A 129,540-nucleotide genomic window follows, 5' to 3' on the forward strand; every position below is an offset into this window, starting at 1 on the left:
GGAAGTGGGGCCGGAGCAGCGCGGGGAAAGGGCCCGAGCAGCGGCAGGATCCGGAGCGCAGCACAGGGGCACCGGGAGCGCGGCCGGGCCCCGGGAGAGCCGGGGTGGGGCGGGCTGGGGGTGCCGGGAGCATCGGGAACGGGTCGAGGGGGGGGGCACTGGGGCTTGTGCAGGGGGGTACTGGTGAGATGGGGGGGGCTGCGCTCCAGGGACGGCGGGGAAACAGGGACCCGTGTGCGAGCGGCACCGGGGCGATCGGGGGCCGCGCACGAAGGGTACCGGAGCAAAACGGGGGCTCGCTGGGGATACGTGCGGTAAACCGGGGGGCCCTGGCCGCGCGCTCACGCTCTCCTTTCTCTCTCCCTTGCTCCAGGAGCGGAGGATGAGCCGGGAGCCCCGGCGCGGAGCGCGGCACGCCGCCACCGGAGCCAGCCCGCCGCGGCGCTGAGGCTCGCCCAGGAGCAGGGTCGGTGTCCGGCCTTGCCCGCCGCCGGCAGCGCCCGGGCAGCACCGGCGTGTCCCCGGCATGGACGGCCGTGAGTTCGCTCCCCCGCCGCGGCTGCTGTCGGAGCGGGGCAGCCTGGGCCACCGGCACGGCGCGGGGCGTGTGGCGGGCTCGGCGCACGGGGCCGTGCAGCCCAGCGGACACTTCCAGCCCACCAAGTACTTCCCTGCGCCCATCACCATGGCCACGCACACAGGTCAGAGCCGGACGCGGTGTGTGGGGCTGGGAGGGACGCGGGGGTCCGGGCACACGGCACCGGGGGCTCGGCGTTCCCTTTGTGACGATGCCGCTGTCACCGCGCCCGGTGGCTTTGGAGCGCGAGGTCTCACGTACACGGGGGTATTTCCCTACTTTACCGGCGCGGGAGGAGCGTGATTCCCGGGTTGGCTCCGCGCGATCCCGGTGCCTGAACAAGGAAGCGTTTTCTGGGTGAACAAGGAGGCCGTTATGCGCGGGGCCGGCGCGGCAGTGCCGTGGTGCGGCGGGGAAAGGTCAGCGAGCACCGGCTCTATATAAAGCCCCGGAGCATCAGGGTGAGAACGAGCTGCAGCTGCCGGAGCCGGACAAAGCGCGGCACACGCGGCCCAGCCTGGTACGGCCCAGCCGCGCCGGCAGCGGGATGGGGCTCGCCGGATCCGGCCGCTGCGCCGGCATCCGTGGCTTTGTCTACAGCGGGCGCTCGGCTGCGGCCGCTCCGGGTTAAGGCGGGGGGCACGGAATAGGGGGGACCCGCTCTGCTGCCGCCGAGCTCCGGGATGGAGCCGAAGCGGAAGGGCGGCCGATGTGGCGAGCAGCGTTGCCGGCTCGGCACAGGCGGGTTTCTCGCCGCGGCGGCAGCGCCGGTTTTTGTCGCCGCCTTGATGAGCTGTGAATACTAATAAAATTCTATCTGCTTTAATGGGATTACAATTAGTGCGTGGATTAGGGCGGGGGGCACGGCCCGGCCGGCGCGGGGCGGGGGGGTGCCCACGGCTCCGGCACGGACATGGAAAACCGGGGGGTGCCGGGGAGGCGGCGCCGGATCGGGCCCGGACCGGGGCGGTTTCGCTTTGTGCCGGAGGCCCCCACGCTGCAGCCGGGCCCCCCGCAGGGCTGGGAGGGGGCTCCCCGGCCTCCCCCCCCCCCCACCCCGTGCCCATCGCCGTGGTGGGGGATCGGAGCGGGGCCTCGGCCCCTCTCTATGGTGACGGAGGGGGGGGATCCCGGGGGGACGCCAGCGCCGGGGTGCCGCTGGCTTCCCTCTGGCTTCTCGCCGTGTCGGTGTCGCGGCGGCCGGACCCTCGCTCCCGCTGGGGCCTGGGCGACACATGGGAGCCCGAACGCGGCGGAGGTTGTTAAAATAACATGGATCAGGCTAAAAATACCGCGGCAGAAACTCGCCTGGAAGGGGGAAAAAAAAAAAAAAAAAGAGAGGAAAAAAAAAAACACACAAAAAAAAAAAAAGGAGAAGCCAAACCCAACAACAGAAAGAGCTAAAAATATTCCCGGCTTTGGCAGGGCCGGCACAGCCGGAGCCCTTCCCGGCGAGCTGCCGGGAACGCTGCTGGAGCCCGCAGCAATGAGACCCGAGTGCCCCGAGCGGCACAGGGCTGGACCCCAACCCCGGCACCCCCGTGTGCCCCCAGCCGCGGCCGTGCCGTGGGGCCGGGAGCGGCGGCAGCGCGCGGAGCCGTAATTAACGCCTGTGATTGATAATTACCCCACCCAGCAAAGAAAGCCAGCCCGCGGTTTGCCGGCGCGGCACGCGGCAGCCCCGGGGTACCGCGGCGGCCCAAGACGGGGGGGGGGTCCGGCCAAGCTCCCCCAAATGGCTCCCGGCGTCCGGCCGGGACTACACCTCCCAGGAGCCTTTGCCGAGCGCCGGGGGCCGGAGGCCGCCCTGGGAAGGGGCGATAAAAGAAGTGTTTCTCTTGGTTTTATTAAAGCCATAATTCAGCCCCGCGCGCTTATTGCAAACAAATGCTTCGCTTTGCGCCTGGTTTTGGCACCGGGACCATGCAAATGATGGCACGAGACGGCACTGGGGGCCCGGAGCGTGGGGAGCCGCGGCCCTGCCCGCGGATGGGGAGGGGAGTTTGGAGACCCCCGGGGGCAGCCTCTGAGCCCCCCATCGTGGCACGGCCCGGTTGGGGGCCCCGGCACACCCACGGCGATCCCTGTGCCGAGCAGGGCCGGGGGTCCCCAGTGCCCTCACCACGGTCACGGAGGGTGGGAAACTTCAGCAGAGGCTCGGCCGAGCCAACGCTTTCTTCTGCTTTTGCCCTTCTGATGTTTTTATGGACTAACACAGAGTGGAGACCGCGGCTGTTTGTCACCGCGGCTGAGCCCTGCACCGTGTAGCAGCACCGGGGTGGCTCGCATGAGCACCGGGCTCTGCCGGCAGCACCGTGGCAGTGTGGGTGTGCGGCTTCCCCCCCCCCCCGTCGGTGCTGCTTTGCACACCAGGGCTGGTTCACGTCTAGCTTGGCCGCGGTGGTTTGCGTGCTGGTGCCAGTGCCGTGGCGCTGGCATCCGGATGGGCTCCGGCAGCTGTCCCCCGTCCCTGTATTAAGTTGCCATCGGGTGCCAGCGCTGCTCCACGCCGCAGCTTCCCCATTGATGACTGAAGCCGGGGTCTGGTGAGGGGCTGTGAGGCCGCGGCACGGCTCCGGCACGGCTGCGGCGTGGAGCTCCGTGTCCCCCAACCGGCACCGCGTGCCAGCGCCGCCGCATGCGCCGCATCTTAAAAAGTAGGTGTCAAAGTTAAACCAGATTGTGAGATTAACTCGCCTGCTCCTCGTTAGCCACACTCGTGCCGGGGGGACGCACACACGCACCGTGTGTCCGGTGGGAAGAGCGGGGTGCGCAGAACCCCCGATCCCATGGAATCACCCCGGGGTGGTGTCACCGGTTGGGCAGCGATGAGCTGGATTCGTGCTGAGACGCCGCTGCACGCCAGGGTCCAGGGGGATGTGCTGCCGAGCACCGGCATGGCCTGATCTGGCATCTCCGGTCACTGCCAGTGAATGTGGTGATTGACCCAAATTGGGGGGCTCTCAGCACCCCACGGCGGGTACCCGGCCTTTGCTCCCATCCCTGCGCCCTTGGTGCTGCCTAACTGTGGGGGTCCTGTGCTGGGGAGGCTGTGCCGCCGGTGCCATGGGTGATCCCTATGGGGAGACTGGAGGGGTGGACAGGTTCTATGGAGCTTTTGGGTGCCCTTTTGGGCCCCTCATCTCCTTGTCCCCCCCCTCCCCCCCCCCCGCCACGGTCTGTGGTGTCCCCATTGTCCCCCCCATCCGGTTGCTCTCCCGGCTGATGGCAGCGATCCGCGACAGGCGAGCGGGGAATTACGGCGGGACATAAAAATAGCAGGATTTGGCAATTGGGTGACTGTGCCGCGATTCACACGGGCTGCGTGGCCCCCCCGGCCCCCTCCCCGCCCTAAATAAACACTCACCCAATAATCTCATTCTTGGAGTTCTTCGTTATCCGCTCCGTAAAGCGAAACAGATGGGCACAGTGTGGCCTTGCTGCCTGCACCCCGCCTGTCCTACTGCCCTGCCTGCCCCACTGCATCGCCAGCCCCACCGAGTGCTGCTGATCCCCATTCCCAAGGGGATGGAGGGGATGGGACGGGTCCTCCCAGCCCATTGGGGTTGCTCCATGCATGGGCAGCGCAGACCACACGGGCGTGATGCTTGCAGGGGTGCGCATGAGCCCCAAGTTTCAGGGGGTTCCTTGGGCTTCTGTGACCCCAGGACCCTTTGGGCCCTTCCCAACCCGTTCCCATGATCCCAGCCCACGCCAGGCTTCCTCCTGCTCCTAAGATGGCCCCTGGACATCGCAAACGGCGTGCGTCGGGTGTGCAAACGGGAGCATGCAGCGGGCAAGGAGCGGGCACCGTCCCCGTGAGCCCCGGTGCGAGCGCGCGGCTTCCCGGCGGCTCCGTCCTCCCCTTCCCTCCGCCGAAAGCCGACAGCTTGCGAGTGGCACTTAGCACGGAGCGACTGCCGTGTGATTACCCATCGGATAACGTTTTAATTGTACTGCTGGCATTCTGTCAAGCTCATTTGAACTGCATTTCAATATTACGGCATTTATTTAGTGCCATAACAATATGGATTAATCTTAAATTATAACACCGAGGAAATTATATTACACTTATTTCTCATTTGGCAAATATTTAACGGGGCGGCGTGGGTTGCGAAGCACAAGGCGGGGGGGGGGGGTGGCTGGGGGTCACATCCTGGTCTGGGGGCCGGGGGTGGCACGTCCCTGGGGTGCCCGGCCTTGGGGACACGGTGCAGGAGGGTCCCTGCCAGTTCCCGGCATCTCCGCATGGATATTAGGAATGTTCCAGCCCCGAAATAGCCGAGGGAGTAACTCAACCCCACGCACGTCCCGGGGCCGTCACCGTGCCCAGGCGTGTCCGGGGGGGGGGCTGCACCCCACAGCTTCCTTTATGGAGCCCATAAATCCTGGGGTGCAGCTCCCCAGTTCCTGGAGCCATGGGGGACCACGGAGAGGGGTCTGGGGACCCCCCCATTCCCAGCAATGAGGACCCAGCTGCCATCCCATAAACCTGCGAGGCTGGAGCAGCCATGGCTGGAGTGACCCCCCCCCATGGGGCTGCAGCCCCCCCAGACCCGCCCTGGCCCCACTTGCTGGCCCGGGAAACTTTCCATCTTCCTGGCACATTCCCATCTATGCGCGGGGGCGAGGAGCAACTTGGGGTGGGGATCACCCCTTGTTGTCCCCCCCAATCCCCCCATTCCCATCCCGCACCCCCCCCGGTGCTGTCGGTGCGGTTGTGCTGAGACCGGGCGCGTTTGTCACACGTGTGACCTGCGGTGGATGTGAGGCCAAGGTGAACCCCCCCCAGACCCCCCGGTTGCGGTTTGGTGCTGTGGGGGAAGAGCCTTCGCGTCCCTGTTATTAACCCTTTCCTCCAGCTGCTGCCTCCCCCCAGCCCCATTTGGGGGGGCCTGGGTGCCAACAGCCCCAGAACTCATCAGTGCATCCCCACCCCTTTCCCCTGCCTCAGTTTCCCTGCTCGGGGCAGTGTGGCATGGCTGTGGCTGTGCCAGCGCTGCTGGGGTTTCCACCCTGGTCCATATGGCCCCCCAAAACCCCACCGGAGCCCCATGGCTGTGGCCCACCCGTCCCTCGGTGCTGGCACCCAGTGAGGGCGGTTTTGTTGCCGGCTGTGGCTGTGCAGCGCGGGGAGCAGGCGGCGGTGCTGGTGGGGCTGACTCACAGCCCTGGCCATGGGGGAGCCCGGCCAGGGAATTCCCAGGCTGACGGTGCCGGTGCCGGGGGGTCAGGGTGGGACCCGCAGTCCATCTGCACGGTGCTGGCAGCCGGCCCCATGGCGCCGGCCCCACCGCGGCGCAGCCTCGTCCTGCACTGGTGACCTGAGCCGTGCATGGTGTCAGGGACCCTTCCTCGTCCTCGCTGGCAAGGGTCGGAGCAGGGGGCTGCGCCCTGCCCCGTGCCGAGCCGTGCCAAGCGGTGGGTGGGAATGGCACGGCCGGCGCGCACCAGGGGATGCATCCGTGCCAGTGGCTGTGAGTCAGCGGGTGGGAGCCGTGGGGAGCGGCGGCCGTGGCCCCGCCATTCCCGCCGGGATGCATCGCGCCAGCCAGGCCCCGCCGCCATCGGAGCAGCGGGAACGGAGGGGGTGTGATTCTTTTACAGCCTGTTTCACAGCTTCCAGAAAAGGCTCGTTCTGGAAAACCTCGGCTTCCTGCCCGGCACGCTGCCGGCTCCACACCCCGCGCCGGGGCTCGCGGCACCACCACAGTGGGCATCCTTTGGGACGCATTGGCACAGCGGGATGTGCCCAGCGAGCCCGGGGTGTGTGTGTGTGCAGAGCTGGGGGTGCCGGTTCCCAGGGTTCAGCCGTGCCCACGCGCCCCTGCCCCATCCCGGTCCCCGGCCGGCGTAGGAAGGAGCGAGCTGCCTGAAACCACATCCCGACACTCATCCCAGAGGCATCCCGGAGGGATTAGCTGGGGAGCGTGGGCCGGCTTAGAGAGCAAAGCATCGCTTCCTGCCCCGGCCGGGCGGCCGGCCAGCCCGGGCAGCTCCGCACCGCGCCGTGCCGAGCCGTGCCGGGCAGGGGCCGAGTGGCCATGGCCCCGCCAGCCCGCGCTGGCACACATGGATGTGGAGAGCAGGTTCAGGCGGTGAGGGGTGGCCGGGCCCCCCCGCCCCAGCTCCCACCCGGCCGCTGGCCACCGGCTCCCATGTTTCCACCATGACCTCACGGCTTGGCCGGGATGCGGAGCGGGATGGGGAGCGCCGGACGGGGCCTCCCCGGGGGGTGCCGGGGCCCCCCCAGGCTGTGGGTGAGGCCGCCAGGGTCAGGGTGGGGGCTGTGCCCCTGCCCTGCGCTCCCCATGCCGGCCGGGTCTCCCCCACACGCCTGCACATGTGTGCACACGTGGGGCTTTGTCCCCTCCGCCGTGACCCAGCCCCGGAAGCTGCTGCCCCGGTCATGGGACGATGTTCCTGTGTCCCCATCCTTCCTGCCACCGGGGCACTGGCGTTGGGATGCCGGTGCTGGCAGTGGGATGGCCCAGCTCAGCCTGGCACAGCGCAGCACGGCATGGCACAGCCAGGGCTCTGCTGAGGTCCTGGCACCGGTGTCCTGCAGCTGCTCAGAGCTGCCAATGGATCCTGAGCATGGGGAGCACACGCGTGTGCAGAGCCTCCCTTGTGCCAGCACATGTGTGTGCCGTGGGCGCGCACACAGGGTCAGGGCACCGGTGCCCCGCGTGCCTCACACGCTCCGGTGCACGAGGGACGTGAGGGGTGTGCGCGCACGAGGGTTTGCTCACGGATGGGACACGCGTGCACGTGCAGCGAGGGCTGTGCGCAGCCGTGCAGCAGGCGTGTGCACACGCGTGTGCGTGCCCATGGGAGCGTGGCGGGGGGGGGTGTGTGACCACGGGCAGCCCTCCCTGACTCTGTCCTCTCCCACCGCAGCCGGCAGCGGCCTGATGGGGAACGCTCCCGCCTCGTCCTTCATGGGGGGCTTCCTGAGCAGCAGCCTGGGCTCGGGGGGGCCCAGCCACCCCGGCGGCCCCGCCGCATCCCCCCCGGAGCCGGCCTTCTGCGGGCCCCACTCCGGCACCTCCCAGATCTGGTTCTCGCACTCCCATGAAGGTGAGTGGAGCCGCATCCTGGGGTGGGGGGGGCCACGGTGTCCCAGCAGGGAGTCCCCACGCTCACCCTGCTCCGCGGCTGAGGCCGGGCCAGCTCGTGTCACTGGTGATGAGCAAGGGCTGCGCTCCCCTCCCGCATGGGGATCCCTGTGCAGAACACTGGGGGGACCCCATAAGGGCAGCCCTGGTTACACACACACACACACACACCCCGTGGTGGGGAGTGGGGACTCCGTTGTCCCGGTGCTGCCCCACGGCCACACCAGTGTCCCCCTCCCCACCTGAGCGTCCGGAGCGAGCCCCGATGGAGTTAAGGAGCGGGACGTGATGCTGGCGCTGGGCCCTGGCAGCCGGCCCGGCTGGTAGTTTGACCGGCTGCCAGCTGGCTCCCGGCGAGCCGGGGGGGTGCGCGGGGGGGTCCGGGCAGCGCGCACGGCTCCGGCAGCGGCCGCCGGTGATGGACAGCCCGAGCGCGGCCGGGAACCGGCCTGCAGCCGCGCCGGGTGCTGCAGGACGTGAGCTGCTGACAGGGGCTGGGGGGGGGCTCAGCCCTGCGGTGAGGGGGGGGATCCCTGGGATGGAGATCACAGGCTCCAGGAGATCCTTTCTGGCCGTGGTGCCGTGAGTGGTGATGCCATGGGGGCCGTGTGCCCGTGTGCGTGCCCTGACCGCTGCCCTCACCCCCAGCCCCAGGGTACCCCCGCTTCTCCGGGAGCCTGGCCTCCACCTTCCTGCCCATGAGCCATTTGGACCACCACGGCAACAGCAACGTCCTCTACGGCCAGCACCGCTTCTACGAGAGCCAGAAAGGCAGGTACCGGGGGCCCAGCGCGGTGCACGGGGCAGCCGCAACCTCTGGGGCTGGCTGGGGGGCTCCCCCCATGGGCGAACACGTCCCCGGTGCGGCAGGGGCCGGCGCAGAGGCCACCGTGTGGGGCTGGGGAGCGCAGCGGTGGTGCCGGGTCCCCGGGGAGCCGCGGGGCCGGCGGGCGCAGGGTGCTGGGCACCCGTCCCAGCGCCGCTCCGGCTTTTCACAATATTGTGGCGGGTGTTTAATAGGGAACATTGTTTGGGTGGGAAACGGAGCTAATGAGGCCGTGCCTTCCCCCGTGCTCCTCCCCGTGGCAGCGGGGCGCCGGCGCTGGCACGGCCGCGGGGGCACGGGCGCTGCTCGGTGAGGGGCTCACCCCGTGCCATCCCCTCCAGATAACTTCTACCTGCGCAACCTGCCCGCACAGCCCGCCCTGCTGCCCACCGGCCACGGCTTCCCCGGCATCGCCCGCGCTGCCCCCGGGCCCCCCGCCGGCTCCTGCAGCCGGGAGCGGGACGCCGGAGCCCTGCCCAAGACCCCCAAGGACTATGACCGCTTCCTGGCGGGCAAGGACAAGGTGGCCAAGGGGGACCCCAAGGAGCGGCCGCCCGAGGAGGACCCCAAGGAGCAGCGGCACAAGGCGGTGCTGTCGGTGCCGCCGGACGGGCACTGCAAAGAGGGGCTGCCCGCGCGGGGGGCTGGCGACGGCCGCCCCAAGCACCTCGCGTCCTGCCTGCTGGGTGCCAAGGGGCTGGAGGGCGATGCCGGCCGCGCGGTGCTGCCCAGCTGTGCCGGCAGCGCCATGCCCCGCGCCGGCCGCTGCAGCGCCAAGGAGCCGTGCCGGGGCGAGCGGGAGCCGGGCACCGCCGAGGTGCCGCAGCCCTACGGGGAGTGCGTGGAGCGGCGGCAGATGCTGCACCACGCCGTGTCCTACGCGGTGCCCACGGCCCCGGCCGCGCTCGGCCCCGCCGCCGGCTCCTTCCCGTGCCTGCAGCTCCACGCCGGTGCCGAGGTGCTGTGCCCGCTGCCGGAGCCGGCGGGGCGGGAGCTGAAGCTGAGCGGGGCCACGCTGGTGCCCTCGGTGGGGCACCTCACGGACAAGAGCCGCTCCTTCCAGGTCTCGGCGGAAGCCGGCGGGATGGAGCGTGCCGAGGGCAAGGAGCGGCACGGGGAGGTGGGGACCGAGCCCGCGGCTGCTTACGGCGGCCCCTTCCACCACCCGCTGAAGGCGGAGGGGCCGGCGGAGCGGAGGATGGAGTGGGGGGGTCCTGGCGCCCGGCTGAAGGGGCTGGAGTACCTGGGAGGGGGCGCCGCTGAGGGGCCCCCCTTCGGCGGCCGGGGAGCACCCAAGGGTGCTCTGGAGAAGGGCTACTTCGAGGTGCCGCCGGCACCCGACTGCTCCCGCGCCGCCCGCCCCGACCCGCTGGGCGTCCGCGTCGGCCCCTCCTGCTGCACTTTAGAGAAGGGCCCCCCCAAAGACCCCGGCCCCGTGCCGGGACCCCAGAAGGTGGCGCGGATCCGGCACCAGCAGCACCCCGAGGCCGAGGCGGCCGCCGGCGGCCCCGAGGGCAAGCGCAAGCCCCTGGAGCTGAGCGCCCTGGGCTATGGGGGTCCCCCGCTGCCCCCCTGGGGCGTGCAGGGCCAGGGGCCCTCCCTGAGCGTGGCGGAGGAGCGGAAGGGGCCGTACCTGGACCCCTTCGGCACGAGTCTGCAGCAGGCTGCGTTGATGACTCAGGGGCCGGTGCTGGGCCAGGAGGTGCCGACGGCCCCGGACGAGGTCTCGGCCATGAAGAACCTGCTGAAATACAGCAACCAGGCGCTGCTGGGGGGGCAGAAGGGACCCCCCTTCGTGGGGCTGGCGGGCGTCAAGGGCAGCTGCGCCCACCAGGACGCCAAATTCCCTCCGGGGAAGGGGCAGCCGGAGCTGGAGCGTCCCGACTGTGCCCGCGGCCGGGAGCACGACGCGCTGGCCCCCGGCGAGGGCGAGGTGCGGCAGCCGCCCGTGGGCATCGCCGTGGCCGTGGCGCGGCAGAAGGACACCCTGGGGCGGCCGGAGCCCTCCTATGGCGGCGGCGGCGGCGCCGGGCGGCAGGGTCGGGCGGCCGCTGGCATCAAAGGTAGGAGCCGGGGCAGGGGCACGGGGATGGTGATGGGCTTGGCCGTGCCGCACTGATGCCATCGTCCTGTCCCGGCGCAGCGGGCACCGCGCGGCCCATGCACCTCATCGACCTGGAGGCAGAGGAGGAGCGGGGCCGGCTCTGCGAGGAGCGCCTGGGGCTGCCGGCGCGGGAGCTGCTCCTCCAGTAAGTGCCATAGGGGAGGGATATGGGGACCCCATTGCGGGGGGTGCCCCATGGTGCACGGTGCCGCCACCCGCCCTGTTCCCGCTCTTCCCGCAGGGACAACAAGGAGCTGGTGGAGTTCGCCCGGATGCACCCGTCGGGGGGGTGTCCCGGGGAGCTGACCCCACACCTGATGATCGCTGGGGGGTCCTCACTGCCAGCGGGGCAGCTCGGGGGGGACCCTGCTGCCCATGCGCACCCTGCACACACGCACTGGCTGCCCCGCACCCGCAGCCCCTCCATCTGGATGGGGGGCCACTCCTATGGTCAGTGCTGGTGGCAAACGGAGGGGAGCGGGGCTGGGTGGGTGCTGACCCCCGCCGGTGCTCACGGCTCCTCCATGGCCCCGCAGGCATCGGGCACCCCGCGCTGCACCAGAACCTGCCACCCGCCTTCCCCGCCTCCATGCCCAGCACCATGCAGCCCGTGTTCCCCCTGTCCCAGGACCCCCCTGCACAGCTCGTCATCCTGCCCACCGAGCCCCCCGCCCATGGCACCCCACACACGCTGGGTGAGGCTGGCACCGGGCACCCCTACCTTGTGCCGGGGGTTACTGCTACGGGGGTTGTAATAGGGCTGGGGAGAAGGTGGAGTCCCCAGAGGTGCTTTTGGGGCTGCAGGGTGGGAAATGGGTCCCTGTGGGTTCTTTTGGGGGGGAAGGATTGGGATACGGGTCCTTTGGGTGTGCAAAGGTGGAAGATGGGGTCCCCATGGGTGCTGCTGGTCATGCAGGGGTGGGAGATGGGTCCCTGTGGGTGATGCTGGCGATGCACAGCTGGGCGAAGGGGGGACACGGCTGGGGTCTGCGGGGTGACCCCGATGCTGGTCCCCGGTTGACCCCGCTCCCCACCGGCAGCCGACGTGATGGACCAGGCATCGCTGTGGCCCCCGATGTACCCGGGCCGGGGCCCCAGTGCCCACCTGCAGCACACGGGGCAGCTGCCCGTGTACCCGCGCTCGCAGTTCCTGCGCCAGCAGGAGCTCTACGCCCTGCAGCAGCAGCAGCGCGCGGCGCAGGCCCTCGAGATCCAGCGCCAGGCTCACGGACAGGTACCCGCAGCGGCTGTGGGGCTGGAGGGAGGCTGGGATGCGGGGTGGGGATGTGGGAGATGCTGCTGTGAGAGATGTGGGGCAGGGATGGGGATGCTGCGGCCAGGCAGTGGGGCAGGGGATGTGGGATGTGGGTCTGGGCTGTGTGGTGCTGGGCAGGGCTCAGGGATGCAGGGATGCGGGGCAGGGCTGGTGGTGGGTCCGGTGTGTGCTGACCTCGGTGTCTCCCGCAGCGGAAGCCGGAGGAGCAGCCCCTGGAGCTGGAGGACGGGGGTCCCGAGAAGCCCCTCAAGCCCTCCCACAAAGCAGTTGCCTTAAACCCCCCGGCCAAGGGCCTGTCTTCGGCGGCGCCCGGGCCCCCCAAGCTGTCCCCTTGCTGCCACTCCCCGGCCCTGCGGCACCCGGCCAAGTGCCCCGTGACCCTGCCCACGGCCCCCTGCACTTTACCCGTCTGCCCCGCCGCCAGCTCCGCCGTGGCCCCGCGCTCCCCGGCCGACAGCCCTCTGCCCGTCCAGAGCAAGGGCAGCGACGGCGAGGACAAGCGCGGAGAGGGGCAACCGCCCCGCGACTACCCCAAGTCCCTGGAGCCAGGTAGGACCGGGGCAGCGATGAGGAGGAGGGTGGGCGATGGAGCCCCGCTGAGGGGCTCCCCCCTGAGCATCACCCGCTTCCCGCAGACCTGCCCCCCGGATACAGCTACCCCGCGGCCACCATGGGCTTCTCGGAGGCGCACTCTGCCGAGCCGGCCGATCCCGACACGATGCAAGCCGGGTCCCCGCCGGCCGAGCCCGAGCAGTCCCGGACCTTCAGCCCCGCTGCGGAGGCGCTGCGGGAGCCGGGACCCCCGCGGGAGCCGCCGGCCGGGGGGGCCATGGCCGAGGGTCCCGGGGCTCTGCTGCACCGGCACCACCTCCTGCTGGCACCGGGACCCCTCTGCGGGGAGCGGGCCCCGGCGGCGCCGGCGGGCACCGAGGAGCGGGCACCGGTGCCCTTCGGTTCGCGCCGGGAGGCAGCGCAGGGAGCGCCGGAGCAGAGCCTGCCCGAGCAGCAGCGCCCGGCGCCTGCGGCCGCAGCCTCCCCACTGCCCCCCGCTGCCGAGGAGGAAGAGGAGGAGGATGAAGAGGAGGAGGGTGGCAGCGATGGCTCCGAGCCCGAGGACAGCTGCGATGAGGAGGATGGGGACAGCCCCGGCGGGAGGCAGGGATGCCCGGGCGGGCTGGAGGCGCTGATCGCCGCTGGCATCGACCTGGGGGAGTTGCCGGCGCTGGGATCACCCGCGGAGCCCCCCCCGGCGCCCCCATCGCCCGCCCCTTGCGCATCAGGGATCCCCGGCATCGCCCTGCTCAGCGAGCTCGCCGACCTGGAGCTGCGCCGGCGCCGCTGCGACCTGGCGCTGGAAGGTGAGTGGTGGCCGGTGCCCCCCTCCCCTGGGACTTCCACCTCCAGCACCCCTGTCCTGCAGGTGCACGGCCTTGGTCCCCCTGCCTGCTGCATGCAGGGCACAGGGTCGTGCGGTGCGTGTGCAGTGGAGGGGCTGTGCAGCACTGGCAAGCACACGGCTGCTCTTGCACAAGCAGGGCTGTGCAGGTCTGTGTTGTGCACTGAGAGGGTGTCTGAACGCATATTTGGTTGCATGGACATGAAGGGGCTGCATGTGTGCAGTGCCCATGCGGTTACATGCATGCAGAGCAGTTCCTATGTGGTTACATGCATGCAGAGCGGTGCCCATGCAGTTACACGTGTGCAGAGCGGTTCCTATGCGGTTACATGCGTGCAGAGCGGTGCCCATGCAGTTACACGTGTGCAGAGCGGTTCCTATGCGGTTACATGCGTGCAGAGCAGTGCCTGTGCAGTTACATACATGCAGTGCGGTGCCCATGCAGTTACATGCATGCAGAGCAGTGCCCATGCAGTTACATGTGTGCAGAGCGGTGCCCATGTGGTTACATACGTGCAGAGCGGTGCCCATGCAGTTACGTACATGCAGAGCGGTGCCCGTGCGGTTACATGCGTGCAGTGGTGCCCTTGCAGTTACATGCGTGCAGAGCAATGCCTGTGCAGTTACATACATGCAGAGCGGTGCCCATGCGGTTCCATGCATGCAGAGCGGTGCCCATGCGGTTACATGTGTGCAGAGCTGTGCCCATGAGGTTCCATGTGTGCAGAGTGATGCCCATGAGGTTCCGTGTGTGCAGAGTGGTGCCCATGCGGTTCCATGCGTGCAGAGCGGTGCCCGTGCGGTTACATGCATGCAGAGCGGTGCCCATGCGGTTACACGCATGCAGAGCGGTTCCTATGCAGTTCCATGCGTGCAGAGTGGTGCCCATGCAGTTACATGCATGCAGAGCGGTGCCCATGCAGTTACATGTGTGCAGAGCAGTGCCCATGCAGTTCCATGCGTGCAGAGCTGTGCCCTGTCCAAGCCCTGCTCGCAGCCCGGGGCTCGGCTCCAGCGCTGGCTCCAGGCAGGCGCTGGGATTCCCTCCCGGCTCGGCTTCCCCAGGGAATCCCGGGGGCCCCGGCAGGGAAGGCCGCCTCGGTCCTGGCGCATCCCCAGCGCTGCCGCGGGCGGGTGTTGGCGGGGCCCCGTGCGCTCGGTGCCGCACGGGGCCGGGGGTGGCCGTGGGGCCCCGCTCCCCGCCGCGCATGGGGCCGGATGGGTGCGTCACCGCATCCCTCCCAGCCCCGGCCTTGGCTCTGCTTCGCGATGAGTTCATCACTGGCCGCTGCCACGCACCCGGCCCCCCCCATGGCTGCTGTGCCGCGCATGCAGCACCAGCTGTGTGCCGAATGTGACCCCAGTGCCACCCCCTGCATGACCCCAGTGCCACCCCTGTGCTCAGTGCCATCCCCTGTATGACCCCAGTAGTATTCCCTGCATGACCCCAGTGTCACCCTGGGGCACCCTCTGCCCCATAGACACCCCTTCTCATCCTGGTAGTGGTCCCACTGCCACCATGGCATGCATGGGTTGCACAGGAGCACGTGTGGGGCAGTGTATGGAGCCTGGGGCACATCCTGCACCAGCCCCACTGACCTCCCGTGCCCACAGGGGAGGACGAGGACCTGCTGGCCTTCAACCTGCAGAACCTGGCCACGGTGGCGGCCGCCTGGTCGCTGGTGGAGGCAGCCGCCAGCCGGGAGGGCAGCCCCCCGGCGCTGAGCCCCCTGCCCGCCTCGCCGCCGCCCCGCGCCCGCATCCCCCGCCGCAAGTACACGTGGACGCCCAAAGCCAAGGCCGTGAGTGTCCGTGCATGCGGGGTGAGCTGCGCCCGGCCTGCACCCCACGGCTGGCTGCGAGCCGCCCACCCCGTCCGTCACCCCCAGGTCTGCCCGCTGAAGGCGGCCATCGAGCAGCTCAACACGCAGGAGGTGGAGGTGCGGATGCGGCTGGCGGAGCTCCAGCGCCGCTACAAGGAGAAGCAGCGGGAGCTGGTGAAGCTGCAGAGGCGCCATGACCACGAGTACGTCCCGGTGCCCGTCCCCGTGCCCGGGCAGGGAGCAGGGAAGGGGTGGTGGTGGTGGGAAGCCCAAGCGCCGGCCACCGGTGCGATGAGTTTGGGCCCGTGCTCAGCCGGGCTCTGCGCAGGGGCTGCGGCTGCCGCGTGGCTTCAGGCTGCCCTTGCTCTTGCGGCGGCTGCAGGCGTGACGAGAGCTCGCGGAGCCCCGCACGGCGCGGGCCGGGGCGGCCGAGGAAGCGCAAGCACTCCAGCGCGCTGGGCAGGGCCGAGAGCCGCAAGGTCAAGTGAGTGACCGGCGCCGCGTGCCCCCGGGGATGGGCCAGCACCGCCCGGTGGGGATGGAGTCGGGGGGGTCCGCCTGCCCCATTGCCCCATTGCCCCATCGCATCCCCCCCCCCCCGTCACCCCCATGGTGGGGGGCTCGGTTGGGTGGCAGCACCGTGTATCCCGCTCCCCACCGCCGACCACGGGAGCAGCGTTGCATAAAAGCCTCTTTATCTGTGCCGTATAAAGCCATTGGTCACGCTGCAGCGGCGTTCATCGCTGCCGGCGCTTTATTATTACCCATTAGCCGCCCGGCGCAGCCGTTTCCCCACTCCCGGGCCCTGTATAATTGTCCTTCTCCACTACAAATTGCCTCTCCCGACAGGCCCATTTGCATAAATCCTCCGAGCGAGTCCAAACACGCTTGGAGCGCGCGTGTGCGCGCGGCCCCCGGCCCCCCCGGCCCTAATAACAGTTAAATCTGTGCTAAATGGGCCCTTCAATTAAGACGGAAGGGAAAGGGGAAGAAAAAAATTAATCTCGAGGTTTTATGTCACAAAACATTAGTGAGAGAGTGAAGGTTATGGGGGGGGGGGAAGAGGAAGGGGGGGAGCTGGTGGATCGTGGTGGATGGGGGGGTGCAGGATGCTGCTATGGGTGCAGGATGCAGATGAGGGGTGCAGGATGCACTCGGGGGTACCCGAGCTCTCCAGGGGCGCGGGATCTGTCTGCGGGGTGCAGCTCCAGCCAGGGATGCAGGATCCATACAGGAGGTGCAGGATCCATGTGGGGGATGCAGGACCCATTCGGGGGTACAGGGATCCCTCTGGGGGTCCCGCAGGCACCGTGCCCACGGCGCGCTCCCCCGCAGGGCAGTGAAGAGCAGCCTGTCCCTGCTGTGCGCCGAGCTGCGGGTGGACCCCGAGCCCAAAAAGAAGCGGAGCAAACTGTCCGAGGCCGCCTTCAGCAGCATCAAGGGCTCCCCGGTGAGTCCGGCCCCACCACCAGTGACCCCCATCCCGGTGCTCAGGGTGGGAGTGGGGGGGGGGGTACCAGCCCCATCCCAACCTCCCCGTGCCCCGCAGGAGAAGGTGCGGTGCAAGAAGAGCGGCTCGCAGGGCAAGCTGGCCTGCAAGGTGGCTCACAAGGTGTCGCAGCTGAAGCAGAAGGTGAAGAGCAAGGGGCTGCCCGCCGGCATCAGCCCCTTCCGCAGGAAAGACCCCAACCCCGGTGGCCGCATCCAGAAGAAGTTGTCGCGGCCCAAGAGCTCCAAAGCCACCAAGTACCAACCGCAGGACCCCGACCCCCGGCAGCCGGTGGCGTTCAAAGGTAAGGATGGCACCAGGATGGGGGTACCTGGGACGCATCCAGCTGCAAGCGTTTGGGGTCCAAGCAGCATCTCCCTGGGCACGGGGGGTGCTGCATCCCTGGGTGCACGGGGTCCCTCATTGCCGTCCCCTCCTCTTGCAGACGAGCACGACGAGGACACAGACAGCGAGGATGGTGACGACGAGCCAGGCTTGTCCCTGCCGCCCTCGGTGCCCATGGCCGTGCTCGGACCTTCCCCTTCTTCCGTGGTGAAGATGGAGGCCAACGAAAAGGCCAAGAAGAAGAAGGAAAGGCAGGGCCTGCTAGGTAACGGGATGCAGCGGGACGTGGGGAGCGGGGCCTGGGTGGGCAGCCATGGGGTACCCTGACCCCGGTGTCCCCCCGCCCAGGGCCGTGCCGCCTCGGCAGCCCCGAGGGCGAGGTGAAGATCAAGCGGCGGCCGGTGAAGCCGGGCACGGGGAAGCTGGAGAAGATGCCGGCGCGGCGGAAGGCGGGTGAGGAGGGCGGCAAGAAGAAGCTGAAGGCCAAGCCCAAGGAGAGCCTCCGGGCACCGGCCCCCAGCGGCTCCAGCGCCGCCGCCGCCGCCGGCAGCATCTTTGCCAGCGCTGACCCCCGGCACTATGGGGCGAGGGACGAGGGGGCTCGTTTGGCCAGCGAGAGGCTGAAGAAGGCCACGCGCAAGAGCAAGGTGCTGCAGTCGGCCCTGAGGGTGAGTGGGGGGGGTACCATGGGGTGCAGAGGGATGGGTGCTGAGGCTGGGGGGGGGGCACCAATGCATGGGCTGGGGTTGGGAGCACTGATGGGCCCCTTGTGGGTTTATGGGGTGCAGAGGGATGGGGAGCAGGGACTGGGGTGTGTGGGAGGCACTGTTGGGCACCAAAGGTCACTGTGGGGGCCCCATCGTCCCTCTCTGACCCCCCCTTCCCCACAGCGGAAGAACGGGGCGCTCTCGCTGGCCCTCTCCCCCCGGAGCGCCAAGACCATCCTGAGCAAGGGCAAGAAGCTGGCCAAGGTGAAGAGCAAAGTGGCCACCAAGCAGGTGAGGGGCAGGAGCTGGACCCCCCCCTACCCCAACACGACCTCCCCTCCCCTGCCCTGTACCCCCAAGCCCCCCCTGAGCTCGGTGTCCTGCAGTGCAAGGGCCGGGCGGTCAGCAAGCTGCTGGAGAGCTTCACCGTGGAGGACGACTTCGACTTCGATGACAACAGCAGCTTCTCGGAGGAGGAGGAGGATGCCGGGGGCTGCCTGGCCGGGGGGGCGCGGGGGGGCCGCTGCTCGCCCCTGCCCCACGCCTGCGCCATCCAGAAGGAGGACCTGCGGGACGGGCTGCACATCCTCATCCCCAAGGAGGACAGCCTGCTCTACGCCGGCAGCGTCCGCACCATCCAGCCCCCCGACATGTGAGTGGGGGGGAGCCTGCCGCTGGGGGGGGGGGTGTCCCGGGGCAGGGGGTGCGGGTGCTGAGCCCCTCTGTGTGCCCCCTCCCCAGCTACAGCATCATCATCGAGGGCGAGCGCGGCAACCGGCAGCGCATCTACTCGCAGGAGCAGCTGCTGCAGGAGGCGGTGAGCGGGGACGGGGGTCCCGGGGGGGGTACTGGGGGGGTCCCGGGCTCAGTGCCCCCCATGGAGCCCAACACCCGGTTCCCCGCAGGTCCTCGATGTGCGGCCGCAGTCGCGCCGCAGCCTCCCCCCGGGCACCCGCGTCTGCGCCTACTGGAGCCAGAAATCCCGGTGCCTGTACCCAGGGAACGTGGTGCGAGGTGAGGAGCGGGTGGATGTTGGGGGGGGGGGGATGTCGGGGAGCAGGGCCCCATCCCACAGCCCCCCCGTGCTGCAGGTTCATCCAGTGATGAGGAGGAGGACGACCCCGAGGCGGTGATGGTGGAGTTCGACGATGGGGACACGGGGCACATCGCGGTGTCCAACATCCGCCTGCTGCCCCCCGACTTCAAGATCCAGTGTGAGTGGGCTGGGGGCTGCGGGCCGGGGGGGTTATGGGCAGGGGGTGCAGTGGGGCTGGCTCTGACCCCCGGCTCTGCCCCCCAGGCACGGAGCCGTCCCCGGCGCTGCTGGTGTCCAGCTCGTGCCGCAGGACGAAGCGGTCGTGCAGCAACGTGGCCGCCCCCAGCGAGCTCCCCCCCGGCCTCTGCCCCAGCCACGACGGCCCCGAGATCCCCAAGAGCTCGGGCAAGAAGGGGGCTGGCAAGGAGAAAAGTGGTAGGGGACGGGGGGGGGCTGCCACCATGGAGCCCCTTACCGGGGGCGGTGAGGGAGGCGGCACCGGCAGCGCGGTGTGAGGGGTGGCGGTGGGATGCAGGGAAGGATGCTGGGATGCAGGCGTGGGCAAGAATAGGAGATGGGAGCAGGCAGGGAGAGGGGATGCAGGGAAGGACGGGGTGCAGGGATTTGGGAGAGGGTTATGGCAGGATACTGGGATGCGGGGAAGGATGCTGAGAGGCAGGTTGAAGAGAAGGAAGCTGGAATGCAAGGAGGGATGCTGGCATGGGCGAGGATAGGAGGCAGCAATGCAGACAGAGAGGAGATGAAGGAAAAGACTGGGTGCATAGGATGGGCAGCTGAGTAGGACAGGATGCAGGGACGGATGTGGGGCTGGGATGGAGAAGAGAGTGGCGCAGGGCCCTGCGGTGACGGGGAATGGATGTAAGGCCACAGGGAAGAACATGCAGGGACATGGGACAGTCCTGTGCCCGTCCATCTGCTCTCCCTCACGCGCCCCAGCCCCTCCTGACCCCCATCTCCCCCCAGGCAAAGCCATGGAGGTGCTGTCGGGCAGCAAGGCGCCGGTGCTGGGGGACCCGTTCCTGTGCCGGCGCGGCGCGCCGCTGCTCAGCTGGTCAGCCGTGGCGCAGACGAAGCGGAAGGCGGTGAGCAAAGGCTCTGCCGTGCTGCAGAACCTCTTCCAGGTCAACGGCAGCGCCAAGAAGCTGCGTGCCAAGGAGGCCCTGTTCCCGGTGCACCACCACCACCACCTCGCGGCCCCCGTCTTCGGCAACGGCTTCGGCGCCGACTCCTTCAGCCGCATCGCCAGCTCTTACGCGTCCTTCGGCGCCGGCGCCGGGCTGGTGCTGCCGGCGGCGCAGAAACTGCTGCGCTCCAAGAAAGCCGAGCGGTTGGAGGCGGAGATGGGCAAAAGCAGCCGGAGGAAGGGCGGCAGCGAGTACCTGGTGAAGCTGGACCACGAGGGGGTGACGTCCCCCAAGAACAAGACCTGCAAAGCGCTGCTGCTGGCGGACAAGGACTTCGGGGCCAAGCTGGAGCGGCCGCTCTCCAGCCACGGCTACGGGCACGCGGCGCTGGGCGCCAAGGATCGGAAGGGGCGCGCGCCCGTGCACCCGCTGCCCGTGGGGCTGGCGCTGCGGAAGTACTCGGGGCAGGCAGAGTTCGCCCTGAACTGCGACAGCGACTGCCACAGCTCCTACTCGGACATGGACGAGGACGAGGAGCCGGGCGGGCTGGGCGCCGAGGTGCCCTCGCGCTTCATGACGCGCCTCTCGGTGTCCTCCTCGTCCTCGGGCTCCTCCACCTCCTCCAGCTCCGGCTCCATCTCCACCTCCAGCCTCTGCTCCTCGGACAACGAGGATTCCTCCTACAGCTCCGAGGACGAGGACTCCACGCTGCTGCTCCAGACCTGCCTCTCGCACCCGGTGCCGGCGCTGCTGGCGCAGCCGGAGGCCCTGCGCTCCAAGGGCAGCGCACCGCAGCGCTGCTTCCTCACCAAGGCCGCCGCCGCCGGCCCCAAGGCCAAGCTCAAGCGCAAGGAGGCCATCAGCTTCTCCAAAGCCAAAGAGTTCTCCCGGAGGCAGCGCCTGCCCTCGGTGGAAAACCGGCCAAAGATCTCCGCGTTCCTGCCCGCGCGCCAGCTCTGGAGGTGGTCGGGGAACCCCACGCAGGTAGGGATGGAGCCTGGTGCCAGGCACGGCGGGGATGCTCAGAGCTATGGGGCAGGGTACATGGAACACGGTGCATGGGGCATGGCGCCTGGATATGCAACACCAAGGACGTGCATGCATGGGATGGGTGCGCTGGGCACAGTGCCGGGGTGCTCAGCGCAGGGTGCGGGCTGCACCACCCGTGGCACTTGGGTGTCTGTGAGCGGATGGGTGCCGTGAGAGCATCCCACCCTGCTGGCCCTGGGTGCCTGTGGGCTGTCAGAGCGGGTGCATGGGGGTTTGGGGGGGTCCATGCACCACCCCTGACGCCCTCCCCATTGCCCCCCCCACCCTCCCCAGCGGCGGGGGATGAAGGGCAAGGCGCGGAAGCTGTTCTACAAGGCCATCGTGCGGGGCAAGGAGACGCTGCGCATCGGGGACTGCGCCGTGTTCCTCTCGGCCGGGCGGCCCAACCTGCCCTACATCGGCCGCATCGAGAGCATGTGGGAGTCCTGGGGCAGCAACATGGTGGTGAAGGTCAAGTGGTTCTATCACCCCGAGGAGACCAAGCTGGGCAAGCGGCAGAGCGACGGCAAGGTGAGGGCTGCGCCGCGTCAGGATGGGGGGGCCGGGCACGGGGGTACCGGGTGCGCAGGGATGGTGACACCGCGCTGCGGTGCCGTTGCAGAACGCCCTGTACCAGTCGTGCCACGAGGACGAGAACGACGTGCAGACCATCTCCCACAAGTGCCAAGTGGTGGGGCGGGAGCACTACGAGCAGATGACCCGAAGCAAGAAGTACCAGGACCGGCAGGACCTCTATTACCTGGCTGGCACCTACGACCCCACCACAGGCCGGTTGGTGACCGCCGATGGGGTGCCCATCCTCTGCTGACCCCCATGGACGATGGGCAGCCCCCCTCCCACCCCCCCATCCCCTCCCCGGCACTTATGCAAAGCCTGGGGTGGCCACAGGGGGGATGTCATCGTCACAGGGGGGGCTCCCCTACAAGCCATACTTTCCCTAGTACCTCTGACTGTTTGCCAGCAGGTAAAGCAGAAATCAGGTGTGTTGTTCTATTTATTTTGCTTGTAAATATTGTATTTCTTCGGGGAAGTTTTATGGAAAAACAAAAGAAAAACGGACAAAACCGACAGCAACAGAAAAACAAAAAAACCCAACACAACAACAAAAAAAAAACCACAAAAAAGTATGGAATTATTAATAATATGGGGTTTGGGGGGGGTGATTCCGTTTCAGTGCACTGTATCCCCCAGCCTGGCTGGGACGAGGCCAGCGGGGCAGCGCTGATGGAGGGGGGGCTGTGGCGGCAGGACGGGGGGTGCGGATGGGTGGGGGGCCCCCCCCCCGGCCCCAGTGCAATAGCGGGGTGGCCGCGGTGCCGGGGGACGCTGGCTCGTCCCGCCGAGCCCTGCCCGCCGCTGCCCCGCGCTGTAAATGTGTACAGGGGGTTTTCCAGTGTAAACACTAATAAAAACACACAAAATGGGGCAAAAAAAAAAAATAATAAAATCAATGTAAAAAAAAAAAGAAGAAAAAAAAAGGAAAAAAAAGAAAAAAAAAAAGGGTTAAAACACAAAGGTTTTATGAGCAGCAAACTCTATGTAAAGGCCTTTTAGTATGGAACTTTTTTATTGATAACTTGGCTTATGAATAAATATATGAACCGTTGGTGGCTGGTGCTGGCTCTGCCTCCGCGTCCCTCCTGGGGTGGGCCCTGCATCCCCCCCCCCCGGTACCCACAGCGGCACCCACAGCTCAGTGCAGGCAGGAGGTGAGGGTGAAACCGGTGCTGGGAGTCCCGGTGAGGATGGAGGAGGAGATGGGAGGATGCAGGCAAGGGGGAAGGAAGGCAAGCAGAGATGCAGGCAGGGAGAGGGGAAGGGAGGAAGGGATGCAGGCATGAGGAGGGGGCTGCAGGAGCAGTGCGGGAAGGGAGGAAGGATGCAGGAGCCTGCAGGAAGCTGGGGCGATGAGGGCAGGAGGCGGGCAGGAGGAGGAAGGGATGCTACAGGAGGGATGCAGGATGCAGAAGGATGCAGGTAGGAGGGATGCGGGATGCAGAAGGATGCAGGTAGGAGGGATGCGGGATGCAGAAGGATGCAGGTAGGAGGGATGCGGGATGCAGAAGGATGCAGGTAGGAGGGATGCGGGATGCAGGTAGGGATGCAGGAGGGGATGAAGGATGCAGGAGGGGATGAAGGATGCAGGTAGGGATGCAGAAGGATTCAGGTAGGAGGGATGCGGGATGCAGAAGGATGCAGGTAGGGATGTGGGATGCAGAAGGATGCAGGTGGGATGCAGAAGGATGCAGGTAGGAGGGACGCAGGATGCAGAAGGATGCAGATAGGGATGCAAGATGCAGAAGAATGCAGGTAGGGATGCGGGATGGAGAAGGATGCAGGTAGGAGGGATGCGGGATGCAGAAGGATGCAGGTAGGGATGCAAGATGCAGAAGGATGCAGGTAGGGATGCGGGATGCAGGTAGGGATGCAGGATGCAGAAGGATGCAGGATGCAGAAGGATGCAGGATGCAGAAGGATGCAGGTAGGGATGCAGGATGCAGAAGGATGCAGGATGCAGAAGAATGCAGGTAGGGATGCGGGATGCAGAAGGATGCAGGTAGGGATGCGGGATGCAGAAGGATGCAGGTAGGGATGCGGGATGCAGAAGGATGCAGGTAGGGATGCGGGATGCAGAAGGATGCAGGTAGGAGGGATGCGGGATGCAGAAGGATGCAGGTAGGGATGCAGGATGCAGAAGGATGCAGGTAGGAGGGATGCGGGATGCAGAAGGATGCAGGTGGGAGGGATGCGGGATGCAGAAGGATGCAGGTGGGAGGGGCAGGGAGGTTCAAGGGGGCTCAATGGGGTGAGGAGGGTGCAGGCAGGAGGTGCAGGCAGCAGGAAAGGGAGGGCAGACGGCTCCTTCCCCACGTGGGGACAGAAGGACAGGCAGAGCTCGCACACCATTGGCCTGTCCGCAACCAACCAGAGGGTGTCGGGATGCGGAGCCCGGCGCCCATTGGCTGGCGGGGAGCCCTTTTGTTCTCACCACCCGGGTGCCTTTAACCCTTTCCCTGCTGTGACCGCGGCAGCTCCGGGCGTGGGGCGGGGCCGGGCTGCCCCCTGGCGGCCACTGCGGGGCACGGCGGCACCGAGGCACGGACGGGAGGGGCGGAGGGGACGGGAGAGAGGGGATGGGAGAGAGGGAGGGGAGAGGGATGGGAAGAGAGAGGGAGAGAGGGAGGGAGGGGACGGGAGAGAAGGATGGAGGGGACTGGAGGGAAGAGAGGGGATGAGAGAGAGGGAGGGAGGGGACGGGAGAGAGGGGTGGAGGGGAGAGAAGGATGGAGGGGACGGGAGAGAGGGAGGGGAAGGGAGGGAAGAGAGGGGACGGGAGAGAGGGAGGGGAGGGATGGGAGAGAGGAGAGAGGGATGGGAGAGAAGGGGAAGGGAGGATGGGGAGAGAGAGGGGAGGGAGAGAGAGGGAGGGGGGAGAGAGGGGTGAGAGGGATGGAGGGGAGGGAGAGAGGGAGAGAGAAGAGAACGGGAGAGAGGGAGAGATGGAGAGAGGGATGAAGGGGACAGGATGGGAGAGAGGAAAGAGAGGGGATGGGAGAGAGGGGTGGAGGGATGGATGGAGTGGAGAGGAGAGAGGGAACAGGAGAGAGGGGCGGAGGGGATGGGAGAGAGGGATGAAGGGGATGGGAGAGAGGGGCGGAGAGGACAGACGGAGAAGGGCAAAGAGGGAGGGACAGATGGGCAGACAGACGGATGGATGGATGCAGGGTGGACAGAGCGGCGCAGGGATAGCGGACGGACAGATGGATGGAGGGCAGAAGGGATGTGCAGCTGGGCAGACAGATGAGGCCGGACAGATCAGCGCGGGCCGGACAGATGGACGCAGGGAAGGCTGGACACGGGGGGGGGGGACGGATGGCAGGACAGGTGCAGGGGGGGCTGGACGGACAGATGGGTGCACAGCGGTCCGGATGGATGGGCAGACAGGCAGCTGGTGGGCACAGATGGCCCCATGAGCCTCATCCCGCCCTGGCCCCCCCATGGGTCACCCCAACACACAGCATTGTGTGCCAACACCAGGGTGACGGTGACCAGCCCACAGGGCCACCAGCCTCGCTCCTCACCATCTCTGTGGGTGACCAGAGCAGTGCCGATCCCCTTCAGTGCCTGTTCCCACCCATAAGCACCACAGGGGCATCACCCAACCCTGGCCCGGTGCTCCTGGAGCAAACCCCACCACTCCGAGGGACACCGCATGCATCAGCCTGTGCCTGCTTCACCACCGTGGAGAGGAGAGCAGTTGGGGCTGGGAATATCTGGGCAGAAGGAAGGGAAGTCCGGCCTTCCATAGGGATCCAGCTCCGGGGACTCAGCCCAGGATGGTGGGTAGGATACACACAGCTCAGAATTAGCAGGATTCCCTCTTTCCCCGAGCTGGAAACAGGCCCAGGCTTGGGGAAATGCCCTTTCCTGCAACCCCCCTCTAGTGCCACCTTCACCGGGAACACCAGGAACCACTCGCAGCACCAGCCCAACACCATGGGATTTCCACCCCACCGGAGGCAGACCACACAGCGGCACCAAACCAACTCCTACCTGACAAACAGCAGCCTCCAACAGGTCCCATCAGCCCTCTCTGGCCTAACCCCCCATATTCTGAGCCCCAAAAAGGCCGGTGCAGAGGTGGGGTGGAGTTTACTGCAGCTGGTTTATTTCCGTACACGATGAGGTGGTTTGTGGGCATTACAATTTCTCAACTTCCCCGATGACTCGGTTACAAATTTTGGTTTCCTACCGTCATGTGTGAGAACAATTAAGGCAACGTACAAAAATCTGACATAAATTAAAACGATGCGGAAAATTTACAGGTGTAAATGCAAAGTTTCAGCAACTCAAGTTGAGGAACCTCAGCCCCGTGATGTGGGGTGGGATGCGGGTGGGGAAGGAGGAGGAGGAGGAGGATGAAGGCTGGTTCGTAAGGCTCGGATGCGATATGTTTTCCCAACCTTGCTAGAACGGCAGCGACAGAGGTGAATTCCCGATGGACTCCTACCAGCCTCTACAGGGAATCTGGAATATCCACACACTGGATGCATGGCAGCTCTGCCCCCCAATACCCTGTACGCAGCGGGGCGGCGCGGTGGGCCGATGGGTACAGGGTATTATTGGCTGACTCGAGTAACAAGGGTCAAGTCAAGCGAGAGCTCGACCATCCAGTGCCGGCTGCGGTGTCCGAGGGCGGGTGCTGTTGCAGAAGGCTTATTCCAGTTGTAGGAGGCTGGCATGAGGTGTGTGGGCTTTGCCTGGGCACACAGACACGAGTGCCACCCGCGCGGCACCGCCGCAGTCCCATTAGAAGCATTTACGGTGGACGATGGAGGGGCCGGACTCGTCGTACTCCTGCTTGCTGATCCACATCTGCTGGAAGGTGGAGAGCGAGGCCAGGATGGAGCCGCCGATCCACACCGAGTACTTGCGCTCCGGAGGGGCGATGATCTGCAGGAGGAGAGGAGCGGTCAGGGTGGAGTGGCCTTCCTCTCCCTGCGAGGACCAGGCCAGCCCACCACAGAGCATCCCTTACCTTGATCTTCATCGTGCTGGGCGCCAGGGCTGTGATCTCCTTCTGCATCCTGTCGGCGATGCCGGGGTACATGGTGGTGCCTCCAGACAGCACCGTGTTGGCATACAGGTCCTTTCGGATGTCAACGTCACACTTCATGATGGAGTTGAATGTGGTCTCGTGGATGCCGCAGGACTCCATGCCTGGGGAAGGAGAGTTGCAAGCTCATTAGCACCCATGCTGCGCCTCGCTCTGGCAACGCTAGCCCCACGTGACCCACACCTACCCAGGAAGGAAGGCTGGAAAAGGGCTTCGGGACACCGGAACCTCTCGTTGCCAATGGTGATGACCTGGCCGTCAGGCAGCTCATAGCTCTTCTCCAAGGAGGAGGAGGAGGCAGCGGTGGCCATCTCCTGCTCGAAGTCCAGCGCGACGTAGCAGAGCTTCTCCTTGATGTCACGGACAATTTCCCTTTCGGCTGTGGTGGTGAAGCTGTAGCCCCTCTCTGTCAGGATCTTCATGAGGTAGTCTGTCAGGTCACGGCCGGCCAAGTCCAGACGCAGGATGGCGTGGGGCAGAGCATAACCCTCGTAGATGGGGACGGTGTGGGTGACACCATCTCCAGAGTCCATAACAATACCAGTGGTACGACCAGAGGCATAGAGGGACAGCACAGCCTGGATGGCCACGTACATGGCTGGGGTGTTGAAGGTCTCAAACATGATCTGGGAAAGGAAAGGATAAAGAAGCCAATGAGCACCAAGTAACGACACGGTGGCCACTCAGCCTCCCCCGTTAGAACACGCATGCTGACATGCACAAAATTAAGCTAAAACCACGGTGTGTGAAGGGAAAACGCAAAGACCGCAGGCAGAAAACACAAAACGAAAGAAACCTGAGGCGTCAAGGAAGAAATGCCACGAGTACAGAGCCCTGAAAACGGCGGGAGAGAAAACAAAAAGAACCAAACTCAGGGTTGAGATGTAACAAAAGGAGGGTCGGGAACAAAGATGAGAGCCGGGGCGGGGACCGGCGGGCAGGGAGCCGGTACCTGCGTCATCTTCTCTCTGTTGGCCTTGGGGTTGAGGGGAGCCTCGGTGAGCAGCACGGGGTGCTCCTCGGGGGCCACGCGCAGCTCGTTGTAGAAGGTGTGGTGCCAGATCTTCTCCATGTCATCCCAGTTGGTGACGATGCCGTGCTCGATGGGGTACTTCAGCGTGAGGATCCCTCTCTTGCTCTGGGCCTCGTCCCCCACGTAGCTGTCCTTCTGCCCCATGCCCACCATGACGCCCTGGGGAAACCAAGGGTGAGTCAGCACCCGCCCAGCGCCAGCACCGCCCCGGCCCTCCCTCCCCTCCGCTCCCCTCCCCGCCTACCTGGTGCCGGGGGCGCCCGACGATGGACGGGAACACGGCGCGGGGGGCGTCGTCCCCGGCGAACCCGGCCTTGCACATGCCGGAGCCGTTGTCGATGACGAGGGCGGCGATCTCCTCTTCCATGGCGGGCGCTCTGCGGCGGCAGAACCCGGTCAGCGACCCCGCAACCGGGAGAGGCCCGGCCCCGAACCCCCCCCCCCGGCTGCTGTTTGAATCGCCCGCGCCCTGACGTCACCCGCCGCCGCCACCAATCGCGTCCCACCCCACAGCGGCCCGTTCAAGCGGGCGAGACCATTCCATTGCGGTGCGGGGGGGAAAGGGGGGGGGGATACACGGGACGCGACCCGGGCACAGCCAACCCCGGGTGCGGGGGGGGACCGAACCCGCCGGCCCCGGTGGGTGCAGGGGAAGGGGCTGCGGTGCTGGGGCGAGCCCCGGTGCGGCGGGGCCGGTGCGGTACCTGTGCGGGGGAAGCTGCTCTCGGCGCTGCGCAGACGCTGCCGCGGGTTCCGCTGCCGCCGGCTGAGTGAGACCGCCCGGCTCCCAGCCCCACGCTTTTATACTCAGAGGGCGGCGGCTCCGCCCACCCGGCCGAGAACATCGCCATATATGGAGATCTTTCAGAAACAAGCCTTCTCATTGGCTGCTACGGACAAGGCCACGTGGGGCGGCTGCCGGGCTGCCCCCGCCCCGCGCACCCCGGAACCTGCATGGGTTTCTTTTGGGGGGGGGGGGGGCGGCGGCGACCCCCGGCCCCGGTGGGGACCCCCCCCCCCTTCCCCCCCCAGGGCAGGGCCCGGGTCCATCCGGTACCACCGGGTCCAGCCCCGAGCCCCGGCGGTGGCACCGGCAGTGCCCCCCCCCCCCCGACACCCGGTGCCCCCTGGGCAGCACGTGCAGCGCCGCGGGCAGCACGTGTACCCCACCGACGGCACCCATGGCACCCATAGCACCCACCGACGGCACCCATGGCACCCACCAACAGCACCCATGGCACCCATGGCACCCATAGCACCCATGGCACCCACCGACGGCACCCATGGCACCCACCAACAGCATCCATGGCACCCATAGCACCCACCAATGGCACGCATGGCACCCATGGCACCCACCGACGGCACCCCTGGCACCCCTAGCACCCACCGATGGCACCCATGGCACCCATAGCACCCACTGACGGCACCCATGGCACCCACCAACAGCACCCATGGCACCCATGGCACTCACTGACGGCACCCATGGCACCCATAGCACCCATGGCACCCATGGCACCCATAGAACACATAGAACACATAGCACCCATAGCACCCATAGAACCCATAGAACCCATGGCACCCATGGCACCCATAGCACCCACTGACGGCACCCATGGCACCCACCGACGGCACCCATGGCACCCATGGCACTCACTGACGGCACCCATGGCACCCATAGCACCCACTGACAGCACCCATGGCACCCACCGACGGCATCCATGGCACCCACCGACGGCATTCATATCACCCACCGATGGCACCCATGGCACCCATAGCACCCACCAACAGCACCCATAGCACCTACCGATGGCACCCATAGCACCCACCGACAGCACCCATGGCACCCATAGCACCCACTGATGGCACCCATGGCACCCATAGCAGCCACCGATGGCACCCATAGCACCCACCCATGGCACCCATGGCACCCATAGCACCCACTGATGGCACCCATGGCACCCATAGCACAGGGAGTCCCTGAGCCCTGCACACCCCCAGCAGCACTGCGCCTCCATTGCACCCGCACCGGTCCCATCCTGGCATCAGCATCCCGCAGCCATAAGCACCCTCTGCCCATCGCGCCTGTAGACGGGCCGTGATGCTGGAGCGACACCCAGCACCCTGCAGGTAGCACCCTGCACCCTATAGACAGCAATCCGCACCCCATAGCAGCGCCCTGCACCCCGGCAGTGCCACGGCACCACACAGCCAGCACCAGGCACCCCAAAAGCCCTCATCCTCAGCTCCAGCACTGCCGTGCACCCAGTGATAGCACTGGCACCCCACAACTGCTGCTGTGCACCCCATGGGTGGCACCCTGGCCATGGCCAACACCAGAGCCTGGCAGCCTGGGCCCCTCCTCATGTCTGAGGTCTCCGGCTTCATCCTGGGGTACCCTGGGCTGTGTCACCCCCACTGCTGCCGGTGTCACGGCATGGCTCAGCCCAATGCACCGTGCCAGAGCCCCCTGCCAATGCTGGGTATCCAAGTGCCATGCCAGGCAGCCACAGGGCACAACAGAGCCCCACGTGCCATCCTGGCAGCCCCTTGGTGCTGCTGGGTGCTGACCCGGGCAGCTCCTGGCCTTGCCATCACTGACTCCCATGGGATGCCCAGCACCGCTTGGGGGCAAAGCTCCCCAGCTCCGGTGTCCCTGCAGGCCCCGGTGCTGCCGGTGGCCGAGCCCGGTGTGAAGGGGTCACCGGTGCCACAGCAGCAGAGCGGGGATGTCGGGATGCGGGTGCCAGCAGGATGCGGGGGTCCCGGCACGGCTTGAAGGGTCTCACACCCCCGGTGGGCTGCGGTGGGCTTGGGCCAGGATCCAGCTCCTAGGGGCTGTGCAGGTGACGGCTGCATCCCATTACTCCCATCCCAGGGTGCAGGGACCCGGTGGAGCCCCCCGGGGCACCCATTACCGGCGGTCCCTGTGCGGGGACATTGGGGGGTCCGGGGCACCCACAGCGTGTGTGGGGAGACACAAGCGCGGGTCGGGACCGGTGACACCGGGGATGGGCGGCGGGGAGGCGGGGGGGGACCCGCTGCTTCCTCCTGCCCAAACACGGCGGCCGCTGGGGCAGGGCCGGGCCGGCGGTGCCCGTATTAGGAGCGATGGGGCCGGTGGGTGCGGGAGGAGGAGGAGGAGGAGGAGGAGGAGGAGGAGGAGGAGGAGGAAGGCGCCGCGCCCCGCCCGTCGCCGCGGTGATGCGGTCACGCACACACACACACACACACACACCCGGTCCCGTCCCCTCCCGTCGTCACGGTGACGGCCGGGACGGGTGTTGGCGCAGGGAGGGGTGACGGGAGGGGTACCCGATACCCCGCACCCCTGAGCGCCCCCAGAGCCCCGGCATCCCCCATCCCTTTGGGCCGGTGTTGGATGGAGCCGGGCTGGGGGCACCCTCGTGATGCTCGCACAGGGGGGGCTGTCGTGAGCATGTGGGGTCTCAAAGCCACCCCCCCCCCAAAGCAGGGAGAGATGCAGAGGGGGGTCCGGGTGTCCCCAGCTCAAGGGGATGAAGGCACCGGCTGTGGTTGTGGGGCAGAGCCCAAACGAACCCCTCCAAAGGGAACCTGGCCCCCATGGCGGGGGACTGGGGGGGGGGGGCAACATGTACAAATGCAGCTCCTGGAGGCTCAGTGCTGATGGGCACCCACCGAGACCCAGCGCTGCCAGACCCCACCAGCTGCCCACAGATGCCCACAGCCCCTCCGCAGGACCCTGACCCACTTATCCCCCCCCATCCCGAAAGCTGACCCGTATCCGTTTCACTGGGGGTCAGTTACACCGCGCCGGGCTCGGGTATCACCACGGCCGGGGGGGGGGGCTGAGGGAGGCTCGGCCATGAAATAGTGATGAGGTACCCAACCCCCGGGGTTGCTGCGGAACAATAACCGGTGCTGCGCTGACACCGGAGCCATCGCTGCGGCACAACAGCATCACCGCGGCCAGGGGTGGGATGGGGGTCTGAGCGCTTCGGGGTGGCCAAAGGCTCTCCTTAGGTGCCTACGGTGGAGCGTGGTCAAAGCTGGAGGCCGGGCTGAGGGGAAGGCACAGTGGGGACCGTCCCCTCCTGTCCCCTCAGGCAGCACCCGCACCACCGCCATGAGCTGCACCCAGGCTCAGCCCTGTGGCGCTGGAGATGGAGGGTCCCCACCATCACCGCTGTGGGCTCTTGGAAGGGGGAGAAGCAGCCATGACCCCGATCCGGAGCCCCAGGAGGGATTTGGTGCTAACAGGACAGATGGAGGCCGAGGGCCCCAAAGCAGGATAAAAGGTTTAAACTAATCAAAATGCCTGGCTAATTGGTAAAGGCGCTTATGGGCAGGGCGGGAGGCGGCGCGGCTGGAGGTGACCGCTGCTCAATCAGAGGGGCCGGTAACCTTAACCCGCCGGGAACGGATACGCCGGATCGAGTTCCCACACCAGTTTTCCACCCGCGGCTCCGTGGCAGGAGAGCCGAGGCCGCGGGGACGGACGGTGGCCGGGGGCTGCCGTGGTGGCCGGTTCCGGCAGCCCCGGCGCTCGCCGCAATCTGGCCGGGTTTTATAACCCCATAGCGGCCGATCAACCGGCACCGGGGCACCGCAGCCGTCCCCAGGGCTCGGCAGGGCCGGGGGAACGCCCCCGCCGAAGATGCCAACGAATGGGATCCACCAGGTCCTCAAGATCCAGTTCGGGTTGATCAACTGCGAGAGCCGGTACCTGACGGCGGAGAGCTTCGGCTACAAGGTGAACGCCTCGGCGCCCAGCCTGAAGCGCAAACAGATCTGGACGCTGGAGCAGGATGAGGCCGACAGCTCCGTCGTCTTCCTCAAGAGCCACTTGGGCCGGTACCTGGGCGCTGACAAGGACGGGAAGGTGCGGTGCGAGGCCGAGCAGCCGGGCCGGGACGAGCGCTTCAGCATCATCACGCAGTCGGACGGGCGCTGGGCGCTGCAGTCGGCGCCGCACCGGCGCTTCTTCGGCGGCTGCCAGGACCGCCTGTCCTGCTTCGCGCCCAGCGTGACGGAGGGCGAGCTCTGGACCGTGCACTTGGCCATGCACCCCCAGGCCAACCTGCTCAGCGTCAGCCGCCGCCGCTACGCCCACCTCAGCGCCCACGAGGACGAGATCGCCACCGACAGCAACCTGCCCTGGGGGGTGGACGCGCTCATCACCCTCTGCTTCCAGGACAAGAAGTACAGCCTGCGCACGGCCGACGAGCGCTACCTGCGCTGCGACGGGACCCTGGTGCCCGAGCCCGGCGCCCGCACCGGCTACACCCTCGAGTTCAAGGCGGGCAAGCTGGCCTTCAAGGACTGCGACGGCAAATACCTGACACCCACCGGGCCCACCGGGACCCTCAAGTCCGGCCGCAGCTCCAAGCCGGGCAAAGACGAACTCTTCGACCTGGAGGAGAGCCACCCGCAGGTTGTGTTCACCGCGGCCAACGGCAGATACGTCTCCATCCGGCAGGGTAAGCGCCGCCGGCCCCATGGGAGCCCCAGGGAGCGGCTCCCACCCCCTGGGAACCCCGCTATGGGAGGAGAGCCTGCAATGACCACCCCATAGCTGTTCCCCAGGGATATGGGGCACCCCAGTGCTGCTGCTGCGCTGGGGAGGCTGCAGCTGAGGGCTGGGGGGGCTGTGGCCAGAGCAGAATGGGGCTGTGCCGGGCTCCATAGGTGTGTGTGTGTGCAGCCAGGGCTCCATGGGTGTGTATAGGTTTGCATAGCGGGGTGTGTTTGTGTGCAGAGCTCCATGTGTGGGTTTAGGGCTGTGTGTGGGTGCACCGGGCTCACAGGGAGGGTGCACACGTGTGTGTACAGAGCGAGCAGGGCTGCACGCGATGCATGCATTTGCATGCACAGCCCATACGTGTTTATGCATGGCCATTGCGGTGTGTGCACAGCTCTGTGCCGCCCATGTGTGCGTGTGCAGGGCTCATCCCGGGCTGGTGCACGTGTGTTTGCGTGTGCACACGCATGCAGGGCTCTGCTCAGTGCCACGGAGGTGTGTGCATGTGTTTGCACACACAGAGACACGCGTGTCCTGGCGTGGGGCTGTTTGGCACCAGGGGCAGGCAGCAGGAGGGGTTGGTTGTGCAGAACCATGCCCGTGGGCAGACCCCTCCATGGGGTGCCTGGCACAGGCCATGGCTGCGCCAAGGCCTCCGGAGCCCATGAGGGTCCCCATGGCTGTGCCGTGCCCCCGGCTGCCCCAGCACCGCGCTGCCCCTTTGCCAAGCAGCTTAGGGCCGGGTGGCAGTGTCGGGCAGGCTATAAATAGGGAATTGTGCGGCGCGGCGCTGGCCAGATGGACCCGCGGCAATCAGCTTACCCAGCCCAATTAGCACGGTTGTTCATAGAGGGATTTACCAGCGAGGGGGGAACGTGGCCGCAGCGTGGCCGGTGCCAACGTCCCCTCCTGCCCGCAGGCATCAACGTGTCGGCAAACCAGGATGAGGAGCTGAACCACGAGACCTTCCAGCTCCAGATCGACCGCGACACCAACAAGTGCAGCCTGCACACCAACACCGGCAGCTACTGGACCCTCGTGGCCCATGGGGGCATCCAGGCTGTGGCTACCGAAGTGTGAGTGGTGCCAGGGGCTGGGGCTGGGGTTGGGTACAGGGGCTCCCGGCTCACGCTCCCCCCCTTCACCAGCGCTGCCAACACCATGTTCGACATCGAGTGGCGCGGGCGGCGCGTGGCCCTGCGCGCCAGCAACGGCCGCTACGTCTGCACCAAGAGGAACGGGCAGCTCGCGGCTGTCAGTGATGCCGTGGGTAAGTGCTGGGGTGGGGATGGGGTTATGGGGGGGGGTGTCCAACACCCCAGGGTGCTCAAGGCCGGGCTCCCGCGCAGGGGAGGATGAGGAGTTCACGCTGAAGCTGATCAACCGCCCCATGCTGGTGCTGCGGGGCGAGCACGGCTTCGTCTGCTACCACCGCGGCTCCAACCTGCTTGACTCCAACCGCTCCGTCTACGACGTCTTCCACATCAGCTTCAGCGACGGCGCCTACCAGATCCGAGGTGGGTGATGGGGACGATGCTATTGGGGTTGGGGTGGGGGTACCACAGGCCCTGCCAGACGCCACCAACAGCCCCGGGGGGCTCCCGCAGGCCAGGGGGGCAAGTTCTGGTACGTGGCGAGCAGCGGGGCCGTGTGCAGCGATGGGGACCTCTCCGAGGATTTCTTCTTCGAGTTCCGGGAGCGGGGCCGCGTCGCCATCAAAGCCAAGAACGGGCGGTACCTGCGCGGGGACCCGGCCGGCTCCCTGCGTGCCGACAGCGACTCCGTGCTGCGCGCCACGCTCTGGGAGTACTGACCCACGGGGGCTGCCACCGGCACCGGCCCCGGCCCCATCCGTGGCAGCTCTGTGCCCGGTCCCTCTCGGCTCCTGGCATTAAACTCAGTTTGGATCGCACCAGGGCAGCGCCGCGTCCTCCCACCTGCAGCACCCAGGTTCCCGTCCCCATCCCTGTCCCCAAGACTGAGTCCCGACACCCCAGGGAAAGGGCCAATCCTATTGCCACATCCCACCCCTGCCACTGCTCTAGGACATGGGGACACTCAGGCTGCTGCAGGCAGAGCTGCCAGGCTTGGCGGGGGCACAGGGCTGGGGGTCCCATGCGGCAGCTGGGGCTGGGGGCTCAGCCACACAAACCCACTGCCACACTGGGAACCGGAGGGGAGGGACTGGGAACCGGAGCATGGAGGCACTGGGATGCCCATGGCCCCTCTGCCAGGCCGGGGGAGCAGGAGGGGACGGCAGTGGCAGCACCGCAGGGAGCTGGCAGGGCCCCGCTTGAGATGGAAAGGAAAGAGACGGGCACTGGTGAGCGGCACGATCGATTTCATGGCAGACGACAGAGTTACAGACACTGGAGCGGGGCGGGGAAGGACCGGGCCAAACCCCGCGGCCCCGCCACGGAAACACGGGATCCTTTATAGAAACAACGGGGGAGCGGAACCCCCCTCCCCTGCCCAGCAGAAAACGGGGCTCCCCCGGGGCGGGCGCCCGCTGGGCACCCTGGCACAGCACCCTGTTTGTCCTGATCCTGAAAGGCAAGGCGGGCCGGGGGCACAGCCCGCGGCGCGGCGCGGCACGGCCGGGAGAGCACTACAACTACCACGGCTAGAACGATCCACGAGACACCACGGCCCCGGAGCTGCCCGCGGGGCGGCAGGACCGGGCTGGGGCCAGCCCAGGAGCCCCCTGGCGCTGCCACCGGAGCCCCGCGACCCTCCGGTGCTGCCAACACGACCACAAAACACACACACACACACACACACACGTGTCCCCACAACCGGGTCACCGCCGCGGCCACCCAGGGCCTCACCGCCTGCCCGGGCTCGCTCCTCCTCCGGTGGGGGTCCCTCCTCGCCGCTGTCCCATGGGCACCCGCCCCGGCCGGCGGGGCTCGGGCTCACCCCGCTGCTCAGAGCAGAACAAGGCTGGGGTTCCGCAGCTGCTGGTAGATCTGGAGGAGCTTCTCTGCCATGGCGGCTCCCTCCTCGCCGTGGGGTGACTGCTCCCGCAGGGTCTGTGCCTCCTTCAGCAGCGTCTGTGCAAAGATGGAGCTTGAGACGGGCGCTGCTTCGGGGGTCCCCGTGGCGTGCACCCCGCGGGGGACGGCGCTGCGCCACGGCGGGGGCCCGGTGCTCCGCCTCACCTCGTGGTTGGCCTGGATCTGGCGCAGGTACTGCATGCGGAGGTCAGGGGCTCCCGAGCCCTGCGCTGCCTGCTCCAGCACCAGCGCCTGTGGGAACGGGGAGCTCTGAGCACCCGGCACCGGGAACCCCGGCTCCGGGCCCGAGGCAAGGCTCCACTTGGCAGCCGTGCTCGCCCCAAGGCCTGGCACCGCGTTGTGCCGGCGCTGAGGCACCTCCGGGACGGCTGCCAGCCCCGCTGCTCGGCTCGGCTGCCAAGCTGACCGGGGTTGTTCCCAGGGCAGGCGGACGGCATTCCCGGTGTTCCAGGCCTCGGGAAGGGAATGGGGTGCACCACGGTCCCACTCCCGAGCCCTGCCAAAAGCCAGGCCCGGCTGCCACATGGTGGTGCCAGAGAAACCTCCCAGAGCACCCGGCTGCAGGCTTTGGCCTCAGGGCTTTGGTGGCCTCGGGGTGCCCCCTGTCCCCCCAGGGCCACGTCTGCAGGGACCGAGCGTACCTGGATGCGCCGGATCACGGCGTGGTGCATCCTGCACATGTCAGCCAAGGACGGGCTCTCCACCAGGATCTCCACGGCCTGGATGGGCCCCGCGGGGCTGAGGTCGTTCATGGACACCTGGGACAGCGAGAACATCCTCAACACCACCACTGCCACAGCGGATGGGGTGAGGGCACCCAGGACCCCTCCCCATGGCACAGGGGTCCCCAAGAGGCTCTTCTCCCCCATCCCTACCCCCAGCAACCCATTTCCTCTCCAGCCTGGAACAGGGAAATGCAGCAGAGATGCTGCCAGCCCAGCTGGGCGCATCAGAGCCCTTGTCCAGCCCCTCTGAGGAGTGTTTGCCCCCAGCCCAGCCCCGGTGGCCATGAGGCTCCAGATGAGCCCTCGCCTGCTCCTTCAGCCAAGGCAGAGCCGGTACCGCAGCCAGCAGAGCAATGGGTCTCACCGGTGCTGCCGGTGGTCAACGGATGCCCGTTCCTGACAAGATGCTGGCTGCCACCCCGGTGGATTTAATCCATCAAGCTCAGCCCAGGCAGAATTAACACTGCCACTGATCACAGTGGTGGTATTGAAGCCCTCAGCCGTGAACCAGCCCAAGCCAGGTCATGGCCCGTGCCAGGCCCCTCGTCATGGGGTCCACCAGGAAAGCCGGGCGGTTTGTGCTTTCCCTCTGTGCTTGGAGGGGGGGATTTTCACATCTCAGAGGGGCTGGGCAAGGGGGGGCCAGGAGCAGGGGCCACACTGCTCCAGTGGAACGCCCATAGCCAAGAGCACCCACAGGGATCCTATGGGCTGGCAAAGGGACGTTGGGAGGGGAGGTGGCACGTGCCAGCAGCCCACTGCCCTGCCTAGCAGGGAAATGAGAATACTGGGGGGGGGCACAAACCCACCTAGAGAGGAAGGGAAGCTGCCACAGCCTTTGGGAAGTCTAGGACTGGGAGAAGAGGACCCCTCGAGCCCCACACACCAGCCCCAGCCCCAGCACACAGCACGCAGCAGACCCCCAGATGACAGCGTGGGGTCAGGGTGTCAAGGCCATCATCACCCAGCTCCTGGCACGAGCGAGGGGGCTGTGGGCTGGAGCTGCTGGGATGGGGAGCTCCTCTGAGGGCTGACCCATTGCTTGCCTCTCGCACGAGCAGCTGCACCTCTCCTCCGGCCGGAGCCGCGCCGCGCACCGAGGTCACGGTCCCGCTGCTCAGCGCCTTGGCCCCGGCGTTCTCTGCCAGCAGCCAGCGCAGCGTGGCACAGCTCAGGGGCACCTCTGCGGACACAGGGCACAAAGAGGAGCTCGTTACAGGGCTGACCAGTGCCCCAGGAGACCCCCCCTGCTGTGGCTGCCCCATCCCTGGCAGTGTTCAAGGCCAGGTTGGACACAGGGGCTTGGAGCAAGCTGCTCTAGTGGAAGGTGTCCCTGCCCGTGGCAGGGGTTGGAGCTGGAGGAGCTTTAAGGTCCCTCTCATCCCAAACCATTCTCTCATTCTCTGATTTCTCCCTTTTCCTCTGAGTAAAAGGGTAAGAAAAGCATTCACCCAGTTGATAAATGGGGGTTGGCTCAGAGGTGCTTTCAAGGCAGCCGGGATGGAAGCGCCTCTGCCCCAGGACATGGGGATGCTCGTCCCCAGGAACCCACCTGAGTCAGAGGCTTTCAGCGCTGTTTTCAGCAGCTCCGAGGACACCCTGATGGACGCTGCCGACGGCGGCAGGTTCCCCTCTCCCGGGGCGGGCGGCTGCTCCTCATCCTTCCCCCCCTTGGGCTCAGTCTGCTCCCGGGACACTTTGAAGAAGGTCTCCACGGGGTCTGGGGGTGCAGGGGCCAGTGGGGAGGGGTCCGTCCCGGGGGGGCTGCTCTTAAAACGCAGGCACTGGAGCATGTCAATGGTGCATTCGCTGAGGGGCAGGCAGATCCCCTCTCTGTCCGGGGAGAGCAGGGGCGAGTCGTCGGGCAGGAAATCATCCAGGGCCTCGGAGGAGTCGGAGCCGCTGCCCAAAATATCCCGTAAACTGTAGTAGAGGGCACAGGAGATGGTCAGAGGCAGGTCCAGCTTGGCGTCGGCAGCAGAGCCGAGGGGCAGCGTCAGCTCCCTCTTGTTGCCAGGGAGGAGCTGGTCGATGGGGAAGGTGAAGGTGGTGGCCGTGTCGGCAGATTCCTCCTCTAAGGCACAGGGGCTGGCCAGGAGCTGAACGCAGAGGGTCCAGCCCTCCTCCAGGCTGTACTCGCTGCAGTTCTCCAGCAGGCAGGAGATGGTGACGGTGTCTCGGAGCAGGAGGCAGCTCCAGTTGGCAGTGACAGTGCAAGCAATGGGCTTCTGGCCTTCTTGGCTGGAGAGCAAAGCCGCGCTCACGTTCATCACCTGGTTCAGGCTGGCCAGGGCTCGGTTCTTTTGGTCCACTGCTTTCTTCAGGAAGGAAACTCTGCAAGGACAAAGAGTCAGAGCTGAAACAGGAGCAGGGATGACAACAAGGACGCTGGGTCAGCGACAGGAGCACGGCAGGGGCTGGTGACAAAGGGCTTCCGCGCAGACGAGCTGAGCAGCCCCAGCGCCCTGATAGACAGAGGAACTCCCCATCTCCTTCCCCATAGATCCAGGGTGCTCTGCCCGTGAACCCCCAGGCGCGGAGCTGACCGAGGAGCAGCTCCATCCAGCCAGGCCCCGGGAATGCCGCTGCCAAGGGGGAGCTCGGAGCCTCCCTCCCGCTGCAGATGGCCGCGGGGGCCCGCGCCTGCCCTGCCTGTCCCCGCCGGCTTGGCAAGCGCCGGGGTGTCTGGCAGCGCCTGGCACGCTGCCTCTGCCACCTTCTGCTGCTGAGGCTGTAAATACCAGCCTGCCCGCAGCGCCCGGGGAAGGGGGGGCCCTGAGACACTGCTTTTATCCTGTCCTGCGCTCCCAAAGGGAACCTTGGAGCAGGCACGGACAGAGCTCATGGCTGAGGCACAAAAGCTCGGTGCCCGTAAACCCCGCCTCTCGCAGAGCCCTTTACCTCTCCGAGGTGTTGCCGATCCCAGACAGCAGCTCCTTAATCCTCCGGCCAATCTCGGCGGGTGTCAGCTCCACGTCAGGTTCCTCGGGGCTGCATAAGCCACAGGACATGAGGCGGCCTTTGGCAGACAGGGCCAAGAGCTCGGATTCACCTGCGGGCAGAGATGGGGCAGGTCAGGCAACCAGGGAGGGCTGTGAGGGGTCGGGCAGGCAGCCGGGGCTTCCCTGGTGGCTGGAGGGGATGCAGGGGAATGGAGGAGCACAGGATGGCACTGCCTGCCCCAAGGTACCACCTCCATCTGCAGCGGGGTACAACAGAGACAGGACACGGACCACAGCAGCACCTCTGCCCACCTCACACACAGACCCATGAAGGGAAATGCCCCCCCTCATCCCTGTCCTGGCCCCAACAGCCCCGCCGCCCCAGCCATGCTTCCCGGAGCTGCCCGCCCCCAAGCCAAGGCCAGCAGGAGCTGGGGGGGCCGCAGCACGCCGGGAGCCAGCGCTGCCATGCAGGGTCCCCAGCAGCGAGCCACATGCAGCTCTGCAGGCAGCGAGTGGGGCCGGGCGCAGGCAGGGCTGCCTGCCTTGCTCTCACCTGGGTGTCCCAGGAGCCTCTCCTCACTCCCTTGCCTGTTCTGACCCTGCTCGTGCTACCCCGTGCAGGGGGCTCAGCATGGTTACAAGATGCTTTCCCCCTCTCTAGGCACTCTGCTCCCAAAGCAGGGGCTGAGGGCGAGACTGCGCCTTGCTGCACGCCCAGGCTGGGTCAGGCACCGCACACTGCCCTCGCCGGGGCTGGAGGGACGATCAGCACCCACAGCTATGGGGCTGGGGAGCACAGTGCAGGCTCTGAGCCCTGGGTGCAGGCAGCAGCACGGCCGAACCCCCCTTTCCAGAGCGAGCCTTATCCCAGCTCGCTGCAGGGAGCACGAGGGGACAGGCAGGGCCGGTGCCAGCACCGCGACGCCGAGCAGAGAGGGAAGAGCCGGAGCTGGCAGCAGGCCCCGCGCTGGTCCCGAGTCGCTAAGCTCAACACAGAAAGGACTTACAAAAACGAGGGGAGTCAACAAGAACGGGTGGAGGACGGAGCCCAATGAGGACCATGAGAGGAGGGGTGGAGAGGCACGGCCCGGCACAGGCGGCTCTCCTGCCCCGCTCCACCCCACGCCCCAGCGCACGCCCCGCTGCCAGCAGTACCTTCTGACGCCCGAGAAGACAAGGAAAGAGCCACAACGCTACAGATACTTAAACTGGCCGGAGAGAGGACGGGGGGCAGGACGCCGGTGCTGCTCTCCGCGTCCTCGGGGTCGGAGGAGTCGCCCACCCAGTCCAGGTCGACGGCGGAGATGTCCGAGTGGGTGCTGTAGTACATGCGGCTGCCGCTGCCGCAGGCGGCGCACAGGATGGGCCCGCGCAGGCAGTACTCCCTGAGCTCCGGCACCGTGGCCTCCTCCCTCTGATCCGCCTTCACGGCCACCATCTTCCCGTAGTGCCCCACGGCCACCACGCAGTCACAGCCAGCGTCTCCGAAGAGCTGCTCGTCCTCGGCGTCTTCGGCCGCCCTCCGCTCCGTCCTCAAGGCCCCGATGAAGACGATGGGCTCTTCCAAGTGATGGAGGATCTTCACCGGAGGCTCTTGGGTGGAAACGTCGTGGCAGCCGTCAGCGGGAGGCGAGGAGCTGAGGGCTTTCAGCGGCACGGAGCAGAGCTGTCCATCCGGGAAGCCGCACAGGATCATTGGAGACTCCAGCATGGCCACGTCGATCCCAAAGAGCAGGCTGAAGAGGGGCTCCTCCAGCACGAAGCCCCCCGAGCACCACAGCCCCTCCCCGGAGCCCAGGGTGCCTGGGGAGGACGCGCAGCACAGGACGGGCAGGAAGTGGGAGGGGGGCCCGTCGCCCTCGTCGCCGGGTGGGGGGCCGGGACAGAAGGCCACCTCGCTGACCTGCCGGTACGGGGGGTTGTCCTGCTCGGGGCCCTGCAGCTCGTGCAGCTTCATCCACCACTTGCCGTGAGCCTGGGACAAGGTGACGACGAAGTTGTTGAGCAGAGTGAACATGCACAGGCTGGAGTCTGGGAAGATGCAGGCGTCCGAATCCACAGGGAGAACGCCGGAAGGGCAATTGCTTTCTTGGCTGTCACCATCCGTCTGCTCCATTAACCTTCAAGCAAACAGAGAAGAGCTGGCAGCCAAGCCGTGGGGCGAAGCCAGCGCTTCCCTTGGCCGCCTCTCGCCCTGGCCCTCACAAACAGGCTCCCCGCAGCACAGCTTTTAGCATCTGCCACAAGAGCAGTGATCAGCGAGAGCCAGAGCTCCAAAAGCACCCGGTGCCCGCGGGGGCATGGGCAGGGAGAGGGCAATTGCCCCATCCCAGCCATGAGAGGTGGCCCCAGGGCTGACAGCACCGCGGCTGAGAGCCACTCACCTGCTCTGCTGCTCCAGGGACACGCAGTAAATGCCGCTGTGGGCACAGAGGATGTAGAGCTGCCGGGGCTGGGGCAGCAGCTCCATGTGCCAGACCTGCTCGGGGCATCGGTACACAGCCTGGGTGGGAGAGCAGAGAGAAATGTCACCTTCCTGCAGCACCCATGGGGACGGGGCTGCTCCCTACCGCTGTGAGCACCGAGGCAGCCACGAGGCTGGCAGAGCCCTGGCAAAGAAACTCCCAACACAAAGCCAAATCACAGGCATTCTGTCCCGAAAACAAGTGATTTCCAGGGATAAATCTACCCCTGGGCAGCTCCGTGGCTCACGGACACAGCCGAGTGCTCCTGGGTGAGGGGCAGGGGGTCAGGGGGAGGGCTGTGGGCAAGGAGGGAGCTCTGAGGGGAAGGAAAGCAAGGCTCAGAAAGCCGGTCCAGGATCCACTTTCCCAGCAGGAGCACAGCGTGGGAGGCAAACCCTGATCTTACAGCACTGGCTTGCTTAGGAACGAGAATAGGAACAAAAAAAGGCAGCCGGGTACGATGAGCGCTGTTAGTCACAGCAGAGACAATAGCGAAAGCCTCTGGAGGGAGAAATGACAGACACGTCACTCGCCTCGCCGAGGAAGAAAGCCCTTCCCGCTGCAATGCACTGCTCGCCTTGCAGGCTGAGGAGGGGGGCAGAGACAGCAGCAACCCCCCCCATTGCCCCAGAGCCAGGGGACGGGGTCCAGCTGCTGGAGAAGTCACCCCTGGACGGGGGCACCCTGATGGAGGGACCCCAGGAAGGGCTCTGCTGTGGGGATAGGGATGATGCCGGCGTCCTTCACCCTGTCCCGGGGGGACACCGGCCCCGCAGCCCCCTCCAGCACGGGGGGGACACACCGCAGTGTGACCCCCCCCCAACCCCAGCGCTCACCTTCAGCACCTTCCCCTCCTGGTCGTAGACGTAGACGAACTCGCTGCCGTTGGAGAGGTAGATCTCGCTGTCGTGGCACAGCACGCGGGGCTTGCCGGCCGCCAGCCCCCCCGGCGGGCAGCAGAACCCGGCCAGGTAATCCACCCGCGGGCCCACGTGCGCCATGCTGCCGCCAGCCGCTCGCTGCCAGCCTAAGGGAGGGAAGGGGTCAGCCATGGGGGGGCACCCCCGGATCCAAGGGGGTACCGGGGATGGGGACCGGCACTACGGGGGGCGCGCTGAGCACGGGTACCCCATGGCCACTGACAGCACCGGGAGGGTCGGGACCCGGCCCCATAGAGCCCCATAGCCCTGCCTGAGCCCCACAGACCCGCCTGAACCCCATAGCCCCGCCTGAGCCCCACAGCCCCCCCTCACAGATCTACCTGAGCCCCACAGCCCCCCACACCACAGGCCCAGCCCCCCCCCCAGCATCAACCCCACTCCCGCCCCATTTCCCATCCCAGACCCCCTCCCCAGCCCCACACCTCCGCACCCCCCTCCCTCATCCTCCTCATCCTCATCCCCCCCCCTCCCCATCGCCTCCCGGTGGGGCTGCGGGTACCGGGCGGGGGGCGCGGGCGGCTCCGCTTTACGGCTGCGCGGCTGCCGCCGCAATGGGCGGAGAGTTTACGACAAGCCGTAAAGCCGCGAGGGGCGGGCCCGGTACCGGGGGTGTGTAAGGAGTGGGGGGGCACAGAGAGAGGCGAGGCAGGGCTGGCGGCAGCGGCTTTATTGAGGGGGACCCCCCCCATGGCCCCGGGATGGACCCGCCCGGTGCCCGCTGCTATGGCGGGGCACGGGCAGGCCCACGGCGGCGCGGGGGGGCGGCTCCGGTGCCGCGGGCCCGGCTGAGCTGCTCCACGACGGCTTCGAGCTCGGCGAAGCGCGCCGAGAGCCGGCCCAGCTGCTCCTTCAGCTCCGTGAAGTCCCGGTACAGCCCGTCCAGCGCCCCCGACAGCGACCGGATCCTGCGCGGGCACAGCGGTGAGGACCCGGCCGGTCCGCTCCGCTCCGCTCCGCTCCCCCCCGGCGCCGGTCCCCGCTCACCTCCCGTAGTCGGGCAGCACCGTGTGGTGGTCGAAGAGCAGCAGGTTCCGCAGCTGGGAGGTGATGGCGAACTTCCAGTTATCCAGCACCACCGTCAGGTTCGCGCAGCCCCTGCCCGGGATCCGCTCGGCTGCGGGGACCGGGGGACACGGGCTGGCTGCGGCGGGAGCCCCCGGCCCCATGGAGCCCCGCGCCCCTCCGCGCAGGGCGGGGGTCCCGGCCGTTACCGTCAGCTCCAGCGTCCTCCAGCCCGGCCGAGCCCAGGGCCGCGAGCAGCAGGAGCGGGATGAGCCCCGCCATGGCGCTGCCGGTGAACGGGAGGGACCCCGGGGCTGGGGCACGGGAGCCCCGCTCCTACCTCGGCGCTCGGCTCCCGCGGCTCTGGCTCCGTGCGGCTCCCGCGGGCCCTTTTGAAGGCGCGGGGCTGGCGCGGGGCCCGGCTCCGGTGCTGATTGAGAACAGAGCGCGGAGAGTCCGGTGCTGGGGCACCGCGGCCCCCCCCTCCCTTCCCCCGGGGATCGGAGCGCAGGAGGCACGGCGCTGGCTCTCGGTTCAGGTGCTCTTTATTCAAGGTGACCCCGCGCCGGGTCAGGCCCCGCACACCAACACCCGCACACCCAGGGGAAAGCAAACCGGGGGCCCTGCGCCGTGCCCGAGGCGGGGCTCGCGCTGTCCTGGTGCAGGATGGGGCCTCTCTGCTGTGAGCAGAGCACGGGGCAGCGCTGGAGCCGGCACCCCGGGGCGCCAGGGCTGGGGGGCTCCAGCGAGAGGAGGGTCAAACCCTTGGGGCAATGCGAGCATCTGCCTGGCCCTGCTCGGGTCTGAAGGGGAGAGAAAGCCCCAGCACCGGGGGGGGAAGAGCTCAGAAGGGACGTGGGGGAAGGCACCACTTGTGGGGCGCAGCTCCCTCCCCCGGCCAAGGCCCGCGGGTGCCCCAAGTTCTGTGTCTGCACCTGCCCAGCCTCGCTCAGAGGAGGGGACAAGCTGCTGCCCCAGAGAACAACACAGTGCTCTCTGCAGGGTGACGTGGCAGGATGTGGGGTGCACCCAGCCTGATGCCAGAGCATCTCCTGGCGCATGAGAATGTGTGCTACAGGAGCGGTGCCAAAACAAGGGCTGCCACATGTCCAGTGTCGAGGGGGAGCCCATCCTGCTCCGGCACAGGGCCGGGTCTGGCAGAGCTGCAGTCTGGCCCGGCCCTCACCCTGGGCTGGTTTGTGTGGAAGCACCTGGGACCTGGGCACCCGCAGGAGCAGGGAAAGGGGAGCGAAGCTGCGGGCAGGGGGATGCCAAAGCCTCCCGATCACCTCCACCACGCAGGGAGGGTGCTTTGGGCAGCACCTGGGGGGTGCCCAAGCCCCCAGTGCTCACCCACAGCGGGCTGAGAGAAGGGCTGGGGGTGGTGGGGTGAAGGCTGAGGTTAAGCGTTGGTTACCCAGCATCAAGATAAAGCCAGGGCGCCCGCTCCTGCTACGGGGCTGCCCCTCACAGGGTTGGGAAGGTGGGAAATGCTGGAGCCTCCCCCCCGCACCGGCTCCGCACCCCGGGAAGCTGAAGGGAGGACAAGGGAGGGACAAGCACCACTGCTGCTGCTCTGGGGGTTGCTGTGTATTGGTTAGGTCCGCGGCAGGCTGCACATCTCGCAGTGGTCCGTGCCCGGCTGGTTCATGAAGGTGCAGTGCTGACAGGCCCACATGGCCGCTGCCGCCGCGTGTGTCGAGCCACCCATGGCCCCGTACTCCTGCAGTCCCGAGAGCGGGACCCCCACCGTGCCTGCGGGAGACAGAGGGAAGTGCAGGAGATGCTGCCCTCGCCCCAAGGCCAGCACCCTGGGGAAGCTTCAAGGTGCTGGCACCCCAGAGCCCCTTCCCACTCGCTGCCTTCCTCCCTCCCAAGTCTCCAGCAGCCTCCAAGGTGGCTTGAGAGGAGCAAGGCCAAGGGACACAGGACCCCCCCCAGAGGGACCCCTTTTCTTACTGCAGAGCTGCTCGATGGTGGCCCACTGCTCTGATTTCTTCCAGGTCTGTGCCAGCTCCTCATTCTTGGTCCTCACAGCTTCCAGCAACAAGCTGATGCTGTCCTGGAAACCATAAGAGGGAAATCAAGCACTCCTGCAGGGCCCAGACTGGGGCTGTGATCAGGGAAGTGCCTCCTGCCCTCCTCCACCAGCCACAGCAAGACACAACGGTGAGTCTGAGCTGCTTTAAAATGTCCTTTGGGTTGCCCTTGTGAGGTTCACAGGCAGGGAGCAAGATGCAGATTGTCCCTTCTGCTCCCCCAACACTCAGAAACACTCTCAAACCCAAACGCTTCCTTTGCCTCTCCTTAGAGGAGGTTATCACCAAACCAGGCTGCACTGCCCTGCGCAGGAGAGCATGTGGGTGCTGAGCCTGGCACCCAGGGGTGCAGACCCGCTGTGCTGGAGCACCTCAGCCCGATCTCCAGGCGCCCAGGGTCAGCCCTGCTGCCCCACACATGTCCTCAAAGCCTCTGGCAAAGGCATGGCCCTGTCCTCTGGCATCCAGCAGTGCAGATGTGGAGCAGGGGCCCAGGCCAAGCCCCGGTGCCCAGCCAAGCTGCGCAGCCAGGGACTCGTTGGCCTCACGGATCTGGGGGCTCTGATCCCATTATGGTTCCAACAGGAATTTCTGATTCTGAGCTCCTTGAACAAACATTCCCAGCTCCCGGTGCCGCAGCCAACCTGGCTCTGGCCGGGCTGTGACCATGTTCACAACCACCCCTGCTCGCTGCTCTGAGCTCCTCTTGAGCCAGTCACGGCTTTGGCTTCACTTTTAAACCTTCTCCCAACAGCTCAGCTGGAAGGGGAGGCGTTGGGCCAGCAGCACACCCTGCCCTGGACCCACGGCTCGGTCACCTCCACGTGACAGCCCAGGAGGAGCTGAGGGCCCCGGCGACGCCGACACGAGCCGTTCCTGCCCGTTACGTACCCGCAGAGGCATGACCTCGTTTGTGACCAGGAAGAGGAGCAGATGGAAATCAGAAATGATGTCTAGGAAGATGGAGGAAGTATTCTGGGACAGATACGTGGCCAAGCTGTGGAAGTCCTGCAGAGAGGGACAGCAATAAAGAGAAGTCGCTTCTCCCCACAGGGTGTCTTTATTTTCCTATGCGGATTCCCTCTGACTCTCCCATCCATCCCCTCCTGCTTCTCTGCTCTTGAACCCTGGATGTCCTCAGCAAGAAGGACCAAAGCCAGCCTCTCCCAAAGCCACAACAGGCAGTGACCCCTTTCTCGTGATGACTCCTGGAGGAAGCCTCTGACACCTTTGGCACAGCCTCCTTAAAAAACGAGCTGTTGCTGCTTTAAAACAACTCAAGGTTTCTGTGTGCTGGCAACACCCAGAGAGCCTCGAGCCATCCAGCAGCTGCCTCTGCTCAGCCCCGTGGGCCTCTTACAGGAAAAGGTCTCATAGAATCCCAGCCTGGTTTGGGTTGGAAGGGACCTTAAAGCTCCTGAAGCTCCAACCCCTGCCACGGGCAGGGACCCCTTCATAGAGCAGCTTGCTCCAAGCCCCTGTGTCCAACCTGGCCTTGAACACTGCCAGGGATGGGGCAGCCACAGCTTCTCTGGGCACCCTGTGCCAGCGCCTCAGCACCCTCACAGGGAAGAGCTTCTGCCTCAGAGCTCATCTCAGTCTCCCCTCTGGCAGGTTAAAGCCATTCCCCTTACCCAGAAGCATTCCTTACCTGAGTTTCTCCCAGCACATCACGGTTCTCGATGGGGAATGGATTTTGAGAAATAGAAAATGTGTAGACTGGATCCTTGGGGAAAGTTGTAGTAATCTGTAAACCCAAGACAGGATGATCAGAGCGCTGGCAGGAGGAGAGGCAAGTGGGATACGGGAAGCTCCTGATAGCCAAGAGCAGCCAGGCTACATGTTAGAGCTCAGCCAGGATCTTCTGATGGTTTCGAATGCTTAAAGTGAGATTCCCATCAGCACACTCTGTAGCTCCTGATCATCGTTTCTAATGGGGCTGGAGGGTGATGTACTGATCTCCCCTGTCACCCCTTGGTGTTCAGGTGACAACACTGGCCCCGGGGTAACCAGGGGTCCATGCTGCTCCATTTGGGGCTGGAATGGGTGCCAAGAAAACACCTTTGCACTTCACAGAAGTCACCCTGTGCTCTGGGTGCACAAACCCTGTGCTGAAGGGATGGGAGCAGGGCAACACAACATTGCACCATGTTACTGAGCTCACAAGCCAGTGTTCAGACCAGCTTCTGATGTTTAAGCCAGTCCTAATCCTGGGGGCTTTAAGGTTTGGTGGCAGTTGCTGGGCTCTGTCAGCGAGGCCCTTTGCAAGCAACACCTGCCAGGGCAGCACTGGCTGCCCTAAAGCCTTTTTTCCCCTTTAAAGAGACAAACCACAACGTTTCAGAAGTGCAACTTCCCTGACTGCTCCTCCATGCACGTTCCATCCATCTCCTTTCATCTTAATTACACCCCAGGTACCCGGAAACAGATGCTCTTGCTACTGGAGCAATAAACTCACCGTGGTGCTGCCGAGTGGCACAAAGAGCCCCTTGTTCCGGACACACCATTTCTGTGTCACATCCCAGTGCCAGCCCCAGTGACACAAGTGACCTGGGATGAAGGATGAGCCGCCGGCTTCCCACGGGACACTGCCTGTGCCAGGGGCAGCTGCACCCCACCAGTTGCTCCGGGTGGATTTCCTCGCCATTGGCACCACCTCCAGCAATGTCATCTGTCATTCCCAATTATCTGCTTCCCTTCCACGGCCTGCCCTCGAGCCAAAGGGCAGAGCCGTGCCCCAGGGCCTGGCAGCGCTGGCTCAGGGGCAGGCAGAGCCCGGCTCCATCGGGAATTCCCTCCCCCAGGAACAGGCGTTTCTGTCCAACCAACCTGCTCTGCTGAGTCACTGAAGGGGATGGATTGTCAGAGACAGGACTGGAGCTTCCTCATTAGCTCCCCGTGAGGTGGTGCCCAGCACACGCACCCATGGGGCTGGCTGCTCCCCCCTGTGTGGCTATGTGCCAGCTGGGATAACACCAGGCAGTGTTTTCTCAGGAAGCAAGCGCGTTTCCTGGCACCACACGGACCCCAAGGAGCTCTGGAACCACCCCAGAGCACACCTCAGTGCTCGAAATGCCTGGCAGCAGAGGGGAAAGGAGAAAGGAGGAATATCTGTCGTATGAATCACCTCCAGTGCGAATTCAGAAGTGGGTTAAGAGCTTCCCTCCGCCCTGACCATCTCCTGCTGCAAGCAAACAAGTGCAAGGAATACTTACATCTATGATTAAGTACTCCACCGGGAGCGGGCGAGCCAGCTGTGTGATCTCGTTGCCAAACTTGTCTATGTCCTGGAAAATAAAGAGTCTTATTATTCCTCAGCATGGAAGTGAGGGCAACGGGATCCTGCCCCGCAGACACCCACACAGGAGCCTGGGATCCTCGGCTTGGGCAGATCTAAGGGTGCAGAGAGGAACCTGCTCCTATGGGGCTGGTGCTGCCCAACCACCTGCAGCTCCTGCGGGCTGGAGAGCTCTGGATCTCCGTAAGGAGGACATGAGCATGGTCACAACCCACCTGGCTCTGCTTGCCTCGGTTGTCAGCACCACGGAGGTGCCTGGCACCACCTCAGCACTGCAGATGCCACTTTAAGATGCAGGGTGTCTCAGGAGGGAGGGACAGCACCGCTCAGCCAAGGCAAACCTGACTCTGCAGAACCGGTCGGGAGTCTCTCCCTTGGGAGGTGGAAACCCCGGCCCCCTCTCTCGCACACAGCCCGAAGAACCAGCACATCCCAAGGCACAAACTTGTTTTGCTCTGCCAGGCGCACTGAAAGTAAAGTTTAATTATGGAGAGGAACGGCCAGCATATGTTCATTAATCACGGGATGACAATTAGACGTGATTGATGTTAACCACGCCGAGTTCAAACACGGCTCCAGGAGTAAATTCATGAGAACTGACACTTTTCATTAAGGATTCTCTAAGAGGGGGGTTTATTCCCTACCTAAATCATCACTTAACATGTTATAAATCATTCACCCAGCCCCACATAAATCACACGCCCATAATTCCCAATCAAGGGCCTTACACTGAAGCCTGCATTCACTGCGCTCTCGGAAGCCCCGTGGCTGGAGGCAGCCCCCGTGGAGGGCTGTGACCCCCCCCCCCAAGCCGGGTTTGGAGCAGCATTCCCGGGCTGAGCCGCCCGCAGCCGACTCCCTCCTCCCTGGATCCACCGCTCCCCCGCTATCAGCACTGCTGCCTTACGTTGGTATTTACACAGCACAAGCATGCGGAGCGGCAGCTCTCCTGCTCCCGGTGCACCCTGAGCCAACCGAGCAGGCTCTGGCACGCTGCTCCCCTCCAGGCAGCATCCCCCCCCCTTTCCCAAACATCCCCGGTCCCCAGGAACCGTTCCCCTTGTTCACAATCTACCTCCCGGTCTTTGAAGCTCCTGTTTTAAAAGCGGCCCCGATAAGGATCTTTTTCCCCTTGAACATGACAGGTTGTTGGCCCTGTGGTGATGGCAGCTACGAGGCGGGTGGCTCGTGGCCTCAGATCTCCCTGCCTCTGACAGGAGCAGGAGGAGACGTGGAGCCTTCGCAGGGAGATCACAGGAGCTGAAAGCTAAACCTGCTCCTAGATGGCCGCGATAACCGCAGCGAGGCAGGAATCAAACCCAAGCAGACCGAAGCGGCTTCCCAAACACAACCCTGCCCCGGCAAGAAGGAACCTGCAACAACTCACCCGTAATGAGCCCATCTGGAATTCGTTTTCAAATCTAATTAAGTTCTAATATGCAGAAACGTTTTCCCAGCACCTGTTCGCTTTAATCTCTGCCTCTGGGGATTTCCATGTTAAATGCCTTCTTCTGAATGTCACGCTGCTGAGTGAGGCCTCGAGACGGGCGCTGGGCTGTTAGCACCAAACTGGAACCTCAACCCCTCCAGTCCCTGCCCCTCCTCAGACAGAGCCCCCCTCAACGCCAGCACTTCTCCTCCAACCCCCGTAACACCATTTTATTAGGCAATTACGTTTTAAAGGCCTTAACAAACGTCAAGCTGGGAGAAAGACATCTTCATCCTGAACTCGGCAGTCACCAGGGCCCCAGCAGTGCCTCTTGGCATGTTATTGCTGAGACCCCCAAGCCATGAACGCCCAGAAGCAATGACTCCAAAGGGAGGCCAGGAAGAGGTTCACGAAGGCGCAAGTATTTGGTTCCTGGACAAAAATCAAGCAGCAAAGCCTGGAGGATCTGGACAATGAATCATCCTGAAGACAGGAGCAAGCTGGAGGTTGCATCAGGCGCTGCGAACAGAGCCTTGTGAACCACTGTTTGGAGGCAGGAGCTGCAAACGGAGGAGGTCAAACTGGGGGAAGATGGGATGCTCCCGCAGGGAATGCAGGATGCACTGCACACCCCTGCAGCTCCGGGATGGCTGCAGTGGGACAGGCTGCTGGGTGGCCTCAGGTTTGTGATCTGAGCAAAGAGCCTGGGTGGCTTCAGTCAAGAGGGAGGCTCTGGCTCCATATCCCAGGGCTGGATGGCTATTAGCATCCCACACCATCAGCATCCCACGCTGGACTCGCCCTGCTGAAGGCACCAAGGAGCTGAGCAGCTCTCTGTCCTTCCTGTGCCTTCAGAAAGCCCAACCTCACTCTTCCCTCTGCTGATTCCAAGAGCTTTACCTGCCAGCCCTGCCCCTTTGCACACATCCAGCAGCTGACACAGAAATGAAGCAACTTTCGTAAGAGCAATAGGTCAGTGAGAGTTGAAACCCTTCTCAGGAGACTCCTCATGAGCTAATCAAGCATCCTCCTCCCCAGAGCAGCTGGGACATTAAGGCTAAGGCGGCTTTTCCAGTCCAACACAAAGTGCTGGGAGGAGGCCAGGCAGGGGAAGTCCTTCACTGTCAGTGAACCCTCCCTGCAGCCTGGCTCTGGTGCCTTCCCTGCAAGAGGATTTCAGAGCAAACAGGAGGAAGCAACGTGTGCCCCGCTGGGGGCAGCCCGCCTCAGAGGTCCCTTTGCTCTAATAAAAGCAGTGCCCTGGCACAGGGCTCACCCAGGGCCAGATGGGACCACGCTTTGCAAGTTGCAAGCCGAGGCTCAGCTGCTGTAAATGCACAAAGCCCACTCTGGTCCCTGCGAGGGCAAAGGGCTCTTTCACAACACTGGTGCCATTGTAAAAGGCTTTCGTCTTACACCATCCCAAGGAAACTCAGGGGGAATGTTAAGGCAGCTGTAGAATGCAATTCACTTCAAGGGTGACATCTCCATGTTCGCACTTAGCTGACACAAATACCTGTGATAAGAGACAAAAGCCAGTCCCCAAATCCAATTATCCAAGTGTTTCAAAGGGTCTGTAAAACGCAGCCAATCTCCTCAACTTCAGCTCTGAATAATCAACCCAGGGCTTGGAAGGTACCTTTAGTGAAACCAGAATCAATACCGTTAACTTCTAGAACCAGATGGACAAAGGAGACCGCTCAAGGGTAGAAGACAGGGAATGGAAAATGCTCGTATGTAACATTCAGACAGGCTCTGCCTCATCCTGCTGAGAAACAGGGTGAAGTGGCCACTGCAGCACCGTTGTCTTCACTCACAGAGAGCAGTTCCTGTGACCTGTGTGTCTGTGTCTTGACAGGAGCGACTCCTTCACGAGTTTCATTGCACTGAACTCACCGAGATGCCTGTGCCGGTTGTGCAACGTTCAGATTGGAGACAGCGCTGCGCAGTGATGCTGCACAGACAACCCGGGGGCCAGGGGGATGGGTTCTTCCTTCGGGCTAATCCTACCTGGGGAGGCACCTCAGAGCAAAGGAACTTGTACTCACGGTCCCCAAAGCCCTCGGTGTTCATGCTGGAGCAGAACTCCAGCCCTCCCGAGCCAGGAAAGCAGCGGCTGCATGCAGAAAGCACATACTGCCGGTTCCACGGGGGTGGTTCCTCCAAGCAGCAGGGCCAGTGGCCAACATAAAGAGAATGGTAAAGAAATACAGGAATCATAAGGGTAGAGCCTCAGGAAGAACACGACGCCTCGCCTCCCGAGGCAGGACAGCAGCGGTGCCATCAGCTCTCCTCTTTCCATGGAAGAACAGCCCATCACACACGAGGTGAGTCACGTTCAGGCAGGAGCAGCTGCAGCCCCACAGGACGTGGTAGATCCCACTCCACAGACACAAAACAAGGCTCAAGCCATGGAAAAGCAGCTCTCTGACCATGGACACCGCTTCAGCCGTGCAGGGAAGTCCTGAGGCTGCAGCTCCTGCCTGCAGCACGGGCCCTCACCCCCTCCTGTGCCTGCAGCGATGCCAATCCAAGCGCATCTCTAACAGTCATCACTGAAATAACAACACCTACTGCAGAGGCATGAGACATCTTTGAGCATGATCAAAGCACAGCTGCTGGCTTATCCCTCGCTAGAGATGCAGCCAGCAGCACCTCTTCCTATTCCTATTTGCAAAGCCGAAGCTGAATCTGCTGTGCTGCCTTGCTGCAGACAGATAGGAGGGTTCAGAAGATCTCACATCTGGATGCACAGTTGCTCTATAAATATACCCACACTACACAAAACACTGCCCTTCTGGTTCTCATCCAGTAGCTCCTTTCATCCTAAAGGGCTTTCCAAATGAATACTTGCACATTACACAGAAATATATGTATGGACTTTTCTCTTTAGCGGCGATAGCTTCTGAGTGTGAGACAAAACACAGCAACTACTCCAAAGTGCAGCTTTCAGCCCAAAGCTATTTGGGTGGCCAGCACAGAGGGGACCTCCCCAGTGAGGACTGGGGGCTCAGCTCCTGCAGTTTCAGCAGGGAAACAGGGAGCAGGGTGCTGGACCTTGAACCAGCTGCTCCCTGCTGCGAGGCCAAGCGCTGGTTTCCTGCTCCTCACACTGTACTTGACCAAGGCTTTGACACCATCGCTGTCACCAGCCCAGTAACTATGAGGTAGTGTCTCTGACCTCAAGCCTTGCACATTCAATGAGACCCCAAAGGTTTTCCACGCCAGCAGTGACTAAGCTTGCCGTTGATTTAAGAACATTCCAAGAAAATTAAGAGATCCTCCAGCCAAACACGTTTAAGGCTGAAGGACAAGTCCACCCGCCGGAGCAGCCCTCAGCACGAAAGAGGCAATTACGGATACGAGTTATAAAACACATGAAAGAAGCTGCAGCCCGACCCAGCCAATGTGTGGTGCATGGAAATTTCCACACAAGGCTGCAGCCATCAGCTCCCATGCTGTTTATCTCCCAGATTCCGAATGGGAGTGAAGACCGTATGGGAACACCCACTGCTCCCAGCACCCCGGGTGGCCCACATGTGGGACACAGACTACGGGACCTCCTGCAAGGCTGCGCCCCGAGTGTGGCACAGTGTGGGCTCCTCCGAGCGGGACCAGAGCACGCCAGGAGTGATCTCATCCTCACATCCAGGGCCAACCCTTGCACAACCGAGCTCTGCTGCATCTGAATCGGACCTGGCTTATCAGCTCCTGAGAGCTGCCTGTGCGTGAAGGGAAGAGGCACGGATTCCATCCACCTTTCCTCTCCAGCGCTGAGATTAGCCAAGGGGTGTTCCTCTTCATTAGGCAAGCCAGCAGTTGGCTGTTAAGGGGTGGAATGGAGTCTCCCAAGCTAATTCACCCAGGCCAGCGTTTCAGATTCAGGGCACACAAGAGCATTTTGACCAGCTCTGTTTCTGTTGCTGGTGCACAACAGGCTCATTTCAGTCACCCCAAGTGAAGGCAGCTTTGCTTATCCCATGCTCCTTCATGGCCAGCTTTAATACAGGCACCAGGAGCACGCTGTGAGTATCACAGAGACAAGGAGGAGATAACCAGCTCGGGTGATGGATGGCTAATTAGCTGGCAAACAGCACCATTAATTAATTCCTCTGTCCCTGCTCACAGGGCACCAGCATGCACGCGTTTGAGAAGCGGTGCCATTAGCCTCCGCAGAGCTCCTGTCCCCAAGTTTCTAACTCGGCCCTGCAGATACAGGGGGGCTGAAGATCCCCAGGAACAACTGTCAGGGGAATAATGACAGTCCATTCATCACCAGCTGCTCTGAAAAGCACAGCACACAGGTTACCAGCAGTGCTCCTGAAGGCCACACCATGAAGGAGTGTTCTGGATCCACTCTGGGGGTGTGGATCCCCCACTGCTCCTCAGGACCAGTTTATGGAGCTTAGTCTGACCCAAGAACTAGAGCACTGGCAGCCACCCCAGCAAGCACTAGAGAGGAAAGCTGGGGCACAACCCTTGCTCTGACAGCCTTTGCACCTTCCTTCTGTCCCAGAGAAGCACGCACAAGGCTGGCCCTCCTCTTCCTGCATCTATTTTTTGCTGCATCTGCTGCCCAGTTGGTGCCTGTAAGCGTGTCACACACGAGCAAATCCCTGGCAGTGCAAAGGGAACCCACTGCTCCATTCCTGCGAGCAGACATCATATGGCAGTGCAGTGGAGGAAGCCGAACTCAGCTGGGGATTAAAATCAACAGAGAGGCATGGCAAATACTGCCAACACGTATAGAGGGGAGGTGAATTTAGAGCACTTGCTATGGGCTCGCGGTGGATCACTGCAGACCTCATTTAGAAGCTGGATGGCCAATGGCTACTGCTGGGCTGGGAACCATAACGGCACGTTTACGAGGGGGAAGTGGAGCTTATGCAATTACTCTGCAGACATGTGGTGAACGGTTACTACTGAAAATAGTTCAGACCTCAAAGACATCCTTTCCTGAGCTGGCCATACTGATTTCCATACTGATTTCCAGACACACAACAGAGCTGGTTCTGCAGCTCCCCCCCTGCCCCAGGCACGCAGCTCTTACCTTATAGAACACATCGGGCACATACTGCTCGCTGCTGGACTCCTTGGCGTAGCCCAGCTCCGGTGCGTCTCGGCAGGGCAGCAAGCACTCATCCCGAACCAGAGCCATGCATTGATTCGAGACCTGGTACCCCTCGAAGTGGACCTGGTTGTCGGGACCACCTGGAAGAGAAGAAGCTGCTTAAAAATCCCACCCAGGAGTGATTTGTCCAGTGTTAACTCTGTGAGGCACAACCCCAGGAGCAACACTAAACACCGGGCTGTTGCTAACGGCAAAGAACGATGAGATGAAGCCCCTGGTGCTGCTGCATGGAAGGATTTCTAGGCAAGAATCCCCTCTAAGCTCTACATTTATTAACACCCATTTTCACAGCCAGCCTAACAGGAAAGACCCCTGCAGGGACAGCAAGAGCACTCTGCCAGGACCTTAAAGGTGAAGCTGCCCTTTCGGAAGGCTCCGGATAGCAACACCCTCCTGCTGCCCTGTGGGTATCTCCTCCCTCTCACAACAGAAACCAGACACACAGCTCCTAGGAGCCTGTTTCATTTCCAAGGAGCTGTGAGCTGCAGATTGAAGGCTGGTCACCTAAGAGATGTCAGGGATAAGAAGAAAAAGTGTTTTCTCAGCCTGTAATGGATGGCTCGGTGGAAATCTGACATGGAAAGTGGAAATTAAGCCCCTGGCTCACTGATAGATCACATGCTTGGCGCTTTAATTTGGGTAATGTAAGCAACATCAGGTCATATGTCAGTAGAATACAACTGGAAAGAGAAGATACAGACAGATGGTAGGAAAACGTTACTATTTCCAAACCTAGGGAATTCAGGAGGGGATAGGAATTAATCCATGTCGAGGATTTAAAGGCAAAGTTGATGCAAACTATCCAAATGTATTTATACGGCACGAAACGAAGGAATCAAGTGTTTAAATAGAAACCTGATGGGCTGATTGAACAGAAGAGAATGAGATTATCTGGAACAGAAAAGAGGAAATATTCATTTTCTACCCTTTGATCTCCAACCTCAATCACTCTCTGCTCCAGAACAAACACTCCTCGAAATGAAACATAGACCCAGGCCCAGGCAAGGGCTGAACAAAGCTGGCCGTTGGCTTCCCAGTAAAACACCTTGTTTAAACCCAGAAATAAGTAACACAAAGGGTGAGTGAGATACACATCTCTCTGTAATGAAAGATGGATGCGCTGAGCAGTCTGGAATGCAGGGGCAGCTGTCTGACTGCACGGGCCTCAACTCAAAGGGAGAGCTTTTCACTGGAAAAGGCTCTGGGAACACTTGCAAAACCCGGGCTTGGAGCAGGCAATAGAACATCACACTTTCAGTTTTTACACTGGATGCTGTTTGGAAGCTGTGAGGTTTGGGGTTATTGCGTTAAACAGACCCAGAACCCAGCGTATCTGCTCCAGGGGAGCTTTAACTGAACGCATGTGTCACCCCATGGCAGACTGAACCTCGAACATGACAACACCCAGCACACACCATCATCTCCCCTCGCAACCCGGGCAGTGCAGAGCATTCCCTGGTGCCTCTGGAGGCTTGCTGTGAAATGGCTAATAGCAGAGGAGACAAAGCAAAGCAGGTTTTGCAGCTTCTCTCTTTTATTCAGGCAAACATGAAATGTTTCCATGCGCAGAAGAGCGCAGCATCCTATGTAAGGGCTTCCCTGACAGCAACATAAGGGAGATAAAGGTTCCTCCTTCATGCTGAACCAGCCAGAGTTAACTCTCAGGCTCTGCATTCCCCTGGTTCTGCACTGCTGTTTTCAGGCAACAGCACTTGGAGCTTAAAGTTTCAAAGCAGAGAAGTGAGGAACAGTTATTCCCCTGGCTGCAGGCAAAAAATGCTTTCTGGATCAGACGTGGATGATCCAAGTCTGACCCTCAATTAAGTTTCCTGCAGGGGACAGGGTAAATGATTGTACAGAAGATAGCAGAAGGAATGAAGAAGTGTTTTACTTGCTAGAGCAAAGCAAAGCCCTTGTTAAACAGGACAGATGGGGACCGGGATGTCTGGTTCCTCCTGGCAGAGCTGTATATTCTTCTATTAACAAGAGATAATTCATGTGTAACCTGGAGAGCTGGGGCAAGCCCAGGCCAGTGAATACCTGTAGCCACCACTGTGACAAACTTGGATCCAAAATGACCATCTGGAGAAAGGCGACAGATGTTGGGCTGCTGGTTCTGAAAGTTCCCAGCTGTGATGCACTCCTCTGCACTTAGATAATACGTGTCCTGAGGGAAGAGCAGCAATATCAATACCAAGGACAACGCGGTGGAGCCCAGGCCCGTTTCCCTGGTCTGCAGCCAAAGGAAACTACCAACACCCCCAGAAAACATGCTTGCATAGAAAGCTGCTGCAGAAGCTGGGGAAAGCATGCGACGTGTCAGCTCCCCAGCCCTGAGCCTGGCTCCTGCCAGAGGGACTGCCCCACCTGTGCTTCCCCCCACCTCTGCACACCTCTGCTTTTCCTTTTAACAGGGTTTCATTTTCCAGATGGGGACGTCATTGATTTAGAACGACAGGAAGCTGAGAAGGTCCAAGTTTGAGCTATATATATCTCACAAAGCCCAGCCCAGAGGAACATCCTCTGACCGAGCCACTTTGGCTCAGCTTGCACCTCAAACCATCCCAATCATAGAATCATCTTTGAATCCCAGACTGGCTTGGGTTGGAAGGGACATGAAAGCTCATCCAAAGGTTCTTAAACCAGGAGCACCATTTCTTAAAGCAGAGTGGCTGGAGGCAGCTTTGCATGCTAGATAAACAGCTTCAACCCCCTAGTAGTGCTCTTCAAGCTCCTTTTCCTCCAGAAGCTTCTGAAAATCCAACCCCATTTCACAAGGACTCTATTCCCAGCACCACCTCCAGCCCTGCTCAGCACCCTGCTGGGTACAGCCAGCATTTAGCCATTACCACCCCTCAGCACCAGCAGCTCTCATTAGCTGCACACTTGAACCTCACCTTGTTTCTGCTGTATCGAACAGTCCCTTTCCGTGTGTCTTCAGACACCAGATCAGTAAATATCCAGCCAACCTATAAGGAGCATTACAAGGAAAGTTGCTTTAAGGAAAAAAAAAAAAACAACCCAAACCAGAAGAGAGCTTATACATTTTCTCCTAGCAGGACAAGATGTTCTTGGCTCCTTGCACGGCCCTGCTGTAGCTGCCTGAAGGAAATGGCTCTCCCAGCTGTGCTGGGCTCATTTGAATCCCATTTCCAGGAGCAGCATGCCAGCTGGCCGGCCGGGGGCACCTGCAGCTTTATGTTTCACTATGGAATATTTTTGCATGGAAAGATCTGGAGGCTGCAAGAGGCCTCTCAGCCGCTACCTCCTCCCACCCACAGCAAAAAAGCATTTCCTATTGAGCGCGGAGCGGGAGTGCCAGCAGATGACAAAGCAGCTCACATGATCTCATTTGGAAGCTCAGTCCCTAGTGAAGATAAAGCTCAAATGTTCCCGCTGGAGTATGATTCATTCCAAACTGGCCTGCTCCGATCCAAAAACCACATTCCTGCTTTCTGCATTGTTTGCACCTAGGAGGATGGATGTGTACACACACACCGCTGCGTGAACCCTTCGCACACGTGCTTGGAGCCGGCTCTGATCGGCCCCCTCCTGACCATTAACCCTTCAGAGGGAGAACTGCTGGGGCAGATCCCAGCCAGTTCAAACCCCACAGCCAGCATTCAGGTACCTGTTAAGTGATACTGCTTAAAAATACCTGATGTGAGAAGCAGAGGAAAAGCACGGAAATAAATAACACACACAGGAGCTCTGCTTCAGACGCTGGCAAAAGGCTGCAGATCTTATCGTGGAGAACAAAAGACCTCACCACAGCTGTTTATAGTCTGCTGTACCGAGGCTTTTCTGCTTTGTGTTTTCTTTAGCAAGCCAAATCTTGTTTGTGTACATCTCATTCCTGGCATTCGTGTGATACCAAAACATTTCCCAAACAGGAAAATAATCAGGACAGGTCTGAGAGATGTCAGCAATCCCCTGGATCCCACCAGCCATACGTCTGGGTTGGGTGGCTGGTGGGGAAGAGAGGGCTGAGGCTCAGCTGCTGGGGGACCTGCACCCCTAAATGACACACAGATTGCCTGCATCAGCAGCATCAGGAGAACAGGACCCCACAGAGGAGAATAAAACACACGCAAGAGCCTCTGCTCTGGAAACGGAGCACAGATTGTGTCAAAAGGAAGAAACTCAGAAAGCAACTCCAGCTGCATCTGCACCAAATTAGCACTCACTGGGGAGATGCTACCAGGAACGGCCCCTATCTGAGGGGAAATAAAGGGGAAAATGGTGTTTCTGCTTCTTTGCTACTCCCTTTGATGTCGCTCATGACAGAGGACTGCTGACTTCAGCTGCACAGCCTGGATAGATGCTTGTGCTCAGGAAAATGCTCTTGGTGTGTTTTCCATACCTAAAAGCCTAAGAACTACCAACACAAACTACATTTCAGATACATCCAACATTTTGATTAACCCCCTGGGGCTGAAGGGAACCACCAAGGACTTTCTTCACTGCCACACCAAGACACACGAGATCCAACATCATCCAAACCTTTCTCAGCCCAAGCTTTGCCGCGATCTCATCCACAACCTCAGCTTTGGGATCTTCCAGGATCTCCAGGCTGTTCTGGGTGCCAATCTGCAGCAGAGAAAAACATGCTGCTGAGACAGGACAGGAGAAAACATAACACACTTGGCCACTGTCAGGAGCGAGACAGAGAAGGGAAGCAGAGGTCAAGGTTTCCCCTCCGACGTTACCACTGACCAGTTCCACCCCAGGGACCTCCTCTCCTACAGGCCCATCCCACCGGAGCTCTTCGGCTGTGTTTTCAGCCTGTGTCAGGGTTTATGAATGAAAGACTGAGCGTTCACAAACAGGGCACTGCTGTTTCGGAGCACTTTGGAAAATGCAAGAGATTAAATCATTTTCCAAAGCTCTGTGTTCCACTGCCAGTTTCGCTGCTGCTTCATTTGTCTGCATCTCTGAGCAGCAGAGAGGCAGGAATGTGGTGAATCCAAGAGCCCAGCACAGGCTTTCCCCTCGTGCTCTGGAAAACACAACCCCATCTGGGTGTGTTTCAGAGGCAAGCTCTTGTGTGAGGAGATGCCGTGTCAAGAAGCACAGCAGGGACTGCTTGCCAGGACAGCAAAAGCTTCCTTGCTCTTACCGTGCACAACCGAAAGCACATGAACTTCCAAAGCAGGAGCTTAACAGTGATGCTGAAAGAATAGAAAGCCTGGCTCTGCTCATATGTAGGGGTGTGTAGTGATAGGAAAAGGAGGAATGGCTTTAAACTGACAGAGGGGAGACTGAGATGAGCTCTTAGGCAGAAGCTCTTCCCTGGGAGGGTGCTGAGGCGCTGGCACAGGGTGCCCAGAGAAGCTGTGGCTGCCCCATCCCTGGCAGTGTTCAAGGCCAGGTTGGACACAGGGGCTTGGAGCAAGCTGCTCTAGTGGAAGGTGTCCCTGCCCGTGGCAGGGGTTGGAACTGGGAGAGCTTTAAGGTCCCTTCCAACCCAAACCATTCCATGATTCTACATGTTATCTATATTGGAAAGAAAGGAAGAACTTATATAAAAACTTTCAATTCTGCTCTCACACACACTCAAGAGCCACTTGTTCTTTTTCCACTGATATATCTGTTGCATCTTATTCTAACAGCCCTGCAGAAACCATCAAGGGGAAGAAAACATCCAACCCACCGCAGAACATTTGTACGCAGCGCCTGCACTTAGAGAAGTGACTTTGATCAGCACCGAAGAGCCAGAAGGCAAACCCTACTGCAAGCTGAGCCTTGGGTTGGGGGCAAAGTGGCTATTTGCCTTTGCCATCTCCATTTTCAGCTCTCTGACACCACACTCAGCCTTTGGGCTCCTGGGAGGCCAGACTCTCTGTGTGGAGCCGTGCACCATCTAGTGGGGACTCGGCTGCTCTGAGGCATCAAATCTCCTCCTCAGCCTCTCCATAACAGAGTGCATTTTTGTCTAATTAAACTACTTCAAGTTTCCCAAAGAGCTCATAAGGATTTGTTTTTTTCCCAGTAGAGACTTTGTTTTCAAGCTGCTGTGTATCACAGCCTTGGAAATCCAGTAATCAAGGAAATCTGAGAGGTGAAATCCACTGCTCAGAAGTCACCCTCAGCTTTAAATCATCTGAACCCAAAGTAATGTAAAAGAAAGCGTACAACTAACAAAAAGCACATCTGGGTTTTAAAATTCTTCCAGTGGCAATAACTGACAGGGACATTAAAGACATAAATCACATCACCTTTATCATGGGACTCCTGCTCATGGAGCTGCCGCTGGAAATACAGCAGGAAGTTTCCCCAGCACAGTGTTTCTGTGCTCCCTGCTTATCTTTATGAGTGAAGATGGACTCCACGGGGCCCAGGTTTTACCTGTGGGGGTTCATAGATGGCAGCAACCTCGGCCCGGATGCCCAGGGGGATGTCTTTGTGCTCTGTGTACCGGCCATAGAGGTACCCGAGGTGTTGGTTTCCTGTCTTCCGCCAGAAGTCGAGGAAGCGATCTGCAATTGTGTGGTTCTCAAACATGATGTTGTCAACATGCCTGTATTTCTGTTTGACAAAGTTCAAGCGTCAGGCCATCCTACCACCGCAACCTGCCCACTGCCCAGGACACACACCACCCCTCTGCAGCCTGCCCTGTCCCAAGGAAGGGAGCTCACCCTCTCCTGCTGCTGCAGCCTTCCCCTTCGGCACCACTGCCCTGCCCAGCAAGCAGAACCCGCCGTGGGACGGAGTGTGGGGCAGCACTGAGCACCCGCTGAGCTTGGCTTCTTTCCTAGGGCCCTTTGCAACTAAACCCAGGCACTGATATTTAAGAGGAAGCACGGAAAAGCAGTGGGTGGCCTTTTGAATCCCACGAGGAAAGAGCGGGGATTCATCGTTAGCACAGGCGTCCTCCACGTCTAGAGGAAACTGCTGATCCAGACACATTCTGGAGTCCTTTTCTGCAAGGACTAAAGACCTTAACAGCCATTTCACAGCACCTGCCAATACTCAAGGGCTTCTCGCTCCAAGCTGGCTGCTCTTGAAGTCACCTCTCCCAAATCAAAAGCCAAGGCCCTTCTCTGCTTTAGGCACAAGGCTCCTGCGAGCTGCATCTCACCTGTCTATTGAGAGTGATGGCGCTTGGCTGGCACTTTGTGCAGATGCCTTCTGGCCATGGAGGGTGCCCTTCACAGCCTGACTTGATCTTACAGCTGATGTTCTCCAGGGCAACAAATTTCCCCCTGCAAGGAGGGAGAGAGGAGGCTGCTGTTACCACAGAAATGCTTTTGGGTCTCAAAAAACCTAAGTGGATAGAAATAAAGAGGATGCAGGGTAACGGGAAACGGGGCGACAGCAATGCCTTGCATCTCCAGAGGGTCTCAAAGCACCCTGCAAACTCCCACTGGGAGGGATCCCTGAGTAACCTCTGCTGCCCACTTAGTGTGGGAGGTCGAGAGGCTGCTGTGTGGTCCCCAACTCAGCTCTTAAGCAGATATTCCAGCAAGAGCAGAGATATAAAACTCATGGGACCCTGCTTAAATAATTCATGCAGCGCAGGGGAAGTAATAGATTATACCACTAGGGCAAATTAGAGCTCCTTTCATGTGCAGGAGGCTTCCTGCAAAGGGAAGTTCCCTTCAAATGGCTTGAGCTGCATCTCACAAAGCCATTAGAAAAATCCCAGCGGCATTTAGGAAGAGGAGGGAGAAGGTCACACCTCTGTGTAACTCATCTAGGGGAGCTGCACTTCAGCACACAGGGGCTCCCTGCCAGTCCTGAAGGGACTTTAGATCCTTTGCTGTGCTTTTGGTGCCCCCTCTCTGCTCAGCACTCCCTGGCCTGTGTCACCACAGCGTTCTCCACCCCACAGAGGGGTAGGACGCATCCTCCAGTTAGTGGGTGATGAACTACAGCACCACGACAGGCAAAGGTTTAACCAAGGACACACAGAGCATGGGACAGAGCAGAATCAGGCCCTGAGGAATATCAGGCTCATCCTTCTGTCCTATTCACGCCTGTAGGTAAGGAAAGCCGTTGATGAATCAAAGCTCCCCAGGCCCACCACAGTCTCAGTGACTCTCTGTGAGGTTTGAGACCCAGGCTTGGAATCATTACGGAATCTCTTTCTTTCCATCTGGCTTCCTCCCCCCATCAGCAGCGTTTCCTGGAAGCAATTACACTGCCACAGCAAGAAAGAAAAGAAAAATACATTTGTTTTCCTGCTTTTCTTCCCCTTTTCTTTTCAATGTGCTGTTTTCTCCTCAGTTTGCCATTCCCACAGCTGTATCCAACACTGCTCCGGTGAGATGTGTCTGTGCTTGCAGTTGTATTTTAAAAGGAAAAGAAGCTACAACAAGATTCCCTCAAAGCCAGAGATTTTCTTACTTGTCTGCCCCTCCGGTCAGCTTCCTGATGTAGGCATGGAACGACATGTGCTTCACAGGAGGTTCCAGATGGTTCAAATAATCCTCATCAAAAGGCTGCCAAAAACACCACACAAAGCAAAGGCAGGTCAGACACCTGTCTGCTAACACATTGAGCACTGAACAAATGGATGTTCTAGAGTCAACCCCTCTGCCTCTCAATGTGGAAACTATCAAGGAAGCTTAGGCTCATTTTCCAGGCAGCTACTACTGAGATACAAACAGTGGGGCTTTACAACAGCGAGTTTTAGTATCACCTCCTACTTTTAGAACAGATTGGCTCCACAAATCACAATGAGCCTCAAAGGCAAAAGGCTTTTTCCCTTTCAATATCTAACAACAAACAAAGAGCCCAGCTGCTCAAACAGGGCCTAAGAACTTCCAGAGCACCCGGCGGGGGAACAGCCATCCTGGCTTGAGGGCTCTCTGCTTCGTGCCATAAATCACACAGCACATTTGTAGGCGTTACTAAAGCTGCCTTCAACGTGGTTGAACTGGGAAGTGCTGGGATCCATGAGAGGGGATGAAACAAGCAGATCCAGGCAGGAGACAAGAGGGAGGAAAACTGGAGCTTTTCTAAAGGTCTTTCTGCTAAACTCATCACTGCAGAGAAGCAGAGCATGAACCAGAATGAACCCAGGGTCAGGAAGGCCTAGAGCTTTAGTGAGCCTGGATGTGAGCCAGCACCTCTGAGAGAGCACAGCAGGATCCTGACCCAGAGCTGCCACCCCTGCGTGGGCAGTGCTCCGAGGAAAAGCCTCCATCCTGGAGGAAGCTGAATGCAAGAGGACGTGCTTTTGTCTGACTTCCTAGGGCACCTTCCCGGGGCTCTTACCTCCAGTGGTACACAATGCACACACTTCCCCAAGGGGCCATGGCGACACCTTTGCAAAGAGAAAGAGAAGCAGCGTTAGATCTTATTTAACCATGGCAAATCAGACTGGTTTGCTGTGTAACATCTACACAGACAGAGCTCTGAGCCCCTAAGCACTCGGGAACATCACACAGGGGTCACCACGAGATTAAAGGTTCGCTCTGTGAGCCCCAGGTCGAGAGGAAGCCCTGCTCATGCCTGTGCTCTGCTCTCTGCAGAGCCACGTGAAGCCCTGTCAGATCACAGCTTCTCAAGTTTTACAGCCCCGCACTGGGGCTGCTTTTCAATTCAAAGAATTCCAAACCTACGTCACGGGCTTGGCCCGGGTGGCTTTAACAAAGAGACAACCGAAACGTTCAGCCTTTATCAGGCCCCAGAGGCTGGTGTGGAACAAACAGGGCAGCATGTGTTTATCGGGCAGATAAAGACCTGCTGGGGGAAGTTATAAAGCAGAGGGGAAAACATCTCCTTTTGAGGTGATTGCTTTAAACCAACCCCAAACCAATAAACCCTCCCCCCCTCTGCTTTAGGTCAGAGCTGGTTTCAAAGGAAGCCTCTGGAGAGGAGCACGGTGCTTGTAAAGACAAAATGGATGAGGTCCAGTTGCAGCATTGCTTTTAACAAAGTATTGTGGCAGATAATGTACATAAAGGACCTCTAAAGGCTGCTAATGCACTCAGCTGAGCGCCAGCATCCCTTCAAGTTTAGATTGATATGCACTCCCAAATACAGGAACAAGCCCAGACACACTCTTTTTATCATAAATATCCACCACTGTGCTCTGGCTCCCTGCTAAGAACAACACCTTCATTTATTGTGCTGAAAAATGTGGTCAAGTTAAAGGCAGGTTTTGTGCCATGGAGTGCTGGGGTTTTGTCTTGATTGTTTCAATAATGTGACACTTCCCTCATCTATCATCAGCCTCAAAAGGCTCCATGGGATTTGCCACGTAAAGGCTACCTCTCTCCCGAGTTCCTTGCTGCTGCAGCACTAAAGATAAACCAGATGGAAGACAACACCACGGGAAGGGAGAGCTCTTCTGGTACAGAAAGAATTCCTGCTTGCCTTTAAAACCTTCACTCGAGCCCTTTCAGAAGTTACCCTGCAGGGGGGGTCCAGCCCCAAGCCCACACCAGAATAAGACATCAAGCCAGCACCCAGGGACGTTATTAAAGCAGTAAAACCCAGCTCTGCAGACAGAGGACACTGTAGCAGCATCAGTGCAGATTTAGACTGGTATTAACTCCCACTGTGTTCTTCTACAAAACCCACAAGCTGCTCTGTTTACCCAAGCCTCTTGCAGCTCAGAGCCCTGGCAAAGCCAGGCTGTGTTGTTTTGCTGCGAGCAAAATGGATTCCCTGGTTCCACGCAAAGGTTAGAAAGGCACGTGATGGAAAGGAAGCCAAAAACTAAGCAGGCAGAGACCCAAGTCTCACTTCCACATCTTTACCATTGGATACTTCCACTCATTCCCTTTCCTTCTGTGTTTTTCCTTTATCAGGAGTGGCTGGATCTGAAGATCCTGTGCTCCTGCTTGGGACATCAGGTGAGGCACCGCCTGAAGACAGTGATGTGTGGCTGTGTTGCTTCTGCCCAAGCAGGAGGAGACTGCAGTGACCAGAAAAGGCAACACTGCCCAGGTCCCTGCTCTGACAGAGGATTTAGGAAGCAAATCTGACCTTGATGCACACTCAGCACCGGGTGTGAGCTGCATATTGAGACCATATGGGCCAGAAGCTGCTGTGGACAGCAGGCCCCTGCTTCCTAAGCTATATACCACACACAGAGCACAGCCTCCTGTTAACTACACAGCACTGGCTGCTGGGACGTCCCGGGAAGGACTCAAAGGATTCATTTTAATCCAGAGAACTCCAATGTTTTAGGAGCACAAACCATATGATCCCAAGTCCCATAGCAGGGGCCACCTTGACCAGAACAATGGATGCTCTAAATGAGTCCTTCCTTGCAAAGACCCTGGGATTTTGGTATCTGCTTCCTTCCTTCACCAGAGCTTGATTTAACCTCCCAGGACAATGACAAGGGCTGTTTTCCCTTGTGAACATTCCAAAGGCAGCAGTGCAGGGGCAGGTCCTGTACTACATTTCCTGGCTGCTAGCTACAAGCTCTGGTGAGGCCCAGATGAATCAGCAGAAGCAAATTCGAGCCGTACTCACAGCTGCTGGTCTCGGTTCCGGTAAATCTTGCCATCCTGTTTGATCAGATACTGGTCAATCTCATCTTCCACCACCTGAGGAGCCCCCACAGGCCGCAAGCTTTGGGAGACAGAGGTGTCCATGGTCTCTGAGGAGGAGCCAGCCGGGCTCGAGGGGTAGAGGAACAGCATATCACCATGCCTGTAGGTGTGGGAAACAACACATGGGCATCAGGAGATGCTTCCGGGTAGCAAACCTCCCAGACCATAGAGAGCACGTAATTTATCACAAACTGTATCACAGAATCACATATAAACTAATATAGACTAATAAACACATATAAACTGATCACAGAATCCCAGACTGGTTTGTGTTGGAAATGACCTTAAAGCTCCTCCAGTTCCAGCCCCCTGCCACAGGCAGGGACACCTCCCACCAGAGCAGGTTGCTCCAAGCCCTCTCCAGCCTGGCCTTGAACACTGCCAGGGATGGGTAAAGATGGAGAAAAAGGCAACAGGAGGATATGGAGAGAAGTAACAGCTCCAGCAGGAAAAAAGAGCTCCTGTGGATCCTGTGCCCATCAAGTCACAGCCTTCCTGAGGCAGCTGCCAGCACTGACACATTCAAGTGACAAGTTGCAAGCGGTGGTAACAGCTCTTGTATTTTTAACCAGTTTAATGTTACTCTTGACACCAACAGAATGAAAACATTCCCAGCAAACATGAGGCAACAGCACCATTGGCACCACTCATCCTGGCTCCGGGACTGTCAGACTCTGGCATCGATGCAGAGCGAAAAGGGGAGTGGAAAGGGGGGATGAGGGAGCTTGCTGCAGGCTGGGAGAGCAAACAGAGGGCCTGGTGCTGCCTCACCACCAAACACAGCACCAGAAGTGACCTAAGAAACGGCTGCTGCAGCCTCACACGTTGTCAATTTGATCACCCCCATTTCACATCAAACTTGTCCCTTCAAGGAGCTGGCAAGAGACAGGCAAAAGCTTGGCACTGCTCTAAGGTGATGTGGCTGCTGCTGCCCAGCTGGAGGGAAGAGCACAGGCAGGCTCAGAGGGGAGGCCCCCTGTGCACAGAGCCCCCCTGCACCCACTGTGCCCCCCCCGGACTCACTTGATCTTCAGCAAGTTGAGGGATTTGTTTTGTGCTGCTGTGATCTCGCCTGTCCTGTTTCTATTGGTGTACACGGAAAAGCCATTATTCCTGAAGCCAAATTCTTTTGCAACCTGAAAGAGAGACAAGAAATGACACGGCTGAAGGCACCTCACACCCCTGGGCAGGTGCTGAAAGCTGCTCAGAGTGCTAAATCCAGGGAACTTCTATTGCAAAACTTGAGCTGAATTCATCTGCATTTCTGAAGGGCAGAGGATAACCAAGGAAAATAGAAACACTGCGTAACACAAGAGATCTATTTTAAAGAGGAACTGAAACAGAACATGTCTCTCACTCACACAACGCAAATGCAGCACTTTATCTAAACCCAGGCAAGTGCTGTCATGACTGGAAGGGGGAAACTCTCTCCTCATTACCCCAGGTCTGTCGCTCAGCCTTGCCAAGTCATCCTCATCCTCCTGTGACCAGAATTCCTCCATCCAGAGCTTCACCTCTGAGGATCTCTTGCCCTCATCTACTAGCTGTTCTCACCTCCCTCTGCTCTGACCCACCAGATGCTACATGAGTTTCACTCAAGCTCTTCCCACTGTTCTCCCTTCTGGTTTTCCTCATTTACCTCTTTTCTCCCCTCACAACAGCCACCTCTCAGGCCCAGGCAGGTTTTTCCCTGCTCATCCTCTCACCATGTTCACTTTAAGGCTGTTTTACTCTCTCAGCCAAACACCTCTTCGCAGCAACAGCACTTCTCACATTGGGCCACTTAAAGACATCAGTTCCAAAGTGCTGTTAAAAGTTTCTCTAGATGACAAGTTTCATCCTAAACCCTCGAGTGAGCAGCCTTGATTTTCATCTAGAACATCTCCCTGTGGCTTTGGTAGGGCTCATGGGCAGTGACTGCACACAGGCCCAGCCTCAGGAGCCACAAACAGAGAGCAAAGACATGGAAAGCACCTTCTCCAAGTCAAACCACCTACCAGGACACACACTTCACTTTGTTTTGGGGAGACAAATCCCCCAGTACATTACCAAGAGGCACAAGGCAGTTCCTACCTCATTCTAACCTGCACACACCCCAGGGATCACTCTTCAGTGCCCTCACCAAGGAGGTGCTGCAAAAGCCAGAAGATCACTGAGCCCCTCCTCACTCTGATTTCTTGCTTCTTTTGTGGCTTCTCTGGAGTCAAGGGGGAGATCCAAGCTAATGGCCAGCACAGAAGCAGCAACCCGATGCTGTTTTAATTGCAGCTAAACACAAACCCCACTATATAGATGACCATCTCAGCGTTACAACCCACAGCTATTAACATGCACAGATCTTGGGGGGTAACGTTTGCAACCTTCCTCTTTCAAGCAAACTCTATACCAGGAAAAAACAACCCAACCATGTCTTGTATTCAGCTCAGGAAGAGGACAGAGTTTTTTCCCCAGGCCAACAGGCAATGTCAGTGAGTGCTGATGCTTTTGTTCCAACCAAGTGGTTGCAGGAGGACTGTTCCACACGGCCTCAGGTAATATGAACCCCTGAAAGCAGCAGCTTGTTTTGCACAGGGATTCTGAAAGCTTTTCTTTCCTTGGGTGAAGCTGTTGAGAGATCGAGGGGTGGCTCTGACCCAGCCCTGAAATCCATCAGGATTTTCGCCTGGTCAGGTGAGGATTGATTGATAGGACGGTCTGAGCCCAAGCATCAAACAAAGGCAATGACTCACAGAGAGCAGAAGGTTTCACTCTGTTCCCATTCCCCCTCGCAGGGGGAAAGGAAATGGAGCTGACTGAAAGAAAGGCCCTTCAGGCACAGGAACACAAAGTGCTTCTCTTATAAAGCAAAGGAATCCTAATCTGACAGTTCCAGGTTAGAGCAGAGTTCCAGGAGGGAAGGAAACAGAACTGCTCGCTCTTGAATAGCAAACTTTAAACACTGAGCAGTTGAATTCAGACCAAAGAACAAGCCACAGCCAACTCCAGATGTGACAACTCCAGCACTCGGATGTTCTCCTCATCCCAGAGTGGAAATCCTTCCCAGCAGATGCCAGAGGCTCCCACATCACCTTAAGAACTCACCTCAATTCCTTCCCTGCTCTCTCCAAAACCACACTGGAAAACCAGCAGCACACAAAGCGCATTCAAATGTCATTCAAAGCATAAATCAAGCAGCTGAATCTGACCTGAAAAGGCCAAAGGCTTCGACTATCAGCTTTCACAGAGTCACCAACTGGCTGGAAGGGACCTTAAAGCCCATCCAGCTCCAACCCCTGCCACAGGCAGGGACCCCTTCCACTAGAGCAGCTTGCTCCAAGCCCCTGTGTCCAACCTGGCCTTGAACACTGCCAGGGATGGGGCAGCCACAGCTTCTCTGGGCACCCTGTGCCAGCGCCTCAGCACCCTCCCAGGGAAGAGCTTCTGCCTAAGAGCTCATCTCAGTCTCCCCTCGGGCAGGTTCAAGCCATTCCCCTTGCCCTGTCCCTACAGGCCCTTGTCCCAAGCCCCTCTCCAGGTTTAGTGTAGCCCCTTTAGGCACTGGGAGCTGCCCTAAGCCTTCCTGTGTCCCTCTCAGCCCCAGGTGCCATTCCTTTGCCAGCACCCTACACACGTGTCCTGCGAGCCCGTCCCCACCCCCCTGCAGAGCCCCCGGTACCTTCTTGAGGAACGTCGCCACGGTCTCGCGCTTCGTGGCCGTGATTCGCTTCACCCCCTCCGGCGACTGCACGCGGATGATCTGCGGGAGGAGGCCACCGCGGGTCAGCGCCGGAGCCCCCCCTGCGGCAGCCTCCCGAGCATCCCCGCCGCTCCCCACTCCTGCTTCCAGCGCCCCTCTTCAGGGAGGGGGGCACTGGCTGCTGTGTGCACAGCACGGGGTGAGGGACCCACGTGCAGGAGGCAAGAAGCTGGCACCGGGAAAAAAACTGACCCTGCTTTTGTCTGGCTCCAAGCTCTGACCTCAGACGTGGAATTAAAACTTCCAGGAGCATGAATGAGAGGTGCCACGGGAGGGATTTACCGAGTGCCTGCGCGCAGACACTGGTCTAACCGGTGCTCCTGGGCACCTGTGCTCCTGTTTTGACTGAGGGGTGACTTCCATCGCTACTGAAGGGATGAGGGGAAGAGCCACAGGCTCAGGGTGCTCCTGTGAGACAAAGCAGCAGCTGCGCTGTGACCTGGAGTGAGAAACGGGGAAAACCAGCACTTCTGGGGACAAAAGGCCGGGGACAACCCTTCACAAAGGGGCAAACGTCAATGTCAATGTCCTCATGCTGCTGAGAGATAGAGAAGTGACTCGAGCTGCCCTAAAGCACGTTCACCTGCGGATGGGTTCCACAGCGCCGGGCTCAGGCTGGCAGCGTGTCCTAGAAGGAGGGACACAGGGGGACACGGAGGCTGCGGTGTCCCGGCGTTACCTCGCAGGAGCCCCTTTAACCCTCTGACTTCCAGCACAGGAGCGAGCCCAGCGCCACGGGCACGGGACACCCTCACGGGACCGGGGAGCCCCTGCTCCAGCGCTATCGGCCCCCGGCCACGATGGGGCCCCTTCCCCCGGCACCGCTGCTAACGGGGACCCGGGGTCACGGTCCCGAACCCCGCACGCTCCGAGAGGGACGGGGGGGGGGAGGAACCGGGCCCGGACACCGCCGCCCCCCAGGCGGGCCCCGGTGCGGGCTGAGCGCGGCCCGGCCCCGCCGCCCCACAGGAATCTGCTGCCTCATCGCCCCTCCCCCCGGCGCGGCCGCCCGGCCCCACTCACGATGGTCTCGGCCATGGCGCTGCCCGCCGGGACCGGGCCCCGCCGCCACGTCCCGGCCCCGCCGCGGCCCTGCCCGGCCCTGCCCGCTCCGCTGCCGGCCCCGGCCCGCTGCAGGCCCACCGCCTCCCGGGCCCGGCCCGCCGCCTGCGCCTGCTCCGCACGGACCCCGCACCCCGGCACACGCGTTCCGCGGCTTGAGAGTTCCTAGCCGGGGCGGGGCGGTGCACCCGCCACAGCCGTCCCCCTGCCCTGCTTCGGTGCTACACCCATAGCGGTCCCCCACGCTGCCTCGGTGCACTCACCTCAGTCGTCCGTCCGTGCTACCGCACCCTCACTTTAGTTCCGGCCATTAATCGGTCCCCCCACCCCCTAAGCATCATGCAGCAGGGCCCGGCCCGGCCGTGGGGCTCCCCGGTGCCCCCGCACGGAGCTCGGGTGGGCTCCCGAGGGGCGGGCAGCGGGACCGCGGCTCTGCCCGGAGCTGACCCCGAGATCGCCCCGCACCCTGTGCCCCGCTACCGGGAGCTGCGGTGGGGCCGGACCCACATCGGACCCAGCTGCGGGGCCGGGAGCCGCGGCCCTATTTAAGCGCCGGCCACGGCCCCTCACATGATGGGAGCGTGACCGGTTTGAGCCCCAGCACCGCGCTGAGAGCACGATGGCGTTGGGCAGAGCGCGGTCCCGTGGGGCGGCCGGCGGCGGGGAGCGCGCCCGGCTCCTGCCCCAGGTAACGCCGGGACCCCCGGACCCCCGGCAGCAGGGTGCGGGCTCCACGCAGCGCCCGCATCCCTGGGGGAATCCATGGGGATGAACCCGGGTTAGGGGCAGGGTCTCTGCCCCCGGGGTCGCTGTGATGGGGTGGATGTGGGGCACCCTGTGCTAGGGATGCGTGGTAGCTCCTGCAGCTTGGGACAGCCCCTGGAAGTGGGGCAGGGGGTACATGGGCTGAGGGGGCGCTCTGTGGGGGGGCTGCCCTAATGGCTGTGAGTGGTTTGCGCATCCATGCAGGCGTCCCGGCTGGTGGAGCTGCCCTGCTCCTCCTCCTCTGATGATGATGATGATGGCAGTGATGGAGACATGGACCTTCCCGCATCCCAGCTGGACCCTGCCGTGAGCTGCAGCATCCCCCCCGCACCGAGCGCCTTCAGCCAGTGCGTGCGGCACCTGGCCTTCCTCTGGAACCTCCTCTTCCTCCTGCTGGGGCTGCTGGCGCTGGCCCTGGGGGTCTGGGGGCTGCTGGCCAAGGGCTCTCTGGCCGGGGCGCGCTTGGCCCCGCTGGGCTCCGACCCGATGCTGCTCTTCGTGCTGGCGGGGCTGGCGGCCAGCGCCGTGTCCCTGGCCGGCTGCCTGGGCTCGCTGCGCTCCAGCCCCTGCCTGCTGCGCTTCTTCGTGGGCGCCGTGCTCGCCTTCGCGGCGCTGGAGGTGCTGGCGGCGCTGCTGGTGCTGGCGGCGCGGCACCGGCTGCGGGACGCGGTGCGGGATGCGCTGCTCCTCTGCCTCCTGCGCTACCAGGACGAGCCCGACCTGCGCTTCCTGGTGGATGAGGTGCAGCGGAGCCTGCGCTGCTGCGGCCTCGGCTCCTACCGCGACTGGGAGGCGAACCAGTGAGTGGGGCACCGGGGTGGGTACAGTGATGGGCATCCTGCACCCACGGGCGTGGAACCGGCCGCTCTCCTTATCCATCCCTACAGGTACTTCAACTGCAGCGCCCCGGGCGTGCAGGCCTGCAGCGTGCCCGCATCCTGCTGCCTGGACCCGTGGCAGAACGGCTCCGTGGTCAATGCCCTGTGTGCCGCCGGAGCGCTGCGCCTCGGGGATGCAGCAGCCGGCACCGTGGTGTACACGGGGGGCTGCGTGGCTCAGCTCAGCGCCTGGCTCCGCGGCCAGGCCGGTGCCATCGGGGCCGGCGCGGCCGTGCTGGTGCTGGTTGAAGCCGTCGGTGTGCTCATGGCGTTGAAGATGCTCAGAGACATCACGGCGCGGGGGTGAGGGTGCAGCGGGGGACACCAGCGGGGCGTGATCCGACCCAGAATAAACCTCGTCAAAGCCAAACCCCATCCGTGCCCTGTCCATCCCACCTCGCTTTCCATGCACATCCCTGCCACCCCCATAGCACGACACCAGGCTCCCCGCGCTCCTTTTGGGTTTTAATGAGCATTTCTCCAGGCTGACCCCCGCCATAAGGACGGGGCAGGCTCTACCTACACAGCACTAAAGGGTGGGAGGGCAGCGGTGGCCGCAGCCTCCCTAGATGATGCCGTACTGCGCCAGCTCGTGCAGCTCCAGATGACTGAATGCTTCCCAGGGACAGATGACGGTGATATCTGGGGAGAGGAGAGAGTTTGTGTCAGCACAACGGCCCCATTGCAGGCTGCAGCCAGCCCCATTCCCCACCCACCGCACAGGGGGGGACGGGACCCCCATGTACCTGTTCCCAGCCCCTCCATGCCCGGGATGTCGTCGCCGAACCTGTAAAGAGAGGCAGTGTCTGAGCCCCATCCAGCCCCCCTGCCCCGTCCTGGCACATGGAGCTGTGCCCCCCACATCCCTGCCCCACTCACCCCTGCACCCCCTTCTTGGGGGGCTTGCTTTTGAACTGCCTCGTCTGCCTCTGTTTGAATTTGGGGGGTCCCTTCCGGGGGGTGGCGGGTCCCCCCGTCACCCTCGTGACTGACTTCACCTCCACCTTGGGGGGCTCCAGGCTCATGGCTGTGCTGCGGTCGCTGTGGGTCTGGCGCTGGACGGCTCCTCACACCTGGATGAGGGGAGATGTGGGGGCACCGGCTCCTCCCATCACCCTGCGTGCCCCTGGCACCCCTCTGTTATCACTGACCCACCAAGCAGGAGAGCCCCCTCCCTGCAGCCTTGCCTTAGCCCAGCTCAGAGCCCGATAATCCCCTTTCCCCAAAGGCAGGGAAGGGCGTCCATGGGGATAAGTTGCTGCTGTCTCCCTTGGGGCTGCTCCTCCGGCCCTCGGTCTGTGCCCCAGAGCAGATGGAGCCCCTCATTGGCATTGCCAGGACCCCCAGCCATGACTCATGCCGGCTCTGTGCCACAGGCATGGGAGCAAGGTGTCCCTCAGGATAACAGGATGGGATTTGGGAATGGTGGGCACCCCATGCTGCCGACACCTCTGGGTCCGTGCTGGGATGCAGGCAGCCAGAGCCAATGGACATCACAGGGCAGCACATGGGCTCCATCCCGCTGTGGTTGTGCCTCTGAGCACTGCAACCACACCATGTGCTGAGTGAGATCCAGCACCGATGTGATGGGGTTCAGCACCTCTATGGGGTCCCCAGTACGGGATCTGGCCTGGGGAGATGCCAAAGGTACCCTGGTCCCTGCTGCAGGAGCAGAACCCAACAGCAGGCTCCTGCCTGGAGCAGAGCACATCCCATCCCATCCCAATGGTCCCGGTGGCACCGGGACGAGGTCCCATCCCATGCATGGGGCAGAGCCCCGGACTTACTTGGCCGCCGCGGTCCTCGAGGCCAGCGCTGCTCCACAGGGCCCCTCCGTCCTCCAGCTCACCCCCTGCAGAGCTCTGGGGGGGCTTTTAGGGGAGGGCAGCTTTATCCTGCTCCGGGTAATAGGATTATTCACGTCCCTGCTTCCTGCGGGGGTAATCTGGTGTCCTTCCCCGTGGGATGGGGGCGTCTGGATTAGTGCTGCTGGGAATGACGGTGTCGGGATCCCAGAGCACCGAGGGGACGCCCCACTCCCCAAAGGTCACCCCAAGGCCCCTTGATCACAGGGATGCTGCTGTTGGGCTCCTGCCTGCAGGCACTGCCAGAACCCACCCTGGCTCGGGGGTATTCCACCCTTCTAGGGATGGATTCACCCCTAGCGATGCCACCTTCACCTGGGAACTGCACCAAGACCTGGGAGCAGGGTGGCTGGGCAGCCCCACTGGCCCGGGACGCTATCGTTCCAAAGCTTCCCTTAATCCCAGCCTTAAAGCAATTACAAAAAGGAATAATCTCAGTCCACTTTAATTGAACTTCAGCCCCTGCCACTAATTGCAATTAGTTGCACTCCAACAAAGAGGATTACAGGGATCTGGGTGCGTTTCCTATGGAGCCGGCAGAACCAGCTCCTCCTCTGGCACGGAGCAGGGCCCTGGTGTCAACGGCTGCCTCCAGCTCAGCCTTCGTTAGCGCAGCTCCGGGGCTTCGTGGCTCCTTGGATGGCCGGGAGCCCCCCGGCCCCGCCGGGCAGGATGGAGCGGGGATGCGCTGAGCCAAACTGATGGGGTCTGACATGGAAACAAAGGCAAGGGAGGAAGAAAGGGCACCGGGAGCAGCCCGCCAGGCCGCGACCTGGCTGCTGGTGCCCTTGGAGGCTGCAGCCCCACGTGCTGGGGGCCGCACACTGCCTCCCTTCACACCACAGAAGCCCCTAAGAGGCTTAGAGCCGTGGGGAGGGGGGGTCCAGCGCAGGGTCCCGGCCCTCCCCGCTCACAGCCAAGACGCAAACGGTGCTTAAAGCCCAAGCTGGGAGCACAAGGACGCGGTGAGAGCAGTGATGGTGGCGGGGGGGGTGACAGCGCTGCCTGCCCTTGGATGGGATTTACCAGCCCAGGGCGCTCAGCGCACGCATGAGCCCCTGCCTGCCCATGGGGTGATGCTGCACAGGTCCTTGGCAGGGCTCAGGCTGTCCCCAGCCCATCACACACAGGAACACTTCCAAGCAGTGCAGGCTTGCTCAAACAAGCAGAGGTTCCTATGGGGAGGGGGGGGGTCACCACTGGCTCTGGGGGGCCGGGGGATGCTCAGTCCTTCCTCATGCGCAGCCTGATCTCCATCCTCAGGATGGCTTTAATGTTCTCGTCCTCCACGTGCTCCTCCAGCGCCGCCAGCGCCCGGGCCCCTCCATCCTGGTACCGCTGCAGCAGCTCCTCCACGTACCCGACCCACACGCAGTTGGGGCAGCCGGTCCCGCAGCAGTGGGTCGGCGGGGGGGGCAGCCCTTTGTCACCTCGGGGTCCCCCCCCGCTGCCATCGCTCCCTGCGGTGCCGCTCTCCTTTGCTGGGGTGTCCGAGCGCTCCCGAACGCTGGAGGTGTGGGAGAGGGGGGACCCTGCCCCGGGCACCCCCCCACTGCTGCTGGTGCCGTCCAGGGCCTCCTGAGAACAAAGACACTGGCACCAATTGGGGGGGGACACATGAGGACAGCCCTGCCCCCAGCGTACCCCCATCCCACCATCAACCCCCCCAGCGGCTCACACAGCCCCCCCCATGCTCCCCTCCATCCCCAGCATCCTCCATCCCCCCCAGTCCCCCTTAGCCTCCCATCCCCAGCACCCCTCTATTCCCCCATTTCCCTCCTTAGCCCCACAACTCATGCCCAGCACCCCCTTATTTACCCCCAGCTTCCCCTTACCCCCCCCACTCATCCAGTTTATCCCCAGCATCCTCTTGCCCCCCCCCCGCTCACCTTTTCCCCACGGCAGCCCCCCAGCACATCCCCAGCACCCATTACCCCCCTTTCCCTCCTACCACACCCCCAGCACCCCCTTATCCCCCCTAGTTCCCCTTTGCCCCCCCATCCATTCACCCCATCCCCATCACCCCCCCAGCACCCCATATCCCCCCCATAGACCCCATCACCCCCCCATCACACCCATTGCCCCCCCTCCGGTCCCTCCTCACCCCCCGACGCGCCCCCGCCAGCCCCCGGGCTCCGCGCAACAACATCCGGGCGCTTCGGCCCCTTCCGACCCCGCCTGAGTGACGGCTCAACCAGCCAATGGGAGCACGGGTGAGGAGGGACCGGGGCCGCCTGTGGCCAATAACGAGCAGGGGGCGGAGGAAGGCGGAAGAGGCGGCGGGGTTGACACGTGGGGAGCGGCGGAGCCATGGGCAGGGGACCGGGACCGGGACCGAGACAGAGATGGGGACAGAAACCGGGACCGGGATCGCGACAGAAACAGAGATCGGGACCGGGATCGGGATCAGGACAGGGATCGGGACCGGGATCGGGACAGAAACAGAGATCGGGACCGGGATCGCGACAGAAACAGAGATCGGGACCGGGATCGGGACCGGGATCGCGACAGAAACAGAGATCGGGACCGGGATCGGGATCAGGACAGGGATCGGGACCGGGATCGCGACAGAAACAGAGATCGGGACCGGGACCGGGATCGGGACCAGCCGCCCTTTGGCGCAATAGGTCAGTGCCCATGGGATCCGGTCGGGATCGCGCTTGGACCCATGTGGGTCTCGGTCCCGCAGGTGCCTCACCAGGTATCCGGTATCCTGCCGTGTCCTGGTCCCCATGTCCCTCCATGGCCGGGTGCCGGTGCCCAGCTCGCTGTGCCCCACTGGTGTGCCCGCATCCCGGTGTCCCACCGTGCCTGGGTCCCGGTGCTTCAGGACAGGCCTCGCAGCGTGTCCGGTCTCTCCCAGGAAGCAGAAGTTGCACAACATGAAGCCCAAGCACCCGGACGAGCAGGAGATCCCCTTCCGCCTGCGGGAGCTCATGCGGAGCCGGGAGGCCATGAAGCGCCCGCATCCCGGGAAGCAGAAAGCAGCAGGTGGGATACAGAACCGGACTGAGCATCCCATGGCGCAGCAGGATCCTGCAGCGCAGCATCCTCCTTTGACGTCCCACCCCTGCCCTGCCATGGGGGGGGGACCCCCAGCCAGCGCTGCTGCCCTGATGCCACCCGTCTCTCCTAGAGAAGCAGCAGCCCAAGTCAAAGGGCTCCAAAGCCCAGGGGGACATCCCCGTGCCCAGGTTCAGGAGAGGGAAGGGGGAGTCGGAGCGCTCCTACGTGTGCCGCATGGAGCAGGAGGTGCAGCGCGTCCTGTTCCTCACCGAGAACCAGCTGCAGCAGGAGCCGGAGAAGGAGCTGGTGGCACCGGAGAAGTCCAAGAGGAAGAAAGCGTGAGAGCAAGGCCCCTGCAGCTGCTGGGCTGGATGGGGCAGCCCAGGCCTGTCCCCTGGCCCGGTTTGGGGGGTGTGCTGGGTGCTTTGCTGGTGCTGCAGCCCTGGTCCTGCGTCCAGCAGCGACTGGGGTGCGGGTGGAAGGTTATGGACCTCCATGGGGCTGAATTGGTGGTTGGACTCAAGCCAGGGGGCTCTGGGTTTTGAGGGGGTCCCATGGGGTAGGAGCTCACCTGTTTCTTGTTCGGTCACAAGTCCTGGCCATAACGGAGCTCTTCAGGTTTCAGAATAAGAAGCTGGAAAAAGCTCGGAAGAAGAAGGAGGAGAAGAAAGAGGCCATGCTGGAGAAGAGCCTGTTCCAAGGTGGGTCTGGCTCTGGGGTGCCTGGCATCACCCCCTTACCTAGCAGCGTGGGGGGGGGTGTTCCAGGTCTGATGCTGGCGTCTGCTTCTCTCTCAGACACGGTGGCATTTGGGGACGTGGTCACGCAGCCACCCACCATCACATCACTGCCCAGGGGCCGGGGCCCTGCAGAGCAGGTGAGGTCAGGGGGGTGCTGCCTCCTGCCCCTCGGGTACCTGCAGTGCTGGGCTGGACCCGGGTCACCCCCTCCCTTGTGCTGGACATCACTCCTGGAAAGCCAGCTCTGGCTCAGCCTTGGGGTCTCAGCTCCCCCAAGCATGGTCCTGCCTTTCCCCCCCCCCCCATCCCCTCTGACTGCCCCATCTCTGTCCCCAGGCCGGACGGAAGCGGCTCCTCCTGACTCCGCGCCTGGGCCGGAGCCCGGCGGTGCCGGCAGCGCCGGTGTCCATGGCTCGGCAGCGCATCGTGGCAGAGGAGAGGGCTCGTGTGATCCAGGCCTACAGGGACATCCAGAGGCGCAAGCAGCAGCGGCGGGAGGTGGCAGAGGCGAGCGCCAAGGCCGGACGCGGGGTCCCGCGCTGAGCCCAGCCTGGGCGAGCTGAACCTGGTCACAGTGGGAGCGTACAGGCAGCACCGGGCCCCAGGATGTGAAGGGGACGCTGTCCTGATGCTGCTCGTCTGTTGCCAAGCCCTGGGACTCCCCCCAGCCCCGTGCCCAAGCTCAGGGCACCCCATGGGCTCAGCACTGGAGCTGGGTCCCCCCCCCAGCGCCATGGACGTGCTTGTAGTAAAGGTGCCGTTGAGTGCTGATGGCGTGGGGGTGTCTGTGTCCTCACAACCTGCCCGCCTTCCTTTCTGTGAGGCAGCTGGCGAGGGGCAGTCCCTGTCCCTTACCCTGCCATTGCTCAGCTGTGAGGGAGACCCCAGAGCTTGGCCATGACCCCTCCAGCTCTCACCCCAGGGACACGGAGCATCCCACAGAGCTCCCCTGCACCGTGTTGTTTCCATCCCTTGTCACCACGCAGGGGCACCGTGAGCCCTCAGTGCCATTTACCCAGCCCGGCACTGCCCGTGTCCCTGCCAGACCCCGGTGTCACGGTGCCCACGGTGTCCTCCCCATCGCTGCACCGTGAGGCCCCCATGGAACCCAGGCCTGGGGAGGGCTCCAGGGGGATGCTCCCGGCACGGCACAGCCCGTGCCCGTGGCGAGGGCTTCACCTGCACACACAAAGGCCGCGCTGTTCCCTGCCCCGTGCCGGCACAAAGCGCTGCCTGTCGGAGCGGGGCCGGCCCCGGCGCTGCGGCCGGCGCTGGCGGCAGCCGGTGGGATTCAGGCTTCCGGAGGGGCTGGGTGCGGGCGGAGCGGAGCCACCGGGGACAAAAGCGTTTGCACCTTGTTTGTGCCTTGTCCTCCGGCCGCCGCCTCCGTGCTCCACGGCACAGCCCGCAGGTGCCTGCGTGGGTCGTGGCCGTGCCGTGAGCTCACCGCGCTGTGCCATGCGGTGCTGGTGACGGCAGCCCCGGGGACTCCCAAGTGCCTGGTGCTAAGGAGCACCAGGTAAACACGGGTGACGCGGCCAGATCCTACTGCAAACAACCGGCCCCCGTGGCCGTGCCCGGCCTCTAGCGCTGCCGCGGGCACATGCTGGATGGCAAGGGCACAGCCAGGACATGGCGTGTGCCAAATTCTTGCTTGTGCATCCCTCGCGCACGGCCCCATCCCTGCTCAAGGAGACCAGGTCACGCCTGCCCCCACGCAGCCGTTTCAGGCCCTGAATAATTCATGGTGCTGCTGGCCGCAGGCTTCCTGCCCGGCAGAGGAATCGCTGCCGAGGGAAAGGCAATCCGGGCAGGAGAAACCACCCCGACCTTGGCATGTCCTCTGCGCCGTGCCGCTTCCCACCAGCAGCCCATCTGCCTGCACTGTGCTGCCCGTCCTGCCGGATCCGGCCCCATCTGTGCTGTCATGGGGGGCCCCGCAGCACACCCCCCCCAGAAAGGGCTGAACCCCACTGGTACCGTGGCAAAAGCTGTTGCTCTGGTGGGGTCGCGGATGGGGAGCTGGGTACCACCTCCCCATCATGGGCAAGCGCCGCATAGGAAAAAACCACCTTTATTGGGGCTGACCTGAAAAAAAGGAGGAAAGAGGAAAAACAGAGAAAGCCAAGAGGAGGGTGAGGGCCCAGCTCCCTCCCTGCTCCCCAGGAGGGATCCTTGAGCCCCGAGGTGGGGAAGGCACCGAGACGGCGGCTGGAGCCGCAGGGGGGTCAGGTCCCAGCCCCAGCGATGGGGAACCTGAGGCACGGCAGGAGCCAGAGCTGGGGACAGCTTCACATCAGCTGGTGCCCTGCAGCGGGGCGCTGCTGGCTCAGCTCAGGGCCTGTGGGGCAGCGAGAACCAAGGGCTCAAGACCCTGGGCAGGCGTCCCCTGGCTCCCTGGCAGTGCGTGGTCCCTGGCATGGGGACACGGGGTGTCCGTGCATCACGAAGGCAGCGAGGGGACAAGTCGGGGTGGCCCCATGGGAGGCAGACCTGGCGGCAGGGATGTGGGGTCCGGCAGAGCTGGCAGCTTGTGGGTGCCACAGGCAGGAGCGATAGCTCCGAATGCATCCAGGCTTCACCTGCACAGGACCCAGCTCCAGCTGCTGATGGGATGGGCTGAAGGCGGTGGGGCACGAGGAGGCTTGGTGAGACCTCGGGAGCGGGATGGTGGTGCCACGGCTGTGCCGGTGCTGTGAGGTCCGTGCCATGGGGGCTTCACCACCGGTTCCTGCTGTACGGGGACTGCACCTGCGGGCAGAGCAGGGTGGCAGTGGGGTGGCAGACCCGGCCCTGGCACCGGTGCCATGGTGCAGCCTGACTCACCAGGGGCTGGGCAGAGCCCTCCCACTGGAGACGCTGCGGTGGGGATAGACTTTGCCCCCCACTATGGGCTGCACCTTGGTGCCCGCTCCCCACCCGCGGCGTTGCACATTAACCCACCTGGCAGCTCCTGCCGTCCCGTGGGGCGCCGCCGGGCCGGGCCTGCACCGCGAACGCGTCCTCGGCTCGCAGCGTGGAGCTGGTGCTGCCGGCGGCGGGGCTGGCCGTGGAGGCGCGCGGCAGGATCACGTCGTAGGGACCTTCGGTCTGAAGGGCAGGAATGGGGGGGGGCTGCAGCATCGCTGCCACCACCCCCAGCCCCATGGGGTCTCAGTGGGGGAAGGCGAGGGGTGATGCTTCCCAGTACCCCATTACAGCAGCCCTTGTACATGGGGATCCCCCAAGCCGTGGTCCCCATCCCAGCCACTCTTGGTTGGAAGCCCATCCATCAGGCAGGATGCGGCCACCACTGCAGAGCCCAGCATCGCACTTACCGGTCCCTTGTGCATCAGGGCCATCTCGGTGGGCTGGTAGACACTGGTAAGGAGCTGCCCGTTGTAGCCGCTGTACGGTGACACCGGCTTCTTGGCTGCAAAGAGATGGGGACAATGAAGAGGGGGGCTCAGAGCCACCCCCACCCCCTGGGGAGCTGGTCCTCATTAGCAGGGTTCAATGAGCTGACTCAGTGCCACTGCTCTGCGCCACTGCTGGGGGACAGGAGGGATGTCCCTGGGGTTTGCATCACCGGCTGCTGCGCGGCTGGGGTTTGTTATTGTAGGGTCTCTGGGGAGCACCCACCCTGCCCCATGGGCTGCAGACACCTTCGCTGGCGCCCAGCTGCCATTCCCTACAATAACATCACCCTGTGTTATTGTAGGGTCCCGCGAGCGCAGCGCCTGCCTGGGGCGGAGGGCCGGGAGCACCGCTGCGGTGCTGAGCTCAGCCCAAACTGGTAGACCCAGCCCAGCGAGTTTTCGGGAGCCACAACCACGTCAAGGCACCAATCCCGGGCAGGCCGTGGCCAGACACCTCGCTGCCACCCACCGGTGCCCCGGCGCGAGGCAAAGAGCATCCGTGGTGAGCCCCGGCGCCTACCGAAGGAAGGCTCGTCCATGGAGAAGGCTTTGTTCTCCACGAACATGCTCTGCGACTTCTGCTCCTTGAGGATGGTCTCGTAGCCCACCCCGCGCGTGGGGTACCCGTCGTCCTCGAAGGGCTGCTCGGGGCCGTGCCGCGTCGCGTGCGTCACCTCGGGGATGACGTAGAGCAGGAGGAAGGCGCAGGCGTTGGCCACCAGCGCGATGGCCAGCGTGGGGTCATCCCAGCCGGGCTTCTCGCCCGCGCGCTGGTTCCCATAGAGGTACATCACGGTCCACGCCACCCAGATGGCCACCGAGAGGCCGGTGGTGGCCAGGATGAAGGCGCCATGCTTGCGCCAGCGGCCGTAGCGGCCGCACAGGGCCGGCCAGGCGGTGCCGAAGGCGGCCACAAGCAGGAACATGACATAGATGAGAGCCATGACAAAGTCAGCGTCCGCCAGGCGGCAAGGGTCCGCGGAGCTGCCCTCCTGCCGCGCCACGGTGATGATGAGCCACTCGGCGTTGATGATGACCTCCACCAAGGCGAGGAGCAGGGCCACCGCCAGCGTCACCCAGCCCCGCGGGCCACGGTTCCTCCGCACCAAGAAGTTGAGGGCCACGGCGTGCGCCAGCAGGGAGGAGAAGCAGATGGCGAAGAGGACGCCGAAGAGGAAGCGTCGGGAGGTGCAGGTGGAGAAATCCGGCCCCACGACGAAGTCAAACGTCAGGCAGAAGAGCCCGAAGGTGCCCAGGAGGAAGAAGACCTGCGTGGCCACCAGGCTCTTCTTCTGGTGGTCCTGCACGAAGGGCAGGCTGGCCACCAGGACGATGGTGAGCACGAAGCTGGTCACCACGCCAAGGCTGGCCACGGCCTCCACCACGATGCCCCAGGCTGCCGAGAGGTCGCAGAGGTTGTAGTAGAGGGAGGAGAGGTCCTTGCCGCAGCCGGAGGGAGCGCTGGTCTGGCCGGTGGCCGTGGGGAGCAGGACCAGCAGCACGCAGGTGGCCACCGGCGGCACCGCGGCAGCACCCATCCTGCACCGTGCTGTGGGCGCTGAGCGCGGCGGCCAGGGACCCTGCAGGACAAAGGGGGTGTCAGGACACAGGGATCAGGGACAGGGATCAGATCCTGATGATGGCTGTGCCGGCCCAGAGCTCGGAGCATCCCTCCTGCCAGGCCGCGGTGAGCACTCAGGTGCTGGGAAGCTGCATCCATGCTGGCACAGCCGAACCCACCCCACTGCTCCTTGTCCAGAGGCCTGAGGCCACTGGAGGGGCTCGGCCCCCTGCACCCCACACACTCCCTCCTGGCACAGGATTCCTCCAGTCATGACCGGCACTTGGAGCTGTGCTGATCCCATCCTGCGGTGCCAGGAGCAGGCAGCACCGTGCCCGCCGGCTCTCCTGGGAACACCAAACACGGACCCGGGCCAGCGGCAGAGGTAACACCCGGGGATGGGGCTGTCCCCTTGGCTTGTCCCTGCGTGCCAGCCCGTTCCCCTTTCCACTTCTCCTGTGCTGCTTCCCTCTGGCTCCGGGCACTGACCCAGCGCAAGTCCCGTGTCCGCTGGCACGAAGGTGGCCACATCCTGGCACGGCACGGGCACGGGCACAACATGGGGGCCCCTGTACCCGCTCCTGCGACCCTGGGGTGGGCACGGGGAAGAGGTGGCAGCGAGGGAGCTGCAGCCCCAAAGCTGGGGAAGGGGGGAACGGGCGGGACACATCCGGCAAGGTGACCCCGGGCCGGGAGCCGGGACCCCCCCCACCCCGGGGCAGACCCAGCGAGGCCGGGATGGGGACAGGGACCCCCCGGCACCGCGCTGGGACCGAGCCCCGCGCCCGCCGCTCCCACCGGCTGCACCGGCCCCGGCCCGCCCGGTCCCCCCCGCGCCCCCGGTGCTCCCGCCCGGTACCGGAGCCCAGACTTGCCCCAACTCGCCCCAGCTGCCGGCCCAGGCGAGCCCCGGCGGGGCGAACGGGTCCGGGTCCGGGTCCGGGTCTGGGTCTGGGTCCGGCTCTCGACCCATTCCCGTTACGGTTCCCGGTGCCCCCCAGCCCCGCAGGGCTCCACTCCCCGGCCCCCTCCCGGCCCCACTCACCGGCTCCAGCGCCCGGTGCGCAGCCGCTCCCCTCGCTCCTCCGCGCCGGGCGAGCCCCGGTCCCGCCGCACCGTCCGCGCCTGCCCGGCCCTGCCCCTCCCCGAGGTGCGGCTCAGCCGGGGCTGGCAGGGACCTGCCCCGTCCCGCACCGGGCGGAGGGAACCGGGGACCCCCCCACTGGGAGGGGGAACCTGCCCCGGGGCACGGCGGGGGATGAAGGGGCGGGAGTGGGGCCAGAGCTTGGGATTGGGGGGCGTTGGAGGCGGGGGTGGGCTCAGGAGCCGTCAATGGAATGAATCCGTGCGGGCTCAGCCCGCAGGAGCTGCGTTAGCCCGGCCCTGCCGAGCTCGGGCCCCACCCGAAAGACCCCCCCCCCAAAGGGACTAAGGGATGGAGCAGGGGGGGGCTCTACTGGGGCAGCATCACCCACACGGGGCCTTGAACTGAGTCCTCTTGGTGCTGGGCCAGCAGCCCCCAGCTCGCGGGTGGGCTCCTGGGTGGGAGCCGGGAGCAGGGCTCCCCAGTGAGGATATACCGCGGTGTTCCCATCGGGAAACCCTGAGGCTCAGGCCCAGAGGGGCCTCCCGGAGGAATGTCAGCTGACGGATAAAGCCAGAGCCTTTGGCAGGGCAGCGGGGCCCCAGAAAAACCCTTCCTGCAATGGGCTGGGGTCCAGGGCAGCCCCGGCTTGGGGGAGCCAATGGTGCCTGGCGGTCCCTGTACCAGGGAGGGTGTCCCCTGTGCACCACGGAGCCGGGCGTGGGTACCCCGCAGCCACCCCATCCCTGGGGCTCAGGGGAAGGGAAAGCCCCTGGAGACTCAGGGTGCCCTGGGGGAGGTTTCCAGGAGGCAGGCGCTGCTATTCTGGGAGGGTGAAGCGAGAGGGTGAAGGATGCAGAGGAAAGCTCAATGAGCCTCGGGCGGGTCCTCCCCCGGCCCGGGCCGAAAACAACCCCAGGAGAACGGGAGGCAGAGCCCGAGCTGGCAGCACCCACGGCACGAGGGCTGGAGCGTGTCTGGGCTGGCTGCTGCAGCCACTGCCGCCATCCCTTGGGTGCTGCAGCCACCGCCACCATCCCTTGGGTGCTGCAGCTGCTGCTGTCATCCCATGGGTGCTGCAGCCACCGCCACCATCCCTTGGGTGCTGCAGCTGCTGCTGCCATCCCATGGGTGCTGCAGCTGCCGCTACCATCCCTTGGGTGCTGCAGCCACTGCCACCATCCCTTGGGTGCTGCAGCCGCCGCCACCATCCCATGGGTGCTGCAGCCGCCGCCGCCATCCCTTGGGTGCTGCAGCCGCCGCCACCATCCCTTGGGTGCTGCAGCTGCTGCTGCCATCCCATGGGTGCTGCAGCCGCCGCCGCCATCCCATGGGTGCTGCAGCCACCGCCGCCATCCCTTGGGTGCTGCAGCCGCCACCGCCATCCCATGGGTGCTGCAGCCGCTGCTGCCATCCCATGGGTGCTGCAGCTGCATGCTCTTCATCTTCCCCAAAGAGCTTCAGGACGGTGTTTGGGGTGGGATCATCCCTCCCTGCCGGGGCCCGTGCCCGTGTGTGTGCTCTCACATGGGTGCGGATGCAGGAGCTCTGCGGTGGCCTCTCTCGTGCCTCAGTTTCCCCACGGAGCCGGTTCAGACCCGCAGGGCCCTGACCCGGGGCTGCGGAGGCCGCGGTGCATGCGGCTTCCTGCCTCTGCTTCCTGCCGCCGCGCGGGTTTCCCGGCTGCTGACTCAGCACGAGCCCCCCCCCAAAATCCCCGGCTCCGGCCATGGAGACACTGGCAGGCGTCCATCCCACCGAGGCTGCCCTATGGGCACTTCCACCTCCGTGTCCCCCCCACACCAAGTGGTTTCCTTCCCCCTTCCCATGGGGGCCCTCCTGGCTGCACCCCCTTGGGGTTTGTGTAGGTCCTGCAGAAACACCCCCTCAGCGCCTGCCTGCTTGGGTGCGATGCCACCAGGCGCTGGCTGCCTTGGAGGGACCAACCATGCGCAGCAAGGGACCGGCTGCCCTCGGTCCCCTCCTGCGGCCACGTGCGGGGCGGCTGGTGCCTGGCACAGCCCCTTTCGGCGAGGGCAGAGCCCGGTCCCGGTTCCCCAGTGCCCAGGCTGGGCTGTGGGGCTTGATGGCCACGATGGGACGGGGCAGAGCGGGTCCCTCGGCTCAGCAGCCGCACTGAGGTGCCGGGATGCAGCTCGCACAGCCCCGGGACCAAGGCCAGGCTTTCCCCGCCGCCTCGCTCCACAAACACCGCTCGCCGGCAGCAGTTTTTCCAGGCTTACCTTTCCTATGGAGCTGCGGGGCTGGGTGCCCGCTGGTGCAGCGGCTCTGTGCCACGGCCAACCGAGCCCCGGCTCCCCTGCGTCCGCTGGGGCTCTGATCGCCTCTGTGCCCCTCACAGCAAGGCTGAGGAGCTGGTTTCCAGCCGAGCCGGTTGCGTCCAGCCCGGAGCCCCTCGGCGGACGCGGTCAGCACATTTCCACCTCCCTCTCCAAGTAAATAAGCACCGGTTGGCGAGGGGGGGCCGGTGGCGGCCGCGAGCGGGGCTGGGGCTCCTGCCAAGCGCTGCCTTTGCCGGCCGAGGTGGCCCCTCCAGCCCCGGGGAAGGGCTCCGGGGGGGGATCCAGCCCTGGAAGCCCCCGCGAGGGGAGTCCGGCGGGTGGGAGGCGCTGCCCGGGTTAATAACTAATCCCTTCTCGAGCCTGCTCTCCTCAAGTGCCAGAACTAATGGAGCGAGCACCTCCCAGGTACCACCCGCGCCGCCAGGTCTGGCTTTAACCCTGTCACCGGGAGCACGCATCCTGACTGGTACAAAGCAGCATCACCGGTGGGGTCTGCCCCTGCAAGGCAACCATCCGGCTGCGGGGATCTGGGTGCATGGCGGGTGCTGGGTGCTGCTGTGGGTCAGCCCCATAGTTAAGCTGTGGCTCATCCCACATTCACACTGGGGGCAAATGCTGCACCCCATCCCACCCCAATGCCAGGCACAGCCAGGGCTCAGTGGGGAGAGCAGCGGGGTCTTCATGCCCTGCTTGGGCCCCAGTCCTCCGGAGCAGCCCCCCCGGATGCTGTCCTGCCCGGTCTCTTGGGAATTCCACCGGAAAGGCTCGAATGGGGCTCGAAAGGGGGGGGATTATGATGAGGGCTGGGGTCTGCGGGGTGCCAGCTCCGCAGGGCGACCCATCCCTGCCCTCTGGTGGCAGCTGGGGACGGGCTGGCACAGCCGCTCGCACAGCACCGCAGCCAGCTTGGCACTGGTGTAAATGGGAGGGCAGCACTGGTGCTGGGTGCGCTCGGTGCAGGGCAGCACCCTGAGCCACCTCGGTGGGAGATGCTGCACCCCTGTGCTGGGTGCACCCGGGGGCTTCAGCCTTGCAGCCCCTGGAGCTGGGGTCTTACTGTGTGCCAGGTCCTGCAGTTGGGAATGGTGCGGTCAACACCCTATGGATGCTCCGGAGCAATGGGGTGGGCTGGGACCCTGTGCCTGGGGGTGCTGATGCAGAGGGACCCCATCGGGCTGCTCACAGGGAGCCAGACATAGGCAGAGCTTTGGTCTCAGCACAGCAGTTTATGGAGGAAGGACCATGCCACCGGCACCGCATCCTCACCAGGGCTGAAGCAGCTCATCTGCACCCATCACCCCTTGCCATGGGGCAGCCGTGCCCGCTGGGTTCCCTGGGATGGGGGACAAGGGGCAGCGTCCCTGGGGCAGGGTCTCACCAGGTCCTGGAGTGATGCACGGCTCAGAGGGCAGTGCCAGCGCCCGGCTGCAGCACTTTCAGGGCTGGATGTGGGAAGCGGGTGCTGGCGTGCCGGGGGCCGTGGCGGACGTGGGCCCGGAGCACCTCGGCCACCGTGCGGCGGAAGGTCTGGCTCACCAAGGAGTAGAGGAAGAAGTTGAGGGTGGTGTTGAGCATGGCCACCATGTTGGCGATGTCCAAGGCCAAGTGCACGCGCCAGTCCCGCTTGACCGAGGCCACGTAGAGGTGGCAGATCATGACGATGGTGCGGGGAGCCCAGAGCACGGTGAACACGGTGGTTTCAGCCAGGAGGAGGGCTGTGGTCTTACTCACGTAGGGCCGGCCGCCCCCCGAGCGCCTCCGCTGCTTCAGCTTGCAGATGATGATGGGGTTGGTGGCCAGGAAGATGCTAGAGGGCAAGAAGTAGACGGTGATGCAGTGCACCCACTTGAGCACCATATCCAGGGCGGTGGGGGGGTCGGCGTCGCGCCACATGTCCAACCACCAGTAGAAGGGGATGCCCGTGGCCAGGGCCACGGCGAACACGGCTGCGATGATCTTGCGGGTGCGCTGTGGGTAGGAGAGGGTGCGGTACCGCAGCGGGTGGCAGAGGGCCACGTAGCGGTCCACGGAGAGCAGGACTGTGATCCACGTGGAAGCGTGGTTGGCCGTGAACTCCAGGACATTGATGGTGTGGATGAAGGCGCTGGGCACAGCCCGCGCCAGGATGGCTGTCTGCAGGATGAAGCCCATAAAGATAATGAAGACCTGGGTGAGGATGTCGGAGGTGGTCAGGGCCAGCAGGTACCAGTACGATGACTTCTTGGTCCTTGTGGCCAGGCGGAACATGGCCACGGCAGTCAGGAGGTTCACTGGAGGGAGGGGAGCGATGCGTGGTGGTGAGAAAGGTGTGCGGAAGGGAGCAACGTGTGGTGAGCCTGCAAGAAACCTGGAGAGGGGCTTGGGACAAGGGGCCAGGCCAAGGGGAATGGCTTTAACCTGCCCGAGGGGAGACTGAGATGAGCTCTGAGGCAGAAGCTCTTCCCTGTGAGGGTGCTGAGGCGCTGGCACAGGGTGCCCAGAGAAGCTGTGGCTGCCCCATCCCTGGCAGTGTTCAAGGCCAGGTTGGACACAGGGGCTTGGAGCAAGCTGCTCTATGGAAGGGGTCCCTGCCCGTGGCAGGGGTTGGAGCTGGAGGAGCTCTAAGCTCCCTTCCAACCCAAATCATGTTGTGATTCTATGAGACCTGGGGGCTCACAGGCCCCCTGCAGCACCCAGCACCCCAGGGGTGCCCAGGCTCTCCCAGGGCTGTGGGGTGAGCGGCCGCAAGTCCCAGCTGGGTGTGGAGCTATAAATATCACGCTGCATTGGGGATTTACTGAGCTGATTAATCTCCTCCATGTGGCAGCCCAAGCAGCACAAATACCATCTGTCCCTGCTGCTGCTGCGCCTCCTGCCCCAGGGGCCGGCCTTTAGAGCTGAGCTCCACAGCTGGGGCTGTGGACCCTTGAGGACTCTCCTCCCCATCCCCAAAACCCCAGGGCTGGGATGGGAGCCAAGAGCATGGCCTGGGTTGAGGGTGCGCGGCTCAGCCCCCCTTTACAGAGGCTCAGCCCCTCACCTGGCAGCCCCAGCCCCAGCAGGACACTGTAATACACGATGGGGATGATGCCGACCATGCAGGGTGACCGCTCCAGCTCCAGCCATGCTGCCTCACTGGTCCACACCTCCGCTGTGCTGTTGGGCACTGAGAACATCGCCTTCCACCATGGACCGGCTGCGAGGGGAGACAGGGAACATCAGGGGGCTGAGGGCCCTGGTGGCACCCAGGTGGGACATGGCACAGGGGCTTGGCTCCCATGGGTGCACTTGCCCCAGGCCTGCCTCCATGTCTGCCCATGATAGAACACCCATGGGTGCTGAGGGACAAGGGACCTGGGATCCAAGCCTTCATGGGTCCACCATGGTGACAGTCCCCATCCCCAGAGGGTGGCCCCTAAAACTGCAGATGCTCCTTGGTTATCGCCTTGAAGGAAACCAGATTAAAACACCACGGTCTTAGATGGGTACCGGGGGGAGGACCCAGGGGTGCCGGAGGGGGGTTCCAGGGGTACCAAGGGCATTGTCCCTCTCCAGGCTTTTAGCTAAGTCCTTTGCCAGCTCCCCAGGCCGCCCTGCATGAAGCAGAGACCATGCCTGTACCCTTGTACCCCTGCCCGGACCCCGCACCCCAATCGGGCCCATTCTGCCCCCCACCATTCATAAACCCAGGCGTCCCGAACTCCACGCTCCTATTGGTTAGAGGGGCACAGGCTTTACCCAATCAGAGAGGCGTCTTCCATGAATGGGGAAACCAAATCTGAGCGCTGCGCTCTGATTGGTCAGAATCCCCCATCCAAAAGAATCAGCATCTCCTACGGGCTGCGGCGACCCCAGGCCCTAGAGCCGGGGAGCAGGGGGGGGGGTCCTGAGCCCAGTGTGGGGGTACTGAGCACAGCTTCGGTCCCAGCCCGCCCCTGGCCCCACAGGGACCCCAAACTGCTCCAGGTCCACTCACCGCAGTCTCCCGACGGCTCCAGGGCCGGGGGGGGGGAGCACGTTTCCCACAGCTGCTTCTCCCATTCCGGCCCCCCCCCCAGCGATAGATGTGTCCCCACAGCAGTGCCTCGGGGGGTTCCCACCTCTCCAGCCCTGGGGCCGAGGGGCTTTGGCCTCTGCTCCCGGCTGGGATGGGGTCAGAGCTGAGCCCAGGCTGGGTGGGATTGGGAGGGGTAAGAGGGTGCGCAGGGGGCTGCCAATTAACTGCAAATTAGGTCTGGCTCAGCAGCAGCAGCGCCTCCAGCCCCTCACATCCCCCAGGGAACGGGGGCATCGATCGCCTGCAGCTGAGGCTGGAGCGCGTTAACCCTCTCCCAGCCCCAGTCCCGTTTGCTCTGCTGGGGGATCTGGTCCCTGTCTGGTCCCCTTTTGTGTCCCCCCTGCCCGGATCCCGCACCCCAAGCCCTGCAGGAGGTGGGGGTCTCACCTTGGTGGCCCCTGTGGCACCGTCCCGGTGTGCGATGCCACCTTCCCTGGGCCCGGGGAGGCACCGGTGTCCCCGTCCTGCCGGTGTCCCCGCTGGTGTCTGTGTCCTCACCGGTGGCTGTGTCCCCGTCGGTGTCCTGCTCCCCTCCAGCACCGTGGGCACATGGCACAGCCTCCCGGGGCTCAAGGGACGTGGGGCGGAGGGAGAGCAGCGTGGGCAGAGCCACGGGCTGGGCTAGCAGAACACGGGTGCCGTCCCCGAGCCCCGCTGCTCCCATGGGAGCCAGGGATGGGGTCCCCTGGGGAGGGTGCCCCAGTCCTGAGTGACTGTGACAGAGCTCATCCCCGCACCCAGGGCAATGGGGGGGTGGTGGTGCAGGTGCCTGGGGACAGCTTGCCCCCCCGCTCCCCAAGGTCTATGCCACACAAGGGGTCTGGGGCCAACCTCTGTGCACTCATGTGTGCACATGTGAATGTCCTCGTGTGTGCTTTGTGTGCCCCTGCCAGGCTTTGCTCTGTCTGTGCCTGGGTGCCCACCCATGGCCCAGAGTGGAGGGAAAGGCTGCCCGTGCCTCAGTTTCCCCAGCAGCACAGTGTGTGTGTGGGGCGGTGTATGGATGCTCTGTCCCCCGGTGACCACCAACACCAGCCCCACGGTCCCCTATGTCGTCCCCCCCCCATGCTCTGTGGCCAGCCATGGGGCACACGAGGGTCTCTGGGCTGTGTGGGGCAGGCTGTGCTGGCACCGTGCCACGGCTCACCGGGCACAAGCTGTTGTTTTGCAGGCGGGTGGTTAAATGAGGCAGCGGTGGATGTGGTGAGCCATTAACCGGCTGGGCTGCAGCGGGGGCCCCTCGTCCCCCTGCGCTTCACCGCGAGGCAGGAATGCTGCCCTGGGCTGCGGGCTCTGCCTGCACCGCGCTCCTGGGGCTCCCGTGCCCCAAGGGAGCACGGCACAAGGGGTGGCTCATCCCCAGCCCCTCCATCCATGGATCAGGGCCAGATGGGTGATCCCATTCCCCCCCCCCCCGCGGGCGTCAACATCTGCTTGAGCTCAACATCTGGAGACCCCATCTAAGCCTGGCTCACCCCCCTGGACCACGGCTGTGCTCGGGGATGATGCTCCTCAGCCCTGCCTCTGCTCCCGCATGAGCCCATGGCAAACGTGTCCTCAGAAGCCCTCGCTGGCACTAAAGCAGCCCTGGCCACGGCGTTGGCACCGGGGGGACGGGGCCAGGGCCAGGCAAGCTGACGCAAAGGGGCAGATGGGCTGAGCACCCCCCGCTCTGCTGGAGCCCCCCTTGCCCATCCCACCCCACCGCATGCACCGGTGACCACCTTCACCCCAGGAAGCACTCCGGCCCCATCCTGCCGGCTGCAGGGTGCTGGTGCTGGCGGCGGTGGCTGTGGCACGGGGCATCCCCTCCGTGCTGAGGAGGGAGCGTGGTGTGAACCGGACCCCAGGCACCCGGCGCTGTCACCTCGCTGGCGGCTGAACGCCGAGCGGCAGCACCGCAGGCACCAGCGCTCATCCCGTCAGCCTGGACGGCTGCTCGATAACCGGGACTGGTGAGCATCCTCCTGGGGGGGGGCTCCGGCACTGCCAGGAAGGTCACAGCATCTCCCCGGCGGTGTCCGCAGGAGGCAGGGAGCCAGGCGGGGTCCTGCTGCACCCCAAAGTGACCTTGTGCAGTGGTGCCACTGCTCCTGCCTGGGGAGCACCGAGCCGTGGGGCTCCTGCCCGGCCTGGCAGCCCCCCAGTACCTTCATGGGGGGGGTCCAGCAGTGGGTGAGGAGCTGCCGTGTCCCTGAAAGCCTCCATCTGTGGGGTCTGTCCCCCATCTCCAGCCCACCTGGGGTCCTGGCTCCCTCCCATTGATGCCATTGGGGCCAAAGCCAAAAGTGGGGTTTAGAGACTCTGTGCTCCCACCCCAAAGCCCCACAAGAGGTGTTGGGGCAGGCAGGGAGCCAGAGGAGGCCGGGACTGGGCACTTGCACGGCGCAGGCAGCCTCTTGGCTGCAAAGGCTGGGAAAAGGGCAGGCAGTTCCTGCCGGCAGCCCGGATGCCATGGTGATGGGCTGCTGCCGGCATGAATACCCATGAGCTGGGGGGGAGCGGGGAGGCCATAAAGAGCTGTGTCCTGAATGCAAAGACCCCACTGATGTGTCCCAGCCGCACAAAGGGCTGCAGCCATGCGTGGGGCTCCGGCACGGCGCAGGGCTGTGGTGAATGGATTCGCCCCCATGGTGTGCCGGGGCTCCCCCACCACAGCACCCCGGGGTGCGGGGCTGGGGTCCGGGCTCAGGGTGGGATGGATGGGGGCTGGATGCGGTTCCCTTGGCAACGGCCGGTCCCAGTTTCCACCAATCGATGTGGCGGGCTCGTGGCCTACATAAGCGCCCGGCGTGTGCCGGTGCCGCGCCGAGCCCCGGCAGATGCGCTTGCGAAGCCATGGCCAGGCTGACGGGCACCCGGCCCGGCCGCCGCTGGGGCTGCGCCGCTGCCTTCCTCCTCCTCCTCCTCACCGTGCAAGCGGGTAAGGGCGGCCGTGCCGGCGGGGGGGAGGCATGGAGGGACCCCTCTGCCACTGCCGGGTACCATGGTGGGGCTGGGCTGCGGTGTGGGTGGCCGGTGGTGCCCATGGGAAGCTGAGCACAGCTCCCCAGCAGCCACTGTGGTGAACTGGGAGGGATGGATGCGGCTCATGGATGTGCTGAGCCCCACGGTGCCAGGGAGGTGCTGGTGGTTAGAGGTGTGCCCATGGAAAACTCGGTGCTGCCGGCAGCAATGTCCAGCACCATGGGGCGAAGAGCTCCTCATCCTCATCTTCGTTTTCATCCTCATGCCCATCTCCATCCCTGCTCAGCTGGGTGTAAGCTGGCACTGGGAAGGGTGATCGGACGGCTCGCTGGGAGCAAGATTTGATTTGAGAGAGATGGAGCCAAATTCATCCTGGAAGAAGGATGCTCCGGGAAGCGGGTGGGAGTTGTGGCAGGAATGAGAGGGGAAGGCTCCCTACGCCCACAGGAGCACAGAGACCCCTGTTTCACACTCCCACATCCCTCTCCGGTCCCTGCTGGGAGCCCAGCACTGGAGGGACATGGGCATGGGGGGACGGTCACCCCTGGTGCACGCCTGAGCTGGGGCCAGGAGGAAGGGAGTGAAATTTGGCTGCGAAGGAGATGCGGGTTCACAGCATCAACGATGGCACCGGGCACAGATCTGCAGTGACACCAGGACAGCCGGGGTCTCCAGGCAGCTCGGAACATGGGAACCCATCCCTGGGTGCATGGGCACAGGGTACCAGGCTCCCCCCATCCAGGGGCTCTCGGGTGCCCCATGGGTCAGTCCGGGATGCAGGGTTTGGGGGTGATGCCCAGGGCTCCCTCTGCTGCAGCAGGGCTGGGATCAGGGCTGCGGACCGGGCTGTGAGCCAGCGCTGCCCGGCACAGGGCCATTTCCCAGCACGTCCCAGCCTGGGACATGGTGGTCTCACCCCTTTTGCTGCAGAAAAGCAGGTTTTTGGCTCCTCAGGACACAAATGTCCCCATGTGCCCTTGGTCCTCCCCACGCCCCCTTGGCACCAGGCAGCTCTTTGGCACTGGGGTGGGAGGGGGGAGGATGTGCACAGAGCCAGGCTGCCCATTACCCACCCAACCCCACAACCGGACCCCGCTCTGCTGTGCCTGGCTCCTGGGGCGCAGCTCTGGGACGGTCCCATCTCCCCCCAGCCCAAAAAGCCGACCTGAGCGGTGAGGCCACGGCCGCCACCATCAACCACTCGCTGACGCTGCTGCAGAGGCTGCAGGAGCTGCTGCACAACAGCAACAGCAGCGACTCGGTGCTGCGGGTGCGCACGGCGGCCTCCGACGAGGCCAAGGTCTTCCACACGCACCAGCTGCTGCTCAGCCTCCAGAGCGAGGTCTTCGAGAGCCTCCTGCGCAACCAGAGCGTCCTCACCCTGCACGAGCCCCCCGAGACCGCCGCGCTCTTCGAGAAGTTCATCAGGTACCTGCGGACCCCACGGCATGGGGACAGCGGCAGGGATGCGGCTCCCATGGGGACCGCAGGAACCCCATGGGATGGGGATGCTCGGAGGGATGGAGACAAGGAGGGGAGATGCTCCTCTAGGGACCATGGTGGGATGGGCTTGGTGGGGGGGATGCAGCCATGAAGGGAGGATGCTCCTCTGGGGACGATGGGGACTCAACGGGAAGGATGACTGGAGGGATGCAGCTAAGGATGGCCCCCGGAGGGGACTCCATGGGATGGGGATAACGAGACGGATGTAGCCAAAGAAGAAGGATGCTCTCTAGGGACCATAGGAACTCAAAAGGATGGGGTACCCAGGAGAATACAGTCAAAGAAGAAGGATGCTCCCCTGGGACCCAAAAGGATGGGATGCCTGGGAGGGATGCAGCTAAGGAAAAGGGATGTTTTCATGGGATGGGGACACCTGGAGAGATGCAGCCCAGGAGGGAGGATGCTCCCTTGGGCTGATGGAGCCTGTGTCAGGGCTGGGAAGGGGCCTGGGGGACCCCAGCATCACGTTCCCCACGCTCTGCCCCAGGTACCTGTACTGCGGGGCGGTCTCCATCCTGCTGCACCAAGCCATCCCCATGCACCAGCTGGCCAGCAAGTACCGGGTGTGGGGGCTGCAGCGCGGCGTGGCCGAGTACATGAAGAGCCACTTGGCCAGCGAGTCGAGCCAGGGGCACGTGGTGGGCTGGTACCACTACGCCGTGCGCATCGGGGACGCGGCGCTGCAGGAGAGCTGCCTCCAGTTCCTGGCCTGGAACCTCTCTGCGGTGCTGAGCAGCGCCGAGTGGGGCTCGGTGAGCGCGGAGCTGCTGCTGCTGCTGCTGGAGCGCTCCGACCTGGTGCTGCACAGCGAGCTGGAGCTCTACACCGCCGTGGAGGGCTGGCTGGGCCGGCGGCAGCCCGAGCCTGCCGTGGCCGAGCGGGTGCTGCGCGCCATCCGGTACCCCATGATTCCCCCCAGCCAGCTCTTCCGGCTGCAGGCGCAGTCGGCGGTGCTGGCGCGGCACCGCGGCGCGGTGCAGGACCTGCTCTTCCAGGCTTTCCAGTTCCACGCCGCCTCCCCGCTCCACTTCGCCAAGTACTTCGACGTCAACTGCAGCATGTTCCTGCCCCGCAACTACCTCGCGCCCAGCTGGGGCTCCCAGTGGGTCATCAACAACCCGGCGCGGGACGACCGCAGCACCAGCTTCCAGACGCAGCTGGGGCCCAGCAGCCACGACGCCGGGAAGAGGGTGACGTGGAACGCGCTGTTCTCGCCGCGCTGGCTGCCCGTCAGCCTGCGCCCCGTCTACTCGGATACGGTGCCGGGCGCCGTGCAGCCCGCGCGCATCGAGGACGGGCGGCCCCGGCTTGTGGTCACGCCGGCCATGAGCAGCCCTGACTTCGCCGGGGTCAGCTTCCAGAAGACGGTGCTGGTGGGCGTGCGGCAGCAGGGCCGCGTCCTCGTGAAGCACGCGTACAGCTTCCACCAGAGCTCCGACGAGGCGCCCGACTTCCTGGCGCACGCCGACCTGCAGAAGCGCGCCTCCGAGTACCTCATCGACAACTCCCTGCACCTCCACATCATCGTCAAGCCCGTGTACCACTCCCTCATCAAGGTGAAGAAGTAACGAGGCGGAGAGGGGCCCCGCTGCTGGATTGCTCCCAGCCCCACGGGGGGGTGTGTGTTTGGCTCTGCCCGTAGGTAGATGGAGGTCCCTGTGCCGGGGATCCCAGGGTCGGGCTCTCCCATCCCCATCCATCCCCTGTTGTCCCCCTGCCATGTCCCGTCTCCGTTGCTCCATCCCTGTCCCTGGGTGCCCGTGGGGAGCTGGCTGAAGAGGGGCTTTGCACTAGGACCTGTAGTGACAGGACAAGGGGGAGTGGGTTTAAGCTGAAAGAGGGTAGATTTAGATTAGAGTTTAGGGAGAAGCTCTTCCCTGGGAGGGTGCTGAGGCGCTGGCACAGGGTGCCCAGAGAAGCTGTGGCTGCCCCATCCCTGGCAGTGTTCAAGGCCAGGTTGGACACAGGGGCTTGGAGCAAGCTGCTCTATGGAAGGGGTCCCTGCCCGTGGCAGGGGTTGGAGCTGGAGGAGCTTTAAGGTCCCTTCCAACCCAAACCATGCTGTGATTCTGTGATGACACTGGGAGCCCCCAGCCCCGTGCAGGTGATGCAGGAGGTGACACACAGAGCCCACGGGCACGTCCTGGCTCACAAACCCCAATAGGCAAGAAGATGGGGACAGGAACAGCCCGGCCTTCCTGTGATGCCACCCCTGTGGCATTGGGTCCCTCCGTGCCGGGTGATGAAGCCGTGGCGCTGGCTCTGGCTGTTGTCCCACGTACCCAGCACGGGGCAGCTCAGTGGTGAGCTGGGTGCGTGCCCGAGCACCTCCATCCCTGCCTAATAAAGCCAGAAAACGAACACGGGGCATGTGGGACATCTTTGGGGTGGGTTTGGCATGGGCAGAGCTGGCTCCCATCCCTACCCCTGCCCATTGCCCCCAGCTGGGCTGGCTCGGGGAGATGCTGCCTGGTGCTGGGCTGGCAGGATGGGTGCTCATCCCGCTGTCCTGGCACAGAGTCTGGCCTCTCTCTGGCAGGGCAATGGGCTCAGCTCCAGTGACTCCATCCATCCTTGCCACTGGCCCTGGCACCGCTCCTGGTGATGAGTGATGGGCGCTGCTCCTGCCAGGGGGTGAGGGCAGCTGGAGGGGCACAGGGACCCCAGCACCTGGGGAAGGGGCTTTGCATGGCTTGGGAAGCACCTTCCCACCTCTCCTTACTGAGACAACCAGGGCTGGCCCCTAATGAGGTGCTTGCGAAGCTGCAGACCTGGTGCTCTGCTCCTTCCCTGCCCCTTGGAGCTCCCAGCCTGGAGCTGGAGGTGCCTGGTTAATGATTCACGGCGGGTAAGCAGCAGGTCTTTACTCAGCACGGATAATGCCAGCCCAGGCTCCGCAGGCTGCTCCTGCAGGGACAGCAGCGGGCTGGGGCCCTGGGGCTTTGCTCAGCATCACTCTGCAGCTTGCAAGGGGCACGGTGCTGCACCGGGACCCTGCTGGCACCGCCAGGTCCCTGCTCTGCTCCTTGGGCTGGGGATGCTTTGCCATGGTCAGGAACTGAGGAGGGGAGAGGAGCGAGAGGCTGCGATTCCCCCCCAACCCCGTGCTCAACCCTGCTGTGAGAAACCAGGATCCGTGATGTGGAAAACTCTTTATTCACCCTGACTCAAAACCCAATGAGCCAGGAGGGGCAGGGAGTACCTGTGCCCAACACGAGGGCTCCTGCGAGAGCCGCAGCTCCTACTCCTCCTGCGGAGGGAGATGTGGGGTCAGGGAGCTGTGTGGGGCCCCCTGCTCACCACCTCGCTGAGACAGAGACCCCCAAGCTCTGCCCAGCTCAGGGGGAGCAGCCTCAGCCCCACATGAGCCACGGAGCAGCAACCTGAGCAAGGGGGGGGAACAGCAACTGACCTTGGCAGCATCCTCCTTCTTCCCCTCCTCTCCCGTGGGCTCCTGGCTCTCTTCCTCAGGCACCTGGACGTCTTCCTCATGCAAAGCTGCCTCCTCAGTGTGATCCTTAACCTGAAGGGCAGAGGCTGATCCCTGTCCCCCCGCCCCACAGCAGCGAGTCCCGGCTCCTGCTGCCGGTTCACCCCATCCCCGGTACCCTGCCGTGCAGCTGCTGCGCCTCTGCCCGTGCCTTCCTCTGCAGCTCCGCCTGGATCACCTCTAGGAACTCCTCCCGGGCCCGCTCCAGCACCTCCCGGGGGCTCTCTGCCGGCGCCTCCTCCATCTCCATCACTCTGCTCCCGGAGCGGGCGCGCTCCTTCAGCCGCATCTCCCGGTGCCGCGCCTCCAGGATCTTCTCCCTCCTCGTCTCCCGCTCGAACATCTGGGGCAGGGGGTGCAGGGTGAGGGGGGGGAGCGCCGGGCTCAGCCTGCCCCACACCGGGCCCGTGCTGGCTATGCTGGGAGCCACTCGGAGCAGGGGGGACGGGCACACACGTACGGCGTTGACCAGGTTCTTCTCGTTCCTCTGGAGGGTGCAGAGCACCGAGGAGATCTCCATCACGCTGACGGTGCCCACCTGGGAGCCGCAGGCGACGATGCAGCCGTCGTCCTGCACGCGCAGGCTGCACAGGGGCTCGTCACAGACCTGGGGAGGGAGGACGGGAGGCGGTGGCACTTGCCCCTGGTGTGATGCCCCATGGCGGGACGAGGGCAGGATGAGCTGGATGAGGCAAAGCCATGCGGTTGCCAACAACAGGAGCCTACGTGTGAAGTTTCGGGCTCCAGGCACAGCTTGGGGCTGAGGGGAGCCGCTTGATGGAGCTTATCCCGAGCTCCGTGGAGATGGGATGAGACCCCATCCCTGGCTCTGCCTGCTCCACACAGGGCAAGGGGGGCAGCTCTGCCAAGGAGCCTGCTGCTGGAGGGACCCGGGGCCGCTGCGGACCCAACCTTCAGGCTGAGGAAGGGGTCGTTCTGCTTGAAGAGGAAGTCCCAGATGTCCAGGGTCCCGTCTGAGCGGGTGGTGAAGAACACAGCCGGCCTCACAGGGCTCCAGCACCCGTCCGTCAGGTAGGCGAGGTGGTACCTGCCAGCAGACCCGATGCAGCGGGGATGGGCTCAGGGTCTCCGTGGCCACCTCCTGCAGTGCCCTCAGCCGTGATGGCACCGCTCTGCCTTGGGGACCCCCCCGCCACCTCCTGCCTGACTCGACCAGAGCAGACCCTGCTGTTCCCCAGCCCTCAGCACGCTGCTCCGCAGCAAAAGGATGACTTTTTGCAGGGCACACACCCCAGCACCTACTTGGTCCACATAATTGCAGACTCCTTGGCATCCTCTGACCAGATTCGAGCGGTCCAGTCGCCGACTGTCAGGAAGATTTTGGGGTACGTGGGGTTCCTGCTCAGGGCATAGACGGGTCCATGGTGGCTGCTGTAGGTGCAGGTGATCTTTTCGGCGGGTGTCTTGGCCTTGCGGTTGCAGAGGATGACGATGCCCTGCTCCGTGCCCACCATGAACTTGGTGGGCTGAGGGTGGGAGGAGAGACAGGAGCTGTCAGCAGCTCATGGGATCCCACGGCACGTGGGGCAGCAAAGGGCTCTGCTGTGGGAGCAGGGGGATCTGGGGAATTTCGGTATTGGAAGACTGGGATAGCAGTGCCTAAAGGGGCTGCAGGAAACCTGGAGAGGGGCTTGGGACAAGGGCCTGGAGGGACAGGCCAAGGGGAATGGCTTGAACCTGCCCGAGGGGAGACTGAGATGAGCTCTGAGGCAGAAGCTCTTCCCTGGGAGGGTGCTGAGGCGCTGGCACAGGGTGCCCAGAGAAGCTGTGGCTGCCCCATCCCTGGCAGTGTTCAAGGCCAGGTTGGACACAGGGGCTTGGAGCAAGCTGCTCTATGGAAGGGGTCCCTGCCCGTGGCAGGGGTTGGAGCCGGAGGAGCTTTAAGGTCCCTTCAACCCAAACCAGGCTGGGATTCTGTGATTCAGAGACCAAAATGCCAGCGGGACCCCGTGTTTTGGGAGAACATCAACTCCTGATGCTTAGAGGTGGGTGGGAAGAGGCCCTGGGCTGCAGCACGATGCTCTGGGTCACTTGTGCTGTAGCCCTGGATCCCTGCCCCGGCTCCAGGTCCTGCACTCACTGACCAGGGTGCTCTCAAACTCCAAGGAGACGGCGCCCAGAGCGTTCTTGAGGATCCCTTTCCGGGAGATGTCCAGGACCAGCTGCTCGGTGGGCACGGAAAGCTTGCGGATGTCCCACCACAGCACCTGCAGGGACAAGGAGCAGGATGGGGCTGCAGGGATGCTCCTGCCTGGGCTGAGGGTGCTGGGGGCTCCCCTGTGCCAGCCCTCGCTGCCAACCCCAGGGCCTGGGGATGCTCTTTTGGGCTGTGAGCTCCTGCCAGGGGGTCCCTGTGTGAGTGCAGGGCCCCGCTCCCTGCCCCTGCCCTTTACCTGCCCATCAGTGGAGGCTGAGAAGCAATCGGTGCCCGTTTTGGACTGCAACCAGATGGCTCCGTACACGGGGTCCCTGTGGCTGGCCTCCACGCTGGACACCTCCACGGGCACCTGCCCTTTCCTGGTGTCCCAGTAAGCTGGGAGGGAAAAGGCGATGGTAAGATCTGCACTATCTCCTTTCCCTGCCTCCTTTGCTTGCCACATCTTTCCCAAGGAGATGCTGCCCCACGGCCCAAGGCAGAATGGGAGCAAACCTCACTGGGTGCTCCCTCGCCACCTCCCAGCCCCACAAGCACCAGGGATGCCCACCCTGAGCCATAACACAACCAGCACCACCTGCAAGCACCAGCCTGGAGGGGGGTAACGTCCAAAAGAGCCTTTCCTCAGCTCTCATCACTCCGTGCCAGATGCACAGCAATCCCCAGAGGCAATCAATGCCCCCTGGCTCCCCCCTGCTCTGCACAAGGGGTTGTGCAGGGCCAGCTGTGCTCTGAGCAGCCCCTTGGCAACACTAAACAGTGCCTCTTGCACTCGGTGATGCTGAAAACCAGCCTGTGTGACCTGATCCTCCCCTCCTGCATCCCAAAGGATGCTGGCTAAGGCAGGTTCCCTCCCGGACACATTTCCCTCTCTCTGCCCCTGGCACAAGGTCTATGGTGGCACCGAGCCCCACGCGCTCCCGCTTGCTCACTGCTCATTAGGTTAATTGGAGGTGATGGAGGGACGGGGTGAGGTCCATCCCCTCCATCACCCCGGAGCACGCAGCACAGCCCTGCCCCACGTGCCCTGCCTGCTCCCAGCGCTGCTGCTGCTGCCATGGGGAAGGGAAAGGGAGGAATGGGTGCAATTAAACCACAGAGTAAATAATAGAGCCATAAAGGGAGCCCTTTCCACGCACTGGAACAGCAGCACAGGACAATGCAGGGCATGAAATGATGGCAACGCTCCTGGGCTCTTGCCATGCCATGATCCGGGGCTGGCAGTGGGCATGGCGTGCGTGCTGCTCTGTGTCTGCCCCAGTGATCCCCACAGCAGTGTCGCTGCCCTGAGTGCATGCAAAGGGATCCAGGCAGGGTCCTCCCCTCTCCAGGTGCCTGCAAAGCTCCAGGGCTTCAGGCCCTGCCCGGGGTATTCCCAGCTGCAGCACTAAGGCCACGATGTCTTTGTGAGCGGAGCAGAGCTGGAGCCAGGCTCTTGCTGAATTAAAATGAAGACACTTGTTCATGCAGCTTCACCCTTGGGAAGGGTCTGTGGGGCCAGGCCAAGGGGAATGGCTTTAACCTGCCCGAGGGGAGACTGAGATGAGCTCTGAGGCAGAAGCTCTTCCCTGTGAGGGTGCTGAGGCGCTGGCACAGGGTGCCCAGAGAAGCTGTGGCTGCCCCATCCCTGGCAGTGCTCAAGGCCAGGTTGGACACAGGGGCTTGGAGCAAGCTGCTCTATGGAAGGGGTCCCTGCCCGTGGCAGGGTTTGGAGCCAGAGGAGCTTTAAGGTCCCTTCCAACCCCAACCACGCTGTGATTCTGTGATGGATCCATCTTCCTTACCCATCTGCCCATTGTAGCATCCTCCCACCAGCACGAAGGAGTCTTTGGGGTTGTATTCCAGGGTCACGAGAGGCGATGGCGGCTTGAGGACCATCTCGGGCCTGCTGGAGTTCTCTGCCAAGAAGGGATGAGTGAAGAGCAAAGCGCAGGGGCAGCCTGGAGGGCGAGCACCCACCTCCAAAGCAGCCTCGTGCTCCTGCACCCGCTCCTCCACACCGGGCTGGAGGAAGTGGCCATGGCACCACTGAGCCAGGGAAGGGGGGGGGACCCCCGGTACCCCAACCCGTGGTACCCTGACCCTTCCTCTTTGTGTTTTTCACACCAAAACACGCAGGTCCGAGCGAGCGATTCTCCACCTGCTCTTGTGCAGCCTCTGTCGTAATCAACCACGAGTGAACCACAGCAAGACAAGAACCACATCAGAGCGGGGCTCAGCTGCCTGCTGTGGTCACAGGCTCCGCAGCTCATGATGCAGTGGGATGTTAGCGGTTGTTTCCCACCTGTTAGCCAGCTTTCCGGCCCCATTCCTCCCCTTCCCCGCATTGATCCGTGGTCAAAGCAGACCCCCAACCCCCTGTTCACCCCCTCCAGAGGGCTGGGAGGCTCCATTACACGCTTCGAAGACACAAAGTGCTTCCGCAGCGGCAGCACTGCTGCCTGCTGAGCTCTGCCCTTACCCAGGTCCCAGATGTACGAGTCAAGGCTCATGTCTTTCTTGCTCTGCTGGAACTCCAGGATGGAATAAGCCACTGCCAGTTTCTTGCTTGCGTTGGGGCACCAGGAAATGTGCGTGGCCGTCCTCTTGGCTGTGTTGGGGTCCCTTTTGGATAACAGGACATCAAATAAAGCCGTGCTAACAGCTTTGGCAGGCCCTGGGATGGCTGTCTCCCAAAGGAGACTGGGGGAATTGCAATTAGAACAACCCGTGAGCATTGAGTGCAGGAAATGATTCTCCTGGCTGTTGGGTGGGAGGAGAAGAGTTGATCTAATGAAGTCTTTCCAGTTATATATTTCTAAGAATCCAGCTATGTTACTGGATCTGACTTCTAGGAATGACCTAAACAGCACCTGACATGGGAAAATTACCTTTGAGGCATAAAAAGAATTCATCAAATCGTGCTTAAAGCACTGTTAGATGCTCAGAGCAGTCCCTGAGCGGCGGTACCTCTCTCCGAAGTGTTTTGGGCAGCGTGGGGAGGAACGGGTGGAGTTACGGAGCAGGGGGCTGCAGCAGGGCTCTCCATCCATTAACCCAGCCAGCACGATCCTAAAGCTGCTGGGTTTTCCAGCTGCTGTGTGTCCGGAGGCTGCCCGCGCTACCTGATGGCACTGATGGTTTTTGCAGAGGGGGGCTCGATCTCCACCTCTATCATCTCCTCCTCTTCGAAGTACTCCTCGTAGATGTCGATGGCGTTGTTCTGCTTGACGCAGTGCTCCATCAGCTACGGGGGAGCACAGGCAGGGGCTGTGGGCAGCTGCCTGCGCGAGGGGACAGGGGGCTCTGGGAGCAGGGCATGCCCGGTCCTTACGGTGCCGAGCTGCGTGATGACGTTGATGTAGTGCTCATCCTTCTCCAGCTTCTTCCTGAAGCGCGCGGTCTGGTCCGCCTCGCGCGGGTTCACGTCCTTGGGCCAACCGCCCTCCACGTGGTTCACACCGCGGGACTGCACCTTCACTCGGTCCGTGTTGACCTGGGGGTGGCCAGGAGGAAGCAGAGCAAAGGTTTGAGCCAAAAAGGTGCAAAATCCGACCTAAACCATGCTGTGAAAACCCTGCTCCCCCTCATTTCCCATAGGAAGATGGGCTGGGAACACTGGGTCTGTTCAGAAGAGAAGTTGCATGGAGACCTCAGAGCAGCTTCCAGTGTCTGAATGGGGTACAAGGATGAAGGAGAGGGACTCTTCATCAGTGACTGCAGTGATAGGACAAGGGGTGATAGGTTCAAACTGAAACAGGGGAGATTTAGGTTGGAGATAGGGAAGAACCTCTTAATGTGAGGGTGGTGAGGTACTAGAACAGGTTGCCCAAGGAAGCTGTGGCTGCCCCATCCCTGGCAGTGCTCAAGGCCAGGTTGGACACAGGGGCTTGGAGCAAGCTGCTCTATGGAAGGGGTCCCTGCCCGTGGCAGGGGTTGGAACTGGAGGAGTTTTAAGGTCCTTTCCAACCCAACCCATCCCATGGGTCTGTGATTCACACCCAGGGAGGCCGCCGGCACCCAGCCCTTACCTCGTGCTCCGACATCTCGGCACTGTGCTGCACGGAGGCGTGCACGGGGTCCCTGCGCACGAAGCCGTCGGCCAGGCCGGGGTCGGGGGGGATGTCCACGTTGACGATGGCCGCCTGGTCGGAGAAGCAGCAGGGCCGGCCGAACTCGCTGCGCTTCCTCGTGTACAGGTACGAGATGTCCATTGCGGCCCCGGGACCGGCGGTGCTGCTGCGGGGGGACTGAGGGACCCGGGGGAGACCCGGCCGCGCAGCACCGCGTCTGCCGTTGCCAGGCAACGCCGGGCGGCGATCACGTGATTGGCGAGGGCAGTACCGGTAACGGGCGCTTGATGAGCTGGGGTAATTAGCGCATTGAGCACGCATGGCTAATGGGGGTCTGCTTCATAGCCCTGCTATGGGGGAATGGGCACCAGGCTGGGGCCCCTGTGTGAGGGGACTGGGCCGTGGCCGTTGTTGGGGATGCGCTCTGTGCTCCCCCGACCCCTCCTGCTCGGCCCTGGGAGGGGGGAATGCTGCCTCCTTCCCGCGGGAGCAGGAGGGGATCCCGGGAGAGGCAGCCCTGCAGCTGCAGGAGTTGGCCCCAGGGATGCAGGGGCTTGGATCCAGTGGGGTCTGGCATCCGGAGCCAGCGCTGCCCCCCGCACACCCGAGCACTCCATGGAATCCCAGCCTGGTTCAGGGTGGAAGGGAGCTTAGAGCTCTCCCAGCACCCCAGCGGGGTGGGCAGGAGGGGTGCCTGGAGCAGCTCAGCCCAGAGAAACCCGCACTGAGGAGCATGTTTAGTACAAGTGTTTATTGTCCTTTCCCCACAGGGCACATCCGCATCGGGCTCCAGCCCCTGGGGAGGTTTAGTTCACATGCGTTTAACACCAGCTCTACTACCAGTACCATTACAGTCAAACATCAACCCCCAACTCCCCCCCCCCCCCCAATATTCCCTGGAAGGAAGTTTCCAACAGGGAGCATCGCAGTCACACAGAACATGGGTGAAGGGGCTGAGGGCAATATACAGGTTATCGTTAAAAGACACAGTGAGTCGCTGCTATCAAGTAAGACCCCGGGGCTGGCCCAAGGGAGAGCCTGGCTCCCCCAGCTGTTAGCCGAAGCAGGGATGAGGGGATGGAAAACCACAGCCAGCAGCGCAGGAGGCTGCTGCCTGCAGGGAGATGAGGGTTAAGGGATAAGCCTTTGCTCTCCAGAGAAGTCCACACCAAAACAGGCAGCCAGAAAAGATCCATTTCAGCTCATGCTGCTTCCTCCTGGCTCCTTGAAGCCCTGGCAGGACCATGCCCTCCGCAGGACCACATCCTGCCCCAGGGATGTTCCTATCCCTCTCCCAGGGGGGTTGTGGCTGTCGTGCAGGAGGGGAGCCCAGCCCAGCTGAGCTGAACAGCCAAAAAGAGCCTTCCACCCAGCCCAAAACCTGCTACCGACGTGCACCGCAGCGAAACCCCATTCACACAGAGGCAGCGAGTCAAACTGCACCTCTGCTCTGCAGAGAACTCACAAAACCGGGGAGCAAAGCAAAGGAAAACCAGCAAGGACAAAGCATCCTTAATCCTACAGCCCCTGAACCCAGGGCAGCAGCGAGGGGGACACAGGGAGCAGGCTCCATCCATGAGGAGTGGGAGCTGGGATCACTAGTGGTTGGTGCTGCATTGCTACGGGAGCGAAGGAGGCACCCATGGTCCCAGGCTGGGTGCTCCAGGGAGCTGGAGAAGGCTCCGGTCCGTGGCATAAAACATCCCCAAGTGGGGAAGGACCGGAGGAGCCCACGCGAGGGTGGGAAGCATCTCCAGTCGGCCCCAGTCACTGTCTGCTATAGGAGAGGAAGACTTGAGATAAAGAAGGAGCTGCCAAGGGGAAAGAGGAGGGTAAAGGGAGCCCGGGGGCTTCCCCACCGCCGGGGCTCATCCTCCGGCCGTTGCCGGGCTCCCCACCACGTCTGTCCCGGGTCTCTTTGGTTTCCCATCACAGGAACGCCGGTGGCACCGTCTCCTCCTGCCGGGAGCCGCGCGGGGCCAGGCTTAGGCCGGGACCTCGGTGCTGTGGGGCCGGATGTGCTCATCGGTGACCGACAGGTAGGTGGCTCGCATGCTCGGGGAGTACTGCGGGGACAGGACATGGGGTCAGTGTCACCCCAGCCGTGGTGTGATCCACACACAACCCCTGCACCCCCACGTGCTGCTGAGCCGCCAGAGAGAGCCCGACTATCACAGGAGGGAGCTTAAAGCTCATCCAGTTCCAAAGCCCCTCTCCAGGTTTCCTGCAGCCCCTTCAGGCACTGGAGCTGCTCTCAGGTCTCCCCTTAAGGAGCCTTCTCTTCTCCAGGCTGAACCAGCCCAGTCCCACCGTGCTCCATCCTTTGGGTGGAGGCATTGAAGCAGATTAAACACTGTCAGAAAAGGAGGGGAAAAACTGCACCAAGAAAGGGATGGAGACAGGGACCATTCCCACTCCCAGCACACAGGAGCTGCAAATCCTCTTGTACCTCCCAAGCCCTCTGCGCTCTTCCCAAAAGCAAACGGGCTCCATGGAAGAAGGGATGGAGAGAGGCACCGAGGAGGGGAAGGAGGATGGGAACCCAGGACAAGGCGGGAGAAGGAAGCAGCTGAACTTACTCTTGATGGGCAACTTAGCTCCAAAAGAATTGATGCGAATGAAAATAAAAAGAAGGAAATAAATCAAATAAAGCAGGTGTTAAAAACCAGGGAGGGCTCAAGGCAGCAGCAGGGAATGGGGATGTGCAGGGGTGACTGGGACAAGTGTCCTTTCAAAGTCAGAATGAAGAAATAAAGCAGGAGAGCAAGGGAAGAAGGGAAGACTATTTCAGTCTCCTCCGAGCACGTGGCTGCCGACCTCTCCCCGCAGCATGGAGGGATCTGGGTTAGTGAGACGGGCAGCAAGGATGCGCTCATGGATAGGGCAGGAGGAGGGGGCCGAGCTCACCCCATCCACCATCAATGCCACAGAGGAGCAGAATGGCCCTGTGCCCCCCGGTCCCCCCTCTACCGCCCCCCAGGGATGTCACAAGAAGGATTTGGCCTCGGCCATCCACCGTACCGTGGGGGGAGGAGAGCCTCTGCCGATGAGGGGCACATTCTCATAGCGTGGGTTTCCACCGAAGAGCACAGCTTGGTTCCTGAGGGGGAGATCCCAGCAGTGAGAACCCCTCTCCTCCTGCACCCAGCATGGGGTGATGCTCCATCCCTAAGCTGTGCAGAACCCCCATCCTCCTGCCCCCAGTGCAGGTGATGTCCCTCCACAAGCTGTGCAGTACCCTCATCCTCCTGCACCCAGTGTGGGGTGATGCTCCATCCCCAAGGCATGCGGAACCCCCATCCTCCTGCACCCAGCATGGGGTGATGCTCCATCCCCGAGCTGTGCAGAACCCCCATCCTCCTGCCCCCAGTGCAGGTGATGTCCCTCCACAAGCTGTGCAGTACCCTCATCCTCCTGCACCCGGTGCGGGTGATGCTCCATCCCCAAGGCATGCGGTACCCCCATCCTCCTGCACCCGGTGCAGGTGATGCTCCACCCCCAAGGCATGCGGTACCCCTGCGCTCCTGCACCCAGTGTGGGGTGATGCTCCATCCCCAAGGTGTGCGGTACCCCATCCTCCTGCACCTGGCGCAGGTGATGCTCCATCCCCAAGGCATGCGGTACCCCCGTGCTCCTGCACCCAGTGTGGGGTGATGCTCCATCCCCAAGGTATGCAGTACCCCCCCATCCTCCTGCACCCAGTGCGGATGATGCTCCATCCCCAAGGTGTGCGGTACCCCATCCTCCTGCACCCGGCGCAGGTGATGCTCCATCCCCAAGGCATGAGGTGTGAGGGGGGGTGTCTCACATGTACTCAGAGACGGGTGCGTTGGAGATGGTCTGCGCCGGCGGGTGCAGGCTGCTCTGGCTGCCCAGGCTGCTGCTGTAGCTGCAGAAGCTGCGGAGCTGCCCCCGTGCCGGGTTGTGGCTGGCGATGCGCCGTGCCTGTGGGTTGAAGGGGTCCTCATCGTCCATGTCATCATAGTCCCTGTCCCTGCAGAGACAAGGCACCAATGATCATCCCCCCCCCCGCCCCGGCCCCAAAGGCAGCTCCCCCCGTTCCCAGCTCATGTCCCCAGTGAAGGCAGGGCTGCAGCAGACCCACCGTCCAGTGAAGAGCTTCCATGCTCGTGGTGTGGCGCAGATGATGGTGGAGAAGGAGGCAGCCACCAGCAAGGAGAAGAGAACCAGGTAGAGCAAACCCTCCACCCCATCGTAGCAGATGCCAATGAGGGCATCCAGGTAGTCCTGCAGCAGGAGATGGGGTAGGGCAGCGCGGGTGGCAATAGGAGGACCCCAGGAGATGTGCGTCCCCAACCTGATCCCCCCCAACTCACCTTGTGCAGCCCCCGGCAGTCCAGCATGGCCGTGAGCTGGTGCAGGCTGGTCTCTGAGGAGTTGAGGAGCTGCTGCACCCCCAGAAGGTCTTTCTGTGGGAGAAGGGGGGGTTCAGGACAGCAGGATGGGGAGCACGGGGGAAGAGATGGGGCTCCCCACAGCCTGTACCTCGGCTGTTGGGAATGCGGGCAGCGCAAACTGGATCAGGCCCTGGATCTGGATCTGCATCGTAGTGAGCGAGCGCTGGAAGACGGTGAGAGCCTGCGAGGAGGAGCAGGAGCAGTCACAGAGCTGGTCATCCCATGGGACACCCCTGCTGTACCAAGCGGGGTGCAAGGCTCCCCCATACCTGCTGGAAGGGGTTGCTCAGGCCCTGCTCACAGTACAGGTAATAGTGAACCACCTCTGCAAAGCAAATGGGAGATGTTGGTACGAGCATCCCAGCATCGAAGGGCACCGGCTCCCCAGGCAGGTTTTGAGGTATCACTGGTGTCCCCCCCCAGCACATCTCCACCCCACAACCAGCTCTCACCCGCACTGATGTCACTCTCTGTTTGGTTCATGATGAACTTATCTGGGGCCACGCAGAAGTCGCTGGTGCCCTGTGGGGACAAGAGGGACATCATTGGTGCTGGGCAGGATGGCGACGGGTGCCCTCAGCCCCCGGCTCTGCCCTGGCCCCACTCACCACCGCCGCTGCCGTGTCCACAGCCACAGAGGCCCAGCTGAGGATGAGGGTCAGCAGCCCACAGCACAGCATCCTGCGGGGACAGGGGTGAGATGCGGTGGGATGCGGCTCCCGGCACCGCCGAGCCCGGCACCGCCGTACTCACGTGGTGAGGAGGCATCGGGAGCGCTTGGCCAGCCCCAGGCAGGCCAGGAGGCAGACGGTGAGCACCAGCATGAAGAAGAGCAGATAAGCCAGCCATCTGGGTGCACGGGAAGGCTCCGTCACTCGTGTCCCAGCCCCAGCCCCAGCCCCAGCCCCACCGGCGGCCCCGCTCACCGGTAATACTCAATGTAGGCGACGTGGCCGGCGAGCGCGGTGAGGTCGGTGCTGGTGCCGCGCCACACGGGCAGCCCCGCGAGCTGCAGCACGATGCTGCCCGAGAGCTGCTGCAGGAACTTGAGGGTTTGCAGGTAATCCCCCCGTGGCGCCAGGAGCTCGTTCAGGCGCTGCAGGTGCTGCTCCAGACCCACCTGCATCTGCAGCGTGGTGTCCGCTACCTGGGGATGGATGTGGGATGGTCGGTACCACCAGGGCTTCCCAACATCCCATCCCGGGCAGTGTTCAAGGCCAGGTTGGACACAGGGGCTTGGAGCAAGCTGCTCTATGAAGGGGTCCCTGCCCGTGGCAGGGGTTGGAGCTGGAGGAGCTTTAAGGTCCCTTCAACACAAACCACTCTGTGGTTCTGTGATCCCATGGGATGCTCCCTCCAGGACAGCAGCTCCGTGTCAGAGCCCTGTGCTCCAGCGGGATCCATCCTCTGGACAGCCCTGCCACGGCCCCCGCGGCCCTTCCCAGCCACAAAGGGCCCATTTTGCAGGGTGACATCACTGTCACCCTGTGATCAGCATGGCATGGCTGCCTGGGGCTCAGCCTGGGTCCCTCCAGCCGGATGCTTCCCCCTCCACAGTGCTTTAACCAAACCCAGGATGGAGGAGGGATGTGACCCCGTGGGACATGGAGGGGTTTGGATGTGGGGGTCCCAGCCCCACAGCCCTACCAGCGAGTCGATGCCGGTCAGTGTGTGGTTGGCGTGGTCCAGGGCATACAGCAGCTGGTACACCCCATCGTTGGTCTCACTGTTCCCATAGAAGCCAATGCCAACGGCTGCACTGTGAGCAGAGAAAGGACCCCTGATTACAGGGAGGGAAACGCTCACCCCAACATGGGGCAGGGAGGATGTGGGGACACCGGCTGGACCGGGGACGCTCCCTGGAGCATCCTGGTGTGGGGGAAACCCCTTACCCTTGACAGGGCAGAGCCAAAGGAGACGGGACAGGGGCAGCACTGCAGTGGGGAGGGCTCCCCACAGCTGCTTTAGCACTCGTGATGGAGTCAGAGCTGGCCCCGAGGAGGGATGTGCCGAGCACATGCCCACACGTGCCCGATGCATGCGGTGCCCCCTCCCCACGGCAAACGCCATAAACCCAACAGCCACGAACCCATTCACCACAATGAAGCCTTTAGCATCCACAAGCAGGCTCAGTGCGGCTGCGGGAGAGGTTCAGAGCCCCGGGGGAGCTGCAGCAAGCTCTTTTGCTGCCTTCCAGCGGGCACCCCGGCCCCCCCCGCCACGCTCTGTGGGGTGCCCGAGGCTGGAGGAGCGGGAGCCATCCCGGTGGAAGCACACCAAGATCCTTGGTGCCATTTCCCTGCTCCGCACCACGCTCCAGGCAGCCACCTCGCTCCGCCCAGGGAAAAGCAGCCCCTTTGTCTCGTGGTGGAAGCGCCCACGTCCCAGCCCATCACCCCGGGTCAGGCCGGCGGATGGGCGCATCCCTCCCAGCCATAAGCCGAGATGGGTTTGGGAAGCGCCCGGAACGCCGCCGGCTCCCCTCGCTAATTGCTGTGGTTGCAATTAAGGGCAGGAGCAGCCGGGACCCGGCAGCTGGGTCACGCTGCCGCCCGCCATCTGCTCCGGGCTGGGATTAGCGGCCCGGCCCCGTTCCCGGCTGGGATTAGCTGGGAAAAGGGGCACGGGCATGGTGGGGACAGGGACAGGGGTGGACCGCAGCCGGACCCCAGCATCGGTGGCTGCGAGGATGGAGGCAGGGATGGGCTGTGTTTAATTGCGTGGATCTAATTAAAGTAACTCGTGGCTGGGGCTGAGCACCTCGTGATGGGGACACAGCACCGGGTTCCCGTCCCCATCCTCACCAGCAGATGAGCCCCGCGGTGACGGCCATCCAGGTGACACAGCAGGAGTGGGGCCGCTTGGTCTCAGGGTCCTGGTCCCTCTTGCAGCAGCACAGGCAGATCAGGTACACAGTGAGGAAGAGGAGGTTGAGGCCGAGGCAGACGGCGGACACCAAGCCCAGGAAAAGCAGCGACTGGGAAGGAGAAGGGGCAGTCAGCGCTCGTGTCCCTCACGTGCTGCGGGATGCGAGGGGATGCGGCCACGTCCAGGGCCCCACGGGACGGTCACACGGGGAAAGAGGAAGCGGCCCCGTCCCGGGCCATGCAGACCGGCTCTAAGGGGTGGTGGAGGCACCGGCGCTGCCTCCCCTCCGTTTCGGGGCCGTGGCGGGCCAATGCCCCGGAGCAAGGGGGTGCAGTGGGGGGCCTGCAGCCGGGTACGGGACCCCACCGAGCGCCCAAAGGAGGGGTGACCCGGGAGGGGGGAAGGCTGCGGGGCCGGTACCGGCGGGTGGGGGGGCCCGCTGCCCGCGCGGGAAGAAGCGCGCTTTGTGCGGGGCTGGCACCGGGAGAAAGGGAAGGATTGGGGGGGTTGGGGGGGGGGAAGCCCGGTACCGGTAGCGCTGCCCCGGAGGGCTCCGTCCCCGCGGGGTCGGTACCTGCTGGTAGTCGGCGTCCCGCGGGCGGAAGGCGGCGGGCACGCTCTGCAGGCGCAGCCCGCGGTGGGGCAGGCGGTGCAGCCACGACACCCACCACGGAGCCACGTACCCGGCGCGGGCGGGCGGCATCGCGGGGCCGGGGCCGGGGCCGGGGCCGGGGCCGCGCTGGGGCCGCCGCCGATGGCGGGGGCGGAGGAGGGGGGGGGGAACCGAACCGCGCGGCTCCGCCCGGGCCACGCCCCCGCCCCGGGCCACGCCCCTCGCCCCGCCCACCCCGGATCGCGCTCCGCGTAGGGAGCAGCGCGCCCCGACGCTCCTATAGGGACACTGAGCGTGGACCGCCCCATAGGGGCCTCGCATCCCGTCCCTGCCCTTCTACAGGGGCACCGTACCCATCCCTCCTGCTACAGGGGCCTCACACCTTGTCAGCACCCTTCCTCTGGGGCGCTGCACCCCACCACCCCTCTGTTACGAGGGAACCACACCATGCCCCATCCCCTCCCTGCTACATGGACATCACACCTCACCCCCATCCTTCTATAAGAGGAACCACATCCCATCCTCTCCCTGCTACAGCAGCCTCTCCTTGTCACCACCCTGATACAGGGACACTGCACCCCACCACTGCCTTTTTATAGGGGTACCACACTCATCCTTTCTATAGGAGCCTCACACTTTGTCACTGCCCTGCTATACAGACAGGGCACCTCACCACCTCCCTGCTACAGGGGAACCACACTCCCATCCTGTCCCTGCTATAATGACATGGCCTCCTGTCCAGGAACTATAGAGTAGTTCCACATTGTCCCAGGCCCACCACATCCCCCAGGAAGCACCCCCCAGCATTCCTGAGCTGGGGGCTCAGATCACCAAAGGAACCCCACCTGGTTTGGTTGGGGCCACATGGACAGACACACACCCCCCAGTGGGGAACAGTCACGTTTATTTATTGTAACAAACAACAAAACTCCCATTTATTGGCTCATTTCAGCTCCTTGACAGCCAAACCTGCAGAGGAGAGAAAGTGCTGGTGAGAAACAGCTCCATTTACACAGAACCCCACACCCTGGAGCAGGGACACATCCCAGGATGGGGCTCCCGGTGTGAGGCAGCTCCCCTGGGACACCAGGAGATACCTGGGGGCAGCGACTGCTTCAGCTTCTCGGCCTTCTCCTTGTCCGTGATGACCAGGGTGTAGAGGTACCGGCTGCAGCGCACCTTGAACTTCACATTGTCCTTGTTCTTCTTGATCTTGACGGCTGCGGGGTCAGGAACAGCTCAGGATGGAGCCACCCCAACCCTGCCTGCACTGGAAACCCCCAAATTAAGTGGATTTTGCTGCACCAACAGCCTCTGCTGCATCCAGGGGTTCAGCCCCATGCTCCTCAGAGCCAACAGCTGCATTTTGAGGCTGGTTTTACATCAACCAACGTGAAGAAGTGATTGTAACTCCCACTTCCACACTGCAGACCCCCAACTCCACGCCCAGCGCTTCCCAAAAGCCATTTGATCTGAGCCACTTGGCTGGAGCTGCTGGGAAATCCAAGTGGACCAGCCCAGGAATGCTGTGTGAGGGGCTGTCAGCAGCTCCATCAGCGTTTCAATGCGGAACTCTCCCTCTCACCCACACCGGTGGGTTAACAAAAGGCTTCCAGTGTGAAAGCGCCTCTTCCCTGGGACAGCTGCATCCAAGTAAGAGAGAGAAGAGGGAAAACTCCTCACACATGGCTAAATACTGCACCAAGGCATTGCCAGAGCTTCAATCACTACCTTTGTACGGACAATGGAAGGAGACCCAAGTACGGCCAGGATTCCCTTGTCACCGTGACAGCCCTGACACCCTGCACTGATCTGAAGGCTACAGAGCAGCAGGGATGGGCTCATGTGAAATGAGCTTCCAAGCTGGGGCTGGGCTGAGCCCCGCCGGGTGCACAGCAGCAGCCACCGCTGGAGCACCCGAGTCCCGCACCCACAGCACCCCCCTGCCCAGGGTGGCCTCTCTCACACGTTAACCCTGAACAAAACCGCTTTAAATCCCAGTGCTCCCGAGCCAAGGGGCTCCATGGGGCCGCTCGCTCCCCCCTCACCCCCCACACTCACACTTGGCGTCCTTCCTCCGCGCTGTCAGCAGGAAGTCTTTGATCTCCTCAATCTTGCGGGGCTGGGAAGCAGAGCACCCCCTCAGCACACACCCGACACCCCAGAGCCCCCCCCCCAACAGGGCCTGCGGGGGCTCCGCTCCCTGCAGCCACCTCTGCTCTCCGCCAGGGCCGTGGCAGCCGTAACACGGCGCGGGAGCTGCGCTGCCTCCCGCAGCACCGCAGGGGCCGGGCAGGATAGGAACCCCCCCCCCCCCTCCCCGCTCCTCACCATGGTGCCGGCCGGGCTCGGAGCGCTCCAACCTGCGGGAGGCACAACCCAAGATGGCGTCAGTCCCACCGACCCCCATCGGCCGCCCTCCCGCCGCCCATCGGCCACCCCCGGCTGCCCCCGCGTCCCCTCCGCTCCCCGAGCCCGCCGCGGGGCCGCCCGCTCCCGCACAGCCGCGGATGGCGGCGGATCCCGTACCGCCCCCCCCCCGGCGCCATACTCACAGCTCCCTCCTCGGCGCACAAACCGGAAGTGAGCTCCCGCTTCCGCATACAAGCCTTAAACCCGCCCCCCCCTTGGAGCGCCGCTACGGCTCGGGCCGAGGGACAAAACAGAGCAGAGTCGCGATCGCGGTGGAGGGCGCGATGCCTGTGCTGAGTTGGCAGGGTCTCAGCCCCGTGCCATGGGCAACGGGGGGTGTGCGGGGAGCACCGGGCACCTCTGGCCTCCCGCATCCCTCCGTGCACGGCTGGAAGGGCGGGATGCTCCCTCCTCCTGAGCCCCGGCATCTCTCCGGGAGGATCCAGGAGATGGGGTCCTGCGCCGGGGCTCCCCCCTCCCCTCCACTCCGAGAGATGCTGGGGCTCGATGTCTCTGGATGCTGGGGCTCGATGTTTCAGGAAGGGGTGTAATGGAGCGGCTTTGCCACAAGAGAGAGCTTCAGCCACACTCTAAACCCCTCAAACGACCCTAAGCCGCTGCAATAACCATCTGGGGATCGGGGGGAAGCGAGGGTCCCCATCCTGTCCCTGTATGCCATCAATCCCTCTTATCCTGTCCCCATCCCACTGAGCCCTATGTGTAGAAGGAGCAGTATATGGGGATGCTGGGGTGCTCCTCGGGGATGCGGGTTTCTGGGTGCTTGAATGGGGTCATGGGGTGCAGTGGGGATGGTGGGGACGGGAGGCTGCCCATCAGTGCATCCAGGGACCCTCTATTCATGAAGGGACTCCCCAGCTTGGGTCATCACTTGGAGGGGCTGGACCCCAAGGGTGATGGGAGCAGTGGTGTGGCCTGTCCTGGTCCAGCATTCCTAGGGTGCAAAGAGGGAATTAATGGAGCTGGTGGCTCTTGTGTGGCTGCTGTGGCACCCTGACCCAGCACCCTGTGCCCGTCACTGTATCCCATAGTGCTCCCAGTATCCCACTAAGACCTCTGGGGCATAGTTGGGGTGGGATCTGTGGGGCTCACACAGAGGGGTGAAGCGTTTCAGGTGGGTTGCTTCCCCTTTGCCACCCGATGAGTATTTAATTGTGTGATTTACTTATCTCATTGGAAGGGGCTGATCTACCCGGCTGCCTCTGAATCGCTTCAAAACTGGAGCAGTTTTTCATGTTTCAAGGTGTGCTGAATCGTACAATTAAACCACCACCAGCGTAAATCAACAGCCGAGAGGGACACTGGCTCCTTGGTGTCATAATAAAACCAAACCGGCATGAAAAGCGTCCATTCCAGCACCGATGCTGAATGCTGATGCTTTTAACCCAAAGTACAGCGTGGCCTCACTATGGGGAGTGGTGGTCACATCCCACATCCCTGTCGTCCCCCTCCCCAGCAGCATCCTTCCTGCTCCTCCCTGGAGCGGATTCCCTTTCACTGTATTACCATTATTTAAAAGCTGGGTGGGTGTCTAAATCAACACCAAATAATTCATGGGAGTCATTCCCTCCTCAAAGATGGGATCATTTTACAACCAGCTTTAAATTAAAGCAAAAAGCAAATAAACCCAGCCCCAAACCCCATCGCGCTCCGAAACTGCAGCTCTTAAAACACATCAAACGCGTTTCCTGCCTGCCTCCCACCGGCCCGGCTCCGCTGCCTGATGAAATTCAATTAGCAGCCTTAATTCACCCACCCAACACCAGCTCTAGGTATTAAACCCCTTCTCTGGTTGTGCTTGGGAAGTGCAGGGCCAGGATTGGGGTTGTGTTTAACCCTAGGGTTTGGGGGCATCATAAACCCCTTACCCCAGTTGGGAAAGGAGCCTTCCTCCTCCTCCTCTTCCTCCGTGAGGATGCTCCAGTGAGGTGGATGTTGATGGAGACACATGGAAGAGAACCAGGATGCTGGATCCCCAAACCTTACCAGGACCCCTGGGTGCTCCCCGCGGAGCCTGTTGGGGTGATGTCCCCCCCCCAGGGCCCTTGGGGGACAATGGGGACCGGGTCGGCACGGGTGGCATCCCCCTGGCAGCTCGCACAGGGGTTTATTTGAGCAGCGGTTGGCAGCAGGCGATTAGATGCTATCACCTTATCAGCAGCAGCAGCTCCGGGGGCTGCGGGAGGCGGGAGACAACAGGGGATGGATGAAAAACCAGCAAGGGATGAAAATCTGATGTGGGTTTTCTCTCTTCCCCTCTCAAAGGCCTGATCTGGCGTTAAAGGAGCGCTGAGGATAATCTGCTGCTGGCTCCATCCCTTGGCACTGCTTGCTGTGACCTCCCTGGGGTACAGTTGGGGCTCACCGCGATGTGTGCACAACCAGGGCAGCCCTGGTTTCATTGTGCACGATGACACCATCCTTCAGTGCTTTTCCTGGTACAGGGAGGGGAACCACAGCTTGGGTGTGCATCAGGGTGAGTTCTGAGCTATGGGACCAGTCCCAGCATACCAAGTGTTTCTTGAAGGCCTGGGACAGCAAGGGGGGTGTCCCTGCAGCATCATTTGGTACCCACTGCCTGGACCCCTGGCTTCGCATCCTCACCTGCAGCGCACCTCGATGGAATCAGAGCATCTCCACATGCTCTGGCATGTGCTGGAGACCTGGGAGCACCCTGCCCACCCAGAGTGCTGGTGCTTTCCTTCTCTTGCTCTTCCCTGGGGACACGACCGCCCCTGCTCATGGTCCCCATGCAGCACCCCCAGATGTTTGCTCCTAATGATGCTGCAGCGCTGCTGCTGTCTCCTTCACCCATGGTTTCTGCATCCCACAGGTTAGAGCATGGGAGGCATTGCCCATCCTCGGGGACACAATGTGGTACTTGTGTGACAGGAGATGTGTCCACAGATTACATAGTGTCCCTGGGGGGCTGCCTGCAGGAGTCCCACTGTGGCTGCACCCCACAGCTGCGGAACCCCAATTTGGGCTGTGGTGTGCGTGTCCAAGAGGTGGAAAGCTGAGATGAGCATGCCCGAGATGTGCATGGTCGAGATGTGCACATCTGGGATGTTCAAGGCTGGGATGTGCATGTCTGGGATGCGCGCAGCTGAGACGAACATGACTGAGACGCGGAACATGGAGCCATGCGCTCACCCCATGTGCTGCATGCCCGAGCAGTGCATGCCCAATCCATGTGGACACGCGTGTGCTGCAGACATGCACACGGAGCAGCACGTCCCCAAGCTGCACAGCCCCCAGCCCCAGCCCCTATCCATCCCTTGTTCTCCTTGTGGAACTGGGTTTTGGTCCTCCCAACCTTGGGAAGGTGATGTGGCCGAGCTGGGAGCTGGCACAGTAAACGGCAGACACGGAAGGACCCATTCCAGGGGAGATTCCCCCATCCAGGGAACAAACTGCAGCAGAAATGGATTTTTCCCTCGTTTCCTGGAGTTTCTCCCTCTGGCGCAGAGGAGCGAGGCCCTGCATGGCGATTGCCTGCTCTGAGCGCGGCTGCAGCCGCTGGATGTGTTCATCATTAACAGGGACAGGAACCTCTTCCCAATCACTCTGTATTTTCTTTCTTCCCCCCCGCCCTGCTTCACTCTCATTCTTCCCTTCTCCAATCTTAAAGCAAAGGGCCCTGGCAGCGCTGCTGCCGAACGCCGATCAATTCACTCCTAATGGCAGCTCCCATGCCCTCGCATTCATCAGCACGGCTCTTAAAGAGCATCCGAAGCTCCACGGGCGACTTGGGGAGGGGGGGGGGGGGGAAGAAAAAAAGCCCATTTGGAGGCGAGATGGTATTTTCTCCATCTCTTCCCCTTTTGTTCTTTATCTGCTGAGGACAAAGGCAGGCGCAGGCTCGAGGTGGGGACAGGCAGCGGAGGGAGATGGAATCCCAAGAAACAAAGGAGCTTTTCTTGGAAATACCCTGGAAAGGGAGGAAGAAATTTGGCAATGGGGGACACAGGGGGCTGGGGGTGGTTGGGGGGGGGGTCAGTTCATGGGGGGCATCGCAGTGTGGCCAGAGCAGGGAAAAGGGGGATAAACACAGTGGGAAGTTTCCCGCAGGCATCGGGAGCCGTTTGAAGCTCTTGAATGTATGCTCCTTTTAATTAGGGCTGGGCCGGATCCTGCCCCATGGAGCAGTCACACGGGAGCCAGGATCAGCATCTCCTGGGGAGCGGCTCTTGCACTGCTGCTGGTTTGGGGGTTTAATGTGCTGGGGTGATGCTGCAGCAAAGCCATGTAATATCCAAGTCCCAGCCTCTCAGCATCCCTCCTCAGATGGGAACAATACCAAGGGGTAAAAACCAGCCAAGGGGTGCAGAGCAGGAGGTGCTGGGGTCCCCATCCACAGCCCATGCCCACCAGCATGGGGGGAGCTGGTGATGCTGGTGGTGGTCCTGCTGTTGGGGTACCTGTGTGATGGCATTTATCTGGTGCAGTGGGCACTGATGTTCTCCATGGCACATGCCCCACAGCACATCCTCCATGGTACATCCTCCATGGTGCATGGTCCATGGCCAGGGATGCTGGTGCGGGCAGAACCAGGTGCTCTGCAGAGGAAGGAACAGCGGCTGCTTCTCCAGAGGGGCTTTTCTGCACCTCAGGGGAGATGTGCAGAGAAAAGGGAGAGAAGTTCATCTTAACTGTATGCAATTACAGCACAGCCTACCCGTTCAGCCCCCCTGGAGCCAGCCTCACCCCCCCGGGACCCTCTCCCAGCTGGGCTCTGGGCTCCTCATCTGAAGTTAGGAGAGATAAAAAGGATCCGAGTCCCATTCCCCAGCCCCACCGCTCCCCTGGGCATCAGCTTGTGATGGTCTGAGCATGGGGAATGTTGTGGAGTGGGGTTTTGGGGTGAGGACCCCCACCCCATGAATGGGCACCCCCCTGCATGAGGCAGGACATGCCCAGATCCCTGCTGGCTGCCTCATCCTGCACCATCCCATGGGCCCTGGTGCCTCATCTCGCCTGGTACCCGAGCAGGGAGAGCTGAGGTGATGCCATGATGCTACCCCCTGCTTGCCCCCATCCACCTCCAAAGGGGATTTGCTGTTTAGGAGCACAGGGCAGTGTGTGAGCTGCTGTATCACATCCTTGTGTCACTGGCCTATGTCCCCCTGCACTTGTCTTCATGGAGAGCCACTAATAGTGACCCAGCCTGACACAGCAGAGCCAGGACCATCACCCCATGGGTGCTGCAAGGATGGAGGATGCGCTGAGTGGGCAAAGGTCCCTGAGCTGGTGGCCGTTGGGAGGGTATTGGTGGCCACTGGGTAGGTGCGTGACACGGACGGGTGGCACCAGCGGTGGCAGCGCTGAGGCGAGGGCAGAGCAGCTCCAGCTGAAGTCGGTGTCATCCTGCAGAGGAAGATTATGGTAATTTTCCTCCCCCCTTATGCATAATTTTCCGACTCGGCTGCAGCAGAGGCTGTGCGGGGAGGCTGGGTGATGGGAATGTCATCTGCGATTCGATTATCTCCTCCTGCCTGCCTGCTCCGCTTGCCTTTTCATTCCTTGTGAAGCCTTCATCAAAACACGCAGATCTAATTAGGACAATTACAGCGTGGGGACAGCAGAAACCCACCCAGCGCCGCACTGCGACCGGCTGCCTCCTCTGGGGGGGGGGGGGAACGACACAGGTGCTTTTGGGGGGCCCTGGGGATGTTTTGGGGTGATGGATGGACCCCATGCACTGTCCCAGGGCTCTTTCATGGGGCTGCTCACGCCGGGGTGGTGCTGGCTTTAGGGTGCAAAGGGATGGAAGGGGCTTCAGATGTGGACATGCCACTGGCTGCGGGGTCCATTGCTGGTGGGTGACCCAGAGGCTGCATGCGCTGGGGCCAGGTCTGTGCCCACCTCCCCATCACGGGTCTTGGTGCAGGCAGTGCCACTGCTGCTCCCCGTGCCCCCCATCCCCTCACGAGCCCCCCGCGAGGCTGCGGCTCCATCAGCCTCATTGGTATGCATTCCCCGTGCGGTGGCAGCTGCCGGGACGGGAGCGGAGTGACAGCGGTGACAGGTAACGCCAGCCGCGGGCACGGCGGCAGCGAGGGCGCAGCCGGGGCCCGGCTCCGTGTGCCCGCACTGGGATGTGCCGTGGGGCTGGAGCATCCCATCTGCTGCGGGATGCGCAGCCGGGATGCTGCGGGTGCTCGGAGCAGGGATGTGGGGAGCACCATGCAGCCCCGTGCCCACACGCACCAGTTAACACAGGGAAGGGAAAGCCGAGCAGGCACCCTGCAGCCACCCCTGGGGACAGTGGCGAGGGCTGGTGGCCGGGCAGAGCCGGCTGCTCCGGCAATTAAGGGAAGTGCAAATTGTCAGAGGCTGTGATGAACGCTGCCTCCAAATCCGCATGAATATTAAAAGCCGACATTGCCCAGGCTCCCGGCACAATGAATTCTGGATGAATCTTAAGATAAATCGTTTGGATAACTTAGCGGCAGCTGTACTCCCTCGCCACCAACTGCCTCCAAAAATCATTCCACGTCAGGCGAGAGGAGCCAGAACAGAGACCAGCCCTGACGCTGGGATTTGCCATTCCGGGCTCGGCAGCGCTGGGATCAAGGCAGGAGAGCGCAGGGCACCCAGGGCAACCTGGAAGGCGAAGGCAGAGACTCAGCTCTGGCTGGTACCCAGGAGCTGGTGACAAATCCTGTTACTTGCCACAGTTCCTGTCGCCTTTGGCTGGGGGAGATTTGCTTTGCCTCGGGAGGGATGGCATTTGTCACTGCCCCGTTACGGTTACACGCGCAGCCCCCACAGCTCTTCCGACACCACGTTAACAGCAGCACATCTCACTCCTCCATCCCTGCCACCAGCATCCTCCGGCTCCCGTGCAGAGATCCATCTTCCCAGGAGGAGCCCGGAGGGCCGGGACCGGCTCCCATTGGCATGCAGCCACCGCGCCTGCCGCGTGCTCGGGGTCAGAATGCAGCGCAGGAGCTGCCGCTGCGTCCTTGGGAGCCCGGGGCCTTTGATTTCATCCTTGTGCCACCATAAATCAGGGCTGGAGCTCTGGCAGCACGAGGTGGGGAATGGCAATGGCACAGAGGGCACCTCTCGGGCAGGGGATGTGCATCAGTAGCCACCATGTGCCCCCACCTCCTTCCCTCCCTCTGCAAGGTGATCCCCGGGCCCTCTCCTCCACTGCCAGCTCATGGGATGCATCCATCCCCCCTGGGATGTCAGGAATTGAAAGCTGCAAATGTTTCCTGGGTCTAAATTACACTGACCCCATCAGGCTGCACCCCGCTGTCATCTAGGCTATGAATTGTACATCCACCCCTGCACAGGCTGGGGGGATGCAGCTCTGTGCATCCCTCTGGGCCCTCATCCCACCGGTTCTCATTGCACTGATAGATCCCAGTGTGATGGAGTTGGGGTGATGGAGCTGGGACCTCCAGATGCTCCCAGCACCCCAACCCCAGGTTTGGGTAACCCCAAGGGGTTTCTGTCCCACTGCATCCTGCCTCCTCCTCCTGGCCCCCTGCAGCCACAACGTGCTGGTGCCCTGCCATGGCCCTGCCACGGCGGCGGTGCCGAGAGCTGCAAACCCGACCCTGTGCTGCCAAAAGGCCGTCAGATAAATCAGCAGCTCAGGTGCAAACGGCAAAAGGAGATTAAAGTGGAGAGGAGCAGATTGAATCAGGGGCCATTAACAGATTAAATCATTACACACAATCAGATCAACGCACAAATAACATGAATAATAAGCATGGCTCAGAGGCACCCGTTCATGCTTCCAATTCATTGCAACCAGGCGATGAGGGCTGGTGGCTGCCACCACCCAAGTGGCCAGAGGACATTGGTGGCAGCATCCGGCTCAGGTCCCTACAGGGCACAGGATGCAGGGAGGAGCTCCACGGCTGGGGATGGTGGCACCACTTGGGACATCCCCATGGGGTATCAGGGTTTAAAGAACCCCCAGCATGGCCCTCAGGGGTTGTATCCACATGGATGTGTGAGGCAGCGAGGATACAGCAGGAAAAGGCTGCAAACAAAGCCCAGGCAGTCCTGCGCATGGTCATGGTCATCCTCCCTTGGCCTCGGGAGGCCTCAGCCACCATCAAGCATTTGTTCTGCCAGAAGCCTTTCTTCCCTGAATTCCTGCTTGCCAGGAAGGCAGGATGAAGTGCGAGCTGCTGCAGGAACACCTGGGAACAAGCTTTATTATGTGGTGTGACAATGTTTGATGAACTCATACGTGCCCAGGGAAGGGACTAAGTAGGTGAATAAAGGGAGACTATTCTCTGAGACAATCAATAGCCTTCAACTGAACCGTCCCCACTGATGTGACATTTTGATTTTTCTTCTTTGGACATACTAACTGGATTTATGTCCTCTTCAAGTGGAGAGAGCAGGGAGAGAAGTGCTGGCAGCAGGGTGGGCATGGCTGAGTGCAAGGGAGGGCAGTGCGGGTGATGAAGCTGCGGTGATGGGTTTGGGTGTTGGACTGGAGTGATGGAACCCAGGCAATGGGTTGGAGTGATGCCTTGTGTTAATGGGTTGAAGTGATGGAACCAAGGTGATGGATTTGGGCAGGGAAAGGGCTTGAGGTGATGAATTAGTTAATGGTTTGAGTGATGGGGCCTGGGTGATGGTTTGGATGGAGCAAGAGTAATGGCTTGGGGTGATAGAGATGGGGCAATGGACTTGGGGGCTGGGGTTTGGGGTGGTGGAGCTGTACAATAGTACAGGCAGGCAGGTCTGTGCCAGGACAAGGAGATGCCTGGGCCATGTTCTGCAGTTGTAGATGGAGAAAGCGAAAGAGAGAGCTGGATGAGCCGCCCTGAGAGCAGAGGGAGCCGCACATTTGCGACCTGCAGGTACAAGGCAGGCACCTCCTGCACCCACCCTACAACCGCCCTCCCTATGCATCCCTCCAGGCACTGCTCTGGTACCCAGCCAGCCCATCCCTCCATCCATCAGCTTCCACCCCACCGGCGTTTGCCTCCCCCTCATCCCCAAAGCACCACCGCAGCACCCACCGGTTGCTCCCGCCGCGTCTCCGGGATTCCCGTCACATCCGCGGCCCGGGAGCTAATGACTCATCCCCGGCACGGCCATTTGTTTGTGCTGGTTTCGGGTAGACTGATGTTTTTAATGGCACATAATCATTTTTCAGAAGTCATTTGATGCTACTAATCATGGCTGTGATACGCCACGCCGGGATGTGTAATGACATGCTGAACAGGAAAAATGGCACTCGGATACTTGGTTCTTCCCGGTGTAATCTATATTTTACCACATCTCCCTGCCTAATGATACTTATAGCTGTTAATAAATGACTACTTAGACACTTCCCCCCTTCTTTTTCTTTTCCTTCAGTGGGCGATAAAGTAATTCTGGCCTCAAACACAGGGATGGGAAAGGGAAGCGGTGGCTCCAGTGCTTCCCGCTGGAAGCGAGCGGTGGGAAGCTCGTAGAGGAGCTGCTTTTCCTGCTCGGAACTTTTCAGCCTCTCGGTTAAATGAGCAAATGTTTAACAAAAGCCAGGAGCGAAACCATCTTTTAATGGGATGCGATTGCTGCAGCGAGAGGCTCCTCCTGGCCCCGTGCCCACGGCTCGGGATGGATTCACCCGCAGCTCCTGTTATCGCTTCATTAAAGGGATGTTGGCAAGCTGGGTGTTTTAGATATGCTCTTCCTTAAGCAACGCTTTTCCTTCCCCACGCTGCTAAAAGACAGTGAACACGGGATGGGAATGGACTTGGCAGTGCCCAACAGCTCCCCTCCTTGGAGCTTCCCTTGCCTTCATTTCATCCCATCCTATTTCACCTCTTCCCCTCCTTTCCCATCCCATCCCATTCCTCCCCTCACCTCTCTGTCCTGGTGCACATCCCACACGTGCCAGCACGGCGATGTGGGGGCTCCTCTCTCCATGTCCATGTGAGATCCCTAGGGATGTGTCCATCCCTAACACCCAGCCCTGGCAGTCCCATGGCTGCAGCCAGTGAGCTTTTCCCTTCCCAAGGGAATAACCCTGCCAGCACAGCTCCTCCTTCCTCGCGCCCTCACCTTATGACTGGCTGCTTTTCCACACAATAAGGTGGAAATTGGGCTTTGCGGAGCAGTTGTGCGCAATGACTCCTAATGTCCTGGGAAGGTAAATGGCCGAGCCCTAGGCAAAACTGCCCATCACTTAACGAAAACGGCCACGGCAGCACCATTAACGTAATGGTGAGGAACGCTTCCAGCCGCGCCGCAGCTAATGCCGAGCTCCAGCCTCCTCTCCCCGTTAAGCACCCCCTGGGCAAGGTGCTGCAGCTCGCACGGGTGCCTGTATTAGCCCCAAAGGCGATGCCACGCAAGAGCCGCTTGCTGAGGAGGATGCGGTGATGGAGCTGCCCCCGGTGCCGGTGCTGGCTCAGCAGCGTGCTCCGCAGCCCGCGAGCCTCCCGAGCCAGCCGGCATCCTGTCACCTTGGCTGGGAGCAGCGTGGCACATGGGCTGCATGGGGCCGAGTGGATCGGGCGCTAATGAGACAGAGCTGTAATGAATTGCAGCAGGGGCTGACAGGAGCCCTCCGCCGCGAGCCGGCTGTCAACCAACGGCAGCCGCGGCGCTGCCAGGTCAGGAGGAGCAAATGAAGCCCAGGGCTGAGCTTTGCAAAGCCAAACCCCCCTGCCCTGAGGTGGCCGTGGCTGTGCCAATGCTCTGGGTCCATGCTGGGCACCCCTCATCCCTCCTTTGGCGCAGCCAGAGCCGGCAGAGGGATGTGCCAGCCCAATGGGATACCCTGCTCGGGCAGTGGTACCTCCTCTAAGTGTTATAATGTGAAGCTCCTCTTCTTTTTTCCTCCTTCAAACCAGCGAATCGATTGGATGGTGGCAGGAACGAGGCCCTTTAAGGATCTGTGTGATTTAAGTGGAGTCACCCCATCCCCTCCATCCATCATCCTTAATTAGAATGTAATTACTTGTAGATTCCTCTTCTGTTATTCACAGCCCCTCAGGGCCAGGATAGGGGTTCCCCATCATCATGTGCTTTCCCGCCTGGAGCAGGATGCTCAGGAGAGCTTCCAGGCAAAGCATGACCTCGGGGTGCTTGGCTCTTGGGTTGGCAAATTCCATAGCTCTGACTACAACTGCTGCTGGCCCAAGCACCAGCATTGCCAAGGGGCATGAAATAAGCTTGGAAAGCACAGTGGAAGCAAGCTCAGGAGGGCTGGGAGAGCAGGGATGGTGTGGGACAGAGATCTGCAGGGGCTCTGGGATGGTGGGGACACCCTGAGTGCCTCTGCCTGGCATCCCTCATCTTCATCAGCAGAGGTGGCAGCGGGGTAAGGGAACAACTGCGGTACCCCCATGGACCAGGCACAGACTGGGGCAGGCAGAGCCCACCCCTTGGCCCTGAGTCCACTCCTGGCTCTGCCTTCAGAGCTCCCTGGGAGCTGCTTCTTTCCCTTCTGTAAAGGAAAGGACGAGGCGCTGGCCTGGTCACTGGGGCTTGAATCATTTCATCAATCACAGAGCAGCGCTTGGAGGAGGCAGGAGCCAGGCAGGCTGCCTGCAAGGGGGAGGTGAGGAAACCTGCCTGGCTCTGCTGGTGTGGGAGAGACGGATCCAGCTCCAGCATCCCACTGGGAAAACCTCTTGGAGACCTCACAAGGGACTGAGCATCCCAGCCCAGGTCCACGATGGCCCTGAGATGGGGCTCTGGATCCCAACGGCGTTGCTGGGTCCTCTCCCAAAAGGTACCCATGCAGCACATAGGAAATGTCCTCACCATTTGAGAGTCCCCCCTTTACCAGGGTGTTTCTTCTCCCTTCTTCCTCCATTAGAGGCAATTTGGCAATGCAAACGTTGTCGCTGGCAATTACCTGAGCATCCCACAAGCCCCCAGATGAAGCCAACTCCAGCTAAATCCCTGTCAGCACAAGAGTGTGCCAGGATTGTTCCCAGTGGTGCTGGACACGCCGGCAGCTGGCAGAGCTAATGGATATCCCAGTGGATCCGGGGGAAATACGGCTTTTCCATGGCGATGGTGCCAGGCTCGCCTCGGAGCCGCGCTGGATCCCATCCAGCGGCCCCGCCATCTGCTCCGCGCTGCAAACATGTGGGTACAAAGCGAGTGTCACTTGTGTTAATCCTGCAAGATGTGGCAATTGGTTTAATGTCCCTTGAAGAGCTGGCAGCGGCCCTGCCTCCCAGACCCCACCCCAAAACCTGGGTGCTGCTGCTGCCCTGGTGAATCACTGCATCTCACTCCTTCCCCTGCATCCCATGGCCACTTGCCACCATCCCCATCAGCATGAGGGCACAGGGGGAACATGTTTCCTATTGTTAAGACTGTAGATTTTCAGCTCTGTTGTGGGTTTTTCTGGTGTTTTTATTAAAAGAGCCCCCCCAAGGCTCTCTGACACAGTCACATGGCTCATGCCACGTCTCAGCAGCCACCTAATTAAAAACTGGACTTTGGTCAGGCAAGAAAATAGCTTCATCTGGGTGTTATTTGCCTTGCTAATGCAGTGGCAGCTTTCTGCATGGGGTGAGGGTTTATAAAACCTTAATTAAGTTTCACATTTGAAACGAGGGCAGGTACAAGCCTCGGCTTTAATGGCCTTGAAGCCTGGAGATGCAGTGGCAGAGGGTGGCTGATGCCTGCCCCAGCCTGGGGTCCCCACCCCGGCCTTTGTTCTGGTTTCATTCTTCTTTTCCTTTTAATCAACACTTCAGACTGGACCAAGAGCTGCTATTTGTAAAGCTGTCAGGGAGCCTGGCATCCTGCGACTGCATTTCTAGGGATGGGCTGCTAACAGCTCTCCTTGAACGGGCAGGTGGAGCTGGAACAGGGCTCGGGAGCATCACGATGCAGGGCTTGGAGATGTTGTGGCACTTCATGGCACAAAGCTTGGGGACACTGCAATGTAGGGTTTGGGGACGTTGCAGTACAGGGCTTGGGGACATTACGGCACAGGGCTTGGGGATATTGTGCCACAGGGATCAGCATTATGGAACAGGGCTCAGGGACGTTGCATCACAGAGCTTGGGGACATTATGGCACAGAGCTTGGGGACATTGTGGCA

At 62.7% G+C, this 129,540-nt stretch overlaps 15 protein-coding genes and 1 long non-coding RNA gene across 24 annotated transcripts; 6 read left to right on the plus strand and 10 right to left on the minus strand.

The window, feature by feature from the left end:
* Window positions 1–521: 521 nt before the first annotated feature.
* Window positions 522–21,769, plus strand: BAHCC1 (BAH domain and coiled-coil containing 1). 2 transcript variants are annotated; one of them, XM_062616877.1, is made up of 26 exons: window positions 522–701; window positions 7,478–7,657; window positions 8,344–8,466; window positions 8,863–10,584; window positions 10,665–10,770; window positions 10,867–11,075; window positions 11,162–11,320; window positions 11,666–11,859; window positions 12,093–12,450; window positions 12,537–13,259; window positions 14,912–15,099; window positions 15,187–15,323; window positions 15,503–15,604; window positions 16,456–16,570; window positions 16,670–16,913; window positions 17,055–17,219; window positions 17,303–17,622; window positions 17,845–17,952; window positions 18,048–18,313; window positions 18,403–18,478; window positions 18,567–18,675; window positions 18,753–18,875; window positions 18,962–19,132; window positions 19,682–20,826; window positions 21,166–21,402; window positions 21,494–21,769. In XM_062616877.1, the coding sequence occupies exons 1-26, from the start codon at window positions 527–529 to the stop codon at window positions 21,698–21,700; spliced, it is 7,662 nt and encodes a 2,553-aa protein (XP_062472861.1). In that variant the 5' UTR covers window positions 522–526; the 3' UTR covers window positions 21,701–21,769. The 2 variants fall into 2 exon arrangements, with proteins under 2 accessions (XP_062472861.1, XP_062472862.1); XM_062616878.1 differs by having other exon boundaries at window positions 17,845–17,925.
* Window positions 21,770–25,539: 3,770 nt separating this feature from the next.
* ACTG1 (actin gamma 1) lies at window positions 25,540–28,397 on the minus strand. The gene is made up of 6 exons (XM_062616879.1): window positions 28,247–28,397; window positions 27,787–27,919; window positions 27,462–27,701; window positions 26,697–27,135; window positions 26,432–26,613; window positions 25,540–26,346 (listed from the first exon to the last, which is right to left on the minus strand). Exons 2-6 carry the CDS (start codon window positions 27,907–27,909, stop codon window positions 26,203–26,205), a joined length of 1,128 nt encoding a protein of 375 aa, XP_062472863.1. The 5' UTR covers window positions 27,910–27,919; window positions 28,247–28,397; the 3' UTR covers window positions 25,540–26,202.
* Window positions 28,398–32,174: 3,777 nt separating this feature from the next.
* FSCN2 (fascin actin-bundling protein 2, retinal) lies at window positions 32,175–34,856 on the plus strand. Its single transcript, XM_062616880.1, has 5 exons — window positions 32,175–33,001; window positions 33,962–34,118; window positions 34,191–34,312; window positions 34,392–34,559; window positions 34,650–34,856. Exons 1-5 carry the CDS (start codon window positions 32,179–32,181, stop codon window positions 34,853–34,855), a joined length of 1,476 nt encoding a protein of 491 aa, XP_062472864.1. The 5' UTR covers window positions 32,175–32,178; the 3' UTR covers window position 34,856.
* A 510-nt stretch (window positions 34,857–35,366) lies between these two features.
* Window positions 35,367–43,824, minus strand: FAAP100 (FA core complex associated protein 100). 2 transcript variants are annotated; one of them, XM_062616881.1, is made up of 10 exons: window positions 43,635–43,824; window positions 43,031–43,221; window positions 42,114–42,232; window positions 40,885–41,849; window positions 39,686–39,836; window positions 38,337–39,118; window positions 37,831–37,967; window positions 36,701–36,817; window positions 36,204–36,290; window positions 35,367–36,095 (listed from the first exon to the last, which is right to left on the minus strand). In XM_062616881.1, the coding sequence occupies exons 1-10, from the start codon at window positions 43,822–43,824 to the stop codon at window positions 35,970–35,972; spliced, it is 2,865 nt and encodes a 954-aa protein (XP_062472865.1). In that variant the 3' UTR covers window positions 35,367–35,969. The 2 variants fall into 2 exon arrangements, 1 of the variants encoding a protein (XP_062472865.1); XR_009964408.1 differs by lacking the exon at window positions 35,367–36,095 and having other exon boundaries at window positions 36,259–36,290; window positions 37,820–37,967.
* Window positions 43,825–43,928: 104 nt separating this feature from the next.
* LOC134162695 (uncharacterized) lies at window positions 43,929–47,022 on the plus strand. The gene is made up of 3 exons (XR_009964409.1): window positions 43,929–44,056; window positions 46,141–46,306; window positions 46,931–47,022. It is a non-coding gene; the product is annotated as an uncharacterized LOC134162695 (long non-coding RNA).
* On the minus strand, window positions 45,710–72,468 carry NPLOC4 (NPL4 homolog, ubiquitin recognition factor). Its single transcript, XM_062616882.1, has 17 exons — window positions 72,310–72,468; window positions 71,206–71,286; window positions 68,574–68,686; window positions 67,471–67,650; window positions 65,257–65,305; window positions 64,384–64,478; window positions 63,116–63,239; window positions 62,383–62,562; window positions 60,538–60,624; window positions 58,932–59,003; window positions 58,075–58,201; window positions 55,954–56,114; window positions 49,392–49,463; window positions 47,828–47,923; window positions 47,068–47,184; window positions 46,097–46,199; window positions 45,710–45,892 (listed from the first exon to the last, which is right to left on the minus strand). Exons 1-17 carry the CDS (start codon window positions 72,322–72,324, stop codon window positions 45,735–45,737), a joined length of 1,830 nt encoding a protein of 609 aa, XP_062472866.1. The 5' UTR covers window positions 72,325–72,468; the 3' UTR covers window positions 45,710–45,734.
* A 212-nt stretch (window positions 72,469–72,680) lies between these two features.
* On the plus strand, window positions 72,681–74,361 carry TSPAN10 (tetraspanin 10). Its single transcript, XM_062616883.1, has 3 exons — window positions 72,681–73,036; window positions 73,318–73,913; window positions 74,001–74,361. Exons 1-3 carry the CDS (start codon window positions 72,968–72,970, stop codon window positions 74,296–74,298), a joined length of 963 nt encoding a protein of 320 aa, XP_062472867.1. The 5' UTR covers window positions 72,681–72,967; the 3' UTR covers window positions 74,299–74,361.
* Window positions 74,362–74,435: 74 nt separating this feature from the next.
* On the minus strand, window positions 74,436–76,495 carry PDE6G (phosphodiesterase 6G). 2 transcript variants are annotated; one of them, XM_062616885.1, is made up of 5 exons: window positions 76,363–76,495; window positions 76,172–76,262; window positions 74,871–75,064; window positions 74,738–74,778; window positions 74,436–74,633 (listed from the first exon to the last, which is right to left on the minus strand). In XM_062616885.1, exons 3-5 carry the CDS (start codon window positions 75,014–75,016, stop codon window positions 74,557–74,559), a joined length of 264 nt encoding a protein of 87 aa, XP_062472869.1. In that variant the 5' UTR covers window positions 75,017–75,064; window positions 76,172–76,262; window positions 76,363–76,495; the 3' UTR covers window positions 74,436–74,556. The 2 variants fall into 2 exon arrangements, with proteins under 2 accessions (XP_062472869.1, XP_062472868.1); XM_062616884.1 differs by lacking the exons at window positions 76,172–76,262; window positions 76,363–76,495 and adding an exon at window positions 75,779–76,163.
* Window positions 76,496–77,044: 549 nt separating this feature from the next.
* Window positions 77,045–78,613, minus strand: OXLD1 (oxidoreductase like domain containing 1). Of its 2 annotated transcripts, none has more exons than XM_062616895.1 (2): window positions 78,555–78,613; window positions 77,045–77,434 (listed from the first exon to the last, which is right to left on the minus strand). In XM_062616895.1, the coding sequence occupies exons 1-2, from the start codon at window positions 78,588–78,590 to the stop codon at window positions 77,081–77,083; spliced, it is 390 nt and encodes a 129-aa protein (XP_062472879.1). In that variant the 5' UTR covers window positions 78,591–78,613; the 3' UTR covers window positions 77,045–77,080. The 2 variants fall into 2 exon arrangements, with proteins under 2 accessions (XP_062472879.1, XP_062472878.1); XM_062616894.1 differs by lacking the exon at window positions 78,555–78,613 and adding an exon at window positions 77,961–78,021.
* Window positions 78,140–80,373, plus strand: CCDC137 (coiled-coil domain containing 137). 2 transcript variants are annotated; one of them, XM_062616893.1, is made up of 7 exons: window positions 78,140–78,402; window positions 78,451–78,483; window positions 78,720–78,847; window positions 78,993–79,200; window positions 79,481–79,563; window positions 79,660–79,739; window positions 79,939–80,373. In XM_062616893.1, exons 1-7 carry the CDS (start codon window positions 78,167–78,169, stop codon window positions 80,143–80,145), a joined length of 975 nt encoding a protein of 324 aa, XP_062472877.1. In that variant the 5' UTR covers window positions 78,140–78,166; the 3' UTR covers window positions 80,146–80,373. The 2 variants fall into 2 exon arrangements, with proteins under 2 accessions (XP_062472877.1, XP_062472876.1); XM_062616892.1 differs by having other exon boundaries at window positions 78,140–78,483.
* A 1,292-nt stretch (window positions 80,374–81,665) lies between these two features.
* GPRC5C (G protein-coupled receptor class C group 5 member C) lies at window positions 81,666–88,056 on the minus strand. 2 transcript variants are annotated; one of them, XM_062616890.1, is made up of 5 exons: window positions 87,889–88,056; window positions 83,521–84,580; window positions 82,920–83,014; window positions 82,546–82,692; window positions 81,666–82,353 (listed from the first exon to the last, which is right to left on the minus strand). In XM_062616890.1, the coding sequence occupies exons 2-5, from the start codon at window positions 84,536–84,538 to the stop codon at window positions 82,321–82,323; spliced, it is 1,293 nt and encodes a 430-aa protein (XP_062472874.1). In that variant the 5' UTR covers window positions 84,539–84,580; window positions 87,889–88,056; the 3' UTR covers window positions 81,666–82,320. The 2 variants fall into 2 exon arrangements, with proteins under 2 accessions (XP_062472874.1, XP_062472873.1); XM_062616889.1 differs by lacking the exon at window positions 87,889–88,056 and adding an exon at window positions 85,607–85,703.
* Window positions 87,970–92,668, minus strand: GPR142 (G protein-coupled receptor 142). Its single transcript, XM_062616888.1, has 3 exons — window positions 92,372–92,668; window positions 90,968–91,123; window positions 87,970–90,218 (listed from the first exon to the last, which is right to left on the minus strand). Exons 1-3 carry the CDS (start codon window positions 92,646–92,648, stop codon window positions 89,350–89,352), a joined length of 1,302 nt encoding a protein of 433 aa, XP_062472872.1. The 5' UTR covers window positions 92,649–92,668; the 3' UTR covers window positions 87,970–89,349.
* Window positions 92,669–94,711: 2,043 nt separating this feature from the next.
* BTBD17 (BTB domain containing 17) lies at window positions 94,712–98,770 on the plus strand. Its single transcript, XM_062616886.1, has 3 exons — window positions 94,712–94,907; window positions 96,103–96,379; window positions 96,942–98,770. The coding sequence occupies exons 1-3, from the start codon at window positions 94,742–94,744 to the stop codon at window positions 98,020–98,022; spliced, it is 1,524 nt and encodes a 507-aa protein (XP_062472870.1). The 5' UTR covers window positions 94,712–94,741; the 3' UTR covers window positions 98,023–98,770.
* Window positions 98,771–99,603: 833 nt separating this feature from the next.
* On the minus strand, window positions 99,604–106,343 carry DNAI2 (dynein axonemal intermediate chain 2). The gene is made up of 13 exons (XM_062616873.1): window positions 106,131–106,343; window positions 105,434–105,595; window positions 105,225–105,346; window positions 104,582–104,724; window positions 103,905–104,018; window positions 102,359–102,498; window positions 102,050–102,172; window positions 101,208–101,431; window positions 100,857–100,992; window positions 100,405–100,551; window positions 100,063–100,287; window positions 99,867–99,977; window positions 99,604–99,704 (listed from the first exon to the last, which is right to left on the minus strand). The coding sequence occupies exons 1-13, from the start codon at window positions 106,311–106,313 to the stop codon at window positions 99,696–99,698; spliced, it is 1,839 nt and encodes a 612-aa protein (XP_062472857.1). The 5' UTR covers window positions 106,314–106,343; the 3' UTR covers window positions 99,604–99,695.
* A 1,592-nt stretch (window positions 106,344–107,935) lies between these two features.
* TTYH2 (tweety family member 2) lies at window positions 107,936–114,196 on the minus strand. The gene is made up of 14 exons (XM_062616891.1): window positions 114,033–114,196; window positions 113,395–113,567; window positions 112,238–112,349; window positions 111,517–111,737; window positions 111,344–111,439; window positions 111,199–111,271; window positions 111,043–111,112; window positions 110,860–110,915; window positions 110,679–110,771; window positions 110,510–110,602; window positions 110,278–110,420; window positions 109,981–110,166; window positions 109,194–109,272; window positions 107,936–108,238 (listed from the first exon to the last, which is right to left on the minus strand). The coding sequence occupies exons 1-14, from the start codon at window positions 114,159–114,161 to the stop codon at window positions 108,158–108,160; spliced, it is 1,605 nt and encodes a 534-aa protein (XP_062472875.1). The 5' UTR covers window positions 114,162–114,196; the 3' UTR covers window positions 107,936–108,157.
* Window positions 114,197–114,958: 762 nt separating this feature from the next.
* RPL38 (ribosomal protein L38) lies at window positions 114,959–125,377 on the minus strand. Of its 3 annotated transcripts, none has more exons than XM_062616876.1 (5): window positions 125,373–125,377; window positions 116,403–116,434; window positions 116,133–116,193; window positions 115,169–115,291; window positions 114,959–115,040 (listed from the first exon to the last, which is right to left on the minus strand). In XM_062616876.1, exons 2-5 carry the CDS (start codon window positions 116,403–116,405, stop codon window positions 115,015–115,017), a joined length of 213 nt encoding a protein of 70 aa, XP_062472860.1. In that variant the 5' UTR covers window positions 116,406–116,434; window positions 125,373–125,377; the 3' UTR covers window positions 114,959–115,014. The 3 variants fall into 3 exon arrangements, with proteins under 3 accessions (XP_062472860.1, XP_062472858.1, XP_062472859.1); XM_062616874.1 differs by lacking the exon at window positions 125,373–125,377 and adding an exon at window positions 116,650–116,941; XM_062616875.1 differs by lacking the exon at window positions 125,373–125,377 and adding an exon at window positions 116,627–116,704.
* Window positions 125,378–129,540: the final 4,163 nt, after the last annotated feature.

The sequence above is a fragment of the Pezoporus occidentalis genome, unplaced genomic scaffold, assembly GCF_034315485.1.
Source record: "Pezoporus occidentalis ecotype Australia unplaced genomic scaffold, CSIRO_AGI_Poc_V1 ctg190, whole genome shotgun sequence".
NCBI lineage: Eukaryota > Metazoa > Chordata > Aves > Psittaciformes > Psittacidae > Pezoporus > Pezoporus occidentalis.

What these genes read in the sequence shown, in the direction of transcription:
- BAHCC1 (XM_062616877.1), top strand. Translation starts at nt 527, where the DNA reads ATGGACGGCCGTGAGTTCGCTCCCCCGCCGCGGCTGCTGTCGGAGCGG. An exon ending in CAGAGGCGCCATGACCACGA is followed by an intron (nt 15,324 to 15,502) that starts GTACGTCCCGGT and finishes CGGCGGCTGCAG; the next exon opens with GCGTGACGAGAGCTCGCGGA. An exon ending in GGCTGGCAAGGAGAAAAGTG is followed by an intron (nt 19,133 to 19,681) that starts GTAGGGGACGGG and finishes ATCTCCCCCCAG; the next exon opens with GCAAAGCCATGGAGGTGCTG.
- ACTG1 (XM_062616879.1), bottom strand. Translation starts at nt 27,909, where the DNA reads ATGGAAGAGGAGATCGCCGCCCTCGTCATCGACAACGGCTCCGGCATG. An exon ending in ACAGAGAGAAGATGACGCAG is followed by an intron (nt 27,136 to 27,461) that starts GTACCGGCTCCC and finishes TTCCTTTCCCAG; the next exon opens with ATCATGTTTGAGACCTTCAA. An exon ending in CCAGCACGATGAAGATCAAG is followed by an intron (nt 26,347 to 26,431) that starts GTAAGGGATGCT and finishes CTCCTCCTGCAG; the next exon opens with ATCATCGCCCCTCCGGAGCG.
- FSCN2 (XM_062616880.1), top strand. Translation starts at nt 32,179, where the DNA reads ATGCCAACGAATGGGATCCACCAGGTCCTCAAGATCCAGTTCGGGTTG. An exon ending in ATACGTCTCCATCCGGCAGG is followed by an intron (nt 33,002 to 33,961) that starts GTAAGCGCCGCC and finishes TCCTGCCCGCAG; the next exon opens with GCATCAACGTGTCGGCAAAC. An exon ending in GGCTGTCAGTGATGCCGTGG is followed by an intron (nt 34,313 to 34,391) that starts GTAAGTGCTGGG and finishes GCTCCCGCGCAG; the next exon opens with GGGAGGATGAGGAGTTCACG.
- FAAP100 (XM_062616881.1), bottom strand. Translation starts at nt 43,824, where the DNA reads ATGGGGGGGGTCCCCCTCAATAAAGCCGCTGCCGCCAGCCCTGCCTCG. An exon ending in TCCCTGGAGCAGCAGAGCAG is followed by an intron (nt 41,850 to 42,113) that starts GTGAGTGGCTCT and finishes GTTTGCTTGAAG; the next exon opens with GTTAATGGAGCAGACGGATG. An exon ending in GCTGAAAGCCTCTGACTCAG is followed by an intron (nt 37,968 to 38,336) that starts GTGGGTTCCTGG and finishes CTGTGTCCGCAG; the next exon opens with AGGTGCCCCTGAGCTGTGCC.
- NPLOC4 (XM_062616882.1), bottom strand. An exon ending in CAAAGCTTGGGCTGAGAAAG is followed by an intron (nt 59,004 to 60,537) that starts GTTTGGATGATG and finishes TGCTCCTTATAG; the next exon opens with GTTGGCTGGATATTTACTGA. An exon ending in CACCATCGAGCAGCTCTGCA is followed by an intron (nt 45,893 to 46,096) that starts GTAAGAAAAGGG and finishes TGTCTCCCGCAG; the next exon opens with GCACGGTGGGGGTCCCGCTC.
- TSPAN10 (XM_062616883.1), top strand. Translation starts at nt 72,968, where the DNA reads ATGGCGTTGGGCAGAGCGCGGTCCCGTGGGGCGGCCGGCGGCGGGGAG. An exon ending in GCGCCCGGCTCCTGCCCCAG is followed by an intron (nt 73,037 to 73,317) that starts GTAACGCCGGGA and finishes GCATCCATGCAG; the next exon opens with GCGTCCCGGCTGGTGGAGCT. An exon ending in CGCGACTGGGAGGCGAACCA is followed by an intron (nt 73,914 to 74,000) that starts GTGAGTGGGGCA and finishes CCATCCCTACAG; the next exon opens with GTACTTCAACTGCAGCGCCC.
- PDE6G (XM_062616885.1), bottom strand. Translation starts at nt 75,016, where the DNA reads ATGAGCCTGGAGCCCCCCAAGGTGGAGGTGAAGTCAGTCACGAGGGTG. An exon ending in CCCAAGAAGGGGGTGCAGGG is followed by an intron (nt 74,779 to 74,870) that starts GTGAGTGGGGCA and finishes CTCTCTTTACAG; the next exon opens with GTTCGGCGACGACATCCCGG. An exon ending in CATGGAGGGGCTGGGAACAG is followed by an intron (nt 74,634 to 74,737) that starts GTACATGGGGGT and finishes TCCTCTCCCCAG; the next exon opens with ATATCACCGTCATCTGTCCC.
- OXLD1 (XM_062616894.1), bottom strand. Translation starts at nt 78,005, where the DNA reads ATGTTGTTGCGCGGAGCCCGGGGGCTGGCGGGGGCGCGTCGGGGG. An exon ending in TGGCGGGGGCGCGTCGGGGG is followed by an intron (nt 77,435 to 77,960) that starts GTGAGGAGGGAC and finishes CTTTGTTCTCAG; the next exon opens with GAGGCCCTGGACGGCACCAG.
- CCDC137 (XM_062616892.1), top strand. Translation starts at nt 78,167, where the DNA reads ATGGGCAGGGGACCGGGACCGGGACCGAGACAGAGATGGGGACAGAAA. An exon ending in CGGGAAGCAGAAAGCAGCAG is followed by an intron (nt 78,848 to 78,992) that starts GTGGGATACAGA and finishes CGTCTCTCCTAG; the next exon opens with AGAAGCAGCAGCCCAAGTCA. An exon ending in GCCGGGGCCCTGCAGAGCAG is followed by an intron (nt 79,740 to 79,938) that starts GTGAGGTCAGGG and finishes CTCTGTCCCCAG; the next exon opens with GCCGGACGGAAGCGGCTCCT.
- GPRC5C (XM_062616890.1), bottom strand. Translation starts at nt 84,538, where the DNA reads ATGGGTGCTGCCGCGGTGCCGCCGGTGGCCACCTGCGTGCTGCTGGTC. An exon ending in CATGGACGAGCCTTCCTTCG is followed by an intron (nt 83,015 to 83,520) that starts GTAGGCGCCGGG and finishes ATCTCTTTGCAG; the next exon opens with CCAAGAAGCCGGTGTCACCG. An exon ending in GGGACGGCAGGAGCTGCCAG is followed by an intron (nt 82,354 to 82,545) that starts GTGGGTTAATGT and finishes CTCTGCCCGCAG; the next exon opens with GTGCAGTCCCCGTACAGCAG.
- GPR142 (XM_062616888.1), bottom strand. Translation starts at nt 92,648, where the DNA reads ATGGGAGCAGCGGGGCTCGGGGACGGCACCCGTGTTCTGCTAGCCCAG. An exon ending in GTGCCACAGGGGCCACCAAG is followed by an intron (nt 91,124 to 92,371) that starts GTGAGACCCCCA and finishes CTCCCCTCGCAG; the next exon opens with CCGGTCCATGGTGGAAGGCG. An exon ending in GCTGGGGCTGGGGCTGCCAG is followed by an intron (nt 90,219 to 90,967) that starts GTGAGGGGCTGA and finishes CCCTCCCTCCAG; the next exon opens with TGAACCTCCTGACTGCCGTG.
- BTBD17 (XM_062616886.1), top strand. Translation starts at nt 94,742, where the DNA reads ATGTGGCGGGCTCGTGGCCTACATAAGCGCCCGGCGTGTGCCGGTGCC. An exon ending in CCTCCTCACCGTGCAAGCGG is followed by an intron (nt 94,908 to 96,102) that starts GTAAGGGCGGCC and finishes ATCTCCCCCCAG; the next exon opens with CCCAAAAAGCCGACCTGAGC. An exon ending in CTCTTCGAGAAGTTCATCAG is followed by an intron (nt 96,380 to 96,941) that starts GTACCTGCGGAC and finishes GCTCTGCCCCAG; the next exon opens with GTACCTGTACTGCGGGGCGG.
- DNAI2 (XM_062616873.1), bottom strand. Translation starts at nt 106,313, where the DNA reads ATGGACATCTCGTACCTGTACACGAGGAAGCGCAGCGAGTTCGGCCGG. An exon ending in CCGAGATGTCGGAGCACGAG is followed by an intron (nt 105,596 to 106,130) that starts GTAAGGGCTGGG and finishes GGCCACCCCCAG; the next exon opens with GTCAACACGGACCGAGTGAA. An exon ending in TCATCACGCAGCTCGGCACC is followed by an intron (nt 105,347 to 105,433) that starts GTAAGGACCGGG and finishes GCTCCCCCGTAG; the next exon opens with CTGATGGAGCACTGCGTCAA.
- TTYH2 (XM_062616891.1), bottom strand. Translation starts at nt 114,161, where the DNA reads ATGCCGCCCGCCCGCGCCGGGTACGTGGCTCCGTGGTGGGTGTCGTGG. An exon ending in TCCCGATGCCTCCTCACCAC is followed by an intron (nt 111,272 to 111,343) that starts GTGAGTACGGCG and finishes CTGTCCCCGCAG; the next exon opens with GATGCTGTGCTGTGGGCTGC. An exon ending in GCACCCGTCTCTGAGTACAT is followed by an intron (nt 109,273 to 109,980) that starts GTGAGACACCCC and finishes TCTCCCCCTCAG; the next exon opens with GAACCAAGCTGTGCTCTTCG.
- RPL38 (XM_062616874.1), bottom strand. Translation starts at nt 116,911, where the DNA reads ATGCCGGGGCTCAGGAGGAGGGAGCATCCCGCCCTTCCAGCCGTGCAC. An exon ending in CGAGCCCGGCCGGCACCATG is followed by an intron (nt 116,194 to 116,402) that starts GTGAGGAGCGGG and finishes TCTGCTTCCCAG; the next exon opens with CCCCGCAAGATTGAGGAGAT. An exon ending in GCGGAGGAAGGACGCCAAGT is followed by an intron (nt 115,292 to 116,132) that starts GTGAGTGTGGGG and finishes CTGACCCCGCAG; the next exon opens with CCGTCAAGATCAAGAAGAAC.